At 30.4% G+C, this 144,179-nt stretch overlaps 1 protein-coding gene across 1 annotated transcript; it reads left to right on the top strand.

Moving 5' to 3' along the window:
• Nucleotides 1-67,468: 67,468 nt before the first annotated feature.
• UNC9 (Innexin unc-9) lies at nt 67,469-141,079 on the top strand (the record flags this gene model as incomplete). The annotated part of the gene is made up of 3 exons (XM_035731441.2): nt 67,469-68,743; nt 119,478-120,117; nt 140,671-141,079. Exons 1-3 carry the CDS (start codon nt 68,593-68,595, stop codon nt 141,077-141,079), a joined length of 1,200 nt encoding a protein of 399 aa, XP_035586876.1. The 5' UTR covers nt 67,469-68,592.
• Nucleotides 141,080-144,179: the final 3,100 nt, after the last annotated feature.

The following is a 144,179-nucleotide window of genomic DNA, read 5'->3' as shown; positions in this document are numbered from 1 at the left end:
AAACCATAAATCCAACAACGCGTAGTGAAAACATAAAAACTGGTGATGGGTTTATTTGACCCTGGAAATAGTTCAAAGTGACCTATGAATGCCTCATTTCTATGTGATTTATTTACTATCAGATTAACGGTCAGGTTTGTATAACTTGAAGTGAACAGTATTTAACACAAATTAGTTAGTTCATTCGTATTGTTTTTTAAAATATTTCAAGTGGTGGTTAGGATAACGGCAAATTAGAGAAACTGATCGAACGAACTGATCGATTACAGTCCTAAGCACCAATAAAAACATTCAAACAATCAATACAAATGAATTAAAATTCACTCCATTGTAAAGGTAAGTGAGTATCTGGACTTAGTGACTAGGTGGATAACGTGATGGCGTATGAAGTGAGCGGTACTGGGTTGAGTCCCAAAATGAACATTGACTTTGGGATTCAGGTGCATCAAATTGACGAATCCCAATTAGGATGGAAAGTGTGTCCAGTATTCCACTACTGGCTACCATTCAACTCGGCTCATAAATTAATTAATAATTTGCTCTGTAAACGCCTTTACAATGTCGTACAATTAAGTATTCTTACTCATCAGTTATAACTAATTGACTTAGTCATATAATTACTTCCTTTCAAAATGTGGTTACATATCGCAGCTTATTAGTCAGTTAATCTAATGTCCACCATATCATATACATTTATGGTATGGTTGTACAGGGATGAGCTAAATGAATCCAGGTGTATTACTTGCCTACGTTCAAATGCTATCTCAATGCCAATTGTAAGGTGAGCGACGAAAAACGAAGCATTTTATTAGAGGAAGCCGATTATGTACTTAACCAAAGGCCGTAGCCTTTATGTCCGTGTCTGGCTCAGAATGACAGTTCGATATATTCCCATGATTCACGTACAATTTGTTCGGTTTATAAATGACAGATTCACTTTCATTCTCACCTGCGTAACAGATTGGTTATGAGTTTCGGAGAGGTATATGTTAGTATCTAAATTAAATGTCTGTGGAACGTAACATAAAGTTCATGTATACTAATCGCATTTGAAAATGTTTTTAAACGACTGATATTGTCTGGAATACCATTTTCTGACTGATATTCTGAAAGTTATAAAACTTCTTTATGATATTTTGTTGTCTTCAAAATGTTCATCTTTTAATTAATTACAATATGTCTCTGGAGAAGATTCCTTTGCAAGTCGCAGATATTAATTTTTGAAGTATCAATTTGATTCTATGCATATCTTTCAAGTGCTTTTGCATTAGGATAGATTCTGTTGCTAAGATTCTTTATTGATGAACACCAATAGGATGCAGGTACCTTTGTTTCATGTTAGGTTATTTCATTGGATTTATTACCGTTGACGTTTTTAAATTTCATTCTTTAATCATACACTGAATGAATTTTCAATTAAATTTCAATAAGTAAATTATGCCAAGTAAATCTATATTAATCAATTTATTCACTAGTCCATGTTATAAAATTATTTGGTCAGAATAGAGTCTTCAATCGGACTTTAATTAAAAGATGTTCAAGGGAAACAAGAAGTTAACTGTCTCATTAAAATAGTTTTTTTGGTATTAAATATATTTTAATTGTGAATATGAATGAGAATGAATTGTTATCAGAAAGAGGTTTTGTGGAGATTATGATAATTTAATAGTCCTAGTATGGGACTCCTCAGCAGTGTGCACCCGCGATTCCGTTCACGGGGTTCGAACCCAGGAACTTCGGTATCACTCGCGAACGCTTAACCTCTAGACCACTGAGCCGGTATCCAACGTTGTTATTATGTAACTTCAACTAATCTACGATGTTGCGCGATCGTCTTTGAGTCTCGCGTGTGCGATCGTGGATGCTCACTGCCGAGGAGTTTCATACTAGGACGAAACGGTCGTCCAGTGCTTCCAGGCTTGCCATGGTGGTCTAGCTTTAATCGAACCACGAATTCAACTACTAGAAAATGAATTAGTTTATTGTAGAGTTTTTCTTGTTATTTGTATCATGCCTTATATTCATCAATTTTGAATCCACGAAATCATATGTCGTCCATAAAAGTCCCTAAAATTGAACACCTCGCCTTATCCCACGGATATCCGTCTCCGGTGGTAAGGTCTCAACAAGTACGTAGCTAACATGAAAATTACTCACAAAAACGTCGTGTGTGACCGATCTCAAGCAGTTGTCACTTGGACACTGCGGTCACGCTCTCAAGTCTCTAAGATCACCTTTAATCCAATTTCCTTTTCATGTACCTCCAGAAGAACCCTTCAACGGTGTGGACAACCAGGAAGTGATAACCGCCCTCATACCTCTAACAGCACGCAAGACCACTGTATTCATAATCAATCTCCCTCAAGACTGACTCTTAAGAACTATGTTATGCCTAATTAAAATGATCTATGTGTATTAATTCAATCTGATAAAATATGTTAACATATTTAAAGCCCGAAAACCATATTGTTACAATCTAAAAAGAAATTCATCTAAGCAACAGTACAACAATATCCAAGTGTGCAGTAAATTATACTAACACCAAATCACTCAGTACGAAATTGTCCCATATTTCATTTCATAAATGTATTTAAAATAATTTTATTAGAAAATGTATACCTTACCAACAAGCTAGTCAGATATAATATGGTGGTTAGCAAGAAATTCCAAACTCTATAATGGATAACTGATATCATATTGAGAGTTAATTAACACCTACCAATGTTTAGTTACTGAGATATCGAGAATCGATAAACCTAGCAAGACTTCAGAATAAAGACTAGTTTTGAATTTTTGAAAATAACATTTTTAGTCCGTAATATTTAAAGTCAAATAAATAACTGTAGAAGTCTTAAATCATATGACTACATAGGATTCTTCCACTTTATTATTAAACATTATCTATAACTCTAAATCATAATCCTATGCTAGACTGTTGATACTAACTTCTAACTCTGATTTTAAGCTACGAATCTAAACCTAAATGTTTTTATGTTACAACTTAAATATTTATATTATCCACATTCTGATTAACTAAATATTGGATTTCTTTTCTCGATATCATTTCAAGAGTCGAAAAAAGTCACCTGGTATTATACTTACTCAACTTAATTTTCAGGAGTGATACTTCTCTCTTAATTTAACAATTTATATTTTACTGTTCAAATAATTGCTATCTACGACCTATTTTCTTTCAGCCGGATGTCAATGTATGTTAAATAAAGCAGAGGATAATATTTGAGTGGAAATCATTGATCGATCGGGTGGTTTATTATTACTTAGACAAACATTTCCAAAGATCAAATGAAAACTTACACTTCTTTTCGAAAATATGCACAATTTGCATAAAATAGAATTTGGGTATTTGTAGCATTGATCACTAGGCTAATACTTGAATACAAGTTTTTTTAGATTCACATTGGAATATATATTTCTGTAAAAGTGTTTACCTTATCTTGTTTCCATAATATGAAATAAAGTTGAATAAAGCTTTAAACACTGTTTTGTTGATAGAAACATACTTCTCAATAGTGAATTATTATGAAATCAACTTCCTATTGCACTAAGTAGATGTTAGGAAATATGAAGCTACTCAAGTCGTTAGTAGATCTTGGGTTAATCGACAACAAATGATAATAGTTATCAGTTGGTTTAAAAGAAATTTAAGAACCATAATACTGATAAGATTCAAACTAAAGTAAGTCATATGTCCAAATCTAGTTGAAGTAATTTCTGTAATTAATTCCAATCCATGTTGAGAAGAGTCTTTTGGTGAAATGATTCTTTACAAAACGTAAAATTTGAAATAGCTAACTTATTATAAGCATTTTTATATGCGTTACTGAAAAGTTCGTTAGATTTCTGGATTGAATGCATTAGAACAATGCTAAACATATTTAGGGAATTTATCACAGGTTAGTTTAATGGAATTTTGATCCACTTCTGTTTACCGTTGATATCATGATTCATGAGTGAAATTTCCGGCCAAAACATGACATTGAAGTATTTATGATACTATACTTTAACTTTTAAATTCATTATTATTTGGAAACTCAATATATATTTATTGTTGCAAGAGTAGTTCTGTATAGGTTTAGCGAATTAACAATGTTTCACGTTTAAAGCAGTAGTAATAATTTTCATAAATGTTACATTTAATTTTTAACTACTTGTTAGTAACTATGTATTTGAAACAAAAAATACTTGAATCGAACAATATCAACGTCAATATATAAATGAATTCTCATAAAATTAGTCACTATTTCATTCTTAATTTAGGGATTTTTCCTACTGAGTCATGATCTCATGATTTGGAAGTATTTCCATAGTAAGTTTAAATTCATAAAGTTTGTTGTTTGAATAACAGATATCATTAAATAATAATATTTGGTTGTTTGAGTAACTTAAAGCTTTTACAGTTGTTGCTAAACTTTGATTTGAAAATAATTCACTTGTAGACTAGAAATTGGAGAATTCCTTTTAGTTTAACCAAAGCTTTCACTAGTAGTGTAAATTCTATCCACCCAAAATAAACAGTTCATTAAGTTCTCTAACTGTTACTTGATTAATAGGTTAGCGTCTAACTTCATGAACTGAAAAGAGTTATATGAAACCAATAGAGTTCTGCTTTATGACACCAGGGCGACAATGATCACGTGACAGGCTAAAAGATAACAGGGTCATATGTAATAATCTTTTCTATTCTCATAACGAGACCTGAACTTGTCTCTTATATATGTCTTAGGTCGAAAACACTAACCCCTACATCTAAAGTGATTTATTATATCCCTGTTTTATCCCAAGGTAAAAAAGACTTTGTTACTACATGTGTAGTCTGTGTCGTTTAAATTTACGTAACTTTTAATGAGTATAATTTATTATGTTTATTTTGCCATGTTCTGATTTATTTTCAGCTTTGAAATAAGTGCTTACTTTATAAAACTGTCCTCTTTGCTAACACATCATTATACCATTATTCTTTATCGCATGTGATTAGAAGTTCAATTCACATCGCTCTATTTAACCGCCAAAATCTTGGGTGGTTGTTTTTCTCATTTCTATACCTGAATATAACTGTATGTTAGCGTAAGATCTAGTCGAAAACAATAAGACAAACTAAAACTTTTTCTTGAATATGGGGTCGATTGTTTTACGTCATTTCAAAATATAAATGGCTTTATCTAATTGATCTACGTCATACAAAGTAAAAACACGATACGAAGCCTGGTTTAAGATAATCTATTTGAAACAAAGTTTATCCTGATACTACAAAAGCATTTTTCACTGTTGATGGTTACGTATTTTTGAAAATAATCTAAAGATATTCGTTATTTGAAATTAAACGGTCCTCTTCCATTATCATTTTAACCAACACTAGTAATCCCTGACCCTAAATCCTAATCCTAATCAAGACTTTTAATCTTAACCTTCAGTTCTAACCCTAACTATTACCCTAAACAATTTTTAGGTTTCATTCAATAAACTATTCATTTATGTCATCTGCATTTTGAATGACTACAATTTTACACTACTTTTTGAAGGTCACCTAAGGCATAGTTCATTAACATCGCTACTGATATGGAGAATAAAACTACACAATATGATATGGTAATTTATTACTTTTAACTGTTTTAGTCTTACCATAATACCAATATATAAACAGTATACTAAATAACGAATTGTAGTCCTGTTTTTTATTATTCAACCTCCCATTATGTCACGGTTATCAAGATAGTTTATACTAAAACTTATGGTTGTTTTTTAACAAACAGCTGGAATGTTAGTGTTGTAAATTAGAGTACTATTTTTCTTTTTATTAACGATCTGTCTGGTTAGTTTTATTATTTCTTTTATCAAACACCACAGTTGTAACTTGTATATAAAGTAAATTTTTTTTAGTTTTTTCAGGAATAAATTAGTTTCTATTTTAAATCTGAAATGTATATATATACCAACACAATTTGTGTGACCAACTAGGAGGTTGTTGTTTTTACGAAAGATAGTTTGAGGTAGAGTTTTTAGAGAGAACTATGTGAAAATGACGTGGAAGATTTACAGATATCATTAAAAGTTTTTCAAATATTGAGTCAGCATATCGTAACCATTGTTTACCACTTAAATTGATTGAGAATATTTTGAAAACTAAACTATTTCATCAATTGAATTTCTTTTCATTCAGTCAGTCATAATTAAAAACAGAGGCTAGTATTAAGTTTTCATACCATAGTTACATCAAAAGATGAAATTAACAAAATGAATAGCAAGGAATTTTAAATAATTTATTAGCAATAATGATGAAAAAGACTTCATGGTGACAATATGTTATAGAAAAACAAAATGAAAATGTATATACAAAAGCTATTTGGAATTAAAAATGTAGAGTAAGATAGCAAGAAAAATGGATCTCCCTTATTGCGGCCAATTTTGAGTCACCGACCACTGGTTGGGGTTCTTACACAAATTCTAACCAGGTAATTCAGCTCTACCACAATGATTCCGATTCACAGTCAATGGATTCATGAACTTATAGTCATTTCTGATTTTACTATCCCTGACTGTCTTCTATCCTACTTCTAAATCACAAAATATTAGGCAGTGAGAAAGGAGGTAGTTGAGTATACAAAATACATATCCAAACCACTTCGATGACTAAAAATTCTTAACTTGATCAACCAATTTTTTTATCTTTGCTTAGTATGTTATGTCTAACCTTAACATTTGTTACTCGGTCAGTCATTGTAAATTGTCATAAGTAATTACTAACTTTATATTAAGAGTTTCTGTATTTACTTTCCCAGAATTAGTCATTGTATATTAATGGATCTGCGTAATTCTCTCCGACTGATATTAATTACATAATAAAACTCACTATTAAATGAACTTCGAATTGATTCATGTGAAATAGAGGATTGAAATTATTACATAAAGAGATAACAATTTTAAAATAAAGATAAGAAAAGACAAAACTTTATAAAGAATATAATATAGAATTGAAAGAACTGCAATTAATAATTCTCGATAATTGAAACTAGAATGAGGTGAAAATTACTATGATATATAAATAAAATAGAGAACAACTAAAGGGAAGGAAGTCCTTCAGAATTTAAAGAGAAAAAAATTTTTTCTTTCACTTTTAAATGATTATTTATTTAATAAAGTTGTATTGTTTGATGTTTAGGGTCATTGCTGGGTCACAGATTATCTAGTGTGAAACAATTAAATGAGATTAAAAACTTTTAATGTTGTGAATGACAGTATAACAAAAAACAAAGGTCTATTAATGTGATTTGAATTTTGTTTTATATAAATTAAGCAGTAAAGTTATTCTAAGGAAAAACATGGTATTTAAGTCACGAAAATTTAAATTTCCTTCCTTTATATTGAAACCATGAGTAATCAGATTTAACTATATTTATGAATTAATATCATTCATGGCACGGCGAGACTCTAGTTTATGGACGAGCCAATCAGAGGCGTTTTAGAGATTTCAAGGTTACAGCGCCAACTTTAGTGCTTAATGCTAACGTATGATTGGTTCACAGGGAATTTTGTACAAAAGGTGATAATTCAGCCGCTATAACAACGGCGAGACTATAATTTGTGGACGAATCAATCAGGCACAAGATAATAGATCTCGGATTTTTGCGCGAAAGTCTTTCATCCATTTGGCTAAATAAATTTCTGACATTATAGCTGATGTCAGTCCGTGATGAAAACCCCATTTATAATTCCTAACTAAGGCAAATCACGACAATTATCGCGAACTGGATAATAAAAGCACCAGTAACACTGGCTGCAGCCAGGTACTACAATATATATGGATGTTTAGAGAGCGTGCAGACTCCTACATAGGCTTGGTTATATGCATCGTGTCGTTATCCACAAGTCGCATTTTGTACACTCAACAACCGGAGTGCACATAAACAATATTGAAGCTATGTGGTCGAGGCTGAAAGAGTTTTTAAGTGTTTATCATGGCTCCAGAGGACGACTATTCTGTCGCCGTATGGATGATTTCCTCTACTGCATTCATTACAATTTTAGAACGTCTGAACCTCTCTCTAACCTTGACAAGTTTTTGAACCACGTATAAGAAGTGTATCCACTTTATTTCCTTGGTTTTGCATAACATATTTTTACTCTATACTGACTGTCTGCTGATTGGCTAAGGTTCATCAAGGTCACTTGGGATTCGTTCAAAGGTCGTCCATAAATTAGAGTCTCGCCATACTGATATTTCTATAAGTAATGAAAGGTATCTTAGCTTCATTGTTTCACCAGAAAATACCATTTTATAAACAAGTATATTGATCTTACAAATCACTTAAATGGATAGGAACATGTGATTATTAAGTGCTTTTTTTTGTTTTAAAAAAGTGATTTTTTCTTTAGATTGTTTACTGGAGACTATGGAAGACTTAATATATGAAATTCTTTTAGCTAATAATTTGCTAATATATTATAGCATAATCAATGCAATGATAGTTTACATTTTACGTTCTAACAGTGTACAACAGGAACCTTAACATTAACCTATTTAACAGATCCCTTGCTTTTGTATATGTTGTAAATGTGATGTGAAAGTTAGGAGTTTCATATATCTAACAATTCATGGTTAACTGTCATCATTGAAAGTTAAAATGAATTCCTACGATAAACTTAAACAATAAGTTTCAAAAAAATGTAGTACAGATGATTAGTTAGTAGTGCTTTTTTTCACAATCTATTTATTTTTAAGATCTGGTTGTGAAAAATACTTCTACAGTGAGATATTGAAGTTGATAAAATAAATTCCTGGTTTTATTCTTTATATTACTGTTTCAAGTCCTTGAATGAAATAAGAGTAGTCACGTAATTTAGATGTTTTATTTTCCCAACTGACTGCCATCATTTTAAAACCTTGTTGTTAAGAATCAACTTTCTACACTAAACATGTTCATCAAAAAGATTATAAAGGCTTCAAAATATAATACCTTGGAGGGTTTAGACTACAAATCGTTGATATGAATGACTTGAATTGCTCAATTTTTATTGGCATACCTGCATCATGATTAAATTAATAAATAGTTCCTTTTAGTTTGAAGTTTTCATCACATATGGATTTCAGCTAACAATGGAATATAAAGACACTAAGATGAAGATGTACGTACATGCAGCTGATGAGTTTTTGTATCCTACTGTTGGCCACAACTAAAATATATTAGAATGAAATATCTAATGTAATTTACTTATCAAAAATATATAAACTGGATGAATAGGACTAGCAATAATTCTTGTAATGGACTCAACAACACATTGTACAGATCATTACAGATTACTCACGGTTTATCTGTACATACTCTTGTAAAAATTCTCTTCACCATTTTAAAAATGATCTTAAAAGAATCTTAATCTCAGATAATATTTGTAATTTCCAACACTACTGAAAACACAAATTATTCAAATTGTCTTGAAGTGACATGTGTATGAATAGTTTTATCTGTATTAATCATTATTTATAAATACTATGCTCATTTATAGTATTATAAAAATCATTCCGTACATTTATTCTTTTATAGTCAGTTCATTAGTACATTTCAAACTATTCAAAACAAAATTAGAATGAAAACGTAGATGAATTTGAAAAACAAACAAAACAACAACAACAGCACTAGCTTAAAGGGATTAGACTGTAATTGATGTGAGTTATTTAAAAGATAATAATAAGAATAAAGTATACACAAAAAAAAACATTTTACAGGCATAAACAAAAGAAATAAACGTAAATTTAATTGGATTTCTTTCATTCCACCTTATCCACTAGTGTAAATTAGATTTAGTACGAGTACATTATTATCATTATTTTAAAATGTGTCTAGTTACCGAATAAAATCGGTATGTGAACAGCTGTCTGGATAAATATCAAGCAAAAAAAAAAGAAAAAGAAACACAGTTGATTTACATTATGATTAGACATGATTTTTTCGACTCATTTCAATCTGATTTGTTGCATTTAACTTTAAACTAGATAAATATAGATTATGTAATCAGAGTGACTTTTTTACAATTCCATAGTTATTTTTGCATATATATGTATGTACAATGTTTGAGACAATAACAAACCAATTACTGTAATTATTTATTAGAGATAAACTAGATTTTGTTTTGAATATTGACATTTGTTTTTAGTGTCTGAATGGATTCACCTTATGTATTGAGGGTGTATGAAGAGCAATGTATGAAGGAATTTAGAAAAGAAAAGAACCAGAGAAAAATTGAGCTGAGGATTCAGTAAGTACAAAAAAGTACTTACATTTAATTTCTTTTCTGATTAGCGTTTTTTTAGCGAGTTAGTTCCCTACGGGAGTGAGTGGCTAACCCCATATCCAACCCTCCTCCTTTACACGGACTTGGGACCGGCAGTAAATCTATAACAGCTACAGGTAGAGTTACATTTAATAATGAAAGCAATGCAGAAAAAAATTAAAAATAACATATGTGTCAGTCTAAGAAAATCTGATGATCGAAACTAATATTTGATAGCTGGAGGTTTCGAACACGTAATTAGGGTGCTTGTTTACAATTCATTAGTTATCTTTGTATACATACATTACCATAATAATATGTTAGAAATAAACTAGATTTTATTTTAAATATTGACATTTGTTTTCAGCATCTGAATGAATTTACAAAATATTATGTTCGAATTCTTGGACATAATTCATGAGTTAATAAGGAAATGTTTTGATGGTGACAATATCTTCTAAGACTATGATTGATGACTGGAGTTGTTTAGTTTTTTTTAATGAAATATTGATGATCGTGACAAAGAAAACACAGTTTTTTAGCTGCAAGTGATAGAGATCATTTTAAAATGCTTTTCTCAAAATTTAATAGATAAATACATATTCTTCACTATGTTGAATATTTTAAATACAATGACTATAACTCTAACGCTATATCAACTTAGTTGAAGAAAAGAACATTAATAAAAGGATACGTGAAGTATTTTTCTTCAAATTAGATTTTTCTTTTAAGTTATATTAAAGAATAATTTGTAATGATTGTTTAAGATAGCAACGAATTAGAGAAACTGATCAAACGATTATAGTCCTAAGCACCAACAAAAATATTCAAACAACCAATACAAATGAATTAAATTTCACTCGATTGTAAAGGTAAGTGGGTATCTGAACTTAGTGACTAGGTGGGTAACGTGATGGTGTTTTAAGTGAGGTGTACTGGGTTGAGACCCAAAATGAACATTGACTTTGGGATTCAGGTGCATTCAATTGACGAATCCCAATTAGGATGGAAAGTGTGTCCAGTATTCCACTACTGGCCAGCATTCAAATCTGCCCATAATTACTTTAAGGACGTCCAAATTTAACTTCTGATTCAAGGTTAGTCAGATTAAATAAATATGTACAATAATAAGTTTGAAATCAACATGATACATGTATGATACGTAAACGTCACAGACGTTTCAGCAACCCACGTAGATAATAAACTGAATTAGCATCATTAACAAGATAATGAATTATGAAATAGCATAATAAGCTTCGGGACTGTATATTATCTCTAGAATAATCAATTAATACCAACGTCTTGGGGTCGAGTGAACAAAAAAGTGGAACTATGCTAACAACTTGATTATTTTCAGTTATTATACTTCAAGTAGTGGAATTCTAGGTAGAATCTAATATATTAGGAAAATAAATTTCAAAACCTGACGTAAGGAGTCTCAACTCAATCGTTTTTACTGATATCTTGCCTGCTACAAGTTCTGGAGATTATAAGTATATTAAACTCTAGAGTCACTTATTCTCATTATTTCTTTGATTCAAATCTTTCTTTAGATGATATCAGTTATCCTCATTCATATTTCAGAACAATCACTATGCGTTATTTTACATATTTAATTTAATGAACTCAATCAACTTGTAAACAGTTGTAGTCATTTTAATTGGTTAATAGATAAAAGATAATGATTAACAATGGTCATTGAGATTATTTATGTCATAACACTATTTAAGAAAATTTTAAAATACTCTCTCTACATCCGAATAAATACTTCGGCAAGACTATAATTTATGGACGAATCAATTAGATTTACGATAACAAGTCTTGAATATTGGCGCAAACTGAATTCATCTATTTGGCTAAATAGAGTTTTGGCATTACATGTGATGCCAGTTCATGATAAAAACCCTAAATTTAATTCCTAACCCTAACTATTAATCATAATTCCTCACATTGGTTTATAACGCTGGTTTGGCCGTAGTATGTACATGGACATTCTCAAGCTGTTTTAAGCGTTGCTCAAAGGTTGTCCATAAATTATAGCCTCACTAATACTTCAACATTTTTATAAAAAAAAAAGTAATATGTTATGCTAAATACATAATACATTCTCAGTATTAGCAGTAATTCAAAATATATTCATTTAAGTGTTAAATAACACAATTATATTTTTATTTTAATATTTATTTATTAAAATTAATAAAAAAATTTAATGAAATTTACATTTTTTTTCTTTTGAAAATTTTAATAAATAACACTGAACCCCCCCTCCCGTCGACAAAAAAAAAATAAAACTTTCAATCTATACATATACTGACAATTAAAGATATATACAATCAACTTTGTTGCTATTTTCGTTTTTACAATCTTTTGTTCACTTTTACACTCTGTCTCTCTCTCGTACTTTGGTTATTTTTATTTATTTATTTATTTATAGGAAAGTAGAAAGTAAACAAATTTACAAATTTCAATTTACTTTTAGTATTTAATATTGTTATTGAGTGCAATAATGAGGTTGAGAATAAGAATGATATTGTTGTTGGTGGTATGTTGTTCATTTTAATTCTTCACAAGTATTAATTTTGAATGAATGAATGAATGAATGAAAAAGTGATGAAAAAGAAAAAGAAAAACTCTAGGTAACATATTAATAATAATAATAATCATAATGATAATAATGAATAAAATTGTTTCTTTTAATTCGGTAAACTGATTTTTATTTATTTACTTTCTTTTTATAATAAATTTTCATAAATAAATGAGTTTACTGTTGTCAATATTGCACATTCTCATTTGGTTTTATTTGATATTTTATTCATAAAAATGTAATGAAATAAATAAACAAACAAAAATCTTTTTTTATCACAATTCATTTAATCAAAATGAATTTATTATTATATATGTGAAGTTTCCAATTCTTATTAGAACCAACTAAGGAGAGATTTATTCAAAAGTAAATAAGTTATGTAGTCAATATGGATTCTGGGATGCAGATACATCCAACTGACGAGTCCCAAATAGGACGAAACGTGCGTTCTGGATTCTATTGCTAGCCACTATCCATCTTCGTTTAGAACGCTTATGAATTAAGGCTATATCGAGGCAATATGCACAGGATGCACATATGCTAATAAGAAACTGATCAATTTCAATCCTAAACATCAATGGGAAGATTCAAAGAAACAGTATCAAGTGAAGTTATGCAGTTCTGTTTTTTTTTTAATGACAACACTGCCAAGATGATGGCACAATAGAAATGTTTATATGCCTACCATTGTGCAGTAGTTCAGGTTTATATCATTGCATGACTGTAAGGTATAACTTTTGAAGGTAAGAGTAAAGATTAAGTTGATAGTTTTTGACTTTCAAGTTCTTCGGTATATTGGATATCTATCATGGAACAAATGAGTGACCCATATTGTTACTGTATATGGTGGCAAACACTTCGATGATGTTGATATGTTTTATCGACTAAGGTTTTCGTGATAGATGTCACGCATGCTTCACAAGCCTTGGTAACTAGGTGAATGGTAGGTTGGCAAAAGGTTATAGGAAACATGAAGTAACATCAGTTCTTGAATTATTAAATGCTATCTCAAGCCAACCAAGGAGTTGTGAACTTACTGGTTCACGAAACAATTATCATTTATAGTCAAATATTTTAGTCAATAATTTGTGGTGTTGATTGAATTCATTGTTTTAATTCCTCAGAGTTTTGAGTTTTATCATCATTGCATAGTTTTTGATAATTCCTTCCTTAAAGTATTTGTTACTACCTCATATTTGTAAATTTGTTTTTTAATATATTTAGACATTAACACTAGAATCTAGGTACATCCCGCTGATAATTCCGAAATAGAACGAAATATCTTCCCCATATTCCATCGCTAGTTGTAATCCAAAGGATTTACTGAACGTATTAGCCCATTCTTCTAGAATGCATTTGAGCCAGTAAAGACTGACTAATTGCAGTCTTTAATAACAAAAACTGGAAAATCCCAAACCTTACAAATTTTGTTTGGAATTTAATTGACTTATTGGGGATTGGTTTCTTTACAAAATATACAACCTCGAATACACTGCTGTTTCGATCTAGTCATTAATGCCAAGTACTCTGGTACTGAAGTATGTTCAAATCACAGATCACCTTGTCTTATTGTAAGTTAAACAAAGTTTATTTATCAAAAATGATTAGGAATTCACACATTATAAAACTTAAATCAATTCACAGTCATAGGTCTGTACTTATATGACATCAGTAGTGTATAATGTTGTGATGATCTTAGCAAGAATGAAAAAGGCTACCAGTGAATTATGATTTTGCAGATGATGATGAATATAATCATCGTTTTTCCCGACAATGGAAGCTTAGATATACATTAAAATTTTTATTTTGCAGTATCGTACTACTATCTTCTACGAGACATAAATTACATAAATGTATAGATCCATGGTAAAAATATTATTCAGACTATATAAGACATTAAAAGTCAATTTTATAGATTGCTTTAGGAAAATTCTACATATTTTGTAAATACATCCACATGAATAGGTAACTAAACATTAAGTATAATGAAGTTCACTGTAGTTAGTATTAAGTAAAGTGTAATTCCGCTTGTCAACTTGAAAAAATAAAACAATCATCATTGATTATTTGATACGAAGTTCTTGTAATATGTACTTTTGAATATTTTTTATGGACAATTGTAAAATAAAACATGCATTTTGTTCTAAACAATCGATGATTAGTTTTGTAAGTTTAAACATTTAGTGATGGCAAAACTACAGAAAACAAATAATAGTCATGTTAAACGTGAAATCGTTGTATATTGTTCCAGATATCGTATTTCTAAGGGTTGTATTGTAGTGAAAGAAAACACAAATGGGGAAAATCGAATGTATTTGAACACAGAACTAAGGAACATCTTAGTATAATCTGAGAATTATACAATAAATACTTCATTTGCAACCAATCGTCTCAGACTTTATTGTTCTTTCGATTCCACACCAATCATTCTTTATTCCCGTTTTCTTTTATTTGATCTTCTTAACCTTCTGCCGCCAGGTATTTAACTTTCGACTGATGATACATACTACTTATATTTGTCGATATCAGTAGCACATATCGTGGTATATACCCGAATGATTGTTTTACAAGTGATTATTTACAAAAATGACAATTAAAATGAAACACTCTTTTTTCACGGTTTAATTGTAGTTGAGGCAACTATGTAAATGGGATTATGTTAGATTTCAAAAAAAGAAATATAATGTTGAGAGAAAATTAGTTTACTTAGATAATGCATACACAATGGTATACCTTTTGAATACTTTTAAGTTGGCTTATTCAGAAATTACGCGTGAGACTGAATAAATGTGAGAACAAAAGTCAGACAGTTGTAGACTGAACAAAGAAAATAGACCAAAATTACGTGTTAATAAAATGTTTTTCTTTATAGATTTTATTTGCATTGATTTATGGTCAGATTTTGAATAAGCTTGAACCGAGCATCATTAGCGAATAATTTATTGTATAACACCAGTTCGAATGGAAATTAGAAACGATTATTAACTCACTGAGTCATGTTCTACACTCCATCTATAACATTGGAAGTTTATGTTTGTTAATTGATAAAAGTACGACCAATTATATTCGGTTTAAGCGTTAAATCTATATGGATTAGTCCTACATACAAGACAAGTGTTATTTACTTAAATTAGTGTAGAGTACATATCATATTTTTAAAATAAGAAAACTAAACCTGAACTACGGGGCTAGCATAATGCAAGTCAAGTAACCTTCTTAAATAGTCTACCTTCTTGAAAAAATATTTTTGAGTAGTTTGATTTCTAGATATCGATGAGAATCTTCAGGATAAAGTGAGTCACCTTAGAGAAAAGAATTACTTTCAACTAAAGTGCTAACGTATATGAAAACTAATCGTCTTTAATAACACAATTCCAGAAAGGTCATTTGATGATTGATCATTTTTGTTAAACAGAATCAAATTATAATAGTATATTGATTCATAGCTGTTAATTGATTTACTGAGAGTTGTGTGGAATCAGACAATGGTTGTAGTTAGTGTAATTTTTACATCTTGTAAAGTAATGCCATAAATAGCAAAATAAACGACGAGATTGTAAATTGGAATTCATGGGAAACAGTGATAATGTATAAAGTTGAAACAAGAATTTATCGGGTATATAATAATAAATCTACTCAAACTAGTTTTAGTAGTCAAGTATCTCTTGGAATTTAATCATTTATACAATGTATGCTTCATCATCTATTCATTCTGAAGGTAAAAACGAAGTAATTTCTATGTTAGTATCATGAGTTATAGTCATTTTAATGAGCGTTTTGATCGCTAAGATAGATTAACTAGTATGCATCACCTTATTAATAATATTATTATCCTCTTGTTTATTTAAATACAAAGTTAACAAAATGAAAATATTATAATGTGAATATAAAACTTTATGATTTCAAACAGCTTTAAATTCAACCATTGGAATATAAATACCAATGTATAATCAGGTGTTCTGTAGATTTACCTGTAGTTTCAATAAAATAAAAGTTGATTTGTATCAGAAGGCGTTTTGTGGAGATTATAGTAATTTCAATAGTTGAGATCATGAGTCACTTGAAGCTAGACCACTATGGAAAACCTGGAAGTACTGGACTGCCGTTTCGTCCTATTGTTGGACTCGCCAGAGGTGCACATCCATGATCCTGCACGCGAGATTCGAACCCATGGCCATCGGATGCTGGCTCAGTGGTCTAGTGGTTAAGCGCTTGCGCGTGAGACTGATAGATCCTGGGTTCGAATCCTGTGTGTTGGGGTCGTGGATGCGCACTGATGAGGAGTCCTACAATACGACGAAACGGCTGTCCAGTGCTTCCATGTTTTCTATAGTGGTCTAGTTTCAATTGACTCATGATCTCAACTATTGAAAAGTTGATTTGATTCAATTTTCGTTTGACCGGTTTCTAGAAATTATAGTTTCATTTATTGATTCTTAAAGGTTTAGGTAAGAGACCACTGAACAATGTCAGAATTTATCTAATCACAAATTAAATTAGGCTAAATGTTAGAATTCAGTAACAAATTTCCGATTTATAACTGAAATACTTTAGAAAAACAATGAAAAATTACTTTCTATTTTACTAAAACACTAAGGTTAAACATTGAATTGAAATATTCTTTTATTTAATTTTACAATTTAGGGTTAATCTAACCAGAGTACTTAAAGTTTTTAAAATGTCCAATGAAATTTCGACTGTATTTTAATTTCACCTCATTTGACGTTTTTGTTGTTTTTGTAGAACGTATTATGTACATTTATACCTATATCGATCTATCAATTAATAATCTATCTATCTATCTACTTATTTATATCACTTTGTCAACCTCAGAGGACTGGTGAACCTGTTCAATTGTTGACATACATTGGTACATTCTGGTTTATACAATGTTGGTTATGACATGCCTTCTGATTATTTAGTTAGGTTGATTCTATTATATAAGTTATATCTAGTAAACTATGCATTGTAAATTGTTAAGTATATTACTTTAATTTACAAACCATGTTGTTCACTAGGTCTAGAATTTCACAACTTTAGAAAAACCTAAATGTCTTATAATAAATACCATGACTTATTGTATTTTACATTCATTTTAACCTCGTTAACTCAACCAATTATAATAGATAGTTGATTTTTATTGTATAAAAGTAAAATATTACCCGTTAAATTAATCTATGATTGTTTTAATCAGACTTACTGATATTAATTCACTTAAATAAAATAGTATTTGTAATGTATAATGTAATGTAAATTATAGGGATTTACTACCCAGATGAAATAGTACTTTTCACTGTAAAATATGTATAATTTTTTAAGTAACTGACTACTGGCAAATGACGTTGTTAATATCAAATTCATTTCGGAATTTTTGCGTGAATTAGTTGAACAAATTTTATGTGTTACATATACACAGACTTCGATTATCCTTTTCCATCTCGCTCTGTGTTCTTCAATCTAAGCTGTTTTCTCATCTGATCACCAAGTGTTCTACCTAGGCTGTGTTCTTGATTTACCGAGACTTTACTTTATCTGACGACTGTAGAAACTTCGAGACCACGTCCTGCAGCATACTACCGACAAGCAATCTTTTGGTTAACGTCTACAACACAATTTCTGCCTTTAAAATTTTGCATAACAAGTAAGATACAAGTTTAGTTTGGTATGTTTGCGTGGTACAGATGGGAGGGATATGAAAATCTTATGATTAAAGATTCTTAAAACTAAATTACCAAAATCATCTGTAACATGACACTTGAAAGGGATTTTTACTTTGAAACATTCTAAAGTCATACAGTTACTGTATCCTTAACCTGAAATTTTTGCAAAAAACTGTGTTACTTTTACACTGAAATAAAAATTTCACAGTTTATTGACTGTTTCAATAAGAAAAAACGATATGTACACATGTTTTTTCTCATTTGTGACACACTAGATGACAACATACTGTCTTAGATAAACAAAACTATGCCACTATATTTCTGCCTTAAGACTTACAAAGGTGTTCGGTACATATTTACTTATTCTTTTATCTTTTTTTCTTCATGAAGAACTCTTGTCTTCATAGAAATCTCTCTAGGACAAATTTATCATTTTCAAACATTATTTATTTCCATAAAATTGTGCTCTTCGGTAACATTGTATATTTTCTTTAAAATCTCAGCACTTATATGTGTCTGTTAATCAATCAGGCGAAATGTTTTAAACAGAAGATCTATTATTTTAGATAATGGTGAAGGATTCGATAATAATAGTTTATTCACTATTGTTCTTTTTTTATATGAACAGAATATTTTGTCTTGAAATACCACCATTTTGTCAGTGAAAATAAAATTAGACAATTTATCAACATTCATTTTGTGTTATTTGTTTAATCTTCCCATTGGTGTTTAGGATTGAAATTGATCAGTTTCTTATTAGCATATGTGCATCCTGTGCATATTGCCTCGATATAGCCTTAATTCATAAGCGTTCTAAACGAAGATGGATAGTGGCTAGCAATAGAATCCAGAACGCACGTTTCGTCCTATTTGGGACTCGTCAGTTGGATGTATATGCATCCCAGAGTTGATGTTCACATTTGATTTAATCCAAAAGAATAATTATTGTAGACCATTTTTGTTGTAAATTGGGAGGGTTTCAGTTTTTTCACTGGTGATACTCAGAATTTCGGTTTTCGCATATAATCTCTTTGATCAGATGTTCTGATAAATTTTTTCATTTAAACACTGATTAGATTTTAATTCGAGGCTAAATTGAAAATAGAAAACTCTTGTTTTTTTCATTTTTTGAATTGATAGAATCAAGCCTCAACATTTAATGTATGTGTATAATATACCACAAATCTTTGTTTTGGTAATGTTATAACTTTTCAATTTTTTTCTGAAATCTCCGTCGCTAATTGTTATAACTTGTCAAATTGAATGGTACTTTTTTATATCTGGTCGTCGCTGATTGTTGTATTGGAAATGCTTATCACTTATACTCGAAACGAGAGACCTCTGCAATTTCCACGACGCGAAAGTAAGCACACAAAGACTGGTATAAGTGAAGATTTACTAACCCCAAAACACGATGACGACGACCTTAGTCGAAAAAAACTCAGTTATATCTTGATTGTGCACCCATTTCGATCAATAATTAGAATGAAATCATATATATAACAAATCACATAATGAACATAGTTCATGTCAATGGAATACAAGAATATCATATATTACACAGAATAAAATATCATACAAGAAAACAAAACAAATACTACATTGAGTCATCATTACATTGAATCAAAACGGAAGTAATCTTGAACAAAACTCATAATGGGTAAATCAATCGAAACTCGACTTTTCTTTCCATCTTATCAGGTAACATATTTAGTTATTGTTCAGTTATTTACACACATACACTGTTATATGCTAATATATATTTAGTAAATATATACGTTAGTTAGATTTATCTGAATGCAGACTAAGGACTATTAAGGCACCTAAAAATTGCAGATATTGAAGATTTATAATAGACGATTAATATGAATTTAATTATCAAACTTACAATACTTCCTAGATCGATTAGAATAGTCGTCTTTGACCAACAACACTAGGTGTATTCTAATACCTTTTAAACCGTTTTACTCGGTTGTCTAATCTACCTGGCTATGGATTTATATTCTACATTTCCATGTAAAGTCATATGTTAAGTCATTCTTTCATTCTTTTTGTCCAATAAGTAATTTCCATCTTTTAACATACCATCTTCTATATATATTGTAGAGACAAAGTTTACAATACTAAAATAATGTTATAAAATTAAACAAAAGTTTAAATAATGAGAATAAATGTTTTAAATGAAGTCAAGAACATCAAGACTACATGTTTTATAAAGCATGTTTCTACCATTCCCTGGCTACAACTACAGTAAGTAGTAACCTGATATTCTTTGTTATCATTTCTAAAATAAAACAACCAGTTCAACTTTATCAATGAAATGTTGAAATATAATAAACGTAGAATTAAAAGCATTACTTGATCTTAAATCTTTTTATGACTATCATAAAAACGTGATTTCATTGATCAAATTGTTGTTGCGAAGAACAATGAGGACACAGTCATCGTCATCGTAGTAGTTTTTACGCTGAAACTATTCATAATAAATATTGTATGTTTAAAATCATCGTCCTTCTAAAGAAAAGAAACATATACATATGTATATAAATATGAATTTATGTTAAACTTCGTTTTCATTTTTCCATCTTGTAAATCTTGTTGTTTGCCTGAAATTTATCATGAAGATTATTCGTGAGAATGTTATCTATTTACATGTAAGAATTCTCTATATCCAACATTTTATTTCTCTCACAAGAGTTTAGTAGTATTAATCACGTATTATTTTATTGTTATGCTTTGTAGTATTTATTTACATAAGTAATAATTCTTAGAAAACCAGATGCCCCATATTAGGATGAGACGATCGGTCAGTGCTTCCAGGTTTTAAATGATGATCTAGCCAACATCAATTTACGAATCTCCACAAATCCCCTTCACTAATGAAATAAAATGTACCCTAAACTAAAGTATTCATATTCAGGCTTGATAGTAAATATGTATTAAAGTATGTTTTGTGTAACTTTTGTGAGTAATTTATGATAAAAGTGATTATATCTTTTTCAGATTTTGTAGTTGGATTTACATTTACCTGTGTTTCGTCCTTATTGAGACTTCAGTTCAGTATTTATTAATTCAAAATGATAAAAACAATTTTGCAAAGTAGAATATCTTTAAACGTTATGAAATATTATCAGTGTATAGGTTTTTATTGTTTTCCTTCACTATATATCTAGAGTTTAGATTCTTAATATACCACGTATGACTTGAGCACTCGAATGCTAGAATCCTCCCAAGTCGCAAATAAGAAGACAGAAGACTGGAGGTAGTGCTTTTTGGGCAAGAATCAAAATGTACAGAAAATCATGGGTATTTATAGATATTAGTGTCTGTTAAATCAACATTATAATTCAGCCAATCTGCAAGGAGGCATGTTATACTACTGACCAATAGTAGCATGTCACGCTGATATTCTAGAAAGCTCCATTTCGTTTTGATTGCATGAAACTTTTTCGCTCTTCTAGGGCCTCCGGAGGCTTCGTTGTAGTTCTTGAAAGCCGTCCCAACAATATTGCATGCTGAATATATCACTCTATGCTCTAGTATAAATTCTTTAAATAGATATCAATGTAACATACCTTCAGGTTTCGGTTAACGGCTGCTATCTAACATATTCTCTATTTCATTGTAAAACTATGAAAACCAATTTTCTGTATAGTTAACACAATAAAACAAATAACTAACTTCAATCTCAAATAAACTTTATATTCTGAACTTTCATATTTTCTAATTTATTCACATGTAATTTATCATGATGCTTTCCTATATGAATGTCGATAAACTTTATTAGTTAATCTGGTGTTTTTACTGAAATCCATGCTATTTTTCTAACTTTTAACTGACATTGTTACTGAACGAAACGGTCGTCCAGTGCTTCCAGGTTCTCCATGGTGGTCTAGCTTTAATTGACTCATGAATTCAACTATTAATTTAACAAAGATTTATAATTTGAAGGAAAAAAAATCATAATTGGTTACCCAACCTATTGTTGACGTGGGCAATTAACAATGAGCATATTTCATACATATAATTCCCTTTATCATCTTGAAAGCAGTAGGAACAAAGATTCTGGCAGAATAGAATGAATTTATTTTATTTCGTTGGTTCTCGTCAACTGCTTACAACCTATGGTGTGTAAATCATAATTACGAAACGGGTTTAAATTACTTACATGAAAGAGTTTATTTGGGAGGTATGTTGAAGACACAATAGTATGGTGTAGCAAGGGTGTAATTAAATTTAGTAGAATAAATATTGTAAAGTTATACATTGACTGGGACAGAAGCGGACGGTCAGAAACAAGTGATTACATAAAAAGTAGACGATGATGGGAATAAAACGACTCCAGCTTGGTTAATAAAATAAAATTACTAATCTGGAAGATAGTCGAAATAAAAACTAAACGATGTAATACATGCAAGAAAGAGTTTGTTTTAAGATGCAACGAAGGAATATTTGTCACCAAGACAAGGAAGGATTAGTAACCATCTTCTTTTGAGCACATAAATCAGCTTTTTGATGCCTGAAAGCAACGGCTTCAGCAAACTTCACATTGATCAGTTTTAATGAAATGTAACAGAAGTGGAAATGCATTAATGGAGTTTATCATTGTAAAGATAACCTAATCGTAGCTTGAGTTTGATTAAATGTATGGACTATAAAAAATTGTTTTAAATTATTCCCGCAACTGACTTTTATCGTTCTTCTGAACGACATCATCGGCACAAACCTCAAAGATCAAACCATCCAGCTCAGAGAACAATGATCCATCAAAATCATCCACCTGAGCTACAGGTCTCCACCATCTCGGGATTCATTATTCTCTAACCTCTCTAAATGAAATGAATCCAAAAATTTGGTTGAGTCTATAATTGGTTTGAAGCTTTGATAAAAATATTATTAAAATGTAATGTTGTTACATTACTGAACTTTTTTGATTTGACGCCATCGATGTTAATTGCTAATAAGGAATTATTGATAAAACGTCCCTGTGCTTTTTAAAGAATTAATATCTCTTTATGGATGGGAACTTACGTCATTTAGTACCATAGTTTTAAAAGTTACCACTCTTTAGTTTCTGAGAGGTTGTAGAGAATAGATTGCCTATGAATTCTGAAAACATGAAGTATATCACAAAAGGTTTATATAAGATTATTTTCCGGTATATAAAATTATTCAATACCCTCACTGGAATATACATGAAAGCTGTTTACTTTAATAAGTCATGTTAAGTCAACAGTCAAATCATAAATGTTTATACTAGAGACAATCAAGTATGAGTACAAAATTTTGTTGCTGTGAAGCGCCATCATATCGTAGAAAATATGTTCTTTTTATTTTATTCTTAATGTATAACAAGTGTTTTTCCTAATGCACGCTGTGTGAGACAGGACGAAACACACATCATGAATGTCACTGCTATTCACAATATTCATCATTTCGACCTAAAACTATTTTAGCAACCACATAATCAAAACCCTTTCTTATAGTATTGATATAAATATCTTATCCGTTGTAAAAGTGAACAGAAATCTGGCTTCATTAGCTCAGCGTATAATGTGTTGAATGCTTAAAGTGAACAGTATTCTGTTTAAGTCCAGGTTTGAACCTCCACATTCAGATGTAACTATATCTAGATGTAGGATTCAAAGTAGAAAGAAACCCGTATCCTGGACTCCATGGCTACCCACAATCCCCCTATCTTATTAAAATCAGATTATAATTGTTAATAACAAATATTTTTGGAGTTAGAAATCATTAGTAAGCCATTCATAATTGTAAACTCGTCAAAACATGGAATAGAAAAAGTATCATTAATCCATTTGTAGACATATGTAATAAATTAAGAATAAGATAGAAACCACCTGATACATGAATAATAAAAACTAAATGAGAACCAAGCTGCAAACTGTAATTGATTACAATTATGATCGAATTGATAAGTTCTTATCCACATTCATCATCCGCTTAAATCAAAATGGATTTTCTAACATAATAAATTAAATGGCACAATAAGTAAGCTCGATCTTACTACAACATATAGAACTTATACTACAGTCAGACATAATATAAATGTGAATTCAACCATATGTTCTTTTATAACTTCTAAGAGATTCGATAACCTAAAACGTTAGGCATGAATATTGCCGTATGTCATAAAACGAATGAAAACAAACTGTAGTCACCTACTGGTTCCCATTTTATTTTATATATATACATATACATTTAAAATTGTACATAACTGGTAACGTTTAGAAAGAAAATAGATATAGCCCGTTAAACTTGAGATGATTCTGCTTTAACATTTCAATAATTAAGTTATATATATATATATATATATATATATATATATATATATATATATATATATATATATATGGTTAAACATTAACACCATCTAGATGACCATACATTAAAGAAAGATCAGAAAAGTCATTAGTTTTTTTCTTCGATTCAGTGATAAAATATTTATATATCTAGTATATTATCTAGGTGTTAAATGATTCGAAACATTTTATATTTTGATCATAGAAGTGAATTTGTTTTGATTAAATTAAATTACATAGCTGTATCTATCTATCTATCTAACTACCTATCTATCTATCTATGTATATATATGCATACAATTAAATAAGGAAACCTTTTATAAATTAGGTAATCAAGTTTTTTTCTCTCAAGAGAAAATAGGTAAGTTTATATCAGGTCATAAGAGTGATTGTTTACGGTCTCAGATCAATTGAAATGCAAATAATTCTAATAATAAAATAGATAAAAGATAATATTAATGGTTTCTGTTAACTAATACAATTATCATTATCAATTTTTTCTCCTTATCTATAATGGAAAAAAAAGAGAAAAGAAAAACAGAAAAAGAATCATCTTATCAAAATTAGGATTCTGTTTTAGAAATCACCGTTTTTTTTTATTTTAGGAAATTGAATATGTAGTAATGATTAGTTTTATCTCTGTAAAATTCTTCCATGTTTTTATCTCTCTTAGTGATATGACGAGATTAAACAGTAAAATTACATTGTTTTACCCAATATGATTTTTGTTTAACATTACTTCCGTTGTTCACATTTAATTTGGATGACTATTCAGTGTAACATTTGTATTGTTTTCTAATGTGATATTTTTATTTGATATAACATTTGATTTATCCAAGATATGATATTCTTGTAAATTCTTGCAAATGAAAGTGTACTACATTTAGCATAAAATGTAGCATGTGATTTGTTATAACTTTGAGGATTTTTTTTCATATATGTAGTTTTATTCTAGTGTTGTTGGGGATGTTAGATTCACAGAACTCAATTGGTAAATATCCTATTTTTGTAATTCTATTTTAAAAATTTGAATTTCTTGTGTTCGCGCCGAAAGAGTTCAATTTTACCTTCATGTCGTATTTCCCACTTGAAAGGATCTTAAACGCTATTGATTCGTTGTATCGTTTAGTATGTTATTTTGTAACGCTTCCTAAGGACATTTTTGTGCTGTATATATACGCTTGATTTGTGCTTGTTGTTGTTGTGACGGGATCGAATCCGCTAAGGGAGCACCAGTTCCCTCAAGATTATAGGTACACCCTGTTGACGGGTGCCAAGTAGCACAAAACCCGGGTCCTGAGTTTCCTGTCGACCGTCTTATCTCAACGTGGTGAACGCAATGTCGAGTCACCTAGACCAGTGGCCACATTGCAACTTGGTCGATAACATCCGATCTTCACTAAGAAGAACTTGACACACATGACATTGATCACCACCCAGTGATCAATCAATTGTGAGAATTTGACTCTGTTATGCATAGAAATTGTTAATTAATTTTTTAACTGAACCGTCTGATATGAATTTATTCAATTTTTAATGTTTGATAGGCTTTTATAAATCTGAGGAGTAAATAGGTTTATTTATGTATAGAAGTTAACTAATAAGATTCACGAACTACCAATAAAACTGAAATCTTTATTACTGAGTCTTTTTTAATTGGTAAAATTAAACCATGTTGAGTGTGAAAATATGATAACTCATATTATACGAATTGACTGAATTTGGTAATTTATTTGGGCTGAAATTCATTTAAATCCAGTTGTTTTTCCCAGTACAATAATGCACTTAGCTAGGGAACAGAAGTCTGCCTATTGTGTTTTATTTGGATTTTTTAAAAATGGTAGAAAAAAATTAATTTCTTTTTTCCACCGAATACATTACAACATGTAGGTTATTAAGATCGTTCACCAACCTAAGCTAGACAACTACTGCGAACATGGATGCATTGGATAGTTGTTTTACTACAGTGTGGAGCTTAATAGCCGTTAGCATCCGTAGTCCCATTGAGGATTGAGTGAAGGACCTTTATGCCCCGCAGCCAAGGTTTAATCTTTAGATCACTGAATCAACAAATGATAGTTTCCACGACGGACTTCTGTTAACTTCTATATGCATATTAATATTATGTTCAAATAAGATTTGTTTAAGATTTCGTATTTCAGTTGTTACAATCTTATTTTACAATAATTCACTAATGTTATTTTTCTTTCAAACAGTAAACATGTTGATTCTGATATAAGTAATTACGTAGTGATAAATATATAATTATCAATATTACACGTGAGACAGTGACCTACCGGTGATGGTCCCGCAATATCATGGGCTGGTTGAGGTTGGACATTAACATCGTTGGATGTCTGCCCAGTGGTCTGGAGATCAAGTGTTCACGTGCAAGATGGAAGGTCCTCGGTTAGAGTTTCGCATGTGGTGCCGTTGATGCGCACTCCCGAGGAGTCTCATACCAGGACAAAACGGCCGTCCAGTCCTCTCAGGTATTAGATGGTGGTCTAACACTGATCGGTTCATGGTTTTGATTAAAACTCAACAATCTCCACAAACCTATACTGATATCATAAATGATAATGGTTGTTAAAGTAACATTCATTAATTAGTGCAGCATCCGTTATTCTATATATATATATCTTATAATTTCAACATAATTAATGAAAAAACTAACAAACAAAGTCGAAGTATAATTGTTCTTAGAAACTAACCAAAATCTAATCATGATCATCACATTGCACGTACTGGCTTGTTGTGAAATCTGTAGTACCATTTTTGCCATCATCGATTTTATGTACTTTTCTCATCTCAGATGTTTATTGATTGATTGAACTGGAAATAGTAAGTATGGTTTTATTTCAAAAAACGTCCATTATCATGAATAGTTTTTATAATGCAGAAGGGAATTTACATTGTTCAACATGGGTTTAATTGAATATCACTAGTTGCTTAAAAGGGACTGATTCAACAATAAGCAGTGAGCTGTCATTAAAAGAGGCAGTAAGTACATAGTTCTTATTATTGAAGAATACGCATCTTAAATCATATTGATTGGAAGTACTTCGCTGGTTGTATAGAGGTTTTAGGTATCTTTATTTATTTTAGATTCATCTGGTAATTTTATTATCATGACTTATTGTTTAAGCGATGAAAATATCTCAATCTCGAGACAGGTCATTAACAGCACAGAAAACTCGGTGAAAAACTCTGTTCCAATCTTGGAGAAAGCATCAGTTCCATCAAGATTTTATCTAGTTTTGTTAAAAAGTTTCAACTAGAACAAAACCTAGGCCTAGAGTTTTCAATCTATTATCTTCATCCAGATAACATCGAAACATTATCTACGTGATAGTAACTTGGTCTATTGACTATAATTATTTCATCGAAATTTGATCACTCCCAGGTACAACATTGAACACTATAAAAATGATATCATATTTTTTATTTAATATTTGACGTTTTCACCAGGTAAATTATTTTCTACGTCATTGTGATAATAATAATCAGTATTTTTAAAATTTTATATTCAATTAATCACCAAAACTATTAGTGGGTGGTAATAATAATTATCCTATATGAATCAGCTGATGAATTCATTCACCACAAGTACATATTAGTTATGTTTGTTCTATTCCTTAGTATACTTTGTTTCTAGACATAATTCCTAAATATGTATGTATGTATGTATGTATGTATGTATGCATATATGTGTATATTCATCAGAATTAATGTTAAAGTACCGCTCTTTTTTTGAAAAAGAAGAGAACAACAACATTGAGTGATGGACAAATTTTTTCACTGAACAATAAAATTTATGTTATGACATCATTTTTACTAAAGAAAAAATACTCTAAAATTTACTGTGAATTAAATCAAGTTTCTGTTGTTGCTTTTTTATTAAGATCATGAATCGATTGATGTTAGACCACCTTTGGAAACCTGGAATCACTGGAAGGCCGTTTCGTCCTATTGTGGGACTCCTCAACAGTGCGAATCCACGGTCCCGCTCGCGGGATTCGAACCCGGGACCTTCAGTCTTGCACGCGAACGCTTAACCTACTGGATTCTGAGCCGGCATCCAATGGTAATAGTGTCTAACATCAACCGATCCACGAAATTGTGCGACCATCTAGTGTACTGAGGTAGATACCTGTCTCTACCCGACATAGGTTCGCTTTTATTTTTAAAATATTCAGTTACAACAAAAATGTGTTAATTTAATTTTATTGTTAAGTAAATAGTCAACATTCAATTCACCTTTGAAACATTATTGGTTTTCACAACGTTGATAAAGCAATTTCATAATCTGTAATATTAATGAAAGAATATCGATTAACGTTTCAACGTTAACAACGTACTAAATTAGATAAACTTGATACTATTAAATACTGACTCATTCAGTCTTGTGTAATAATTTCCGTAGATTTGTGGAATTTTGTTATCATCTATTCAATGTTATCTAGTTCTCATTGAATTGTGAAAGAGTTTCTAATATGACAAGAAATATAATAAACTACCTTAACGTTAAATTCACTTGGTATCGTTTGTTTGAATTTTCCCTGGATTCCACTGCTGCCACCATCTATCTTTACTTATAAAGCTTGTGAATCAAGGCAATATCGAGGCAATACGCACAGTATGCTTATATGTCAATAAGATACTGATCGATTGCAGTCCTAAACACTAATGGGAAGATTCAAACAAACAATACCAAGAGAATTTAGACTTCACTCCATTGCACAGGCAGGTGACTATCAGGACTCAATAGCTAAGTTGGTAACGCGATAGCGTTTAAAGCGAACGATACTGAATTCGAGTCCCAGAATGAACATCAACTCTGAAATGCAGGTACATCCAGCTGACGAGTCCTAAATATGAAGAAATTCGAGTTCTGGATTCCACTGCTAGCCATTATCCGTCTTTGCATATATCTTGACGTTTTTTAAGAATTACTAATCTGTGTTGGAATTTAACATTTAGTAACTGTTATTTGTGCAGCATAGTGAGATAGAAGTAACGTAAAATGTTTACAATCTAGGCTGCTTTATAACCAATGAAACTCATTAAGCTTGTCTTTCAACTTTTATTCACAGAGAAATACATATAACTTTTTTATTCAGAGCAATCAATATAAAATAAATGTTCACGTCCTTTATAAACAGCACAAAATGATAATAGTGATCCAAATACCTATGCTATTTTATATCTGTCAGCAATAATTTATTACAATTATAATTTGTTAAGATCTATTTGATACATTGTAAAGTCACGTTGACATTGTGCGTAACATTTTCATATCATTCTTTTATAATTAATTGAAATTATGTGTAGAGTTAAGTAGATTAGTCAACGTTATACATACATTTATCTCAATGTGATACATTTCCTCTGTTTATCTATCATTGTTTCATTTGTCTGTCATCCGTAATCTGATACTTATCTCTGACTTATTTTGTATTATACAATCAAAAACTCATTCTTTTTTTCTTCTGATATAGATATCTTTTGTCTCTTTTAAAATGTGTACGTATGTACAAAATGCTTTACCTTAGATAAAATGACACCAGAAAGATTTTTACTTTCATTATATATTTCAAGAATGGTATAAGTAGATTCTTCATTCTTGTTAAACGATTTGAATTATCTCCATGAGTTAATCATTGAAATCTAAACTTCTTTTCAAAGGTGAAGATAAGAGATTTTAAAAAAAATAGCAACTAAACGATAGAAGAACACAAAGAGGAATACAATATATATGATTTTGACTTACTGTGACACATTTATTTCAATTTTCTACGTAGGCATGCAAGTGGATGAATGAATTAGATTGTAGAAAGGAGGAGATAGTAATTTATTTCGTCATATCTCCATAAACAATCTGATTTATTCAAGTTGAAGTTTTTTTTATTTTGGAGTGTTTTTTCTTGAAAAAAATTTATACTCTAATATTTTAAAGTGATGTTAAATAAGAGTTTAGTTTTCTTCATTTAATCACGTTCGATAAATTTGTAACTCCTGAACTAATGTACATATGTGTATTATCACCAAAAGAAACTGATTTCCATTTTTTCATAGGTTAAGTTAAGTAATAATTAAAAGATAAAACTATGAAATAAATCAAACTAATATTTACTTTTATCTTCTTGTCTATATTATATCAAATATTTAGAAAAAACTAGAGTGTTTGACAGAAGCTAGTAAGTTTAAGTAACTTTCTTGTCGCTTGGCAGACTCATCACTTGTCAATACTTTATTATGAAAAAGTTATATTAATTATAGTTAGTCAAATAAGTGGAAAAATTATTGTTTGTCTTCTTTGTCCGGTTCAAATTTCATGTATTACCATGGAACTGGTTAAAGAATAAAGAATGGATAATATAATGGTATTGTTTTCTCTTTCTCTTTCTCCTGGTGATCGACTGGATCATAAAGACGTCAACGTCTGAAGGGAAGCGCGGGATACAATGGACATCTAAGATGCAGTTGGATGATCTAGACTTCGCAGATGATCTGGCCCTTCTATCCCAAACGCAACAACAGATGCGGGAGAAGACGAACAGTGTGGCAGCAGCCTCAGCAGCAATAGGTCTCAATATACACAAAGGGAAAAGCAGGATTCTCCGATACAACACAGGATGCACCAGTCCAATCACAATTGACGGAGAAGCTTTGGAAGATGCAAAAACCTTTACATATTTGGGCAGCATCATTGATGAACAGGATGGATCTGATGCAGATGTGAAGGCGCGGATCGGCAAAGCAAGAGCAGCATATTTACAGATGAGGAACATCTGGAACTCAAAGCAACTGTCAACCAACACCAAGGTCAGGATTTTCAATACAAATGTCAAGACAGTTCTACTGTATGGAGCAGAAACCTGGAGAATTACGAAAGCCATCATCCAGAATATACAGGTGTTTATTAACAGTTGTCTACGCAAAATACTTCAGATCCATTGGCCGGACACTATTAGCAACAACGTACTGTGAGAGAGAACAAACCAAATCTCAACAGAGGAAGAAATCAGGGATAAGCGCTGGAAGTGGATAGGACACACATTGAGGAAAGCACCCAACTGCGTCACAAGACAAGCCCTCACATGAAATCCTGAAGGTCAAAGGAAAAGAGGAAGACCAAAGAACACATTACGCCGAGAAATGGAGATAGACATGAGAAAAATGAACAAGAATTGGATGGAACTAGAAAGGAAGGCCCAGAACAGAGTGGGTTGGAGAATGCTGGTCGGCGGCCTATGCTCCATTGGGAGTAACAGGCGGAAGTAAGTAAGTAATTGTTTTCTCTATCCAGTGCTATTTGTACGGACATATCATATTGTAAAAACTTTTTGTTTAATATTGGTTAAACCCATTATTGCTGATACTATATGTTAATAGTGATAGGCAGTCATTCATCTACATCCGCAAATAGTTTCTTACTAGTGTGATGTGAACACATAAAATTTAATGTCACTGCCTATCATCTCTGTTTACAAAAAACACAATAAATAGAATATGACTAATCAGTTTATTATAATTGAAAAGAGTTAACTCAATACTTCAAAGTAATATGAAGTTCATGAACAAATAAATGGGTAAAAGTTTGGGACTTTGGTTTATTTTCTACATTAAACATTTCAAAATCGACTACTTGTATTTTTAATAGGTAGGTGTTAAAAAGAAGTCGATTTTGTTTCATTTTATTTTATTTAGTAATGGACTTTTAAACATCACTGGTCAATCTGTATACATTGCGTGAAAGTATTTCATAATGGTAAAGGCTACATTGATAAAGATATTTATTGGAAACACATTATTAGGTTTTTTGAAATGAAACGTTAATATTTCTTGATTAGAATCAACTCAAAGTATTGGATTTTATCACCATGTATTTGAGAATGTTAATAAATTCCTACCAATCCTTGTTTTTGGATGAATTAAGTTTAGTTCTCTTGATTGTAGCTAAAAAACATATCATAGTCTTTAGTTTGAGCCTTGAATGACCACACGTACGACAATGACATAGTCAACTCGTTTTCTTGAGGATAGATATTATTTGTCGATGAATAGTTTTGCAAATGACTAAAATATTTAAGTACACAAATTAGCCAGCAACTAATAAATATTCTAACGAAAGTTTCATGATAGAATTAACATAAAATAATAAAACGATCTAATTAAGGGGACCAATAAAAACCTGAAAATATTGGACAGCCGTTTCGTCATAATATGAGACTTCTGCCTGATGCACACCCACGGACCCAGCATCAGTCTTGCTAACAAACGCTCAACCTCTAGAGCACTAAGGTGGTATTCAGTAGTTTACATGACTAACTTCAGTCAGCTCACGTTATTATACAACCATCTTATGTTTTCATTGGGTAACAAATTCCTATTAGAACTCCAGAAAATTCCGCTGAAAGTCAGGCACTAGTGAGTGCATGATTATTATCAATAAGGTGTTCAGGAGATTGTTGAATTTGATTAAAATCATCGACCAATCTAGATCAGATAGTCATTGACTTTCATAAAATTCAACAATATCCACAACCCCATACTTTGAGTAAAGAATCATTTATATTTGTTTATATTCCACTAATCATTGACCAACATCATTGGGATATTCAGCAATTACAAGTTGTCAACAAATAATTAATAAATAATAAAGAACTACTTGATCTACATTACTGGGAAAAAAATGGTATTCGAACAAACGTTTAGGATTTATGAAAAATATATTTCAGTATATTAAAAAACAAATAGTTTTTCGTCAACTGTCATACTCAACAAGAAAAAAACGGAGTATTTATTCATACGATAAATGTAGTTTTTTCAGAGTAATGAGAACTATCAGCTTACTTAAGAATAAAGGTAAGCTTAGTGGAAGCCTGCCTCAAATATATGATACTTATCTTTAAGATATTTTAGGCTCTATTACTTTTATTTATATTTTATACAGGAATATTCTCTATAAGAACTGAATAATTGTCGTTATTAAGTTTATTTCTATAGTTTAGTCAGGTAGTATTGAGGTTTTTCGCAATTTCATTAAACTTAGTCGATTGTTCTACTTAGATTGAAAAAGGTTATTTGATTATGTTAAATGATATATATGGTATTTAATGATGATATTTATTAATCTGCGTATTTAGTTAATGCGGTTGCTTTATATAAAAAAGATATTTAAGCACAAAATAGAAAATGATGCAGTGTATTCTTCTGTCAAATATAGGTTATAAACGCACACTACTGAAGAGTCCCAATACTCGTATATAACAGTTGTTCAACTCTTCCCACTTGTTAATTAGATATTAGTCCCTGATATAAACTGTGAAAGCCAACAATCTCCAAGAATCCCTTATTTCATTGAACTTTGGCATTATTTTATTTCACGATAGGCTGAAATCTCTTTAAAGTGGCGTGCAATTATATTAGACTGGTAAAACATCGATAATTAACTAGTTACATTAAATTTTACAACTGGAAAGTTCTTATTTGAAGTATATATGTTTCGGAGATTTTGAGTTTCCTTTGTTTTTATTTGCTTTTATAAAGAACTATCCCTCGTTTCGATGACACAATGTTTAGAGTTTTTATTTAACTAACTTCTAATGAATTCGAACTATTGTCTACATCTTCGCATTAAATATAGTCGCAGATTTCATTAACGGAATATTAATAAATAATTTTTAAATTTTTTTCCCATTAACTTAGACTGAAACATAGAAATGTAAATAATAAATACATTTTTTTAATATTCAAATGAGCAGAAGAATTGTATTTCTGACGTTTCGTGACCTAATTTAAGTCAATTCTTCAGAGCAAAACAAATAACCGAACCAAACTTAACACAAGTTTAAATAGTACAAACGAAACAATGCAGAAAATGTTTGGAACAATTGAAATCATAATAGGTATGAATATGTCAACGACAAGTTATTTTAGTCAATGCGATTTCAAATGACAAATCACTATTAATTTGCGCGTAAGGTGGTGAATATGAAAAATGTATATATTTTTAGTTTGAATTAATGGGATTAAAATTGAGTGAATATGTGTGTAGATTGTGTAGAATATGGTCAAATGTAGTTGTTTGGTTAAACAGTCAAGATTGAGTGAATGGTCAGGCCTTCTTTCTGTTAGGATGGTCGGAAAAATATACCAATAATTATCGTGTTAAGTCTATGGTGGCCTTGGACCTTAAATGTACATTTCCTATTGGTCGATGTTTATTCACTTGTTAAATATTGTACAAATGTTGTTTCCTATTTTATGGTACGATGTGGTATGCTTGATTGGTATATAAACAAAGTATGTTTGAAATATAATGATTCATATCTCAGAGGTTGTGGCTTGTCTTCTGGACTCAACTAACTGGGCTAGACAGGGAAGCGAGACCAATCGAGACTCTAGGCCGTCCGTTCGTGTTTACGTGTCACTGTAATCGGTCGATAAGTACGCTGCTCTCTAATTTTCCAGTCAAGGACACAACAATAAGCACAGGGTAAAACTCGATCGCAACTTAAAGTTATAACACTTTCCTATTGAAGGCAGAGGGATTTAGCATAATGTAAAACGCTTCGGCTACTCGCCTGCTTTTGTAGCTGAAAAAGCCTTTCTGAATTATTTTGATATTTTTAGCATCAAGTTGGTGATGATAAAACATAGCATGTACTGTTACTACTGGACTAGCTTGCAAATTTTCCAATTCTACAGCATTATTTGGTCACTTTGTGTAACGTATATGTTTCTTGAGACCAGCCAAGCTCTCACGGGCAGACTCTCCAATGTACAAAGCATTACAATTGACACAACCTTATCTGTAGACGCAATTTTGTGTAAATGTAGACTTGATCTTATCTTTCTTAGACCGTCGATTGTCTTATGGAAAGCTTTGATTTCTCATGTCTTCAAGATCCATTGTAACTCTTCTGTTGTTTCTTGGCGGTAAGGTGAAATTACAGTACCAATCCAATATCTTTTATTAAAGTTGTTATTTAAAGAACGATAGTTTTGTTTTAATATGTGTTTAGTAATATTCTTAAGAGAATTATTAAACAGTAGGTTATTTATAACCGTCTTCTTTTGAAGTAATGACCTTGGTTGATCTTCTGAAAAGATCCAGAGCTAGGGCAATTTTCGCACTGAATAGATGTACAGAATTATAATCAATACAATGATTTGGATGTGTAGGTTTTTGTTATATGACTATATTAAGTCTAAAATTAGAATTTCTTTTGAATAAATAGTCTAAGAAAGGTAGTTCATTATATTTATCTTCCTTTTCGAAAGTGTATTTGATGTGTTTTGAGAGAATGTTTATGTATTTGGAGAAATTTCTAAGAAGTGTCTTTTAATAATGACAAATATATCATCTACATATTTGAGCCAAGTACGTAGTTTAATGTTATAGAAATATAAAATTAAAACAAAAAATCAACAACTGAACTTTAAGTTATCTGATAGAGATTATTTTTCATTATCGTATTCAATCCATTCATTTAGAATATATATATATAGCTTGATAAAATGTCTAAAAAGTACATCGTGGTTGAATATAATCTAATATTCAAAGTTAATAGAATCTATATAACCAAGTCTATATATTTAAAGATGTAAGATCACCAACACCGAACTTAATACATAATTTATGGAAAAATCTGTACATAATATTCTCAACAATTACTTCTAAACATCATATACTATTTGTAAAATGTTTTAATAAAAAGAATTTACCATTTCAAATATTCTATTGACCCATAGTAACAGTTCCATGTCATTCAACAAAAAAATTCTTATCAGTTTAGGGGTTGTGAGGATTGTTAATTTTTTGATTGACATCATGAACTGAATGATGTTAGACCACCATTGAAAACCTGGAAGTACTGGACGGTCGTTTCGTCCTATTGTGGGACACCTTGGCAGTGGTCATACAAGATCCCACTCATGGGATTCGAACCCAGGGCCTTCAGTCTCGCGCGTGAACGTTTAACCAACTGGACCACTGAGCCGGCATCACTGATACAATCAATAATTTGATTAAAGTGGAAATTAGCGACAAAACAATTTCTTTCTTCATTAAATATTATTATTATCATTATGTTATTTAAATCTAATGAAAATTAAATTAAAATTTCATTAAAAAAATGTTTTTAATGTTTAGTTGTTTGTTTGTTTTTTGTTTATTCTTTGAAGTCAATGAAATTAAACGTGAAGATCGAATACATTAGTGTCTTTTTTCTTCTCTTTTACCGATTTTCTGCATAATGAATTAATACATTCTATTAATGATGAATCATTTAAATTATTAATGAAATAATTAAATTCTTTTTTTAGATTATTTTATATTTTGTATTAGTCAGGTTGTTATATACTTTCTTATATCATGAAATGATTTCAATTGAAGAAAAATTGGAAATTATAAAATGCTTAAATGTTTGTTACGACTGAATATGATATTCTTCAATAGCGGTTCATGTAAAAGGGATTATAAATAAGAGTTGGAATATCTTTATTAAAATATTATAAAATCAACTTGTCATTTCTGTTTCAGATATTAATCGAAAATAACATTGAATCTAAACTGTTACAAATAAATATGTAATGGAAGATGCTTCAAGTTGTGTATATACTTTTGTATTAATAGTGAATAAATGATAAGAATAATATTGAATAAACTCAGTTTGAAATAACCTAAATAGTTTTTTTAAGCAAAGAAGGGTAGTGGCTAGCGGTGGAATCCACATTGGCGAGCGTTTCGTCCTGTTTGGAATTTGTCAGCGGGATGTATCTACATCTCAGGGTTGATGTTCACTCCGAGACTCAAACCCAGTACCGTTCGTTTCAAACTTGAATAGTGTCAAAAAATATAGGTAAACAATGACTTTTGTCGTATCACAAGCCATCGATTTATGTATTTTGATCACAAACTGAAATTTCTATTTCTTTTTCAGTTTAGATTATACATCAACATAAGTTTCTGATTTGATGATCAAAGAGATTTTTCTTACAAGCCACATAGTTTGTCGAGTATGCTATGTTAACACTGTCAACAAGAGATATAATAACTTCATTTGATGTAAGGATAAAATAAAACATTTATCTTTCTATATATAACTAAACTTTTATCTCTAGTAAGACCTATGTATAAGATGATCATTTATCAAACCTCCATTATGGCACGCTTTAGATATTTTTATTAGTGGCTATATTCAATATTATATTTTTGGTAAAATGTCGAATTCTCAGTAAAAAGTATTTCTACAAGTTTCTTTTTCTTACTTCCTGATCAATCCTGGCGATAAATAATGAATGATTGCCAATTGGATGTTAGCAACTCAGGAGTCGACATTTGAATAATGTTTATTCTTTTCAATGCATATTGCCAGCCACCACGATGTCGATGATTGTGCTTTATTGTAACCTGATTAGGCTATACGATTAACAGACATAATGATGTGTTAAAACAAACAGATACAGATAACTTGTTGAAATATCCAGATGGCAGAAACAGACAGTCCAGATAATCAAGCGAGCCGCCACTTTAAGTCTTTGGATCATCAGAATTACCAACATAAGCTCATGTGTTACCTAATATTCAGATTTCATTTACGTAGTCATCGATTCTTCTGTTTTTATAAGTCAAAGCTAAAAGAGAATTTTATTAAAAGCCAAACAAACTCATGTGGTCCGTTATTCGATTCAGTTTTGTTAGAAATTAGACTAAATTTATTTAATTGAAATCATGAACGGTTCTGAGAAAAACACTATTGAAAACCTTAAAGTACTGTCTTCGGTTTAAATTCCGCGTTCTGGATCGTTGATACACACTGCTTTTCAATGCTTGCAGGTTTTCGATTGAGATCAAACCAAGATCGGTTCATGATTACAATAAAATTCAACAATTTCCACAATGCATACTGTAAATTTATTTGTCTTCCAAACTAGGATACTGAGTTTACTCTGATTAGATAATCTTGTGAAATACATAGAAGAAATGAATAAAGATATATAAGTTCAATCCAATTCTAAGTGACCAACCATCCGTGATAAAATTTAACTAATAAACGTAAACAATAATGGTAATGCCCATAAACTGTTTTCGTCATGAAGTGACATCACAAGGTGAACCGTTGAATGCTTGAAAGTATCAGGGATCTGTTCAGTTTTGGTTTTTAGACTTCTGAAGAATATACGCCTAAAAAATCCCTCGTGGACTGGATACACAATTGTTTATTTTTAGAGTACTGAAATAATATATCAAGGACTAAGAGAATAAACCTGTGTGTTATTCAAAAATTTTCTCCTTACCGCAATTATAGAATACTATTACAGAAGTTTTGTTACCATAGTCACGTTGATATACGTATCTAGTTTCAGAAATGAATGCACAACTCTCCTGGTTTTATTTGAAAATTAATGTATGCTTGATGATTTCACTTTAAGCATTACGACTTGATTTTAGGACATATGTATATTATCAGGCTAATATCTCCTTAGAGTGTAGTATATAATGTTGATGAGTGATTCGAATTTCATCATATAATGGATATTTTATGAAATTCCATTTTTATCAATAGTTGGATTTCGTTAACTTTCATTTTAATTCAAGTACAGCTATGTCACTTACCGTAATTTTAGTCAGGAATGGATGGTTGACAGTAAAGGAATCCCAAAAACCCGTTTTATCTCACATGGCATTCGTAATTGGATCATAGAGTTGATGTTCATTCCAGGACTCGAGACGTGTACCTTTCACTTCGAACTACACGGCGTTATCCAATTAACTATTGAGTCCAGATAGACAATGACCTGTGCAACTGGGTGAATTCTAATTCCAATTCATCAATTGAAGTCCTCAACATCAATGGAAAGTTCCAAACAACCAATATACATGAATTAAAATAATCTTCCATTAGTTTTTAGCTAATGGTTGCTAAAGTTATGAAGGATATATGGGTTATAGAAACATTAGAGCGAGAATTATTTTGGGAATTATTCTTCATTTTATTCGAATAATGACGCATTTATTATCTTCTAAACGTGTTTAATTTTTCGTTTTATCTATTTCTATTGATCACTGGATGAATAGTCTGATTATGTAAATTACTATAGTCCCATACTACTATTTGAATGTCAACGATTTTTGTACACATTAATGAAATATAACCAAAAAAGTCTTAAGAATAAATTCACCACATAAGAATGTCAATTTTAATCAGTTTACGCTTTAAGAAATAGAATATTAGTAGTAGTAAGGAAAGTAGTAATATTAGTGTTAATGGTGTAGCCTACGCTTAGATTAACCAATTTGATGTGGATATCAATGAATAGGTTCAAGCATATAGATCTATAACATAGAAAAAAAAGTTAATCCTATCAGTCAAACATTAAAATATATGTCAATCTATTCTCCTGTCAAAAAATGTTTGTTTTAACAATTTAGTTTTATTGACAACAAATCAAAACGAGAAATAAGATCAAAATGTGAATGATGGCTACTTCAATAAGTACATTCTTGAAATCCACTAATGTCACTAAGTTGATTAGCATAAATCTATAGTTGATAGCTTTGTAAATAAACCATTCTTTCCTCTCTTTATATATATATCTATAAAGTATATTTTGAAATAAGTTTTGATTTGTAAGCTGGTACGGACTATAATCTAAATTTCATTCTTGAACACTGCCACATCAATTTACATTTAAATAATAATCTTTATCTTACAGAAGTCACTGAATATGACCATCCGAGTAGAAGTATTTCAAACTGAATTTCATAGAATGATCATTTTTATAATAAGCAGACGTTACATGGTCATAAAATGACAAACATGTATTGTTTGAAAATGTTATAGCTACATTTTAAACATTGATATTCACATTAGTCAAAGGATAGAAATTAATTCTATAGTGTAGATAATCGAAAGTTAGTGTATTCACTAACCAAAATGCATTTAAAAAACAAAACAAGTAATGATGATTTATAATACAGAATTTTAGTATAGTAAAGCATTCCCTTCTATAATTTAGTAAGAATGAATTATGGACAAATTCACATACTATTTCTAATACATTAAAAGAATATAACTTTGAAAATATGTAAAAGTGGGTTTTACTTGTAACACTTAATAAATATTGAATACATTTATTTGCTAGTTACAAAAAACACACACATTACCTACAGTTTTAAGTGATCCCTCCGAAAAGAAACTAAAAAATTGGTAAATTAACAGATTTTGGCACCATTTACTGGAGATATTTACTTGTAATCAATAACATGTAGCTCATAACCAAAGAATATATTCTGTATTTATGATTATACAATGGTAGTAGTAATAGTTATTATCAATATGTTACCTTGATATTTGAATTTGTAGTAGTTTCTTTTCCAGTAAGATTCATTTTTGAATAGTTTCCTCCTGATTCTAGGTACGTATTTCATTATGTGTCTCTTCAAGAGCCTTTAAATGTTTAGTGTTGTATTTACCTTTTATAAAACTAAGTGGGAAATAATACAAATTAAACAAAAATCTGATAGATATTATGTAAAATACTGATAGGATAAAAATTCATATATTTCTTTAAATTAACGTAATTATGGCTTTAGAAATATGTAGCTGACAGTTTTAAAGTTTTCTGAAAAAGTACCTCAGAAAACATAATGGATATATATTCTGGATTGGTTGAGGTTAGACATTAACACCATTGGATGCCGGCTCAGTGGTCCAGTAGCTTAAGCGTTCGTGTGCGAGACTGAAGGTGCGGGATCGTGGATGCGCACCGCTGAGAAGTCCCACAATAGGACGAAACGGCCGTCCAGTACTTCTAGGTTTTCAATGGCGGTGTAACATCAATCGGTTCATGATCTCAATCAGAAACGTAACAACCTCCACAACCCCTAAACTGATAATTACCATGTGCTCACTGGTGACTAGCTTTGTGAGAAAATTCTCGGATTTCCGGTGAGAAGCCGTGACCAGTGGAGCTAATCCGTGTCGGGTATAAAGAGGTGTCTACCTCAGTACAATATAAATTTCGTTGGAAATCTATGGTAGACTATTAGTTGAAACGAACGAATGTGTCTGTGCTTCAAAATGAAAATGATTTAAGTTGTTTTAAATCTTGTAATCTTGATAGTTCTACTAAACAGTGTTACACACCACAACAAAACATGACTAAGTTTCACAAAGTTTCAATTGTTTCTGTAATTCAATGAAAGCACTAAATGATTCAAACATGATTGTAAATTTCAACATAATGTAAATGATTAACAACAACAAGATCCTCTATGAAAAATTCAGGTAGTGGGCCAACAAATACCGCTTCAGAGTAATATGTGGAAAATAAGTTTTGCCAATCAAAAAAGTTATAAAGTGTTCAACATTTTGTACACTTTTAGACACAAGATATTTAACTATTTTATCAAGAAGGAAAATTATGCTAGTGGATAATCCTGAATTTATAAACTAATCTTAGATTATGAGCAAAGATGTATAGTGACTAGCAGTGGAATACAGAACGCGCGTCTCGTCCCATTTTTGGACTCGTCAGGTGAGTTTACTTGCATCTCAGAGTTGATGTTCACTCTGGGACTCGAATTCAGTACCGTTCGCTCCAAACATCACCGCGTTATCTATTTAGCTACTGGTTCCTGATAGGGTTTGAGTCCCAGAGTAAACATCAACTCTAAGATGCAGGTACGTCCACCTAATAAGTCACAAATAGAACGAAACGCACATCCTGGATCCCACTGCTAGCCATTATCGATCTTTGCTTAGAATACTTGTGAATTAAAGCAATATCGAGGCAATCCGCACAGGATGCATATATGCCAATATGAGACTGATCAATTGCATTCTTAATCATCAATGGGAATATTCAAGTAAGCAATATCAAGTGAATTGAATTTTAAATTAGTTGTAAATTTTGATTTTCTGTATATTCTTATTGAATCGTTTGACGACTTTCCTATTTTGATTAGTATGCAATTCTCAAAGATGTTACTTTATATTGATAATTAAAATTTCTTTACAAATCATTTTGTAAATTAAAAAAAGTATGTGTTGTACGTTATAAATGTTCAGCTAACATGTAACCTTTCTGGTTCCAGTATAAGCATAGAATGTAGTATACTAAATAGATTATAATAATTACTACTAATAGTGACATGAATATTGTACATTTATAGGCGGATGGTAGCAAGTATATATGGAGAATAATGTACAGTTTGAACTTATAATATTATGACATTTTCTATATAAACACAATACAAATCTAAATTTTTTAATGCAGTCAATAAATATGACTATATTATAAAATAGTTTGTTGAATTTATTGATAGCTAGTTTAAAAAGGTTCATTGTATGCCAAAAATAGTACATATATTAATTCATATCAGAAGGTTTTCCATGGTGGTCTAGCTTCAACTGACTCATTATCTCAACTTTCAAAATATATTTATTAGATTAAAGTCAAGATTTCTCGAACGTTAAGCTAAGTACAAAGCTCTGTTAGTCTTCTAATAAAAATGTTTGATGATATTAGTTCACAAAAGACCTGAATTTAATACAGATTTGATAGACTTTAGTATGGAATTAAATGACCTCAATAATAGGTACTGTATTTATTCTTAGCAAAATCTACTTAAATTAGCATCCTATTATATTGTTAACCTATAATGAGACCTAACTTCGGAAAATTAATTTGATTATTTCTAACAATTATAAATAAGCCAGCCTCCAACGGTGTTAATGTCTAACTTCAACCAATCCACGAAGTTGCGCCATCGTACACCATTGTCTTCAGTGAGCTGATATCTCACAACAGACCTGGTCAATCACTGGGTTCGAATCTCGCGGAGCGCGAGATCGTGGATGCGCACTGCTGGGGAGTCCCACACTAAGACGAAACGGCCGTCCAGTACTTGCAGGTTTTCCATGGTGGTCTAGCTTCAACTGACTCATGATTTCAACCAGTGAAATTTCTAAAATCTCCATAAAACACTTTCTGATAATTATAAATAAAAATGAAATCTCAATATCAAACATAATTATTACCTGGATTAATATTGTGTAGAAGTCTAAAAAAAGCTAGGTCACCATGGAAAACCTTAAATAACTGGACGGTGGTGATATAGCCTTAATTGACCCATCAATTAACCTAATAAATCCTTATTATATCCACAAAAACCTCTTCTGATAATAATCATCATGTGCTCACGAGTGACTGGCTTCGAGAGATATTTCCTGGAGTTCTAGTGAGAAGCCGTGAACAGTGGAGTCCAACCAGGTCTGTTGTGAGATAGCAATTGACTGAAGACATTGGTGGTGCAATTTCGTGAACTGATTGAAGTTAGAGATTAAAACCATTGGATGACGGCTCAGTGATCTAGAGGTTAAGCGTTCGCGCGCGAAACCAATAGATGCTGGGTTCGAATCCCGTGAGCAGGATCGTCGATGTGAACTACTGAGGAGTTTCATACTAGGACGAAACGGCCGTTCAGTGCTTTCAGGATTTCCATGGTGATCGGCCTTTAATTGACTCATGACTTCAAGTTATAAATTACTAAAATCTCCACAAAACCCTCTTCTGATAATAAAAAGAGGCAGCTAAATATTCCTTTATATCAAAAATAACTTGGTATTAGTTATCACTGTTTACTGTTGATTAGACCATGAAATGAAACAAATTATAAGATATCATTATTTTCCTGAATCTACTACACGTTCAAAAATAGATAATGTAATTGACTTGTATCTTGGTAGATTGTTCGTTTAGACCACTTCAACACTGTTATTTTCGGGAAGATTAACTAGTTTGAGTTAAAAATGTAGCCTCTCGGTTATTCACTTTATTCTGAAACAATTAAAAGTTTCATGACGCTCAGCTTCAAGTTTATTTTTTGATAACAATACATTCATAAATCCTTTAATAGTCAACTTGAAAATTATATGAAAAAAACACATTGAGAAGTAATATCAGCATGAAATTACAACTAAAAAGAAAGCTACAATGTTATTCATTTGAAATGTTAAATAATAAATTAACTGAGTAGGGAGCAGTGAACACAAACAATATTACACGCAACCTAATACCGAAATCATAAGTTAAATTAGTGCAATTAAACAAAAGAAATTCATGCCTATCAACATAAGTTTATGTTTTTCATGTATAAATATAATGCACAACTAAACTAGAAGCATTTCAGAATAATTTTCATATTATTTTTAACTTAAGATAACTAATGATTGAAGATATGAGTAAATAGTAATTGGATTAAATAAGAAAGTAAATACCTATGGGTATCAGACTGACTAAAGTGCTTTTAAGGAACATGAATTTTTACTCACTTTTTATTGAAATAAATTTGTATAGTGAGTTTTGTCTAAGGTTTTTTCTCATGTTTACTTCCTTAAATGCAGATTTTGTAAAGACTTAAAAACCTGCAGGCAACCGAAAAAAATTTGTGTTTAGAAAAACATTCATATTTAGGAACTTTATCCCGAATACATAAATAACTGTATGATGTTTTTATCAGTCAATCAAAGCTGATCTCAAAGAATATGTACCTCTGACATGGTGGAAAAAAGATGAAAAGTTACTGACTGACACATTAAGAGCAAATGGTTATCCACTCAAGTTTATTAACAGGTGCAAAAGTCAGTTAATGCCAAGACCTCTAATTTATTCAGTGCCAAAGAAAATAGTTTATATCAATCTACCATATAGAGGCGAATCTAACAGTATAGTTTTAACGCAGAGATTGAAAGCAGCCATCGAGAATACGTATTATGCTGCTCAATTGGTTGTGATTGAAAAGTCTAAGGCCATTATTCCTAATAGACCCAAACAATGCACTAATGATTACGTCACATCCCATTGCATTTACCAATTTACATGTTTGTGTGGACACACATACATAGAGAGGAGTAATCGAACAATGCAATCAAGGGTCAATGAACATGTGCCTAGATGGCTTCAAAATCAATATTTGTCAAATGTGCCGATCAATGTAGGAGGTAGAAAACCAAGTTCATCGATAGCCAAATACATAATTGAGACGGGGCACAAAATTGACATTAATACAGTATTTAGAACGTTGTATAGAAATTGTCAAGGACGAATTCTTAAGTTTATTGAAACCTTGGCTATTCGTAAATTTAAACCCTACTTATGTGTACAAAAACAATTTGTCGTAACCTTGAATTTACCTTGGTAATCCTTAAGTCATTCTATGCCTAGGATAACGCGACAATTTCTTATTCTTTCCCTCCCCTTAGTTATTTTAATTGTACTTTTATTTGTTTGACCTTTAGTATTTTCATATAAAAATGCCCTGACAAGTATATGTGTGACCAGATTGTTCGAAATGTATAGCGCAAATAAATCACATTTTTCAGATCAACCCCGTCTTTTCATTGTTCTATCGAAATTAGGTTTTGGTGTCTCCACTAATCCGGGTGTTTTGACACTGTATACACATTGAGATATGAAGTGTTTGGAGATAATTTACACGAAACCTCCCTAGGCCTTAATAGTTCAATGTCGGTTTCTCTAATGAACTCGTGGCCAGCGTTTTTGATTACGCAAGGCCCATCAGTTTCCCCAAGACCCAACGTACGCCATACTGACAAGCACCAAATAACATAGAACCTACATCATCAGCACCCTTTTAACTACATTTGACCATCCAATATACATCACTGGTTCCAAAATATTGATTACTACATATGATAAAAATTAACTCAAAATTTACCAAGGAAATGCAAGCGTATTATAGAAGTAAAATGTCATCACTAATGTACTCCAAACACAGCAATACATCATCGAACACTAAGACAAAGTACACTTGTAGGTCTAAACAAAATACCTTGCATCATATTTTTGAATGCTGCGCACTGAAAGTAGTATTCTAGATTATTTATATTCAGATAAACTGTGTATTATTTACACAGTTCATGCTGCTTGTTAATATCTAGACATAACTAGCATTTCAGTTTTTTGAAAATAAAAGTGTGAATAATTATTGTGTTGAATATGCACATATGTCGTTTAATTAAATCGATACTATAAGGATTTATGAAGATTGTCAGGCTTCGTAGTTTATATCATAGATTTAACTAAGTTAAACTACTGATGAAAATCTAGAAGCACTGGATAGCTGTTTTATTCTAGAGTTGAAATTCTCAGCAGTGCAAATCCATTATTCAACCGGAGATCGAAAACAGGACCTTCATATCTCAATGAGAGCTTCGAGTCTTTAAAATATTGACGTGGTATCTAATGTTTTACACGTACAGCTTTAGTAATTGCGCAATATCTAGTGATAGTCATCCATCCCCATTGGTGATATCAGTCGTACAAACGACAACGTTGAACTTTACTAGACCTGAGGATCCTGTATTAGATACCAACTAAGGTTGTGGATGTGGACTGACAAGGAATCCCATACTGAAATGAAACAGATGTTCAATACTTCCTGATTTTGACGGACTAAGTCGATTTAACTCAAATTAATCTTTGTAAGTGATTTAACTTAAATAACTCAATATTTTTATAGTCTGAGATGAAAAAAACTGAAGCAAATCAATTTTGCAAAAGAACAAATATTGGAAAAACAAAAGTTACTAAGTAAAAAATCGTGTTTTTTTAATGGTTTACATTAAATTTACAAAACAGGAAACTCTGAACACTAAATGATTCAGTTTTAAAATGACAGTAAAAAACAATATAAATGCTGGAAAATTCATCATTATCATCAATAGTATTATTGCTTTCCAAATGGAATTTAATAAAATTCTACAAGTGGTTTAGAAACTTCCCAGATTATTACTTTTTATCCTAGTTGGATAAATTAACAAATTAACGCTAATGTTTAGTTCATTTACATTGGTTACTTTTAATTTTCCAACTGATGTTATTGGGCAATAACTGATCAGTTTCCTTTGGCATATGTACATCCTGTACGTATTGACTTATCATAGCCATTAAGTCACAAACATCATATATAGAGGTGGATGATGACTAGCATTGAAATTCAGGACCTGTGTTTGCCCTATTTGTGACTATTGGCTAGATGTACCTGCATCATTAACACCTTATTCACTTTGATACTAGGTCCACATTGCCTCTGGTTTGTGGAGTGAAATGAATTTTAATTCACTTGTATTGTTTTTCTTTAGCGTTTTAAATGAGCTGTAACGAGTCAGAATCCCTGAGTAATCTGGCATGGGATGCAAGTAAATCTAGCTAACGGTTCCTAAATGAAACGAAATGCGCATCCTAATTTCCACTGCTAGACTTTATCCAACTCTTCGTATAATATTAATGCTGGTTTTGCCTGATAAGAGAATAAAACAACTATATGAATGATACTGGTAATAAGTGACAGTGCAACTGACATACTATACCAAGTAAGCACAGGAAACGGGTGTTCAACCACGCTTTATCCGTTAAACAAAAATACTTTCAGAAGGGGTTTGTGGAGATTTTTAGAAATTTTCACAGATTGAAATCATGAGTCAGTTGAAGATAGACCACCATTGAAAACCTGGAAGCACTGGACGGCCGTTTCGTCCTAGTATGGGACTTCTCAGCAGTGCGCATCCACGAACCCGCACCAGGCGGGGCTCGCTACTGGCTTCGCGCGCGAGCACTTAACCATTAGACCACTGAGCCGGCATCTAACGGTGTTAATGTCTAACTCCAATCCGGCTCAGTGGTCTAATGGTTAAGTGTTCGCGCGCAAAGCCAGTAGGTCCTGGGTTCGAGCCCCGCCTGGTGCGGGCTCGTGGATGCGCACTGCTGAGAAGTCCCATACTAGGACGAAACGGCCGTCCAGTGCTTCCAGGTTTTCAATGGTGGTCTAACTTCAACTGACTCATGATTTCAATCTGTGAAAAATACTTTTAATCGATAATAAAACGACTACTATTGTTCCTCATTTTAGGTGACTCCTTTCGTCAGTTGTAATATAAATTATTTTTACTTTATTATTTTTTACTTTATCTTTATGAATCAATACTACGTGATTATTTAATGTTGTATATTCTTATAAATTGTGTATAGCAGTGCTTTTTTTGTATTTGTTCACAGTAATCTGACAATACATTGAAAAAGTAAATCTTCAAAGATATCATATTTCAAAGTTTTATACACAAATTGGTTATTCGGGAAAAGTCTTATTTCAATATGCATGTTTCAGCGTAAATTCCCTTTTTACCAAAAAATGATCTATGAAATAAAAACGATCTATTATTTAGAGCGAAATCGTAATTGATGGGGGAATAAGTGACTTATAAATTTGACTTCCTCAAATAACCGAATACACCGAGTCATGATTATGTAGTGTATGCTACTTATGCCGACAGGTGACGATGGGCGGAGTGTTATGGCGGAGTGACATCGGTCGTAGCTGTAGATGTCCAAGGAAAGGAGCGGTATGACGTGCGCCTGCTGGATGGACATTGGATGTAGACTGCTCACTGGGCTGCTGGAGCACAGGCCGTGGACATCACGGGCGCTGGACGGACATCAAATTTGGATGACTCGGCAGGTGAACATAGCTACGGAGGTCAGAGCGCCGGCGGACTCTACATTTTGACGGGGAGTGTGGCATGGACTGCAGCGAAGAACAAGGTGGCACGGAGAGCAAAACTCGTTTAAAAAGTGGACGAGTGCGGTGTATGTTGCTCATGTCTTTCGGCATCAGTAGCATGTAACACCAATCAGAAGTGAAAAGCCTAGCAGCAGAAGGTTAAGAAGATTTTTTCCCTCAAGAGGAAATAGGTAGGTTTTTATCAACTCATAAGAGTAATTGTTTACCGTCTCAGATCAATCATATTGCAGATAATTCTAATAATGAAATAAATAAAAGATAATATTAATGTTTTCAGTTAACTATTATTATTATTATTATTATTATTATTAGAAGCTTTATTCAACATTATATTTTTGGTACAGCATAGAATTCTCAGCATAAAGCATTTCAACAAGTTTCCTTTTCTTATATCTTGATCGATTGTGACGATCAATTTTGAATGATGACCAGTTAGATGTTAGGAGTTCGGTAATCCACATTTCATTAATGTTCATTCGTTTCAATGCATATTGCCAGCCACCATGATGTCGCTGATTGTACCTTTTAGTATCCCGTATAGCGAAAGGTCGTAAACTTTTCATAAACGCGCCTGAATAGATTGTGAGCACAACAGACATAATGATGTGCTTAAACAAACAACAGAACAGATAACTTGATGAAATATCTAGATCGGAGGAACAGGTAGCCCAGATATTCAAGCAGGCCGCCTGGACGGTAGATTTAAACTTATTTAACTTTGATAATGAGTAATTTCCCCCACACTGCATTTCTTTGTACCTTGTAATGAGGTCAAAGATATTTGAGGTCAGTGGTTTCTGTGAATCAGAGTAAAATATGCATTTAATAATCATCAATCTTTTTGAAGGCCTTTGTGATATCCCTTTCATATTCACTATTTATTAAGTGTTTGGTGATAGAAATTGTGAACACTTTAAATACAGTTTTGGAGGAATATGTTCAGAAAACCTCGTAGAAATCCTTGTCTACTCTTCTTGTGTACATGGTACTACATGTACATGTGAATTCACATACACACTTAAAGATGACTTCATAAGAGTATCGATACACTTAAATACTATGTTTGTGTCTTCATTGTTTTCTGTGCCATTCCGAACTCAACTCCATTGATAGTGTTATATAAAACTTAATTTATAAACAATCCTACTAATTGTAACTTCAGGTTGTTTACAGCTGATAAAAAGTCTTAAAATATAATGAGTTCACTTTAGTTTGCATACTTAATTTCTGTTTTAGCTTGTTTATTCTTTTCCAAGATTTTCTGTATTTATTATTTTTGTATTTTGAGTGGGCGTTTACGAGCGATCATATGATAAAATCAGTTCCGAATGAACAGTGTTTTAAAAATAATCAAATGAAAACATGTAGTTAAGTGATATTATCATTACTATTGTAATAATGGTAACCATTGGTAATAATCACATAGAGTCAATTCATATATTAGAAAGATAACATGAATTTTGAACTGTCAAAAATAATCCTGTGGTAACTAGCATTTAGTATAGTAATATTGGTAACAATAACAATAATAATTTATTATTCGTCTTCACTTTTGTAAAAGAATATTTGAAATATAATGTAGTATGTTCAGGTTTAAACAAACTTTACAGATAAATAAAGATGTTTAGTTATCATAGTCATCTTTTCCGGGCTTGTGAAAAGATTAAAAACATTTCTTTTGTGTATGTGTGTTGAATATTTATCAGTGTTTTATTTTAATTTGAAGTATCCTATGTATAATGTATTGTGTATATATCAGTTCATATAATCTCTACTAAAATTATCTTGAATGAATCGGTAATCTTTACCTTTGAGGCTCAAGATTATTTACTCTAAAAGAACAGTCTTCTATCCTACAAAAGCGGAAGTAAATCGATGTAAATAACAGAGGTATGTATTGTTTCTTTTCTTTTTGTTTTCTAAAGGGAATCCGATGAAGTGAATTCGACAGAATGTTATGCATTCTAGTCATCGCACATATATATATATATATTGTCCTAGTGACATTTAATTTTTGTCTGACAACTTTTTCAACTTATATATCAATCAGTAAATTGACCGTCTTCTCTTATTCACATTCATTTGACCTTATTATTACTTCTAATATTTTCATATCATTCTCCTTTTGGTTTAGCACTTTGACCTACATATCCTTCAGTATACTTTAGTCAAATTCTGTGTTTCACATAATCTTAACCTTTAATTATATGTTCTTTGAAATATCACCTCCAAGTTATAAATACCATAATGTTTTTGTAATCTAATTTAAGTACTGTCTTTTGTTCATCAATGCTGGTATTTTCTTTGATCATGGTTTTTTCTAAGAGAACATTGAATTAATATCTTTAGATCTATCATCTAAAATTTATTTCCTTTATGCAGTCAATATTTTCTTGAATGGGCTTATATTAGTCTATAAAACGTGATGGAGTTTTGATTAATTCTGACTTATTTAAGGAATAAATTGTAGAAAATCCCGTGGTGTATTTCACAGGAAAGGATTTGTGTCAAATGTTAAATTCAAGTCTTTTTTTCTGATTAACTTTAGTGTAGACTTATATATATATATATATATATATATATATATATATATATATATATATATATATATATATATATATATATGAAATATAAGACGAAATATTGTGTTGTGAAGATAATCAAATAATGGGATCAGTAATTTTAAAAAATTCAAATTTATTGCAAAAAAAGATAATTAAATTCAAACATTCTACTTTTTTTCTAGCTTAATACAAATAATTAGGATGAATAAAATGATATGGTGATAACTTACAGCTATCGGTTGTACTCATATTCTAGACATCTCTTGATAGAAAGACTTCTGTAGTATCCAAAGTACAAAATATTATTTTAGTTATTGTATGATAATCACTATTTGGATACTATATATATGTATAAATTTTATGTAAAACACAGTGTAAGTTTCTAGTCTTAGACATGTTGTTAGATGCAGACTACTTGGTTATGGTCGGCGTGACTGTCGTAACCAATAGTTGGAGACTGTGAGTAGCATGGCTCAGAATTGAGCACGATGGCGTCGGGGTATACCCTATTTGTCCCCCTTTAAACCATGAGATTAAAATTGCTTTATATCTTTCTTTCTACGAAATAATTCTTTTTACTGTGCCACATCCTTATACACAATCTTTATTTCATTTATTACTACCATTGAGGTGACTACTATGAATTTGGTGTTCATCTTGTTGTGCTAATGCGGTATGGCAACTTGGACCGATGCATATATGCACCTCGTCCTACGTTGTAGCTGACTGACTGAAGTTATAATTGTTATATTACTCACTGGATTACAATTTAATTTTTTTTATGTATTTGGAATTCGGAATTCCAAATTAACAACATCATAGTAGAACGTTGTATTTTATTTAAAACTCTTATACTGTTCGAATTGAATAAGAAACTTAATAAACACAATGAGAATCTATTCTGCAGAAAGGTGAAAGTACAAACATTCAGTTGTTATGATAAAAAAGTTTGTGCTGATGATGTCGTTCAGAAGAACTATGAAAGCTCCACGACCAAACCATCCAGCTCAGAGAACAAAACTCGACCAAAAGTCAATAAGCATAAATATATCACCAATAACATTTTAAATGTTATGACAAACTGAGAGGAATTTCTATTACAAAATAATTACTGTAGTATTACTACTGAGAACAAGAAAGTACTTGAAAGACTGTGAACACCTGAAGAATCATTGTCAAATCATTTACTTTATATAAACATATATTTTGATTTATTTAGAAAGATATTTTCATGTATTACTGACAGAAGACTATTCCAACTATATGTTTTATTACTTTTTAGTCTACGATGACTTATTTCATAAAATGTGTAGAAGTTTATGAGCAACGGAAGACCGATCCATAGTTATTCTAATTACCAGGCAAGGGGTTTAAAAGTAATGAATATATAACTTGGTCACACCTACTATTTGTGAAATTTTAATCCTATAGTTTTTATACGTTGTGTCGATACATAATATTACTAAATAAATAAAGGAAAGTGTTGCATTTACGTTTACTAATTCTACATCAATCGCTTTTGATTTTCTCTTTACATGTAACCAAATTATTTTTTTATTTATTCATGACAAAACTCTTCGGCTGTTTGTCTCAAATTACCCTACATCAAACTAAATTCACTCAGATATTGAGCTTTTGATGACAGTATAGCAACTAATGTAATCCTATCAACATTAAGAACTGAAAAAAGAACACTAATTACTATAATATCAAATCTAGCCAGTTTTTCTTTACATTCAGTTGATTTTTTTTGAAAAAATTGTGATTACTTTAAGTGAAAAAAATGATGTACAGCATTGATAACTTATCTTTCAGGTTATACATATATATAACAAAAGTAGTTTTGACTAGATTTTAGCAACTATTTGATTGATAATTAATGTTTCAAAGTAAATAATTTATCATTAATGTAAATAAAATTTACTCATTTCCATTATAAAGATTTTATTGGTTTTTCTATGATTGGTATATTTATAATAAGTTAACTATGAATTTTCAGCATAGGGTTGTGGAGATTATTAAGTTTTTGATTGAGATCATGAGTTGATCGTTGTTGAACCACCATTGGAAACCTGGAAGCACTAGAAGGCCAATTCGTTCTATTATGGGACTCCTCAACAGTGTGCATCCAGATCCCACTCTCAGGATTCGAACCCAGGGCCTTCAGTCTGGCGCGCGAACGTTTAATCTTTAGATCATTAGCTCAGAATTCAATGATGTTGATGTCTAATCTCAACCAATCCGCGAAATAGCGCGACCATCTTCTATTGTACTGAGGTAGATACCTGTCTCTAACGGCGAGCAGAATCGTGGATACGTGCTGCTGAAGAGTTCCATAATAGGACAAAACGGCCATCCAGTGCCTTCAGGTTTTCAATGGTGGTCTAACATCGATCGGTTCATGATCTCAATCAAAAACTATGAATTCTCTTATATTCTACGATTTACAATCTACTTATAAGTAGTATGTATTTAATCTAGAGTGTATAAAAATAAACAATAATAAAGAAAACAACCCAAGATTTAAAAAAGGGCTATGTATATATATGGCATGTGATTTCTATTACATTAGATGTATATGAAGGAAATAATACGTTTTTTTCCACATATATATTGTACTAAGTCATAATGACGCCGATCAACTTTAATATCAGTTTTTAATTTTACTAATGGAGGTTTCTTTTTCTTTTTTCTTAAGTAAAAAATTAATCACTTCAATACATTTAATTGTACTTTAATAGATGTTTATTGAATACGGTAACATTTAATAAAGAAAATTAGTTATATATTTCCATAAATATTTATGATATTTAAGGAAATAATTGAATTTTTAGTCACATGTACACAAAATTGTAAATTTACTATAAACTATTTAAGTAGTTTGCATGTTGTAAACTATTTAATATGTAGCATAGTATGATAGAAGTTCATTAAATAGAATACATTTTTATGGGTTAACTATATAACTATTTATTTATCATTATGGGAAATTTAAAAATAGCAAAGAAATTTTCCTGTGTTTTTATTTCAACTTTTGATGTTTAAAACAAACAAAAAAAGTCAATACAAAAACTTATTTTCACAAATGTAGAAAAATATTCTTAAGGTCAATAATTATTTGTTCTGGTAGTCATATATTTACTTGAAGAGGTACGTTTAGAATTGATTTTTATACCATAAATTTATCAAAGTTCATCTCAACTTGAATACAGATGTAAAATGTTGATATTCATAAGTATCCTTTTTTTTTAGTATAGAAATGGTTAAAAATAAACGGTATGTGGATCTGTGGTGCGTGCTACTTATATTGATACAAGTAGTATATGACGCGAGTCAGGAATGTAGTGTCTGGCAGCAGAAGATGGGGAAGATCAAGAAAGGAAGAGCGGGAATAGAAAGCAATTGGTATGGAAATGCAAGAACAATGAAGTTCGAGACAATTATTGAACACTTTGCAAATTAAGTATTATAGTATGGTTTTTCTATTTTACCAAGTAACTCTGTAATTTTGTGTTAAATATAATTCGATTGTCCGCACTCATGTTCTTTCCTCTACATTTGGTGTTACTGCCAGGATCAATATATTATTAGAAATGTGATCCGATTTAACATATAGACAAATAATATTATTATCCAAACTTTGATTCTCTTCATTGATAGTAAACTCAAAGCATAACACGAAATACTTTACTAAACTTTCATCCCCTTAATTTTTTAAACAATCGAATCATAAACTTGACATTTTTAATAAAATATGTTAACTTGCTTCACTAAAAACACCATACATTTGATAGATACATACTTGTTAAACATTCAATCAATTAGCTTGTTGCTCAAAACACATAAAATACATTCATACTGGGCTTATGTGCTCAGGTCACCTAGTTTTGTTTAAACTAATTATGAGCACTGATTTATTTTGTTGTTAAAAGTGAATTCGACCACATGTTTTGTTCGAATAAAATGTAATATGTAGGCTAGTAGTTCAGCGATCGTTAGTTTATACAACTTTCATTTATATACAGTGCCGTTTAAATTTTTTTCGAATTGAAAAATGTATCAGTGAGTTAACTTCGTTTTTTTAATTGAATATTTGTACATTTTTTAAAAAAAGGTACACGACTGCCTGATTTATCACGCTGAAACAAGTGTATATAAGAGTTTTCAGTCCAATCCTATAAATTCTGAATTCTGTAAAAAGAAATGTTATTTTAATAATTGAATTCATGAGTCTATGTAGGCTAGACCATCACTAAAAAACCTTAAACAACTGAACGGCTGTTTCGTTCTAGTATGGGACTCTTCCACAGTGCGCATCCATGATCCGGCATGTGGGATTGGAACCCAGGAGCTTCGGTCTTGCGCGCAAACATTTAACCTCTAGACCACTGAACTGGCATTCAACGGTGTTAATGTTCATATTATTTACTTAAAACTACCGATCGAATGTAGATGATAACTAAATTCAATCACACACAGTCAACTCTTAATTATCACATCAACTGAATAACCTTAGTAAAAGCACCCAAATCATTGGATAATAGTGCAAGCTTTGTAAAATGTTATAAAAATTTATTGTTTGTATATGAACATTTTCTTGGTTAATCAATTGATAATTACACTTTACTTAAAAAGCCTTTCATATAAACGATCGTTTCATATCATCATCAAATCAAGCTTTGATGGCTTGTTTTTTTACTTAGTTGTTATGACAACAAGCATAAATGGTAAAATACATAGTGAATCATTCTGATAATAAATTTTTAAAAACATATCCTTCAATATAAATATCATACTTAATTGATCTTTTATAGGAAAGCACACGTAAATATTGCACTATGTGATACCTGCCATTAAGAAAAAAATACATAGTTTTTAAAAATTGTAAAAATAAGGAAGAAGGATGATGTTCTTTAAGGAAATAAAACGAACCACAAATGTGAATTATATAAAGTGTTCTATAAATCTTATTTATACTAATGATTTATATCACATTCTAAGCAAAGATGGATAGTGGCTAGCAGTGGAATCCAGGACGCGTGTTTCGTCCTACTTGAGAATTTTCATTTGGATGTGCCTGCATCCCAGAGTTCATGTCCACTCTAGGGCTCGAACTCAGTACTGTTCTCTTTAAACGCCATCGCGTTATCAACTTAGCTACTGAGTCCTGACAGCCATTTACTCGTGAAGTTTAAATGCACTTGGTATTGTATACTTGAAACTTCCCATTCATGTTTAGGATTGCAAATGATCAGTCTCTTTATTGACATACGTACATATTGTGCGTATTGCCTCGATATTACCTCAATTCACAAGTATTATAAACAAAGATACATTGGGACTCGAGTCTCAGAGTGAACATCAACTCTGAGATGCAGGTACATCCAGCTGACGAGTCACAAATAGGACGAAACGCGCTTCCTGGATTCCACTGCCAGCCACTACACATCTTTGCTTAGAATGCCTGTAAAATTAAGGTAATATCAAGGCAATACGCTCAGTATGCACATATGCCAATAAGAGACTGATCAATTGCAGTTCTAAACACCAATGGGAATATTCAAGTGGATAATACCAAGTGAATTTATATCACACTTTATTCATCAGTCAAAGAAATAAAGTTGATAATCTTTTGTTTGTTTGGTTTTTTCAATAATCCAAAAACTGGGTTGTACATATAAATAACAGTTTGAAGTATATACACACCAATATGTATATATATACATATCATTTTTCTATTTATCACCAGATTGAAACGTTTTGTAAGGTGGTAACTTTGAGTGATAACAAAATTATATTCTTTTCTATTCTAATATAAATTATGTATAAATTCTAGGTCATTTTTCAGTAAATTGATAGTTCCGGTTTATTTCAACCTGTCAAAAATTTCAGTTATAATATATTACTTATATAAAATATGTAATACCATTGTCAGTAGTAAACTAGTATTCTGTAAATAAAACAATTGTGAAGAATTATATTTTTAACAAATATTGACATCTATTTGAGAGAGCTGAATAAACAATCTCAAGTAAGTTAGAAATTTAAACTATCTTTGATGACATATTGTATAGTTTCTTTTAAGATCATGACTTCTTCAATTAGTCATTACCAAAATAAATAATAATAATAACGGAAAAAGCTTTAAATAAACTAATCTATATGTAAGACACGGATGATCTTTGTATTCATTCATAGTTTGTTCAACAAATAATTAATCTTGGATAATAAAACCTCTATTTACAAAATACAATATATATTAGTATTACAGTCTTGATATACTTCCCTCTCCCCCTCCAAACACGTAGCTGCAATGCACTTGTCTTAAATTGATTTTCATCATTGTAAATATTCTTGAACGTTTCCTGGATTCAGATACTTCAGCTAACTGGTTATTTCTATTTTTTGTCAATCTTAACTGTTTTTCTACATTCGTGTATGGAAATAAATTTTCTAAATTCCGTTCATCAAGATAAACATCATGCTTATTTTGCAATACGTTGATCTAAATAGTGAAATCCTTAGATTGATCATTTTAAACGTTAGTGAGTCGAGTACGTAAACTTAGTGATTCTGAAACTGCAGTTTTGTGGTATGGTGTTTGCCACTTATAGTTACGGTTCACGAAGCAACTATTTTAGAATGGTGATTATGTCCTAGCGAAGAATTGAGATGGAACAGTTATGTTGTAATATCAAGTATTCTGTATTTACTGATCAATATCATTAGCTGACGGAAACTACTTTAATATTTAAACCAGACGCCATTTAATTATTCGTGTATTGGTTTTTTAATCTTTTTATTGACATTTAGGACTGCAAATTATCAGTTTTCCCACTGCATAAACTAGTATTCATCTGGACTCTGTAGCTAGGTGGATAACGTGATGGCATTTGAAGCGAGTGATTCTAGGTTCGACTTCCTGAGTGAACATCAATTCTTTGATGCAGGTACATACAGTTGAAACGTCGCAAAGAGGATGAATCACACGTCCTAGTTCCCACTACTAGCCAGCATACATCTTTGCTCATATGATTTTTACCTAGAGATTTATTTACTATCAACTGTAAAATAACATGAATTTGAATAAATAATATTTCAATCGTGCTAACGATACTATTTTAATTGATTCCCACAAAAGTATCTTTGGTAAATATAATTTACATTCACTGCTCATTCGGAGAATACTTCTTTATTAAAAATATTTCTCAGAGTAGATTTTAAAACTATTATCATTAATATAGCCACTCACAGGACCATTGTAAAACCATAAAAAGAGTCTTAAAGCTCGTTGAAACTTCAAGATGAATATCATTTAGGTTCATTGATTTAACTTAGGATCAAGATTTCATGTTGAAACCAGTAAAGAATATTCATTTTCATTAGTAATTTGGTTTATTTTTTAAATATGCCCATCAACCAACTTTTTTTATAATTTAAATTTATCTAAACAAAATTAAAATACACTTAATCAATTTCATTCTGTTGTATATACAATGACAGTGAAAATAATTTAAATTATTTATTTAATGTCGTTATAATGTTAGTTATGTAAAACTAGATTCCTGTTAGATAATCCTCGACAATGAAAAGTTTAACAAATATCTGTTACCATACCATATAACAACAGATAATATCCAAAAACTGTTAAGTTTGAAATAAACATCTAAGAAGCTCAATTAAGTGCTTTGATCCATTGTCTTTAATATACTTGCTTGGTTCTCATTATATAAATCAATAAGAAGATGCAAATATAATTTTTTGAAATATATTTTATTTGTTACCTGTTAGTCAACACTTTGCAGAATCCATTATTCATAAAATAATTCATGACTAAAAATAGTGTAATATACTGGAAGTTATGATCGTACTGACTAATATCAATCTTACTCGAGTGAACTTTATGAGATGACAGATATTTGACTAGAAACAAACTCAGTCACATATATACACAAATATAATCAGTTCTATCATATTTCATGATGAAAAATTTGATTATTATTACAAAATGTAGAAGTAAATAAAACAATAGATGTTAGCATTGATAATAATCATATTTCAAGTCAAATAGACAAAACAAAACAGTTATGAACAAAATATTGATTTTTGTATGAACTGATCAATAAATTCAAGTTCATTAAAACCAAAAACAGAATGAAAAAAAAAGAAAAATCTGAAAAAAAAAGAAAAAACGAAAGAAAGAAAAAGTCACTTATGTATATAGAATATTAGAAATAAGATCAGAATAGAATTGATAGATGGATTAATTTGTTTCTATCTTCTAAATGTTACACATGACAATGTAATAATAAAGAGAAACAGAAGTTAATCACTTAGAATATTCTATTTGTTATTTAATTATTTCTTAAATTGTGAAGAAAAAAAAGACGAAACAATTTTAAATAGAATAAAATTTACATTATATACGTTCAACTAACATTTTCTTCTCTTTTATTTTTGTTGTTGTTGTTGTTCAGATTACAGGAAAATGCTTTTATTACATCAAATGATTTTAATGATATTTTGATGATGAATTAAAGGTGTAAAATACAAATCAATTTTTTAGAGTTCCTAGTGGACATTTGTTTCATTCATTGATAATATAATAGTACTGATATTGTTCAGATACAATTTAAAATAAATAAGCTACTATTTTAAGTGATAATAGTACTTGTTTCTAGTATTCAACATGGTCGTACTAGTTATTATATAATGAAAAATAATTAATAATATGAGTTAACTTGAATTGAATTATCTTTGAAAGAATGAATCATTTTTAAAGATGTGTTCAAATTCTTCATCCGGAAGAAAAAGTGTTATATCCTGTTGAGAGTTATCAACGATAACTTTTGAGAAATATTTATAGACAAATATCATACGTATATTCATAATGTATAGCTATTCAGTAACTAGATTGTGTATATCTATACTCCCAATTGATTGATCACTGGGTGGTGATCAATGTCATGTGTGTCAAGTCCTTATAATTAGTGCAGATCGAATGCTATTGACCATGTTGCAATGTGGCCACCAGTCTAGGTGACTCAACTTTGCGTGCACTATTGTGAGATTAGAAGGTGGTTGGAGATAGTCGACAGGAAACCCAGGACCCGGGTTTCGTGCTACTTGGCACTCGTCAGCAAGATGTACCTGTGATCTTGAGGGAACTGGTGCTCTCTGGCGGATTCGATCCCATGTCACCCAGCTTCACAGTCAGAGACGTTACCACTGAGCTATCCGGGAGCATCAGTTTCCTCAAGACTACAGGTACACCTTGCTGACGAGTGCCAAGTAGCACGAGACCCGGGTCCTGGGTTTCCTGTTGACTACCTCCAACCATCATCTATATCTGTACTCCTCTTACTACAAGCTTTATTTTGACCTATAGACTATTATTATATGATTTTCCGTTCTTGAGTTCTGCCCAGTCTATTAATTACAGTCTCCCATATTCACAGCCACTTTTGGCTAGATCCTGTATAAATGTTATTTTCTATTTTGTGGTGCGTTGTGGTCTGTTTGGTTTGCATATAAACCCAGTATGTTTGAAATAAATGATTCATATCACAGAAGCTGAGATTGGTGTATCGAACTTAATAGACAGGGCTAGGCAGGAATCAGGAACGATAAAAACTCTAGACTGCTTGTACAGGTTTATACGTCATTGTTTCGGTCGATAAATCACTGTTCTCTAATTGGTGGTATCATTAGGTTATATATTAATATGGCACAAGGCTAAAGATTATAACAAAATGGGCTCTTGTTGAATCGTCATCTGAGTTATTCATCACTGAAACTGAAAATCTCAATATTGAAGTCGAAATGTATACCACAAGTTACAATTTTAATGACCAAAGCGTACTTAAACAAAATCCTTCATGACAATATGTTACAAGTTACACAATTATAACATTCTATAATTAATATATATTCTATCATCTTCCAATTCTTAAGGATTGTCTTTGGTAACCCCCATAACTGCTCTTTTGACTACTTTTCAAAAATCGTTTAAAATCTTTGTGATTAAACTGTATTTAATATCGATAAATTTATTCTCAGAATATCTATAATTTTACGGTAATTTATCTCATATCTGAAGAAGAGAAGCCTTTAAAAATTAATAGAATAAGAAATAACTGATGATATCTTCCTGTGAAATTATTAAATTTTTACTTGAATATATCTGGTATTTTGGTTGAAACAAGTTTGAAATGTGTTAAAAAGAAGCTCACCTGCGGACATTCATATTGAAATGTAACTAGTTTACACAATATTCATTCAAAGAACACATTACACCGAGAAATAGAGACAGATATAGGAAGAATGAACAGCAATTGATTAGAACTAGAAAGGAAGGCCCAGGACAGAGTGTGTTGGAGAATGCTGGTCGGAGGTTCATGCTCCATTGGGGATAACAGGCGAAAGTAATTAAGTCATTTTACTTCAGAAAAAAAGTTGTAAGTGAATTTACAGATAATAAAATAAAAAATCATTTTACATCCGAGTATGATTACGGAGTATGAATGTTACAGCTCAATTTGAAAATTTTATGCAACTGTAAGTAAAACTCGTGAATGACATGAATATATATCAGTTCATACTTTTTTACGCCCTAAGGTTCCGTATATCCTTGTAGGTTTAACAGCACCGATACTGAAAAATATTCTCATCAAATTATGGAAAAATAAACCCTTAGCTATATAATCTGAACAGCTCATTGGATAATGCTATGACGTTCGACGTGAAAGGCAATAAATCTGAGTATTGGTATGAAGTTCAATAAAGGTGCCGGTACATCTAGCTGACAAGTCCTGAATGGAACAAGACCTAGTTTTGGATCCGATTTCTATTCACTACCAAAATTGATATGGTGGGATAGAAAGGCTAACTTTTATCATTTTACCAATTGTGATTTGTGTTCAACATTACTTCTGTTTTTAATTCAATATGATGGTTATTTATTGTAATATTTGCTTTGTTTTTCTGTGTAATATCTCATTCGGTATATCATTTATTTGAGTGTAATACTTATTCAAGATACGGTATTCTTGTATTAAATGAAAATGTACTATGCTTAGCATGAAATGTAGCATGCGATTTGTTATAACTTTGGGCATTTCTTATACATGTGGTTTTATTCTAGCTGTTAATCAAAATGAGTGTACAATCAATATATAAATGAGTCTATTTTCGACTAGGGTCGTCATCATGTTTTGGGTTTAATAAATTTTCACTTGTACCAGATTTTGTGTTGTTACTCGTCGTCGTAGAAATGGCAATGGTTCTTGTTTTTTTTCAAACACAAGTATTAAACAAAGCGGATAACTTAATGTCAATACCAAGGTAGTCCTCACAGGAAAGACTAATTAATTGTAATTATCGACGTCAACGATGGTGGAATTCAAACCTTTGCAGACAAAATAGATTAAATGTTACTCTCAGGTAATAAACAAATGTAAAGTAGAACTCAGAGTGAAAGATTTCTTATAAAAATCTATATTTTTGATTAACACTGTCTTTGCTAATATTCTGTAGATTTATGAGCCAAAATTAAGAGAGCTGCTGGTTTTCAAATAATGTTATTATAATGACCATTTTTGGGGATATTTCTGACAAGTAACAAAATCAATTCAACAAATCTTGAATGTTAATAAGTAATATTGAAACTGATGTTCAATGTTCACTGTCAGTTACAGTCATCAAACACATGTAAAACATATATAGATTATACTGAAGAAAGCTTAAATGAGTGGAAAACACATATTCATCAAGATATTTGTTTTCAGTAGTTTTCTCAATAATGTACATCCAGGCGGCCTGCTTGAATATCTAGACTACCTGTTCCTGCCATCTAGATTTTTCAACAAGTTAAATGCTCTATTGTTTGTTTTAACAGATCATTATGTCAATTAATTGCATAAACTATTCAGGTGTGTTTGTGAAAAGTTCATGACATTTCGTTGTACAAGTTACAAAAATTTACAATCGGAGACATCATGATGGCTGGCAATATGCATTAAAAAGAATGAATATTATTCAGATGTCGACTTCTGAAATGATAATGTCTAACAAGCGATCACTCAGTATTTATCGTCAATATCGATCAAGAAGTAAGAAACGGAAACTTGTTGAAATACTTTGTGCCGAGAATTCTATATTGTAGAAAAAATATAATCGTAATAATAATAATAATAAAAACAGTTCTAGACTTTAACAGTTATCACATAAATTTGTGTAAAATAGTAAAACATATTTTACACTCAGTTAATCAAGTGATTTTTAAAAAAATTGTTATAATTAGATTTGTCTAGAAATGAGGGATACTACTGTTTATAGTTTAGAATGCTTTTATAAAAAAACTTTTTCATTTTACATTATTTGCTGTCTGTTCTTGTTGGTAGGATTCAGCATTCCATTCGACATATGTCACCTTAATCATATACTATTAAAGTAAATTTGAAAATGTTCAGTTAGTAAGGAGCGGATTAAAATGTCACTTAACGGTATTTTATAACTCACCGTCCATGTTCAATATGCTTAAATAGAATTACCTAAATAAACAATCGGCATAGTCATAAGTAACTAGCTTTGAGATACGTTTCTCATCAAGATATACCTGTAATCTTGAGGGGAGTCGCGCTCTTTGGTGGGTCTGATCAGGTTTTCAGTCCGAGGTGTTACCACTGAGCTATTTGAACCATGATAGAGCTCCCATTGAACTGAGATGTATATACAACCGTTTGATCACTGAGTAATGACCAGCTCAACAACAACATCTCTGACTGAGAAGCGGAGTGGTACGGGATGATTTGTCAGAGAGCACCACTCCTCTCAAGATTACAGGTACATCTTTATGACCAGTACCAAATAGCACGAACCCGATATACAAGGTTTTTTGCCGAACAGCTCCAACCACTATCTAACAGAAGTTAATCATTTATGGTGTCGGCTTCTAACTGAGCTATAGTGTGAGTTAATTAAATTCAAAAATGTACATCATTGGGTTTACACTCAGTCTATCAAAGATATACCGTTGATTGGCCACTAAGCTGATCTCACCATATGATGAAATTAACGTTAAAACAGTCTTTATATTCATTATTAGTTAAATTTTCATCGTCATTCTTATGAATTATTACATTCTGTCATGGATAGATACTAGATATTTTAAAGTTATAAATCATGTTACGATTGTGAATGCACACTATTAACTATTCACACACTAGGATGAAATAGCTATTAGGTACTGTTTGTTTTCCAGTGGCTATTCAGCTAACAGAAATCTGCGACGTAAATGTACTTTAATTAATCTCCACAAAACCGCCAATAAATATTTACTACTGATTTTTGTGAAAAATAGATGAAATCTCTTTCCAAATTGACTATGATTAATTTGAATCATGGTTAGTTTCGATTTTTTTAAAGATTATTCAGTGGTTTCAAATAATATCGAATTTTATAGCACTTCCAACAGTGAAAATCTGGTTTTCAATAACCTCTTAACATGTGTATAATTTTTGCTTTCACCTTCATATATTCTTTTAGCAGACATTCTTTACAGTATCATGTCAGGTAATTCAGCTGCAAAAAACTATTAGTGTTGAATAAAATTTTCACACTAGTCTCTATTTTGTAGGAAGTATGTATCCCAAGACACGAGATGCTTCAATGAGTGAATATATAACTAAAATGCATCCAACACATTTTAACTGACCTCTTATTATCATCAGTAACGGGTTGTGAATATTGTTGAATTTCATTAAAATCACCAACCAGTTTAAGTCAAACAACTATTGAAAACCTGAAAGTACTGTACGACCGATTCGTTCTTGCAAGGGACTCCATAGATATCCGCATCTATGATCCCGTGCAAAAAATTCGAGTCCACTACCTTCGGTATGGCGCGTGAATACTTGTCATCCAGACTACTGAGTTACCATCCAGTGGTGTACAAGCCTAACTTCAATCAAGGTACGATAGTGAGTGACAATCTTTCATTGTCTTCAGTGAGTAACTGCCTCACATCCGACACGGATTAGCTCTACTGGTCATGGCTTCTCAACAGAACTCTGGAAATTTCTTCTCGAAGCTAGTCACAAGTGAATGCATGATAATTTCCAGAGATCGTTGAACTTCGTCACAATAATGTTCGTGACCAGTGAGATCGCTCACTATCGTACATTGATTGATGTTAGGCTTGTGCACCATTGGATGCTGACTCAGTAGTCTGGATGACAAGCATTCGTGCGTGAGACTGAAGATGATGGACTCGATTCCTTTTCATGGCATCATAAATGATCACATCTGGTTTTCAAGAGTTATCTAACTTAGATCAGTTTTGAATTCGATGATCTCTTTTATGTTTCAAAGCTTGTTCAATATTAAGCACCTCAATTTTAATTCCTTTTAATTCATGATATTTTATTTAACTTTTGACATGGGTTGAAAGCTTTATTTTTCAAACAATTTACAGTAATGTACTATATTTCTGTTGATTTATCATTCTACTAATAATGTAATGAAAAATTTGTAAGTTTGCTGTACTTAAGTAATTGTCAATGATAATTGTGTTTCATGAAAAATAAATGGACAATTGATATAGTACTATTTACTTTCAATCTTTCTTACTTTTTGATAACTTTACATTTGTCAAAATGAATGCTAATAGAGTGAAACAATATAACACTCTATTATTTGGGAAATAAAACTAGGAAACTGCTTCTAGGATTTACTAAATATACATGAATATATAGTGACTTGTTTAAATACTATATTAGTAGTCAAATAAATGGATGTATGTATACTAGTACAATTTGTCTGTACTGTTGTATAACAAGCTACAAATTGTAACTGCCCATACATTTTGTGTCTGTCAGTCTTCGATCATGTGACGTCATATTTACATATGAACCCAAAGCGTAATAGAGACAAATAGGAATAGTATAATATTCAAAAGAATTACAGATGTGTGTTTATGTGAAGCAAATATTCAGCTTTATAGGATTGAAGATAAACAGGCTAAAATTTCTCTCGTTTTCTCACTCTCTGTGTTTCTCTTTTATTTCTTCTCTCTCTCTCTCGCATTACAGTAAAAGTTATCGGTCAGTAGAAGTGATACTGTGCGGTTAATACTTATTTTTTCTATTCATAAAGGTGTTTTCAAGTCTATCGATATGCACTGATTTTTATTTGTTAGTAAATTATAAGCTAGTATTAGTTAATTGATTGGTTAGTTTAATATTGGTGGTTAACTATATGTTTTCACTTCTTCCTTCTGTTCATCCCACCTACCCGTACTTTTTTCTACTGTTGTTTGTCTTTTTCTTTCTAATTGTACTCCTCTTTCTTCCTTCTCTTCTTCTTGTTCTGGTTGTCGTTGACAATGTTGTCAATATATATATACATATATATTAAATCTTACTACGAAAAATTTTGCACAGATAACAGAGAGCATAACCTATTTAATTGGTATACTTAACAAATATATAAAAAAAAAACGAAGATTCATTCATTCTAAACGTGTACAATACTATCACTGTTGCTTAATCTAAATCACAATAAAATTGTATCCATATCAATAGGTATATACATACATATGTATATCATTCAAATGACTAATATTTCTATAATGTCATTTTTAAAAAAACAATTTTCTTCCAATAAATGCTTACCTATAATGACTATATATATGTAAGCATATCTATGTATATATATTAGAAGAAGGTACTACACTGTTCAACTTGTAAGTATTATTAATCTGGGACAATTCATTGAATAAATACACTTAATACATCAATTCATCATCAAAATAAATCATTACAATTTATATATACAATGAATATATTGCTCATTCATTTTATAATAGAACAAAATGATATTCATATTATAATTTCTACTTAGAAATAAAGAGTATGCATATTGATCTATTCACATATCTATCTATTTCAATGATTCAATTTATTATTATACCGCTCCTTGAAAATTCATTTTAAATAATGAAGAAAAAAATCCCAATTATTTATTATTTTTTTTATTAAAAGAATGAATTTTAAAGAATAAAATTTAAAATAATTTCCCATTGAACACATTGAACCAAATAAATCATCATTTCTTTTTTGTTCTTTTTTTTCTAGAAAAAATTCTTCTAGTATATAGTTTATTAGAAAGATTACCCATTATTATTATTATTATTAATAATATTATTATTATGTGCTATTATGTATATATCAATAGGCTGTTTTATTTAGAATTGAAATGTTTCAAAAATTTTCATTTATCTTCTTATTATTAACAGTCTATTCCATTATACAATTTAAACAAAGAAAACAACAGAAACTTAGGAGTATGGAAATTATTGGACCACCTTTTTAGAAACATTATGATTATGATTATGAATATTATTTAAGGGAAACAAAACAAAATCAAAGGATATTAGTTTCATTTATTTATAACAATTAAAACTTTATCATATTTGATTTGTGTATAAACAATTTGTATGAATAGTTTCTTTTTAATTGTCATGTTAACATAATTTAATATATTTTAATTTATTCATCATATGAATCCGGATACTGTATTACGAATTGGTAAAGTATTTGAAACTCCATACGGAGGTGATGGAGTTGATTTTGTGGATCAATTAAATTATCAATTTACTGGTGGATTGTTGATTATTTTTATAGCTGTTATTGGAGTAAGACAGTATGTTGGTAAGTTAACTAGAGAAAATTTTATTTAAATGTAGATGTTAATCAAATGATTGTGATTTTTGAGACTGGATTTCTTAATAATCATTTTTAAAATTTTATAAATTCATTTATTATATTATTTTCAACACGACTAAGGTGGGTTTTCTGACTAAAACATATTAATTTCTGATTTCACTGTATCAGACATGACTTGAACATGTTCCGTTTCAAAGGAATACACTCATAATTTATTAAATGAATATTAAGTAAACGAGAGAATTCTTTCGAAACAAATTTATCTTCCAATCTAAATGTATTACAAACTACATTGGTTGATAGGTAGTCAGCACGGACCTTTAGTTACCGGTAATGCATAGTAGTGCCGTCTTAGATTACGAAACTGGAGGATATTAATTTATTTTAATAGGGTTAATAACCTGCTTCTAGATTACGGCAGGTACATTTTACTGACAAGTGTCAACCATGATGAAATGTAGGTCTAAACGTTTCTTGTCAAATACTTTCAACTACCTGTAAACAAAATATTCCAAGAGTTTAGTTTTAATGTGTGTTATACAGTGATAATTAATATTGTGCTAATGAATAACTTTCGTCATCAAAAAGATAAGAGATTCTATTATATAAACTTATAAAGTTCATTAAGATTATGTGATATTTTGGTTCATCTACCTCAGTTCGTCAGTCCACTTCGAAACTAAAGTTGAAATTAATTATTCCATGATATCAAACCAAAAAGTCTAAGATTAATCTGGGTTTCTTACTGGTCTGTAGTATTGTAATTTTTCGAGCGAAAGCATAGTTATGCACTGACTGGTTCGTCCTGAGCTTACCAGATCAACAGAAGCTACCACAAAACCTGTTAACTTTACAAACAATAATAAATAACATTAGAGAATAAGAAAGCATTTGATCGGTCTTGACTGTAATAGGCTTGCGACTACTTAAGATGGACTTCTTAGACTAGTATGGTGCCCACAATATTAGCTTTCAAAGCCATCCGAGACCTAAATGAGGAGTTAGAATAGCGAATTCAAGGAAGATAGGCTAGTTTATGACCAGGTCTTGAATGTGCTGAATATATATCTTGCTATTCAAAATGTTCTGCAACACCAAACATAAATTACTTCTTAAGTTGTCTGCATTATTCGATCCAATTATTCAAGATTTCCTGCTACAGCGTTTATCACAGTTAATGTCTAGAAGGAGTCTCTTTACTCGGAAGCTATTGAGTGAAATCTTATAGCTCACTATTGTCAATGCTGGTGACGTTGAGAGGTGTTTAGTACAACATTTCTTTTTGCACGCTTCCATTAACGTTTTCAATGAATAAGCTCTAAAATGCAACAGTTTCTTTGCATGATATAGTAAGGACCGACTGACTCTTTCATTTTTATTAGGCGAAGTACGCTAAGGATATACTTTCATTTGAATCAGTGACAACTACAGTCTTCTGAGAATTTTTAGTGATAATGTTTACGATAACTTTCTTCACGTCAACAGACAAAAATAGTGCATCAGAACGCAATCACATTTAAGTTCAACGTTTTGATCTCACTAGGATAGATATATTTAGTATTCACCTCTATTCATATCGTTAGTATGAATAATAGTTCTTGATTTTTATTTTCCATATTTTTCTCTTCCTTGTTTTTTTTCAGGATTCTATGTTGTTTATGACTTATTGTATCACAAGTATTTATCATAACAAGTTTATTCAAAACAACTGAATCAAGTGATAGACCAGAAATTTAGTTAGAATGGTACAGTGTTAGAATATTTTTGTTTAAAACGCATACGTTTGATCGAAGGAAATATATTTATTAGATTATTCATTATTTCTGACAGTTTACAATCTTTAAACATAATGCTAATGAAACTAACTTGTCAGTTTTAAATCAGGTATAATCATACGTTTGATGTTCTATTATCAAAGAAACTAAATGTTCGAGTATTAGGAGATAAAATGCAAAACGACACATAACCTATTTATCTCTTTCAGTCTTAACTAATTATTACAATATTAAATTAGTTTGATAGTATTCATTTGAATGCTGTGGTTAGTGAATGCAGTAATACGAAAATATGTGAAATTGATATGTATGTCTGTAAATCTAACTACTACTGAATTCCCAGCTTGACTTACACTCATCCATTCACAGATTATATAATCAAATAAAATGTAAAGTTTTAAAAGCTATGGAATACCTAAATATTTCATCTGTCAATCTGTTAAGCTCATCCTTCCATTAGCTTCATTATTGTTTTTAGTATTAGTATTATTATTAGTAGTAGTATCATTATTTATCCTCACTGGATTACGTGTTTTATCTAGTGTATACTATGAAAATAATACTAAATAAACGGATTAAACTAATTCATGATTTACCAGACTGTCAAGTTTTGCCTAATCACGTGTTAGTACTAAGTAACCTACGGTGAATTTATCGATTACTTAAGATTTACCTTATTTGGTTAATTCATTGACACATGAACAGTCAATCTAAATCTGCTTAGCAAATTATTACGGAATGTATATTAAAAAAAATGCAAAAAAATTATACGTGTATGCAGTTTCATATCATGCTCTAAGTAGGCTCAATTTGAATCAAGCACGTAACCCATGGACAATTTGATGTTTCTTAATTTCTAAATACATTTTTAGGTAAAAGAAGTACTTTTAATTTATAGAAAGTAGAATAGAAACAGCAGGTATCTATAAAGTCTGTTTGATATATAATATTATTATTTGAAATTTCCACTAAACATGTACCTAGGGGTAAATGTGCAGATAACTCTGTCAGTTTTGGTATCAGTTAACATTTTTGTTTAAATTAAAACCATTTCAATATAATATAGATTATAAATGAATGTGTGTATTATAGACTGTTAGTAGATTTATCAAAACAACAGGATATTTTTGTCTAACGAGAGTTTTTTTTCAGTTCTGAATCGCTACTTATAAAAATGATATTAATTTTTTAAAACACTGACAAACTATATTTGCAATATTCCATCATATAAGAAGACATTGAAAAATAGTTTTTGAGTTAAAACAAAACGATAACAAACTTTTCTAATACCCATCATAAACTCTAAATAGTATTCGTGATTACTGCATAAAGGAAAGGTAAATAATTAAATTTTAGTTCCTTGTTTCTAACAGTTTCAATATTTACAAGTACATCCATCTGATGAAATTTGAGCAGGACGAAATGAATATCTTACGATGTTTTGTTGACCTTAATTAAAGTACGCTAAAACTTTTACATAAGGCTAATGTTGAGAATATACAAGCGTTAGTAGAGGTTGATAAAATGAACAACAACCGGCTATCATGATAAAAGTTATAAACAAAATAACATCGGATTACAATATTATTGTTTCAGTATTGAATTTGAAGAATATTTCAACCAAATGCTTATTGTTATAATATTTGCCGTCCATAATTTAAACGCTTCACAGGTAGAAGTACAGACCGTCAAACCAGTCAAAAGGAGACTTCCTTGGTCATATAAATAATATTAAAACAAGGTGGTTCAGATTAGCTGGGAAGTTACTGTAGATGGTGGTATTTGAACTTAACCAATTAGAGTTTATAGATAATAACTTGCATACAAATAGCCACAATGCATTAGATACACTGTATGATTACTACAAATTTAGTTCAGTGAGTCTGATAATTCTCAATAGAGAATAATTCTTCCATCAGAACGCTCACAAATGTAGTTATTTTATTTCGTTAGTCTACAAATAAGAAAATAATAAAGGAAGATATTATTTCACTTTTTCAATACATGCTTGAGTAGTTGAATAAGGATTTTTGTTCAAATTACCGATAAATTTTATCAGTAATTTACATCAGAAGGAAAGCTGGCAAATGTGCATTGCTGAAGTGTTTTTCATTCTCGGAAAACCTGAAAACACTAAATGGCCCTTTCGTTCTAATATGAGACTCCTCAACAGTGGGCATCCACGGTCCTGCACTTGGGAATCGAACCCAGGTCCTTAGGTCTCAATCGTGAACAATTAACTTCTAGACTACTGACTCCGCATCCAATGGTGTTAATATGTAACTTCAACCAATCCACGAAATCGCGCCACCGTCCAACTATTATTTCCAGAGAGTAACTGTCTCATAACAGACACGGTTGAACTCCACTGGTCAAAGCTTCTCAATAGAACTCCAGGAAATACCTCTTGAAGCAAGTCACTAGTGAGCACATGATGATTATTATTTTGTGATGAGGATTCTAGATTGTGCCAAAATATAATATCGAATAAAGCCATTAATAATAATTGAGGGTTTTTGGGGAGATTTTAGTAATGTAATGGTTGAGTTCATGAGTTATTATTATTATTATTATTATCAGCTTTATTCAGTATTATATTTTTGGTACAATATAGAATTCTCAGCGTAAATTATTTCAACAAGTTTCCGTTTCTTTCTTCTTGGTCGGTCCTGTCGATAAATGAGTGATCGCCAGTTAGATGTTAGCATTTCAGTAAATGAACATCTGAATAATGTGCATTCTTTTCGCTGTATATTGCCAGCAACCACATTGTCTCTTATTGAGCTTCTTGTAACTTTGACAACGAAAGGCTGTACACTTTTCAGAAACGCAGCAGAATAGGTTATGAGATTAATAAACATAGTGATATATTAAAACAAACAAAAATAGATAACTTGTTGAAATACCAAGATGGCAGGAACAGGTAGCCCAGATGATCAAGCAGGCCGTCCCTTGATAGTTGATTAAAGCTAGACCACCGTGGGAAGCCTGGAAACACTGGTCTAGAGGTAAAGCGTTCGCACGCGAGACCGATGTGCCTGGATTCGGATCACGTGTGCAAGATCGTGGATACGCAATGATAAGAAAGAAACGGCCGTCCAGTGCTTTCAGGTTTTCCATGATGGTCTAGCTTAAAGCGACTCATGAATTCAACAACTAAATTACTACAGTCTCCACAAAAAGTCAATCTTTACATTTTTTTGAATGTTTTGCTGTTATTTGATGTACATTATTTAAAATATCTTATTACGCTGTAATAACAGAGGGTTTATCATGAAGCAATTAAAATTGCTGTAGCAACGATAGGAGAATGAAGATGTTTCAGCGAAGAAAATTTCCTTATGGACAATATCATTTACTTAAGCTTAGCAATTGTATTTATTAGTAGTTTTGTCGAGGATTATAGTCAACAAATCCAAGTATCGAATGTAGAAGTCTATAAAAATGAAGTGGTATTGGATAGTTAAACAAATAAACTAAAAATTACCAGTATATGGTTTTAGAAATTTAGCTTTTTCAGATCATGAACTGATCAATGTTAAACCACCACTGAAATCACTGGGAAGTCGTTTCTACCCACTATGGGACTGCTCAGTAGCCACAGTGACTAAATATCATTATCTTAGGAAAAGTTAATTTCTTATGTTTAATAGTACACACTGATCTGTGTAATATATCGGTTGCAGAATGATTTTGATCAATCAACACAACTCTTTGAGACCATGAACGATTGATATATGGATTACAAAAAAATATGTGATTCACCAAAAGTTTCGGCCAATTAGTTGATTGAATGGTTGTAAAAAGTCGTATCTAAACTATTATTCCTATTAGAGCATATAAAATCAAATAATTTTCTCATATACTTTGATTAACTTTAATACCAACTGGTTGTTAGATCAAAATGCTTTATTTAAACTCCCTAGCAAAATGTACAGTATATATTCCAAAAGCCTGCTTAGCTTCAGGTTCTATTTTGTGTTAAAAACCTAGAAATAAAACAAAATCTTTATATATTTTAAGTTATATTAGGTCGATTCATTTGAACGTACTTCAATATTATTCTTTCATAACACTTTGATAAGTGTTTATCTTCTGAATCAATCGATTGGTTTACCCAATGTTAATTGATCAGAAGTGACAAATGTATGTGCAAACTAATTGACATGGTGATTTCAAGGTAATCAACATTTTACAAGATCTAAATATTATGCCTTCAATCCCTCTTATAATTATAAGTGAGTATTCTAAATATGATCCGTACCATGACAAGAAAGTTGTTAAGTGCTTTCAACCCCAAGAAACGTATAAACCTGATGACTTGAATTTTATATATAGGTAAAACATTTGCTGAATATATATAGAGTTTTAGATTTTCCCTTTATTGATATAAAGAACAGCAACTGATCAGTTTCTAATGGTATATACCTAACCTAATGGACTACCGCAACATTATCCTGTCCTGAATACTACTGCTAGTCACAATTCAAACATAACGATTATATACTCAAATGATATTGTAGATTGATGCACATTTTCAATGGGGTCGTTAATGCACACCCTTATGGAGACTTATACGTTCACTTATTCAGCTTTGATTCTTTATATACTTAGTAAATTAATTAGTCGAAACTTTCATTATTCATTGATTAATTAGTAAATTGTTTACTAACATACTATAATTAACACAGGTATGTTATAAGTGATCACATTATATAAACACGGGAAAAATAATGAAACAGAAATTTCATTTAATTATTATTGATAGTGATAAGTCATTATTTTTATTTAACAGCTTTTGACATTTAAACAAATAAACCAATTCATCAATTTGAACTATTTTTGTTTGTTTGTTTGTTTATTCAAGGTCAGTTAGATTAGTTTGTCAGATTAGAATTAGATATTTAGTCATTTATTTATTTATTTAATATAAAATATAAACATAATCATGAATATAAAAGATTTGTTTAGTTTCATATAACAGTAGCCTGATTATATCCTTCCATCAAAATAAAACAAGCAAACAAATTTAATGTAAGGTTAAGATTTTCCGAATTATAGACATTCATGTTAACTACTTGTAAGCAAGAATAGTTTTCTTTTTCCTGTTGCTTGCGAAATACATGTCAATATATCTGACAGATACGTGTTCACGTCAATATATTAGTATGGGTATAGCAGTGTGTGAATGTTACTTGTTTGAAGATAAATCTTTTAGACAAATGAATATGACTCATGATCTTAACCATTGAAATGAATATTCCACAGTAAATGAAATATTATTATTTAATAATTAATTATTATAATTTTTGAAATATAAAACAGGTTTTTATATATAGGATTTAGTAATATTTTAATGTAATGCTTAACTGAATAATCCATTGTGATGTATGAATCGGAGAGAAATCTGGTTGAAGTGGTCTAGAGCTTAAACTTTCGTGCGCGAGACTGATAGGTCGTGGGTTCAAATCCCTTGGGGTGGGATCGTGGACGCGCACTGATGAGTCAGTCAGTTAGTCAGCTACCACGTGGGACTAGGCACATATGTGCATCAGTTCAAGCTGTCATACCTCATTAGCACAACAAGATGAACACCGGATTCATAGAAGTGGTTAATTCAGTGGTGGAAATATATAAAAGAAAGATTGCATATAGGGACATGGTACAGGAAGAAAGAATTAGTTCGTGGAAAGAAAGATATGAAGCGATTTTAATCTCATAGTTTAAGTGAAGACAAAGAGTGTGTATCATGTCATGCCATGTCACGCAGAGTCTCTAACCATCAGTTACGATATCACGCGGACCCCAACAAAGTAGTCTGCATCTACCAACATGGCTAAGACTAGAATTCAGTGACTTCAAGTACTGATGCCATGTTTTGGTTTGGTCGCCCCTAACTTTCTTCCAACCATCCCCTACAATAGTTAGCATTGAGTGCCGTGGTAGTCGGTGTTCAGGCGTACGCAATACGTGGCCCAATCATCTCAGTCGATCAAGTTTCACAACCTCATCAATTGATTTGCCATCATTCCCTAATATCCTGCGTCTAACCTCACTATTACCTACCCGATGATCTCAGCAGATGCGAGCAATATTTCTAGGACAACTTTGATCAAATACTAGTAGCTTACGAATATCCTCTACTCTTAGTGGCCACGTTTCGCAGCCGTAGAATAGAACAGAACGAACTGCTGCGCAGTATACTCGTCCGTTAATTGATAGACGGATATCTCGTCTTCGCCATAGGTGACGTAAGTCAGTATAAGCCAAGCGAGCTTTTCAACTGCGTGATGAGATTTCGTCAAATGAGGAGTCACATACTACGACGAAATGATAGTCCAGTGCTTCCAGGTTTTCGATGGTGATCTAGCTTCAATGGACTCATGAATTCAACTATTAAACTTCTAAAAAATAACTAAAAAAATATGCGATCGTTAAAAAATCATTAAAAATATGTTAAAGAAAAAATGAAATCATGATTTTTAAAAGTGAAATAGGTAAATAAATTTTAAATGAATATATGATCATCAGAATGGGTTTTGTGGAGATTTTTAGAAATTTCACAGATTGAAATCATGAGTCAATTGAAGATAGACCATCATGGAAAACCTGGAAGCACTGAACGGCCGTTTCGTCCTAGTATGGGACTCCTCAGCAGCGCGCATCCACGATCCCACACCCCGCGGGATTCGAACCTAGGGCCTATCAGTCTCGCGCCAGGTGCTTAACCAACTAGACCACTGAGCCGGTATTCAACGGTTTTAATGCCTAACTTCAACCAATCCACAAAATTGCGCCACCGTACACCATTGTCTTCAGTGAGTTGTTATCTCACAACAGACCTGGTTGAACTCCACTAGTAACGGCTTCTCACTAGAACACCAGGAGTGTCTCCTGGAGTCAGTCACTAGTAAGCAGGTGATGGGTTTTGTGGAGATTTTTAGAAATTACATGAGTTTTACACTATAAAATACAACGTAAACAACATGAGTTCTACTGTCATTTTTGGTTCTAAATAACACTTAATTAATAACTTATTATCATAGCTAATAGAGTTGCTCATAAATATTACAAACTATTCTAAAATTACTCATACAAATGTACTCAGAATTTTCATGGTTTATTATAGTTGCTTCTTTAATGATGAGTATAATAGCCTACGGAACTCCATTTATATTCTTTAGGTTTAACTATGTCGTAGTTGATAATGAGAGATATGATTTTATTGTTATACAAATATATCATATTCTATATGAAATATAACTAAATGTAATACACAAATTTATTTTGATGGATTTAAAAAGAAAGTCTTTAGTTTTATAGTGATCTGTAATAATAATCATTCAACTATCCTTATATTATGTTTTATTGATTCGATTAACTATTGAGCTAATGAATTGATATTTCTGTGAAAACAAATTGTGACTGTTTTTAAATGACAAACTCGTTGTCTTTCTTTTTGTTTTCCGATGTCAAAATAAGCGCTCCTGTTGATTGAGTATATTGTTCCATAAAACTAATGTAAATATGTTACATAAATTTAACATTGTAAGAGTTCTTTCAAATGTAAAATTTTGAAAGAACTACTGTTGTGATATGTAGAATGAAATAAATAGATTGTAGCCCAAATGAAATCAACATTTGCTAACGTTGTACTAATAATTCATTGATGCATCATGTCAACTATGATTATTAACCATAATGATAATAATAAATATAGAACAATTGGTAAATATCAGTCACTAATATTTCTCAGTTTATTCAACTGGACTTCCGGTATTTTTGATTTTACCATCTAATTATATTTATATGAACATGGTAATTTTCCACGTTAAACTATATTTAAACATTTTTATTCAGTTTAATTTACCGACTTATTTTAATGCTTTACTACGTATTATTCAATTGCAAAGCATATTTATCAAATGATTGACTTTTTTGTACTGGAAATCAGTAGTATTCCGGTCTACTTTGTAATTGAGTCTGTTTAACAGTACATAAGCTTTGTTTTAACAATGAGATATACGAGTCACAATTGACTGATCATTGGGTGGTGATCAATGTCATGTGTGTCAAGTCTTTCTTAATGAGATATAAAGAACTAAATACTGTAATCTATTCATCTTAATAAGGCCTAAGTGTCGCAAGAAACTGTCACAATCTAAAGTTTAAAGAAATACTAGAAGATGAGAATAATTTACGAATCTGAAATATGAGGAATAATTGTTCACTTAAAGTGTACATAACAGCTAAAAAATAATGCTAGAAGAGACTAATAACAACTAGGATACAAATAGATCACGTGAGAGGGCGATAGAAGAATGAAAGATAGGACTTGCGATTTTCTCATGCGGAGATCAGTTTTACATTATTGAATCACTAAAGATTATATATTGTACAAGATTCGACTCATCGTTTCTCTAGTCCCATTGGTTTGGTTGTATGAATTATTCTGTAAGATAGTTCTGTTGAGATATCGCCTCTAATAAATTTTTGCTCTTTTTGTTCTGAGACGCTAATAAAAATCATTCACTTTGTTGGAAGAAATGTAGTCTGATTCACTTAGCCGAACGAGGTACAAATTAAAGTTTATCGGTACTACGTCTATGAATCATAGGCTGGTTCAAATATACCAAAGAAACAGACAGATAGTGTGGATCACTAATTTATAATTGGTTTCGTTACAACATCAAAACTTAGTTATTATAAAACTTTGAAACATAATGAATAATTTAAATTTATTCCAAGCGGTTTACTTCTCTCCTACAATTTATAGGGACACAGATTTACATTTAAGATAATGTACGTTTGTTTAATGAAGTGAATTTAACCAATGTATGGGAATCATGTTTTTAAAAAAATCAGCGTTTATTAAAGATAGAAATTGACTGAAGAACCTATAACAACTAAAAATTAACAGACAGCCTCATACTGTAACTCTCGCTTTTAACTAGTTATCATTTGACATCTGTTGGTTATGGAAATCTAATTCACCAACACCTAAATTTAGGAACATTTTGTCTTCAATGTTGGCCAGCAATAATTAAAGCAATTAGTCGTGATCCGTATAATTCGTTTCTTCCGAACGTTTGTGGAATATCACTGATGTTATTATATAATCATTATTTAGTTTTATAAAGTCACTACAGTTTAAAATATGGATAATTTTGTTCCTTCTTCAATTTTCTTTGACACTGTGGTCAGTTCCTAAAACAAATGTCAAATAATTTCTCACTGGATATTTATTAATTTAATTTTACAATGTCATTACATCCTATGCGCACCAACACCATCATAATGATTGAATTCATGAGTCGATTTAAGCTAGACCACCACAGAAATCTTAGAAGCACAGGATGGCAGTTTCCTCCTAGTATGGGGACTCATCAACAGTAAGCATTCACAATCCCACATACAGGACTCGAGACCAGGACCTCTGATCTCGAGTACAATCCGTGTCGGATAGACACAGGTACCTACCTCAGACAATGGATAAAGTTTTACGTAACCATTCATGGATCGATTGAAGTAAGACATTAACACCATTGGACGCCGAGTCAGTGGTCTAGGGGTCAAGTGTTCACGAAACTCTTAGGTTCGATTGTCGAATGCGGGACTGTGGATCCCCACTTTTGAGAAGTTCAATATTAGGACAAAACGGTTATCCAGTGCTACCAGGTTTCTAATGGTGGTCTAGTTTCAATTGACTCATAAATTCAACTATTAAAATCACTACGATCTCCACAAATCCTTCATTCTCATAACAACATTAACATCATATTTGTTATATTAATGGGACACGCGTTGCGTATGCCAAACCACCGACTACCCCGACGTGCGGTGTTTTATGGTGTAGGAGTAGGTTGGAGGGAAGTTGGTGGCGGCCAGACCAAAACATGGCACAAATCCATGAAGTCACTGACAAGTGGACAGAGTCATGTTGGTAGGTGTAGACTATCTGGTTGGGATCCGCGAGACGATGGAAACCTATGTCTAGAGACCTTGAATGACATGGTTCGAAATCGTCTGCAATGGCTCAGGTGCATCCACTCTTTGTGTTCTCTCAAATTCTAATCTTCTGAATTCTTCATGTCCCTTTTTTCTCTTTCCAAATTCATTTCACTGGATGATATTCCTTGAATAACATTTTCACACCCTAATCTTTCCGATTACTACCTACACTATTACTACCTCTACCACTACGGGATTTGAATCGACAACTGCATCTCTGTGCTAATGTGGTATGGCAACTCGAACTGATGTATGTACGTACGTAGCTCTACGTTGTTACTGACTGACTGATATTGCTAAAACAGTACACTTTATTATTATAGCTTTACACAAAACTATCAAAACCTCATAGATTCACTTATAAATGATAAAATCTACTTTGTAATAATGTATATTCTTTTTCTTACTATCACTACTACCAACTAGAAATTTATAGATTATATTCCTAATAGAAGAAAATACTAATTTCTTTGTTTGTTACGTTCATAAATGAAAGTAGTTAAAATATTCATGTTTAAAAATTACAGACATATGCAATACATTTAGTAGATCAATGTCAAAATACTAGTGAATTATATATAAATATATATCTACAACTTTTTCTATATTCCTTTCTTAAAGGTCATTGACATTAGTCTGATTTTGTATTAACTGCCTATTTCCTTATTAACTATATGTAAGAATAATATTCATTTATTTTAGTGAATTTAAAGAGAGATAACTAACCTTGAAGTGAAATAAATTAGTTTGATTATAGTAAAGGAAAGAAATATACTATAATACACTTATTAAGTAGTGTTGTTTGTAAGTTATTTTGACCTTGTATTAGTTCCTATTTAGAATAGTTTTTGAATTTACTTTTCTTTTTTCTAAAAAGAACAAGCAAACTAGTAAGTGAATTAATAAAACGTACCAGTACGACAGTGATTGTAAATTACATAAGGTAGAAAAGAAATGACTTTTATAAAGTGATTAAACTGATCTGCCGCCTTTTTATTATTTGAGGACATTTAACTTTTCAGGATATATCAATAAACTGTATTATAGTTTATACTTAATTAATTATTGCAATCAAGTTTTGAAAAAGAATACAATGTAAAATCTGATCACTTGAGCTCAAAACTTCTTTAGGAAATAAGCCTACGATTAAAATATCACAAAAGAATGAATGAACTCGGACATTAGTTTGTTATACCTACAATAGTATTTATGATGAAATCTTTTACTCGTATACCTGTAACACGCTTTACTAGTAAATAATAGATCGTATATTGGAAAATCAAAAGCTTGGCTATAAACGTTATTTTAAAAACTAGACTACACAGCTGAAAATAATAGATCCCTTTATATAATTATTACATTGGATAAATGCTTACAGTTAGGAGAATTTATATCTTCATTGAATACAAATAGGTTAATTTAAATAATGTGATTATATCTTCTATTAATGACTTTTATTATCAATAATAAAAAAAGATTCTTACAGTATTTATTTCTAATTTATTATTTTCCCCCATAAGAACATATTGCACTGTAGTAAATGGGAACATCAATGGGAACAATAGAATGTATTCCAACACAAAATTACAGAATCTCTTAGTAAAATTTGAGAACCATACGGAAACTTCTTCATTGGTAAAATGTCAATCGATTGTCTCAGACTTCATTGTCTTTTCGTTTTGTGCCTGTTCTCTTCCCTTCAATCTTCTTAATCTTCTGCCACTAGGCATTTCACTTTCGATTGATGATAAATACTACTTATGACTGTAGTACACACCACAACATAAACTCAAGCGTCAATGTTATTTCGTCAAAAATTAGTTTTTTCCAATTAACGTAAACAAAAACTAAGAAATAAATTACTATAATCACAGAATAAACATTCTTTTTTCATACAGAATAACTTTTTAAAAGTCCTTCGTAAAAAGGAATATACATTAAACAGTAAACTAGGTATTGTTTTATTATGATAAATTTCACTGATAAATTCTAAGTAATAAGTTCATCATAAACTGATTAGATGCATAAAGAAAATTTAATGAAGGAGTGAAAAAAAGTATATTATACTGGCCCTTCATTTTGACGTCAATTTGATCGGACGATGTTATCGACGAACTCACCACTTTTGTGGTCCGGGATCTGATTCGAGTTGGATCGTACGAATGATTGTTATTGAAATATGGATATCGTTAATCCTCGTATAAAATTATCAACTTAACTCGTATTGGTGAACAACGGAATTGAATAAGGCAAATACAAGAATGGATTTTTGAATACGTATATTTTGTACACTCGCTGATCGTAACAGATAATCGCTGTAAATGAAACGAAGAAGAGATAGCGAAGCGAAACAAAAGGAACCGCAGTGGAGAAGGCATGTGAGCCAACTTGGTTTAATCAAGAGTTAATCAATATTTATAAACACAAAGATAAGTTACAGACATATGATGAATAAGATAAGGACACACAGATACGCTGACATAACAACAGTCGAGATTGATAAGGGAATAACCATCAAGATCAAAATATGACTAAAGAAGAATGGGTATGTTGGCCTGTCCAGAAGCTAGAATAAGTTATGTGGGCTTAACATAGCAACCGACACTAAAATATCAGTGAAGTCCTAATGTAATATGTACACATTCTGTATCAACCTGTATTAAACATTGAGTAAGAGATACAAGAAAAATAGAATATCACCTTTTTGAATACCACTATCATGTGAGATACCACTGTTTTGTGACTTTCTATTACATAATTTAAGGATACTACAAAACAGTAATCTTTTTTTAGATCAGGAATGAAAATAAAAACTTTCACTAATATCAGAATGTTTATCGAATATCCATTTGATATTGCTGTTAAACAGAGGAATCGATAAACACTGATCTTATCCTGAACGTATTGGTTTGTTGGTTTCAGTATGTAAATAAAACTCAAAACTTCACAACTGATTATTTAGCTAAAGTCTATTTGTTAAAATTATCATATTACATTGAAATAACACGAACGTGACTTTCAAACGATTATCATACTATTTGCTTAGAGTTTACTATATCTATTATTCCTAGCCTTTCTCATAATCCTCCAACACCACAGATAAAGTTAGCGAAGGCCATTTTACCACTTTACTCTGGTTTGATATCATGTTCTAAATACAAACAACTTCGATAAATTTATAGATATAGTAACGAATAATAATATTAAAGACTATACAGTTGTTCTTTGAAATGACTAGGGTGTTTTTTTAAATAAAATTGTGACTAATCCAAAGTTTATGAAGTGCTTAGGGTATGGGTCAAAACATATCTGCCGGTAAATGCTTAAATTTAATTAAAGTGTAATTTACATGAATATATGTTTATTATTTGTGTTAAGTAGGCCACATTCTGATTTTATTTATTACGTTTGTTTTACTAACATGATTATTAAATTTTTCATACTGTTAGTATGTATATACTACTTAATGTGATAAACCTATTTCAAGCAGTAAAGCACTGACACATTCGGTTTACAAGCAATAGCTCAAAAGTTTAGATGTTTTCTCATTTATTTCAAATCGAGTGATCTGGCAGTATAGTTGACAAGCAGTTTAACCGAAGGTGATTACTTAAACCATCATTTATTAATTTTATTGTATCCAAATAGATAACTGGTCATAGATTCCTTCATCAAGTTAGCAGTGATGCATACTGAAACACTCTTTCAAATATACACTGGTAATCCACAAAGTTATATTCATTTTTCAAATACTCCATTCTGATCTTAACTGTTCATCTTCACTTGAAAATGAACTAGTAAACTATGTTTGGCAGCATGAACTTGAAGATGTAAAATCAGACTGTTAAAACTTGATAGTCGTTACGAATGTACTTAAATGTTCAGATTGTCAAATAAATAATTTTTTGAAGCTTCTAACCTCTTTTTTTATAATTTACAGACAAATAGAATATGTAAATTCTATTGTAGTTCATCAGAAGAAAGTTTATATATTTAAGAGCAATCTCCGAGTTTAATACTGTAAAGTAATAGAGAAATTCATGTTTACATCCTTTAAGAATTCAAACATGTTATCTCTTGTAAATGAGTCGAAAAACAATAATCTCTTAATTGCAATGGAATTTTATCAAACGATAGCTTTATAAATTTCGGTAAGAGATCATAATGGTTAGTCATTACGTGAGTGTACGTAAACACTTCGTCTTAGAAATCATTCATTGAGAACATTTAAATACAATTTATATCTAAGTGATAACTTGTATCACTTTTTTACGTAACTCTAATGAATATATATTGGAAAATTTAGAATTCATGGTTTCATTACATGGTACATTGTATATCCATATTCATGAGATAGGTAATTAAATAAATGTAAATACTTGAAATTCTAATTAGGGACAACAAAAGTTATAAATGGTGTTCTTGTTACTAAGGTCTAAAGTAATCTGGAAATGTCGTAGAAATTAACTGACTACATGATTTCCAAATTTACTTCATTCCACATATATGTTGGTTAATAAATAACTGACACAACTTTGATAGTCTAGCATATTATAACAAACCTTGGGGAAATGTAATAAGATTATTACTATATATATATATATAATTAAACATAAAGTTATGCAATAACTGTTCACTGGAAAAATATACCTTTAAACAGAAAACAATATAAACGTCATATATTTGTATAATTTAATAAAACGACTATTTCATATAGTACAACACATAAGTCTTATTCATCTGTCCACGTTGTAAACTCATTTCGTTAAGAACATGCAATGGTGTCTAATCACCGTTTTTAAAATAAAAAACATGGGTTAGAAAGAACTCTTTCAATACATTTATGTTTATTAAGATTTTATGTTTTAGTTACTGTTATCTCTATTTTCAAACACTGGACTATACTTCAGTTTTTGACTCTATATCAAGACAACGTTTACTTAACAAGTTAATCAGCGTCAACACTGACAGGTGAATAACCAACTGGCTATGTTCCTACCTCTCTGGAAGGGAACAGTACACTGTATTTGGAGGACAATGTTTAGAGTCTCTACTGTCTCATGAAGGTGTACCACAAGGAGCTGTTCTTTCACCTCTTATTTTCTCCTTTTTTTCTGCATAATCTGCCATCTTCCACAGAAAACACTTTTGTGAAATATGCGGATGATCTCACTGTATGTATACCTATCTCTTCTTCTTTACATCCCACAGAAATGAATGAGTTTTTGTCTCGTATTGATTGTTGATCTGGTGGTAATGGTCTTATACTTAATCCGTCTAAATGTCAAGCCGTTAACTTTAGCATGAGACATGAACGGAATCTAAGCACCATTTTGAGATCCGATAATGCTTGTGCCATTGTAGACTCTTTAATAAACATAGTGTCGAAGGACAATTATCTTGATTTTACCTTTTCCTCTGATCTCTCTTGGTCTTCTCACGTTTTATTGTTATCGAAGAAGGTTTTCCGTCTGACTTACTACATAAAGAGACTGCATGCCCTTGGGATTACTCGTCATTTACTCTTGAATTTGTCAATTCCTACATATTACCTATTATTGTCTGCTGTTCCCCATTATTCTTTCCTAGGCTTTTGAGAAAAAACTTTTCTGTATTGCGGAGAGTGCTGAAGGCAGTTAGCAAGGTGTGTGGTGAATCTTTCAAGGTCATGATTAATATGGTTGTGGATAGACATCTAAAGTCATGCAAACTCCTGGCAGGTGTTATCTTATCAGATACTAACTACCCCCTTCACTCATATTTTTCTCCTTGTATATCTTCTGGTAGACCGAGATGTAATTACATTAAAATCCATGCATGCAAGCAAAAGTATAAAAGTTCTATAATACCTTACCTAGCATATATACTCTATGACGAACAGGTTCTTAGAGTTAACCTAGTCAATAACCTACATTCTCAACATGTCTCTAATTTGAAAAGTTGTACAGTTTTTCAGATTTTTTAAACCTTTTTTTCTCTTTTTGTCTTCGTTTCTGTTTTTTTTCGTGTAAGAAAATTGATGAGATACCCTGTGCTGAGAATTCTATATTGTTCCAAAAATATAATATTGAATAAAGCCATTAAGAACAATAATAATAATAATTATTATTATTATTGGCATTATTATTATTAAGCATTGATTTTCATTCATTCTATTATACAAATATAGAATAGATAACTAAAGTGAATTTTTCACACCTTATCCAAAAGTCAACAATCAGTAATAATATTGAATCAGTTGACAGTTAGATATAAAATCGAATATATCGCCATTTTTTATTGATTCGTTTGAAAAAAAAAGAAGAAATCAATACCTTCATAGTTGATTTTTGTACATAGATATAATCATAAAATTTTATGAATATTTTTTGGATGCCCAGAACAACATTCAATTGGCAATTAATGTACTAAGAAAAAGATTTAATAATAAATAAATCATATTATAGTGTATCATAAAAAGTATTAATATGATTGAAAATTTAGAATACTATTTATTATGATAATGCAAGACATAGATGTACATCATCATGCCGTTATGTTGTCAAAATATGTATTTTGGATTAAATAGATGAAAACAAAATGTTCTATCCTATATTGTAGTCAGATCTAAGGAGTAACTTGTCAATGAAAAACATAGTACTAAGTGTACTAATTGATTATCAAAGATTAATTTCATAGAACTAGAAGCATTTATTCACTAAATATCAGTTTTCAATACTTTAAACTATGTTAGTTATGAGAAATTTCGATGTTTTCATTAGTCAATTGAAAACTTAGATAAAGATTTGATATCTACCAATAAAGTGTTATACTTTTTTTAATCACTTGCTAGAAGATGAAAAGAATCTGGTCTTTTAAAATTATATATTCATCATAGTTATTAAACCCTATTAAAACTAATTTTCCATTTAATTAAGTTTGTATCGACTGTAATCTTAGCAAAAAAACAACAACATTAGACAAATAGAATATGTCTCTATCTATATATTATGATTTTGTTTCTTACAGGTGAATGAATATTTTCCACAGATTAAATTGTATGCATATGTTAAATAAATAAAAACAGACTATTTTATTCCTGGTAAAAAATTCTACAGCTGTATTTATGTAAATAATTAATTCGGATCACTATATATTCACCATCGAAAATAATCATCAATGTTCTAATAAATAAACAAACTATTCTTTATGTTACACTCATGTATTTATTCTTATTCTTGTATTAAATCTATGTAAGTCTCAAAATTGTTATCTCGATGCTTTAATTGATTATCAAAGAATTGAGTTATCGAGATTCTGAATTTTTTGTTAAACCACGATTATTAGCTGGATATTCAATCAGTGAAGTTAACTTTTGAATTTCGTGTGTTTCTCGAAATTCGAAACTATAGATTATGTATTGAAATTTCCAGTTGGGTTTAGGTATCAATAACTGGTTAAATATTGTCTATATTTAAACTATATATATATATATATTTAATTAAATGCCCAACAGCTTCACAGTTCAAATCATTAGAAATTCAACCATATTAAACTGGTCTTGTAGTTCTATGTAAATAACCCTAACAACGGAAATCTCTCACTTGTTTACTACATTTGGAATAATGATTATATGCAGATAGTTAAAATGATGAATACTGGTATTGTAATTATGATCAGTATACACTGGTATACATATATAGAAAGTCAGACAGCTTCATCATATATATATATAAGAGAATATAATGAATAATTAATTGTTTTTCATTAATTTCCTTTTCATTTATAATTTTTATCATCCCATAGAATAGTACTGCAGTACGTACTGTATATTTTCAATATTCTGCTGTTTAAGTACATGGAAGTACATATATATATATGTACAAAATCTAAATTAAGATGTATATGTATATGTACTGTAAAGTAATTCATAAGCTGTTTTTACTAAAATGCTCTAAATATCTGTACAACCGAACATAAACAGTTGATTAATCTGTTCACCAATATATATATATATATATATATATATATATATGAGTGAAATTATCAGAACATATTTAGTCTGAAGTGAATGAGGATGGAAGAGATGAAGAAACAAATAGATAGAAGAAACAGAAACTGTTGAATAGATAGAATGAGACGATAGATTTAACGATAGTCTATAGATTACTATAATTATTATTTGATTTATATTAATAATTAATTGAATTTGATAAGGTTAAAAAAAAGAGAATGAATGCATGAAAAAAATCACTATCCATTTCCGTTATTGGTTTAATTTAGCTTTAACATAGTTTTACTCTTTGAATTATATCTGTATAATTTTCTTTTTGGCATAAATTAATTATATATTCCTAGGTAATTGTTTTAAATGAAAAGATACAGAAATAAATATGAATACATATTTGGTATTCTTTTCTACTTTTTTTTCTGTTCACAAAAATTGTACTATAATATCCGAGCAATTTTACTACCATCTAGACATTTATGTTCAATGTTCATATTGTTTTGATTTATTTATTTTTAATTTTTCATGGCGTGTTCACTTAACAACATCGGCAAACATTAAGATTGATGTGAATTTTTTTTAACAAGAAAAAAATAGTTAAGAATTAAGAAAAATATTGAAATGAAATGGACCAAAGGAACAAATTTTCGGCAACACTAATCCATAGGATTGTTGGTTTTACTATTTTTTTTCGTCTTTCTAATAAAAGAAATCAATAAAGGAGATTGTTAGTTGTGAATAAGAAACGATTAGTATTGATTTATAAAAGTAGGAATAGATTTTGTATAACACTAAGAAGTAACCGACACTCATTTAGAATATATGCATATGATATTTATTATGGTGAGAATGCAGTGATTCATGTTAGGGTTTCATAAAATTACTCGGTGTAAATTACTTTTAAGTAAAAAGTAAAGATGTATAATATGTGTAATTCACAATAAAATTGGTGATCTTGATTACTTAAGATATCAATGTAGTTGTGCATATTATTTTTATCTACATTCACCTGTATACACTTAAGGGAAGTAAGTCGTAAAACGAAAACCAATGCATTATCGAGTAACCTAATGATTAAGTACTATGCGGCTAATATATGTGTAAAACAAATTTAAAGAGACAGACGTTTCATAATTTAATTTGGGCCAAATATGATCTCTTTGCTAGTCACCTACTAATATATATATATATATATATATATATATATATAAGCTGTCAGTTCAGTAATTTCTGAGTATACTTAGTGTCAGTCACTTATCAAGTCATTTGCGACTGCATCGAGCATTGGATTGTGTAATCGTGCTTACTATCCCTCTTATGCATTCATTTCAGTACACATCACTACTTGTATCGTAATATGCTTTTTGAAAACAAAGATTTTGTCTAAATTTCGAAGTTTAACGTCTTCGCCTAAAACAAAATTTATCAAAAATGTAAGTGTCGAATTGATCAGCTGAATTGATTTCATTGTTTAACTTAAGGAATTACGTAGAGATTTCGTAAAATTCCAAGTTAATTTTCATCAGAATCTGATATCAGGCATTCTCAGTTATTCTCCCACTGAAACGTTTTTACATTAGTGACTAGTATTGCCTTAGATAATAGTTTAAAACCAAAGAGCTCAGAAGTATCATTATTTTTTAAATGAGAGTTATCACCAGTGTGCACTAATGATCACGTCATTAGAGAAAGAAATAATAACTTTACGACTCGTGAAAGAAGTATTACTACTGGTTTGACGCATAATGTTTCAGATTTTTAACTTAAGATGGTTTACAATATTGAACTCCAACTTGGTCAACCTATAGGAAAAAAGAGTTGACTATTTTGATCATTCATTATGCAGTATTTTGACTATTAAGTAACATTAATGTGTCAACTTTTACGAATATTTATATCGCTGTCAAGTCATCTTTCCGATTTTGACAGTAAATCTTCATGACACAAATAAAACAGTTGTGACATTTAGATAGAAAATAATAGATAGAAAATAAATTACCTTATTGTTTTAATTTACGTTTGTACTGGTTGTATGAAATTTCCCATTGATGTTTCGGGCTGTCATTGATCAATCTTTTATTGGCATATGTGCATCCTTTGTGGATTGCCCCAATATTACCTTGAAGCGAACAGCGCTGGATTTTAATCTCAGAGTAAATATTAACTCTGAGATGCAAGTAAATGCAACTGACGAGGCCCAAATAAGATGAAACGCTCGTCCTGGATTTCATTACTAGCCACCATTCATCTCTCTTCATAATATTGTATTATGTGTTACAACAGAATGATTAGTATAACTGCTTTAAAAAGCGATTTAATGTTTATTCAATTTCTACACCTATTCACAGAGTACTTAATAATTTAGAAGTAAGGTATTTGTTTCCTTGCATCGTTTAATATTTTCGATAGTGATTTGTTGTCAAGATTATTTTTAGAGTATATAATTGTTAATTTCTCATTTTGGCAACTTTTAATAACATCAAAGCAACTATGACAATCTATTGAAATTAATTATATTCAATCCATGGTTATATACATGTGCTTATATCATATCATGACAAAAACATTTAGCTCAAATCAGAAATTATAGACAAGTCAAAGAAAACTCTCATTAAAGCCTCATTGCAATTCTTTATTTAAAAATAATTTTGTTGAGCTGGAAAAAAATTATACATTACTATATTTAGAAATAATTATTCACTGGGGAAGTATCTAGGGAAATCTCAGTTTTTAATGAGCAAGCCTATTGCAAACATGAATTTCCTTCTTGTGAATAGAAATATTAAAGAGGTGGTAAACTGTGGTCACTTGCCAAATTTTATAAGATGATATAAACAAAATAAGGTAGGTATATTTGGATTGTGAGTGTCAGGGGAAATAGTATGCATGTTTCACACCTGTTGCCTGGACGTACATTCGTCCCAGTGCCAATGTTCTCAATGAGAATCTAGACCACTAAAAGTCATCTAAAATAGCAACTAGTTATGAATTAAAATGGTGGATCCAGATAATTACTGAGATAACTTGTGTGAATAAAAATCCATTGTTATTTCTCCTCTAAAACGCAAGTTTACCTATTGACCTCTCCTATTTTATGTATTTTTTTTTGTGACTACAGACGATAAAGTAGTGAAGAGGCGTTGGATTAAAATTTGGTGTACTTTATATTTTCCACACTAAGCAGTAATGATTAGATAAACCGGCTTTTAATCACTCATTATGATATAACTGGAGATAACGTAGCTAAAACTGTAAATATTTATTATCATTATAGTAGGGAGACCGAGTACAACGATTTTCAAAGTAAAGATCTAAGTGACTAAGATTATCTTCGCCAAATGTGAACTTGACAGTATGTGCCTATGAACAACAAGGTACATGTCTCACCAGTGATGTCTATCTAGAATTTTGAGTAAACTTATGCTCTATAAAATATCTGGATTAACATTATCAAATATCAACGAAGTTACCACAGTATTAATCGATCTGTGATGAACCAATTGTAAGCCTAAAATGTTCAGTCGTTTTAGTAGTTTAGATCAAACTTTGCTCTCGAAGTGAATATGTTTTATCAAGAAGATGCTGAAATCAGTCACGTGTTTCCTTATCAGAACGCCAAGTTAAATAATTTCAACAAGGAGTTTTATCTAAAAAAGAATTTCCGATCTGAACTACTTAGAATAGTTCACATTCAATCGCTAAGTAGAAATCATCTCTTTTTATAAGAGTAATTATTGTCTACAAGTTATCAATGTTTGTTTCGTTAAATTGGGCATAGTAATGATTTTTGACTAACTTTCACCCAATTTACAAATATTCATTAAGTTTTAAATGTATAATATAAGGTTAGACTTTGTTTAACTTGAATGCAAGCTTGACTGGAATATTTAAACACCTAGAAAAATCTCACTTCCCGTGTAGGATGTCTTTATTTGTATAATGTTTTTTTACTGTCTAGTTTTATTAACTGAATTGAAGTCAAATAAAAGTTTACCTTCAGTTTTCTTTTTAGTTCTTTCATTTCACAGCGTTCTTCATCATAATGAAGTAAAATTTTAGCTTAGATAATATTTGAGTATTATATTTCATTTGCTTCTCATTTCATGTAATTAAAAATTATATTGGTAGCTCTTTTTAACTTGTTAATTTCATGTATTTCAATTAGATTTATTACAATAACCAGTGTAAACTAAAAAGTAACTTAAGTTATTTCTATTGAATTTTTAGTACAATTTGACTATCTTTCCATTACATTATGATCTACTATGCTCAGTGTCTGATGGTTAACGGTAATCGGTACAGGTTCTTAACTTATCCAAAAAAAATTGGAGATTTTACAAATACATTCTTCCTCTTTAATGTCTCACATTAACTCGGTGCCCAAATATTGTGAAACTATTCGTTCAAATTTAGACAAAAGTTCTCATTTAAATTGGAACAAGTTTTCTGTTGAGATTCTTTAACTAAATATTCTATTCTATCACTCATAAACCATTGGATATTGATATACACATATCCATGTTTTATTTAGCTTGTAATTGATATGACTGGTTTAGATGTAATATACTACTTATTAAACATTAGGTACTGGATATATATATTGACATATATTTTTCATTAGCTTATATATGAAGAATAATTTATACATAAGATTTTGTTTCCATTGGAAAACTATAATGGTTCTTTCAAGATAAAATCATTAGAATGAATTATTTTGATAAAAATTTATGTCTATTTTATTTTTCTTTATCCATATTCAATTTGTCAAAAAAACGAGAAAATAGTTTCTATGGTTTATGATTTATTTTTCTATAATAATGATTATCTAGAAGTATATTCACACAATGATTAATGAAGGAAATATTTGATCCACCAAAAATTTTTTGATTTTGTATTTATAACGTCATTATAACAGTTATACAATCATGATGTGTATGCAGTGAAAGATTGTCTAGTTTACTAAATTAATTTAAAGTATATATATTACTAATGTTTGGATCAGATAAATGTGTAATAAATTGAATTCCATTATCAGTGTAAAGTTGTAGGGATTGTTAGGTTTTAATTAAGAAAAAAGAACCTAAAAATGTTGTAACACTTTTTGGAAATACTGGAAGCACTAGATGGCTATTCCTTCTTAGTATGAGACTCCTTGAACAATGCATATCCAGGATCACGCAAGCAAGATTCAAACCCTTTGGTCTCACACGTGAATATATAAACTTTAGACCATTGTACCAGCATCCAGCGGTGTTAATGTCTAACTACAACTAATCCATGATATTGCACGATCGTTTTCCATTGTCTTTGGTGAGTAACTGCTTCATACTTGATAGGGTTGAACACTATTGGTCCAGTACTTTTAGGTTTTAAATGGTGGTCTAACTTTGATCTGTTCATGATCTCAATTGAATTCCAATCACTACCAACCGGTTCTGTGATTGAATCTCGTATTCTAAATATAAAAAAATTAATTATTATATCATTTATCTTATCATAAAACTTGTCCAAAAATAAAGTCTCCTCGACAAAATAACCCCATTATCAAACTATTCAAGTTTAAAAAACCTTATGTCACTGAACTTAACATATCGTAGCATTCGGTAGTCTGCTCTGCTTTGAAAGTGTCTAAGAAAATTCATAAACTGATGAGAAATAATCTGAATTCATTATATTTCGTGGTTTTGCATCAGCTACTTACAACCTAATATGTATTAAATGTTTACATTGAGATATGTTATAGTATGAAACAATTGACATTGGTGAATGAAAAGAATTAGAATGATAAAGGAACAGGTCGAAGATCATTCGGTGTTAAACATGAGGGGTTGGTTGATGCAACAATTGAGTGAAGTTTAGAGACAGATAAGATATATTGTGTGATAATTTTACAGGTAATGAAGGGTTTACACTAGATTCCAGGGTAATAATTGGTTTAATAATGTCTCTTTTTTGGAACCATAAGTCAACTTTGAGTTTTTTCATCGCAAACCGAAGAGTATCTGCGTTTCTTTGTGTTCTAATAATTTTGAAGGCTTGAGGAATGTAAATGTTATGCCCGGCGTCAAATAAATGCTGAGCTATTGCACTGTTAAGAGCCCTTACCTCTCACAGTCTAGATTTCTTCGGAACATGCTTGCAAATGCGAATATGTACTCTTCTCTCGGTTCTTCCAATGTATGTGCTTTGGCACGTAGACAAAAATCGGTAAATGCAGTTGGAGCTAGGTCGTATTATTATTATTCTGCATCCATGTCTGTTCTGGCATCATTTAAACTGATAAGGATTGATTTAGTATTTAACGAGTTAAAGTTCAACACTAAGGTATAAGGGCTTACATTACCATTTGTCTCACTAAACGAGTAAAAGATTACGAACATAAAATAATAGTACCATGGAAATGGTGAACTAAACATAAAGCAAAGACTGCGAAGAAACTTAATAAACGTGGACAGAAAGAAATATGGGACATTACTCTACTGGAGATTAAAAGGAAATAAAGATACATTCATCCACTGTGCTGGTACGGGCTTTCAGCTAAGTTGGATAATACTACTAAAATAAGCTAGTACTGTAATACCATCTACAACTAGATAGTCTGAATTTGCAAACACGTTTCAGTTTAATACAAATCTATAAAATTTTTAAAACAATCTAGTTTACAGTTACATTAACTGATTTAATATTATTATTATTATCTGTAAGACCACTTGTTCAGTATTTCGATTATACTGGAACAGTGTCTGAAATAGATATATGCTTGCATACTACAAACTTGTCTCTAGTATTAGTTCATATTTATAACAACTGAGGATTTACTAACAGTATAGAATTTTTTTCTTATCAGTTTCTAATTACAACACTGGGATAGAACTATGTAAGTTACTTTTTATTATGTTGATATTGATTTGGTATATATCTATGGTTTACTACAGAATATCTAAGCAACCCATATATATAATGCTGAAATATCACTTACTACCTATCCAACTACTTAGATCCTATTGAAATATAATTAAAATGTCAGCTTTAGTCTACATTTGAATATGATTACTTTTCTTTGTTGAATTACAAACTTGAAAGCTTGTAAGAACACAAGAAATGTTTTTTACTTATATGTTTTTGACATGAATCATTATTGATGAAAATATGATATTCAATTGAGATAGAAAAATATCATTTGTGCAATGATATTCAATGTTTGTTTGTTTTCCATGTATTTAAAGTATTATTTGTTTTCAATAACATAAATAATTCTTTAGATTTTATATTACACAACTAAGAAATACAAAACCCTTAGAAACTGATGCATAGAAACTTTAATGGATTGTCAATCAGTAGTTTGATAAATAAATCCTTCTGAGTTTAGATAATTCGGTTAAATATTATTTGTTATTAATAAAATCAGATATTTTTGTAAACAATTTACAGAAATGATTTATAGGCAACGATGGATGGTGGCTAGTGTTGGAATCCAAGACGCGCATCGCGTCCTCTTTTGGACTCGTCAGCTGGATGTACCTGCATCTGAGAGTTGATGTTAATTCCGGGACTCGAACCCAGCGACGTTGGCTTCAAACGCTATTGCGTTGTCCTTTTAGCTACTTAGTTCATCTTTGTTTGTAATGCTTGTGAATTAAGACAAGATCCAAGCAATACGCACAGTATGCACATAGGCCAATAAGAGACTGATCAGTTGCAGTCTTGAACATCAATAGGAATATTCAAGTAAACAATACCAACTGAATTTAGAAATGATTTATATTCGTGCAGATAATTTAAAAACCAATGGCAAGATAAATAGTTAAAAGTGAATAATTATGAATGTTCTCAAACAAGTGATAAGTTGTTTTTATCTCAAATCTAATAATACAATACTTCAGATCATTTACTCACGCCTGTTACTCCCAATGGAGCATAGGCCGCCGACCAGCATTCTCCAACCCACTCTATCCTGAGCCTTCTTCTCTAATTCCATCCAATTTTTGTTCATTCTTCTCATGTCTATCTCCATTTCTCGGCGTAATGTGTTCTTTGGTCTTCCTCTTTTCCTTTGGCCTTGAGGATTCCATGTGGGGGCTTGCCTTGTGACGCAGTTGGGTGCTTTCCTCAATGTGTGTCCTATTCACTTCCAGTGCTTCTTCCTGATTTCTTCCTCTTCTGGGATCTGGTTTGTTCTCTCCGTCTGAAGTCCCTCCGGGGGCTACTGCAGGTCCCAAGCCCGGATAAAGGAGGAGGGTTGGGCATGGAGTAAGCGTCCCCATCCCGTAGAAAACTAACTCTCTAAAAAAACGATAACTTCAGATCATAAAATTATACAATCTATATGCACGTAGACAAAAAGAAACACTATGGTTGTTTTTATAAAATATAAATAGAGAAATTTATAAATCTATCAGAAAAATTATAATAAGAACGAAACATACTATTTAATGTTAACTGTTAGCCAATGATATCTGTATTCAAACAAGAGGATTTTTACAGATTAATTCATTCATCACATTTATTTATAAAATAAACATAACCATAGAACAGTTATGAAACTTTCAGTTATTTAACAATATATGTGTATACTGATTATGAGATGGTGGAGATTTGTAGGTCAGATGAGTGATTTTAATGGAGTTTTGTTCTCTGAGCTGGATGGTTTGGTGGTGGAGCTTTCATCGTTCTTCTGAACGACATCATCAGCACAAACTTCAGATAGAAGTGAAGTGTTCGAATTTCTCCATATGCGTTTCACAGCTTGTTCTGTACACCTGGACGCTGTGAAATCCATCCAGCTCAGAGAACAAAACCCCATCAAAAAGTATATTGATTATTTATGTAATTTCATTTAAATTTGTACTCAAAAGAATCGATTTTGAGAATGTTTTAAAATCCATAAAAGGAATAAATTACATGATTATTTAATATACTTGATGAACTAGTTACTGATCACAAAATAATAAATGAAATCATAAAGTAAAATTGAAAATGAACTTTAGTATCATTGACTGTCACTGATTTTTAAATGTATTACATCATAAACAAATTAAACATAGCAAACTTTAAAAAAAAAGAAGGTATTTAAAAGATTAATTTAAACTGCATTTGACATTAATAATAGTTCGGTATTAATTTATTTATTAAGTAAATGTCCAGACATTTACAGGAAAGTGTCGCATAGTTTATCAGTTTTTTTAAAATGATAAATTATTCGACTAGTAATAACGTGTTCAAGTAATTTAGAATTTGCTATAGTATCCATTTTTTGTTTTTAAAAACTATACATAAACAATAGCATAAAATCTATGGTACGATCATGCTTGTGGGATACTATTAATAGTACAGTATGATTTTTAAGGTTGTTTTTTTTAATGACAATAACATATTAACCATCTTCCATTGTACTGAGGTAGATACCTATCTCTACCCGACATGGATTAGCTCCACTGGTCACGGCTTCTCACTAGAACTCCGAGAATTCCCTCACAAAGTTAGTCACTAGTGAGCACATGTTAATTACTAGTATAGGGGTTGTGGAGATTATTAAGTTTCTGATTAAGATCATGAACCGATTGACACTATCAGCATTGGATGCCTGCTCAGTGGTCCAGTAGGTTAAGCGTCCGCGCGCGAGACCGAAGGCCCTGGGTTCGAATCCCGCGAGCGGGATTGTGGATGCGCACTGCTGAGGAGTCCCACAATAGAACGAAACGGCCATCCAGTGCTTCCAGGTTTTCAAAGGTGGTCTAACATCAATTGGTTCATGGTCTCAATCAAAAATTCGTTAATTTGCTGTGATAAATAATGATATGAATCAGTAAAATACAATGATAATCCAGTAACAACTATAAAGAAATAATAAGCTTCTAGTAAATTATTTCCTATACTAATTCAGAAAATTTATCTAATGTATTCGTGGTAATCTGAGTTATGTTTGTCAAGAAAGAGAATATTATGCCTTTCTGTATTGGAATTAACCTAAATAGTTCACGAGTTCCGTAGACCTATGTATGTGCGGTTTAATGATTCAGGTTGTTTGGTAATTTTCAGGTTTATATTATTTCTCATGGTTAAAATTAACATTTAACATAATAGTTGACATGTGTTTTACATTTGAAAGTTAAGTCATGTAGTGTTGTTGTCTGAATAATGAGTTTCATTGTCATTTCTGACAGGATTTTCTGTTCTTAATTCCAATACCAATAATAGTTGACAATATTGTCCATAACGACAACGATAGATGCTCCGTTGGATAAAATGTCATCTAAAGTATTTTAAAATATGAATTAATTGTCAACTGTTATGTTAACTACCAAATTATTACCAAAAATGAACCGTGTTCATCTAAGAAACTACAGCCAATATTTGATTTATATTTTATAGAACAGGATTCCTTTATTTTAAAAACATTATCTTGAATCATGATACTAAACAGACATCAACTGATTTTCAGCTGTGAAACTTGAATTATCACATAACTGAAACTATTCAGTTTCCATAGTTTAATAAATAATCAAATAACAGAAATCGGAAAACGAATTTTATTTTCTTTGTGTGCGTTCTATCAGTTAACATCGGTTTCTATTATTCATAATCTTGGATATTTGCATATGTATATATATATATATATATATATATATATGCATAGGTACAGTATAGATATGTATTTATAAACTAATTATCTATGGGTGAATATTCCAAATGAAATTACTTTTGACCTAGTACAAGAAAATTGGACATTAAATGTAAGAAAACACTAATTCATTTTCTTATTCAGGTTAAATGTTAAACTTATTAGATAGATATGTATATTGTTAGCACTAATCTATTTAAATAATCATTAAATTATCAAAAGATTTTCAAAGGTCAAAAATATAATCTATTATTTTTTTTTAAAAAAATAAGAAAAGTTAAGTAATAGAAAGAAACAAGGGTAAACCAATTCTTCATTATGATAAAAATGATATATTTCTCTTAGTATATCTATTTGAAGGTTTGAAATTACTCTTGCTCGGTATGTTCATTGTCGTTTTATTATCTTTTTTAAACAAAAAGAAACTCTTGAAGTACTAGAAAGGAATTTTTTCATATTTTCTTACACTTTAGTAGTTTGCATTCATGACCTTACGAATGATGGAACTGAAGATTCATATATAATAAGAAAACTATATATATATTGTGATTCAACGGTTAGGATTTATAACTATTTATTTCATTATATGAAAGAGTCAGAGCCCAAAGTCATTTATTTATTTTTATTTATGCCTGTTATCTCCAATGGAGCATAGGCCGCCGACCAGTATTCTCTAACCTGCTCTGGCCTTGGGTTTCCTTTCCACTTCTGTCGAATTTCTGTTCATTCTTTTCATGTCTGTCTCCATTTCTTGACGTACTGTGTTCTTTGGTTTTCCTCTTCTTCTCCTTTGGCCTTGATGATCCCATGTGAGGGCTTGCCCTGTGACGCAGTTGGGTGTCCTGTCCACTTCTAGGGCTTCTTCTCGATTTCTTCCTCAGCTGGGATTTGGTTTATTCTCTCCCATAGTAGGTCGTCGCTGATAGTGTCTGGCTAACGGATCTGAAGTATTTTGTGTAGACAACTGTTAGTAAACACTTTTATCTTCCGGATAATGGCTTTCGTAGTTCTCCAAGTTTCCACTCCATACAGTAGAACTGCGTTGATATTTGTATTGAAAATTCTGACCTTCGTGTTGGTTGACAGAGTTGTTTTAAGTTCCAGATGTTCTTCATTTGTAGATATGTTGCTCTTGCTTTGCCAGCCTAAAGTCATACTTGTAATATAATTAAACTTAACCTAACATGATATTTCGCTGAAACTAAGACCTCTGTTTCAAGTTAGCCATTAATAAACACATTATGTTTATTATTTGAAAAGTAGTTTTTTTAGAGTTAAATGTTTATTCAATAAAAGGTAATCAATTTTTAAATAAACAACATTATTAGGGTTGTTCAAACATCTTAGTCACTTTGCCGGTTTATTTAAAATGTTTATATAAAAAGAAGGTTAAAGAAGAAATAGAGATTGTGATACTAAACAATTTAGGAATATAATCAAATAGTCAATTGAATTTTATTCAGTAAAATTGAATCTCAATTAGTGTTTGTAAACACTGAAATTAATGATAAAGTTAAATAATTCTACCTGATATCATCAGTATTCTAGTCTATAAAATAATTCTAATCATTTTTCCTATTTCTATGATTATTTCCTATGGATATTGAAGAAATGGCTAACTGATGATTACTACTGAATGGGTATTTTCAACCAGTTGATCTTAAGATTCAGTTTATTTAAAAACCAAAAGACACATAACAACATTTCGATCATGTTTTTTTTCATATGATTCTATCGACAATCAGAAGCAAGCAAATATACTTAAATAATATAAGTTTTTGTATAATGTAGAAATTGAGATATTTTTCATGATCAAACTATCTAGAACCAATCGAATCGTTCAGTTTACCTTTTTTTGTTCTTTTTTTTATAAAAAAATAATAATAATACATCATCATAATCCAATATTTTACTAAACTTCAATGATGAATTGAAATGATAAATTAATTTTCCTTATTGTTCGTCTTAATGATGTTCCCTGGTAATTGTTTATTAGTCTTTGTTGAATATTTTTTAATACATATCTGTCAATCTATTTATGTGGTATGTATATGTGTATGTGTGTATGTAACTATGTATATACATTCTGCATCACAATGTTGGTAACCCACTTGGTATATATGATATAATTTTGTTCATTGAATTAGTTTGACATCATGTTTTATAATTATCTATTTCTCATTTCATCTTCCCCTATTTAATGAATTTAATTTCTATTCTATTGTTTGTTTATTTTTTATTACTAATATATGTCATTTTAAAAAGATATCTTATTTATTAAAAGTAATAAAAGACTAGATAAATAAAATTGTATAGAAAGTTTATGTATAATATAAGTGATTTTGATTGATAGTTTTAGGAATCATTTATTGTATTTGTTTGTAGACATTCATTTTGTTTAATGTGACAGTTTTTGTTGTTGTTGTTGATGATGATATTTTTCTGATAATCAAATTAAATTAAAAAAATATGGCGTTTATCAGGTTAAATTTAATTTAATTTAATAAATCACCTGATTGTAAAGAATGTTTATAATTTGGATAAATCTTAGTCGATAATTTACATGGATACATAAATATTAATAGAAGCTATTCACCTATCAAATATACATCAATAGGAAATATATTTGAAAACAAGTCTTTATGTAAATACGTAAATATTCTTAATTTTTTTTATTAGTGAACGATTGTAACTTATTTGTTTAGAATTTACTGAAGTTATAAGTCATCATTAAATATCAGATCATTTCAAAGCTAAACACTAATGAATGTATGATTTAGGTAGAAAATATTTTCATCTCTACTAGTGATTAGCCTGAGTATGAATCGACAGGCATTCTTTAAGTAAATTATGGTTACTGGAGTTAATCAAATGGAAAACGATACAGTTAATCATCGATGTTATTATTTGTTGTTTGGATTGTATTGCGATTTGAACGAAAATGTTTTGGTATCTAGGGATCTAACTCCAGTTATATCGTATGTTGATAGCTATTGATATATACATATCGTCTTTCCTTGTACACAATCATCGAATTAACTCGCGTTAGTGAATGACGGAATAAAAATAAGCCAAATATGAAAATGAATTTCGAATACGTATATTTTGTACATTCATTGATCTGGACAGGCAATCAGAAAGGAGAAGCAAAGGAAGCGAAATGAAATGACTCTCAGTGGAGAAAGCATGTGAACCAACTTCATTTGATCAAGCGTTAATCAATATTTATTGCCGAACGAAAATAAGTACCAACATGTGGTGAATAGGATAAGAAGTGCACACACATACGCTCATATAAAACAGTCAGGTTTGATAAGCGAATAATTAACGAGGTTAAAATGTGACTCAAGAATAATAAATAGATTAACCTGTCCGGAATCTAGCATGAGTTATGTGGTTTTACATAGAACAACAATGTACTCTTGATAGGTTGTGAGTTTGACAATGTGATTTCACTTTACAAGAATCATATTCTGATGAGACTGTCTTCCTTAACTCTGTTGCTTTTCCATGACTGGAAATGAAGTCAAACACGTAAGATTGTTCCATAGTGGTACTTAACTGATCAACATTAGAAACGATAAAACATTATTATTAAGAAACTATGGTATATTCTTTTTCCAAATTTAATGATTCCCAAAACGTTTTTGAAAAGATCCAATATTGAATTTCATCTATTTTTATGTACCAAAACTAATATCTTTCTCATCAATCCAATATACGATAGTGTACATTGTACATACATAAAACATAAATTCACTCGGTATTGCTAACTTGAATCTTCCTATTGGTGTTTAGCACTGCAATTGATCAGTTTCTTATTGACATATGTGCATACTGTGCAAATTACTTCGATATTGCCTAAATTCACAAGCATTATAAGCAAAAATGGATAGTGGCTAGAAGTGGAATCTATCACCCCATTGCACAAACAAGTGACTATCAGGACTCAATAACTAACGTTACTGGGTTCGAGTCCCAGAGTGAACATCAACTCTAAGATGCAAGTACATCCAGCTGACGCGTCCCAAATAGGATGAAACGCGCGTCCTGGATTTCCCTACTAACCACTATCCATCTTTGATTACATATAAAATATATTAACCTGCTTTTTTTCATTCTTACTATAAATTCAATCAATCTTATAATCTACTAGATTATATGTCAAATTTAATTTTAATTTTGACTTATCACAGTTCATATTTATCAATACTATAATGCCATAATTAATCTATTTGCTAATTATTCATTTTATTTGAAAACTCAATAAAAATAATAATAAAAATAAATAAATAAAAATTTTTTCAATCATTAAATATATTTGTCTGATTTTTCTTTCCTTTTTTTACCTTTTTTCTTTTTTTCTTGTGAATTGAACAAGTTCAGATTAGAAAAATGTATAGATGTATAAATTCTTGTTTTATTATCTAATATGTCCTTTTAAACTTTGTTTTTTTGTTTCTTTATCTATTTTTTCCCAAGTAATTTATTAAATTCATCTCTATGATTGTTTAAATCATTAATCAACCAGGTCTGTTGAGAGATATCAGCTTACTGAACACAATGGTGTACGGTGGCGCAACTTCGTGGATTGGTTGAAGTTAGACATTAACAACATTGGATGCCGACTCAGTGGTCTAGCTGGTTGAGCGCTTGGCACGAGACTAATAGGTCCTGGGTTCGAATCTCGCGGGGTGCGGGATCGTGGATGCGCACTGCTGAGGAGTCCCATACTAAGACGAAACGGCTGTCCAGTGCTTCCAGGTTTTCCATGATGGTCTATCTTCAATTGACTCATGATTTCAATCTGTGAAATTTCTAAAATCTCCACAAACCCCTTCTGATAATTCGAATATAGTTAATATAAAATAAATTAGTTTTACATTACATTTGTAAGTAATATGATTAAAATTGAAAAAAAAAGTGAAAAAAATGTAATTTTTGTAATCTAATACATCATTTTCGAAACTATAGAAATAAGACGGACAATCTGTCAAGTAATTTGAATTATGTACCATGTTTTTCAAATTTAACTTATTCAGTTCAATTGATTATTGATTTTATTGATAATTGCGAAATTTTTCTATCTGAACCAGACAGTTTCTATGTGATATATTTGTCGTCTTTCACTATTGTTTATTTAAGAACTCATTGACTCTATTATTCAAAATATTAAAAAAGAATTATGAAGGCATGAAATTTTATCACAGTCATTATAAGATTGTCAGTCATAAGATGGTGTTTGGAGGTAGTCCATTGGAGACTCTGGACCTAGGTTTCGTGCTAATTGACACTTGTCAGCAAGGTTTACATTTAATCTTGAGGGAAGTAGTGCTCTTTGACGGATTTGACCTCGTGTCACCCAGTTTCACAGTCAGAGACGTTACCACTAAGATATTCGAGTCACCTAGACTGGTTGCCATATTGCAACTTAGTCGATAGGTTTTGACATGCACTAAGAAAGACGTGACATACATGAAACTGATCATTACCCAGTGGATCAATCATTTGTAACTACTAGTCATCCACTGGAACTAAAAGTTGTCGAAATCACGTTGGTATATATAATTCACATTCTGCCAAAGTCATATAATTTGTAAAATATTTTGAGAAATAATTTTGTTCAGTTATAAGTTTGTCAGTTAGTTAAAAATATAATTCATGAGAATATGTGTCATTCTCTTAGGAGATGAGAATATATATCCACATATAAAATCATGTATCTGTTCTATGCTTTCTTCAATTTATCCATTTTGAATATTTAATTTGCCTTTAAATTCTTTATATTTACATCCTTACCGGTAAACATGAACATTGACTAACTACTAACAACAAATCAAAGAGAAAAGATCAAGTGAATTTATTGGAAAATAATTAGGCATACACTTGTCTCTTTACATTTACTATTAAAGTTAGACCACCGTGGAAGACTTGGAAGCACTGGAAGGCTGTTTCATCCTAGTATGGGGCTCCTCAGCAGTGCACATTCACAATATCACCCTGTAGGAGTCGAACCCAGGACCTACAGTTTTTAACAACTTTAACACAAGAGAGAATTTTAGTAAACTTGAAAAAAAATACTTGTATGTATACATACTACACATACGTACGTACATACTAGCGCTTTCAATGTGACGATTTTTGTATAACAAATAAAAAACCACAAAATCCATTAATTCTACGTAGTAATTTTGAAAAGGAAAGCATTTGTACAGGTTGATTTTATGTGCAATGTTATAAGTATATTTAAAAGTGAATTTGATTACGAGCTGACATTATATGTAGAAATTTTTTTGTTTGCTATACTGCTCTTTCATTTAAGGTTTGTACACCTCATCATCCCGCTATCCTTTTAAAAATTACTATCAGTTTAATAATGGTGTTTTAAATACATTGATGTGATCACTTTGATTATTGATGACATTTTAGGTAGATGATTTAAATACTTAGGATTGCTTTACATTTTTTCCCGCATTCCTCGTAGTTTTTTTCGCTATAAATGTTATCAAACAATTGAGTCCAAAAAACGTTTATTTGCACAATTATTGTGAATTCAGATAGGTCATAAGAAGTTTTGTAGAACATTTCTGGACATACTGACCGTTTACGTACTGTGACTGATCTTACCATAGACATTTTTACTTATGTTTAGGAAAAAAAAGTAGTGGTTTGTTAGTCATAGATAATTTCATATCCATATGTGGTGAACGAGAACTCAGATTCAAAGAAACAATTTACTGTTTGATGCAAACTTATAAAGTACTTTCGTAAAATATAAAAACCATACATCAAATACATAATTTACACATCTCCCATCAGTTATCCTATACATGATTCATGATTCTTTCAATTATGTTGTTATTACAATTACTTTGTCTTTTCCTCATTTGAATCTTTCCAATATTCTGCAGGCATACATTTCACTTTCGATTGGTGCTACACACTACTTATATCTGTCAGTATAAGTAGCAAACACCGAACAAATACACCATCTGAGAATGTTATTAAATATCTATGAGATTTTATTTTCTTTGATGACAAAGGAGACAAAAAGTTAGTACGAAATACTATATATCTTTGGTTATTGTCTTAAGTAATATTTAAATAATATAGGTGTACAAAATGATACGGTAAATTCTGATGAAATATCTGAACACATTCAAAATCAACACAGTCAATCATAATCATGTTTCATTTATTAAATTAATCTTCAACCATTCAGAAAGGAATAAATACCCTTATCTTCAGCAGAATAGTTTAAATATTGTTTAGTTGACATAAATGAAATTTACTATCAATTTTTTGTGATATAATGAAAGTATATATATTTCAATAGAAAGTTAGTTATCATCCACAACAATACTATGTTCAGGCGTACCGCAACATTTAATTCTGTAGCCAAATATGACTACATGATTTTGAAACCAACCATTTTGATGTAAGGAATACATATCTAATTCTTTTACTCAAGGAATTGTGTTTTTTTGTGTTTATTCAAATCAAGAATCTAAAACACTCTTATAAAAAATAGCATACGCTATCGACGATAAGGGATAAAATATTATCCATTACCACATCTTAAGACTTCTAATAACCAAGTATTTGTCTAAATATTTAGAATACAGTAGGATTTACTTGAGAATTCATCATTCAGCTACTGTGATCTGAATGTTGTTTTACTAATCAAGCTTATCATTTTTGATCTGAACAATTAAAATAAGATTGTTGAATGTTAAACAGTGTTCTAATTATTCAGTATTTTAATCATGAGATTAACGAATGTTGTATAAAGCCACAATTGGTTACATTTACATAACACAAATGAGTTGGATTATTTTCTCAAGGGCCACGATTATTGAATATCAGACTGTTGATTTTGTACTTTCACGTTTAACCATATTATTTATTTGTTGGTTATTATCTAAGTTAGTCCTTTATTCATTGCTAATTAAACTAACACCAACTATTCACAAAGAGTGTTTTGATAAGAAACAGTTTCAAAAATCTACTAAAGATTAATTTTACAAAAAGTTGAAATAATTTATGTTACTATAGTACCGCAACTATTCAAAAGAATATACCTTTCATATAAGAACTTTGGGTATTTGTTGTAATGCTAATTTCTTTATTATTCAATTGATATATTCAAATGTTTTATCCCTAAATTTCTTACTAATCATAACATTCTTAACAACCTAAATTCATCCATTAAAACCACCTATAATTTCTCATACGGTTCAATGGTTTACTTACATAATCCATTACTTAGAGCTGAATACATAATTAAATTATATAGAACATTAACTAATGTACAAATGTTTAATTCTATTCTTCAATATGATTGTATATTATGTTGACTAAATGACAGTAAGTAATGTAACATTTCTTATAATAGTTTATTAATTAATAACTAGTTACATCTATTTCAATAGATCTCTGATAAACAATTAACCGACAATGCAAAAAGTATTTGACAAAGAATAAGGGATATAGAAACTTATTGTCAAAATATTCATTCTATACTATACTTTTATAGTTGATAATGAATATTCTAATTACATAAATAACAATTTATTTGTCAAAACAAAATGTAAATGAAATTATATAAACAAATAAATAGAACAATTATCAATGTATTTCATTATTTATAAAACAAACAAAGAATAACTAATCATAAGAATATAAGAAACAAACAAACAAACAACGAACCTGTCTTAGATTTACTGTGTTTTATTGTACATTCTTAAAGCATATTACGTATAAATAATGTTCATGAACAATTGACTTTATTTAGTCATTTAGCAAAACCTCATAAAATAAAAATGAATTACTGATATTATTGTTGTTTGATTCCTTAAATTTATGGAGTTAATGTAAAGATTCTCATGGGATAAACATATATATATATATATATATATATGTTTATGACAATAATGTTTAATATTCAGTTCCTACCAAAAACAATCTATGTTTATCGGTCGATTTTGTTATCCCACTGTTTCTTCACATCTCTCTCTCTTTATCTATATTATTCGCTGATTATTTGTAAGTAGTCACTATGAATAAAATATAAAAATGCTTATCCTAAAAAATGTCAGATTAAAAGGAATTACTTAGATTCCATTATGATAAATTAATATAGTAATAATATGCATACATGTCATATTATGAATTATTATTATTATATATCTTTTATTTTCAAAAGTTTTTGGGATGTAGTTCATTCATAAATTAAATACACGTAATTTAATGTAAATAGTTCTATTGATAAGTAAACGTAATCTTAGTAACTATTATTAACTTGTACAAACGTACCAATAGTAATGAGGTATTGTATTTTTATGTAGAATATCACAATGTCAAGTTTTAAAGTCGTAGAAATTTACAAATGCAAAGTATCAGAGATCATCGGCGTTTATTCGTTATTCCGAATAAAGGCAAAAGGACTAATTACTGCAGGATAAAATTTATTGTCACACATTGTTTATTGTAGTATTTGATATTATATTTCAAAGAATTAAAAATATTGTATTTTCTAGTACAATTATAAATAATAAACTAAAAAGATAAATCTGTCATTATAAAGAGCTTGATAATCATTAATTGTAAACCTGAACTTTCGTTTTATTCAAGTATGAAAAACAAACACCAGATCATAAAATGTAAAGTTTTACAAACTTCTATAATTTTCATTTAGATACAGTTGAACATGGCTTATTAGTTATTTGCAGTTTATTTGTTGCAAGTAACTAATGAGAAACAACCAAGTAATCAGTAAATAACTTGAAAATGAATCAAAGTCATAACAGCTCATAGGTAACTTGCTTCTGAATGTGCAAACATTTTAAATCCAACTTAATGTTCATTTAATTATTAAGTTCAATCTTGACTTAAAAATGGCTTAAAATATAAACAATCAAACTTTTTTCCAACTTAAATATTAGAAAAAGTAAGTTAATCAAAATTACGTTCCGTATTAGCTCAATACATGTGTAAGTGAAAAGAAAATAATCTAATCACACAAACTAACTTGTTAAGATACTTATCTGTAAGTAATGAATGTCAAACTGAATAAAATGAAACATACAGAAATAATATATACAATACAATAATAATTTAATATCACTTTGGTAGTAAGTATCATCACCATGGTTTGATTTGATAATTTTGAATAAATTGAGCATTGGGCAGATAGTTCATTGACTTATTCGGACCTATTTTTTGATTGATTGCACATAATATTCTTGCCTTGTTCCTTGATACTATTTAAATATGGATTGATTATGATTTGGTTATTTATTCTCTGAAGAAGTGACCTACACTAAGTTACGAAACGTCAGAAAATTTAATTTTTCTACTCATTGGGATATTACAATATACAATAATTTATTTATCACCTTGGTAGGTTTATTATAATCATAAACTGTGTTTTTTCTCTGAAATTCACTAATTTTTAATTAATTACTAACATGTACTGTTAATGTCATTTTAGTTTATTATTAGCTTAGTTCATTCTATACTATTATAAACTGAAGTATTTTTCATTTAGATTTTTACCACTAACAAACTGCAGAAGGTAATGATACTCAAAAACTGATACTTCATCTTTTTTTTCCTTTTAAAATAATTCATCGAGATGAAAAATGAACACAAGGTTCTTAGATAATGTTGTTTAATATTCTTATTAGGTTAATTTTCGCTTGACATTTCCTGTTCGAGTCCACTATATCTACTCGAATATTTTTTTCTTATTTGTCATTCATTAGTTACATAAGTCTCCCTAAAATAATACACTATAAAAACTATTATTTCCTGTTATCTGGGATAAGGAAAATGAAATTATCTCAAATATAAACACGGATAAATAATTTTTCTCCTGTCAACAATAAATCTAATTGTATGCAAATAGAGCTATGTTAGGACTGCTAATATTTTATTGTCTGTTAGCCATATATTTGAGTGATCTCTTAAACCCACCGATAAATCAATACCAACGCATTCATTATTCTTTTTAATAAAAAAAATGAATGTTGATTAACTTTTTCAACTAAGTAACAGTGTCATGAAATAGAAAATGATAAGCATAAAAAATGTAGAAACCACCAAATCAAATGTCCTACAAGGATATCACATATTAAATTTTATCGAGTTAAAATACATACTACTAGAGATTATAATTATTTATATAGTACTGTTAAGTAATCTAAATGGCTCCCAAAAAACAGTCATTATCATTCATACAAAATGTTAAATATTTACTTTAATATGAACCTTGGTATTATTACCTATTTAACAAAGTTTTCAAATCCATCAAACATGATGGTGTACTATAATATAAAAGCTTGTCAAAACAAAAATGTTTTGCTTAGAATACATCAGATTTAATGAAGTATACATATTAAAAACACTAAACCAAGCATCTTTCTATACATCTGAGGTTAAAGTTAACAGTAAATTTGTTCTATGATATTTCATACACTATAAGTAGTTGTAAACATTGTTATTTACAGGTTTTATATACGTTTACATATAATGAGTATAGTATTCATTCCTAAAGGCATAAAGTCGTCTTGTTTCGTATGAGACATTAAAGTGACAGGTTCCATCCTGCGAAGATTCATATGTGATAAGTACCAAGAGTTTTAAAATATGAATTTTATCTATGCACACATGTCAATTCTAAGTTTGACTTCTCCAACATCATATTGATCATTTCGATTGTTTTCTTTCTGAACTGTGAAATCCTATATATATATATATATATATATATATATATATATATATATATATATATATTCCATTTGGTGCTCATTAAAATCCGCATATGTTTGAATATATTAGGAGTAAAAGGTAAAATCACAATTATAGTGCTAAATTGTATATGTGCTAGTTTTGGGAGGTCAGTAGATAACTCATTACCGTTTCGTAGAAGAAACAACTATCTAAAATGCAAAACGTATTAAGCTAATTAAATTAAAAGGGATAGATTTTCTTTTATTGTCAGATAGGTGAAGACTATAAGCATTAAAATAGATTAGGTTAAGACTGTATCTCATAAATTAACAATTAGAGCAGTCACTTATTAACTAAAAAGTATTGCATCCAAATGATTTGAACTCAGTAACTCACGAGGATAGTAGATGTGCTCCACTTACGATACTAACGTATAGTCAAAGTATTTGATTAACGTTTTCTAGTAGTACGGTTAATAAATGCTAATTTATATTGCAACTAGAAAATATGTTTATATCAGCCATGTTGTTGTTAAAATTAAATAATAAAACAGCATTGACAGATGGAAGGTATTAAGAAATTTACACAGTTTCATACTTTTACCCTTCCACAAAAAAAACTTAATATGAATTCAAACAAGTGTACAACTTTGTCATGTCTCCTATTTGATGATGCCTAAAAGAACATTCTAATATTGTGTTAAGTAACCAACAAAACAGAATATAAAACATTAAAATAATTAAGCTAATGTGTTTATATAAGATTGACAGATTATTTCACTAGTATATTTCTCTTACAAACATAATTATTATTTCAGCTACAGAGGACTAGAGAAAAAAACTTAACAAAACATTCAATGTATTATTGTTTACATCATTACAAATGATTTAAATTGCTACAGCGTTTTTGTAACGAAAGATTAAACTCAATGTGTTATATAAATTATGTATGACTTGTTATATTTTGAAAAATTCTTAATGATGATCAGCATTTCACAGTGCACTCAATCTGTTATATATTAGAAAACCTATCGAACATTATATATATATTGTCTCGCGAATCCCAACCGGGTAGTCTACGCCTATCAACATAGCTCACTTCACTTTTCAGTGACTTCATGGATTTGTGCTATGTTTTGGTTTGACCTCCCCTAGCTTTCTTACAACCTACTCCTACACCTTAAAACATAGCTCGTCGGGGTAGTCGATGTAGGGATTTATTAATTTCTCCAAAACTATATATAATAACAATCTGTTGATAATTTCTAAAATATTCAATCTAATGAACTATTCTCTAAAATAATTTAGTTTATCTTTATAAGCTACCTATTGCATATGATTTGAATCACAAACACTGTAAAACTGTTTTATCCCTAACCTGTTATCAGTATATAGTAAAGAATTTAAAAGCGAAATGATATTATTATGATTACTGTATCCCGTAACCAGTTCATATACTGAATTTTTCTATCATTAAATATATACACATTTATTTATATTTTTTTAACTATTTATCTCTGTGTGTCGATTGATTACCCCAAAATCACCAGGTGTACAATAAAGTAAATTCAATATAAAACAGTAGAAAAAGAAGCTAATGTATTTTTTAAAACAGAAAGAAAAGAAGATGCATACCGTTATCTTATCAAACAAACAAAGAAAAGAGAAGAAATTTGTGGCAATTACTAATTATTCATTACAATTTATTTTATTCAATATCTTTTATTTACTAATGAATATAAGGAATAAAACTAAGTATAATTTGTAGTAAAAGTAATTATTAACTAATTTAATTGTATAATCATTCATATTTTGATAAAGAATACAATTTCTAGTAAGAAAATATGGAATTGTTATTTTGATATGTAATAAAGTCTTATAGAATATTATATATATATATACATCAGTAAAAATAGACAATGGTCATTTTAATGAGTGCTTGACATATAAGAATACGTAAACCATATGCATGTGTTCATAATTTGCAATAATATTATGATAATTGAGATCATGAATTAATTGGAGCTAGACCACCATGGCAAACCTGGATGACAATGGTTTTGTTTAGTCTGCTCCAAAGCATGAAATCAAACAAGAACTTGTTTAAATGTATCCACATCTTATCTAAAATAAACAGACTATTTAGTTGTAAATAGGATTTTTTTAATATGAAAAACCTGGGAGCACTAAACGGCCGGTTCATTCTAGTATGGTACTCCTCAGCAGTGCGCATCCACGATCCCACCTCGCGAGATTTGAATCCTTGAGCTGGCACCCAACAGTGTTAACTTGTGACTCCAACCAATTCACGAAATCGCACCACCTCCCACTATTGTCTACAGTGAGTAACTGCCTCTCACCAGAACTCCAGGAAATACCTCTTGAAACCAGTCGCTAGTGAGCATATGTTGATTGGTATCAGAGAGGGTTTTTGTGAAATTTGTAGTAATGTAATGATTGAATTCATGGTTCAATTAAAGCTAAACCACCGTGGAAAACCTTGTAGCACTGGTCTAGTGGTTAAGCATTTGCTTGCGAGACCGAATGTTTTGGGTTCGGGATCGTGAATGAGCACTGAAGAGGAGTCCCATACTAGGATGAAACGGCTGTCCAGTGCTCCCAGTTTTCCGTATTTAAAAAATTCTATTTGTAACCAGATAGTTTGTTTATTTTAGAAAAAATGTGGATACATTTAAACAAGTTCTTACTTGATTTCATGCTTCGAAACAGACTAAACGAAATCATCATAAGAATTTTCTCTAACTTTTATCTTTACGTATTTATATGCTAATCATTTTACATTGCACTTTTATTACATTATCAAGTCACATTTATTCATTATTCCATGAAAATAATTGTCACTGATCTCACCTACAGAAACAAATTTTTATTAGTCAGTAGAGTTTGTTCAACACTTTGCATTTAACGACAGTATTTTTCAATATAAAAATGACATACCCCTTTTTGGTGATCAGATATCCAGAAATAGCTATGCACTGTATACTTCAGACGTATGTATTGCTAAATGACCCATGAGCACAAAATGGGTCTTTATTTGAGAAAAGAAAACATTACAAAAGTATCTTTGAAATGAAGTCTCAGTGGTGTAAAAAAATAGAAAATTAAAAAATCATTTCAAAATTCTAAATTTAGGTTTATGGAAATTAAACATTATGATTGATATCTCAGCATGTAATGTTCTGTTCTACGCCACAAGTCTGAAAAATTCCTCATATATGTTCTATATGTTATGAAAAAAAGAATAGTAATAACTCACCATGAATCTTCTTTCAAAAGATAGACACATGTTTTCATTTATATACCAAAAGTTTTTTACATCTCGAATTCATAATAATCCACACTATTTATTTGCCTCTGAATAGACAAGTATCGGATTCCGTGTATTTTGACAAGTTCAATCAAAAGTTGAAACAGATTTCAGGTTAAAATTCTAGTTAGTTTTACCAGTCACATAAAATTCTAGAATGAACATCATTTTGCATTATTATATATTAATATTTAGATATTTGTACATATAGTAAAATATATTGTTCAGTTCCTCTCCTTTAATATCAACATGGAGAATAAACAAGCATTTAAAAATTAAATCCATCACTGTTGCACAAGCTTGTGGTTAGTTTGTAGCTTTATAACGCGTACTACGTTCGAAGAGGAAGGTTATAGGATCGAGTTCTGCCATGAATATTAATACTAGGATCAAAGTCATCCAAAAGACTACTATCAAATAAAACGAAACTCACATCTTAGATTCCATTAGTTGCTATTATCCAAATTAGACTGAACATTTATTGAATATTATTTCACAAATCTTCAAAAGAATTATACTGAGTATAAAGTGACATTTCTAGATCTACTCGGTTTAATTTCGCTGATTACGATCACTTCAATGTAAAAAAAAACGATGCATACCAGTTATTATGACCGTTTACATCGTATATACGTACATATATTGGTGGCCCGTAATGCTTATAACTACTATATAATAATCAAGATAACAAATTCAGTTAAAATAGTACTGCCAACTTATGATCAATAGATCAAATAATAGACTAAGAACGTTGGCAATACTAATTCATATCAGCTTCCTGTCATTCTATTTGTTAAGTGTATACTATTTGTGCAGATAATTACAAACATTGCACATTCAATTCAGTGAGTGAAAGACTATGTTAATCCTATTACTAATATATGGAATTTTAATTTCATTACTGAATGGAGTTACACAGATACCAAAGGTCAATATAAGCTAGAAAATAGGATAAAAAAACTCGAAATTTATTGAGTTTCCTGGACGTACAGTGAATTTTTTCATGACGGATATAACTACACTCAAAACTATCAGTCTCTTACTAGCTTAAATAGGTTTTCACTTTACCAACTGGTTTTTATAAATTATATCATTTTTTGTAAAACAGTCATAGACATTACGAAAAGTTAGAGCCTGATAATGTTATTTCCCTAAACCGTTCCAATTCTATCCAATATATTACATTATGGTGACCAAACAAAAGAGTTAAATATAGTGTCATTTATGTTTACTTTATAAATAATAACTAGAATTTCAACATCTTGACAGTCTTCTCAAGCTATCGTAGTTCACATTTTAAAAAAAGTAGAAAATTACTCTAGCGACAAATGCTTCCGATATGAAAATTTCAGTGTGAACAAAATGTGAGTAAAATGAAAAATAGAATATCTAATTTTGCCTTTTTTAGTTAAGGAAAACTTCGTGTTTTGTCTTATGTTTTTGTTTTTAAAAACATCATACTGATTAAGTTCATTTCAATTTTAACATATTTATGATCTTTTTAACATTTAAGATTTTAAACATTATCAAAAACAAATGGTATTTTCTCTGAACATATTCTGTAATATACTATTAATTCGAGTCCTGGAGTGAACATCAACTATGAGATGCAGGTAAATCCAGCTGACGAGTCCTAAATAGGACGAAACGAGCATTCTGGATTCCACTGCTAACCATCATCCATCTTTTCTTATAAAGCTTGTGATTTAATGCATTATAAAGTCCATTTGCACATTATGCACATATACCAATAAGAGACTGATCAGTTGTAGTCTTAAATAACTGTGGGAAGATAAAAGCAAACAATATCAAGTGAATTTCACTATTAACTTATGCAGTAAATCCAATGATAATCATAATAATACAATTTCTTTTATCTTTCGTTTTGTGGTAAATGATTTGAAGTTTTCAAAAAGTAATATAAACATAAACATAATTAGATGTACATCACAAATATACCGACAATGTTCCATAATTAAAAGAATAATTTCTCTGATCACATGTTAGTTTTCTTTTTGTTTGTTTTCTTCAATTCTCTAGGTGAATGAATGTACATACATTTATTATTAGATATAGTTTAACATATAAAAAAATTTGATGTATTGACTAGAAATCATGAAATTACATCATAAGTGTACATGATTTACTATATATGTGGTTAAAAGAATGTACTATAAAATTCCATAATCTATAAATAGAAAATAATTTACGTTTAACCACTAGATCACTGAATCGGCATCCAATAGTGTTAATGTCTAAATTCAACTAATCCACGAAACTGAGTAATGTGTCCACTATTGTCTTTAGTGAGTTGTTATCTCACAATAGATCTGGTCGAACTCCACTGATCACTGCTTCTCAATAGAACTCTAGGAAATACCTCTTGAAGCCAGTCACCAGTAAGCATATGTTGATTAGTATCAGAAGGAGTTTCTGTAAATATTATAGTAGATTGAAGCTATACCACTATGGAAAACGTGGAAGCACTGGATGACTGTTTCATCCTAGTGTGAGATTCCTCAGCAGTATGTATCTACGATTCATGAACTGTTGTCGTTTTCTTCTTACGCTATCATATACATTTTCTGATAACATTAAGAATAATTTATGTAATTTATCTAATATATAATAATATTGTTTTTTTCCACTTTAAAAACAATTTGTTGATGATGTTTTCTAAAAAGAGAAAACCTATCAGTTAGATTAATATTGAAAAGAACAATAATGATGAATTTGTCGGATTTTGTTATAGTTTCATTAGTGGTATACAATCTATGATATTCCAGAACTGAAAGTAGAAAGTGAATTTGATAATGTAAACAGAAAAATGAAGTTTATATGAAAAGTTCAAAAAGAAAAAGTAAAATGATATTATCAGTTATTATAAGTATAAATAGGACATCAGAGAGAGAGAGAGAGAATGCTTTGGTATAATAACAATAATAAACTTTATAAGGCTTGTGAATAGATGGTAATGTAGTAAATAAGTTATGTTGATTATTTTGAATAAAACAAATACAATTTGGCTAATAATAAATTTATGAACATGATAAGAGTTTCATTCAGTTAGTTATTTTAGTAAATTTTCATAAAGTAAGAACAACGAATTTTGCAAGTGATGTGAATATTAGGACTCAGTAGCTAAGTGAACAACACAATGGTGTTTGAAGTGAACGGTACTGGGTTCAAGTCCCAGAATGAATATTAACTCTGGGATGCAGGTACATCTCAAATAGAATGAGACGTGCATTCTGGATTTCACTGCTAGCCACTATTCATCTTCGTTAAGAAGTGAATATCATTCATTTCATGTACACTAAATTCCCTACATTAGCATTGTGAAGAGTCCCACAATAGGACGAAACGGCCGTCCAGTGCTTCCAGGTTTTCAATTGTGATGGTCTAACATCAATCGGTTCATGATCTCAATCAAAAAATAAAATACATTTGATTCGTTGTACAACGTGTATAAAATCATTTAATTGATTAGTGAAAAATAATTATACACTTTCACTTTTTTGTGTGTGTTCAATAAATAGATGAATGGATTTAGTGAGAGAATGAAAAAGAGATCATGCCACAAGTGAGCATAAGAAACATATGTAAATTTTTATAACTATACTGGACAAACAAATGAAGATGTTAGCAAATAATATTAAAAAAATAACAGTGAGGTCGTCAAAATAATGGTGATAATAATATTAACATTGATAATAGTAGTTGAAGAGGGTATAAGGAATAAATAACTAGAACTAATTTCATCTCACAATACTCATTGTTCTTGCTGTACATCACTAGAAATGAGTTGAAAGATAGTCATGAAGTAATCAGATAATGAAAACTTGTAATTCAACCAAATAGGACCTACTTGTGTAAATGAGAACAAGAAACTCTGTTAAATTAAATGAATTTATTTCATTTCTTTTGCTATAAATCTTTCACAAATATACTGATTTGTATAAATAAGTAATATGCTTTATAAATGTCATTTTGTATGTAAGCTGTATAGTAGCATTTATACTGCCAGGGCAAATGAAGATTAATAAATAATTGCTTTTGAATATATAAACCAGGTTTTAGACTCTTGTTAAAAATGAATTCAGCAAATTTCTGAATGATAGAACATGGTTATTTATTTACCACTTTGAAGGACATTATGTTGCCATTTTATGTTTTTTCTCATGTTGTATCATTAAGAAACGTCTGGAATTAACAATAATGAATTTCATTCTTCTTTTTGACTGAAGCTATTTAGAAGGACATTATAAATCCAAAGTAGGTCCGAATATTTGTTCTGTCAACGTAACCACCCCGGTCATTATTTGTAAATTTATACATACGATTAATAACAGTATAAAAAAATATACATTAACGCTCTTAAGCTGAATATACTGTTTTAAAAAGAATTCATGTTTACAGTCATCCACATTCATTGATATGGGTGATAATTTTACCCTTCATGAACATCTCCGAATACATAAACCCGTAGTATTTGAGAGGTTCATTTTTAAAAATATTCCTAAATTGAAAATAACACTTTGTATTTCACACTGCACAGTGAATAAAAAATCGAAATCAGTATTTATACTAGCAGCAGTACAACCACTGGATGGGGCATTAAACAATATTTAAAGAACGTAACATTAGATATTTCATAAATATTAATGTATGTCGTCATGAAACTACTTTATGAATGTTTTGTAATAAAGAGAGAGATTTTTCACATAAATATCGTGATTTGATTCTACCTGTTGTGATTTATTTTTTCAGTGTCATGTTCTTCTCTCTGTTTGGTCAGTTAATTTAGTGAATTGAGTATTATTGACTCCCAATACATCACTTGTTTGGTAAATCATTTTCTCAAGATCTAAAATAATATTAGATGTGGACCCGTCGTCGTATTGTAAAATAATTAAAAAAAACAATAATCGCAAATGAATTAGCTCTTCATTAAGAGATGCGATTTTTTGTTGATGAACTATTGATTTTATACACAGTTAACTGTTTCATAAAACCACAATTGTCTCATCGGATAACACATTTTGTGGAGAGATCCTTGAGAATTTTTATCATCGTCGATCCTAAATACCTCCAAACTATTGGTTTCACATTCTCAGTCCAAGCTATTCAGAATCTAAAACACGAACAACACGTAGAGTTAACACATTTGGCAAATAATGAATTCTTTTTTTTATATTTTAGTTTTTCGTATAGTATTCAAACAATGAGACTTAATATACTTGTGTATGCTTCTAAAAATTTCAGGTAAACCCATTCAATGTTGGGTGCCACAAGAGTTCACACATTCTTGGGAAGAATATGCAGAAAATCTCTGTTGGGTACAGAATACATATTTCCTTCATCCAAGTGATCAAGTCCCTGAAGATGATTATGAATTGACAAAAGTCAGATATATAGGCTACTATCAGTGGATAGCAATAGTATTAGCTGGACAAGCGATGTTATGTTGGGTACCTCAAATATTATGGCGAGTTGGATCAAAACGATTACCCGTTTTACTGCGATCAGCTAAAGAGGCATCAGTACCAGACAGAGAACTTAGACAAAAAGCTATTTCATGTTTAGTAGCTACATTAGAAGAGCAAGCTGAATCAACTGCAAGACATAGACGAGCAACAAGTACAATTAAACGAATATTGTGTAGTTTTCGACCAAATACGCGTATAACTTTTCTGTTTTTTATAGTTCGTATTTGTTTTATCGGTAATTCAGTTGGCCAAATTTACCTCATGAAAAAATTTATTGGGACCAATAGTACAATGTTTGGCATGGATGTTTTAAATGATTTAATTACTGGCCAAGAATGGGAAACATCAGGTAAATTTCCACGTGTGACATTTTGCACGGTTCGTGTCAGGAAAATGGGGCAAATAAAGCCTGCAAGGTGAGTATATTTTTCCAGTTACATCATATGTATATATACATATATATAATTTTGTGAATGATTATTATTTGAGATGCTTCCATGATTAAACTTTTAATGTGTGTGCCGACTGTCTTGTAAAATCTAACAATTTACAATAACTATATTGTCTAAAAGACTATTTGATTTCATTAAACATATATAAAATTTCCGAAACCATGTATTCAAAAAAAGTATAGTTTTAGTGTTATTTCTGCTTTTCTTTCAAATAACCTATACTTGTTGAAAATCAGACTGATGACCTAATCGGAAACGTGTCACTTTATAAGAGATATGTGGACGATATCTTAGTTGTTTGTGAGAGAAAAGAGGATATGTACTGTTAATTAAATAAACTTAACACTCTCCAAAACCATATTAGTCTCTCATGTGAAGAGGAGAAGAACGATCAGCTTCCCTTCCTAGATATACTTCTGAGTAGACGAGAAGATAGCTCAGTTAAGCGATCTATTTCTAAAAAATCAACGTGGACTGGTCAATATCTTAGTTATTATAGTTATTGTCCTGTGGAATACAAACGTGGTTTGATAAGGTGTCTTTTCAACAGACCCGATCGTATTTGTACAAACGACGCGATTGATGATGATGTTAAGTTGTTAAATAAAATGTTAATAGAAAATGGCTATCCTCTGAAATTCATAAATAGATGGAAAGTCCATGGTACACCAAGACCTACTGTAGCCTCGGTAGAGTAAAAGCCTGTCTACATCACCTTACCATTCAGAGGTGATTCAAATAGCCTTTTATTGAAACAAAGGCTTAAATCAGTCATCAATAAAACGTATTGCGCAGCAAAGGTCATCATCAAAGAAAGAACAAGGTGCATGCTTCATTTAAAACCTAAAAGACATGAAAACGATTGTGTCACATCCCACTGTGTTTACCAATTTAAATGTGTGTGTGGTCACACATACATAGGGAGGAGCAGTCGTGATCTCAACATTAGGGAGAGTGAACATATACCCAAATGGCTGCAGAAACAAATACAATCAAGTGACCCAATAAGAGCAGAGGATAAACATTCATCATCCTCTATTGCTAAACGTATAATTGAAACAGGTCACAAGATTGATCTAAACTCAGCTTTTGTGGTATTAGAACAACACATATAAGCGAACAATTGTTTTCAATTAGATCGTCATCAGGCTTTACTCTAATATACATGAATATCTATACGAAAATTTTGTGGTATTGTATAAAGGTGTAAAAGGGCGTATACTAAGGTATATTGAAGCCTTAGCCATACGAAAATTCAAACCCCTTTTGTGTGTTTAAAAACAGTTTATTCTTACCTTAAACCTACCCTGGTAATATTGACTTATTATCCAGAGTGATTAGGTTACGAATTGTGTTCAAATTATTATTATTATTATTACTCTTATCATTATCCTAATCTCCTCTTACCCCGTTTCCAGTCTAGTTGACCTTTTATTCTTATATATAAATGCTCTTAACAAGTACATGTGTGATCAGAGTGTTCGAAATGTATTACGCTAATATATCATATAGTTCTGATAATCTTTGTCTTCTAATTACATTATCGAAATCTATACTTTCTTCTCTATCGATATATCATTTAGTCATACTCCTCTAATCTTGTCTAATTTAACAGTGTTTATTCTTTTTTATTAGTGCTAAGATTATTCTAATTTTCGATAATATTGATAATGATCATGGAAAATGATAAACTGATTGTAGTTAATATGATATTGAAATAAATTTCATTTCAACTTATTTGTTTCAAAGTTAAATGATAGATTTCTAATATTCAAATATGGAGCCTTTCAATTCTCATTAATTTTCGGTAAATATCTAAATTAAATAGGTAGATAATTTTGTTTACTTTAATTTAAAACATTGAAACTTATGATTAAGTGTATAAAACAAATACCATATTAACCATTTTATTACCGACTCTTATTTACAATATGAAGTGACAACAAAACTGTATGTCATTTTTCAATTAGAAATTGATTAATCATTTTATGTTAGTTACAAAAGGGAATGATTTACTAACACTATGAATAAATATTATTTCAAATCTTGTAATTCATAAATGCACTTTTACTAAAGTTCCGATCGACCAAATCAAGCATAAGTAGTGAAATCTTTGAAGCTAAATTTTGTTTAATCATTATTCTATAGTACTATTGAAATAGCATTCTATGTATGAAAAAGAATTTTTTTTCATTATTTTCATTCTCATTAATATCCTTCTTTATTAATTTATTGGTCTGTTCAAAGTCAATTTCGAATCATATTGTGTGTTATGATAAATTACTCGGTTTTCAGTTTTATGTCTGTTATGAGGATTTGAATGAATTGGGAGATTCTACAGCAATTTGGAAGAATCTCCCGGTCTCCCACATTGTACGAGCATTCCATGTACCTAAATCAACGGTTGCTCTAGTTGTCAGGAGGGGTATTCACCATGAGGCGTTATAGCTCTTTGAAATGAAGACCCTCTAACTTCCAAGGCACAGTTTAAATGGTTTGAATTGTTTTTTCTGGTTAGAGTTTTTTTTAGCAAGTTAGTTTTCTATGGGATAGTGTCGCTAACCCCGTGCCTAACGCTCCTCCTTTATTCGGGCTTCAGACAGTTAGTAACCCCACTGGGGCTCCAGGCGGAATTTAAATGCTAAATAAAAACAAATACTGAACAATGGAATCTTTTTATTCTATTAAATTATCTCTTTAATATTTAAATCATGTAACAGTACAAATTTGGAAGAAATTTTTTTACATTCAATTGTTATTAAAGTACAAAGAACTTCATTTATACTAAATTCAACAACAAAAGTGCTTTTAATGCCTTACAATGATTAAGTATTTAATTAATTTTTCATGTTTTTATTATAATCGAGTAAAAAATTGATGATCTTATGACCAGAAGTAGAATACATATCTTGCCCTAAAATAAATGCGTTGTCTATTTTACTTTTTTTTCTTCTCTTCATTTTCATGTTTATAAATATGACTGTATTAGAACAAATTGTTAAACGTATATATAGACCGTGTTTCTAACCTCTTTTTATAAACACACTAAGGATTATGATAAATTTATTAGAATAATGAAGGTACAACAACTTTTCTTTTTAAGGATTTTCACCTTATGAAATATAACAATCTGTATTAGTTTAGTCTTTTAGTATTATTAAAATAATGTTATAATACGAGTAGTGACCAATATTACATTTATATATTTATTTAAATGATAATTAGTATGAAACTTATATCCAAGGTTTAGTGTCAACTACCTGTAACAACTTAACATCAAAAACGTATACATACAATGTCGAATTACTTTGACTAGTATACAGATTACAACTTGACTGAGAGAATTTTATCAAATCTTAGGCGCAAAACAAACATAACATTTGTCATTGGTTGCATTTTTTTCAAAGAATATTTATCTTTTACGAGATGCTTTTGCTAAGGCCACCCCCAAATTTACCTTTCGACCCGGGCTTGAGACTAGCAGTAACACATGAAGGGCTCCATGAAGTGTTAAAATTCCTCACTAGGTAGTAATTAGTCAACTGTAAGCATTTTGGCTATACAAGGGGTCATTTGTGGTCAGAGTAGTTGAGTGGTAATGTCTCAGACTGTGGAAATAAGAGATGCAGGTCGAAACCAACTAGGAAGAGCCTACATGTACGTCTTACTGACGAATGCCAAAGAGCATGAAACCTAGATCATAGGTCTTCTGTTGACTAAACATCTTGAGACATTTTAACAAATCCCTATTATTTTCATTGGTTAAAATGACCATAAAAGCTAGTCAACCAAACAAACAATGAATGAATTGAAGTTAATCTAAACCAGTTTCAAACATAAACAGAAATGTCATAAGTGTATTTTTTCTATATAAACTTTGTGAAAATACAATAATTATAGAATAGAATGTAATACGATGTTCTGTCGTACAGAGTTGTTAAAGTTTTCGTGCTTTCAGTTGACATCTAGTTTTATTTACTTAGAGCATATTTATTTGCTATTAGTTTGTTAAGTTAAAATTTTTAAGGTGAGGAAGCATTTTTTTCTCTTCTACAAAACTATTCAACACTCATTTGTTTACCATAGGTAATTGTTTTTCAAAAGACTAATCTTATATTCGCGAATTTAGTGAAAATAATAAAGTTGAGCATAGAACAAAAATAATGAATAACTGGAATATACATTCATTATTACAGTTTGTGTAATATCGACAAAATCACCGGGAACTAATTTACATATGAACATGTGTTGGTGTAAATTATTGTCTGGTTATCTTAATAAACAATATTATTTCAATGAATGAACTAAATTTTCATATGTAGTAGAAATGGCCATTGAACACAGAGTGTGATTGATAAGACGTAACTGATGTCATGGAAAGAAAAGTCAATTTTCGATTGATTTATTCATTATGAGTTTTGTTCAAGATTACTTCCGTTTTGATTCAGTGTAATGATGACTCAATGTAGTATTTGTTCTCTTTTCTCGTATGATATTCTATTCTGCATAATATACGATATTCTTCTATTCCATTGACATGAACTATGCTCAGTATGTGATTTGTTATAACTCTAAGTATTTTTCATAAATGTGATTGCATTCTAATTATTAATAAAAATGGGTGTACAATCAATATATATATGAGTGTATTTTCTACTAGAGTCGTTGTCGTCGTGGTCGTGTTTAGGGGTTAATAAATCATCACTTATACCAGTCTTTGTGTTCTTACTTTTGCGTCGTGGGAATTTCAGTGGTCTCTCGTTCCCAGTATAAGTGATAAGCGTTTTCGACATAACAATCAGCCATGACCAGATACAAAAAGTAGCATTAAAAGAGCCAAGACAATAAGCATTCGAACGACAAATTATAACAATAACATCATTCGTTGTTACTGAACGATGGAGCCTGTCCTTAAATGATTAACATAAATGTATTCAAGGTTTTATGTCAAGTGAGTAATATTACTGGATTTGATAGATTTCTATATAGAAAATAGTATGAACACCATTGTAACGGGAATAAAAAAGAAGCAACCACGTTCAAAACCCCTTTGCGTATATTATGCCTAGAAATAGCAAAATAAAGACTTTTGAATAAATATACCATTTGTTGATTGATTGACAGATTATATTTATTGTACTGAAATGTTTGGATGACTATAAACTGGATGGATAATAAATACAATTAACTTTTTCAAAGGCTTTTTTGACAAAGATTTAATCACTGAATTCATGAGTCAATTGAATCTAGACCGCCATGGAAAACCTGGAAGCATTGGACGGCCGTTTCGTCCTAGTATTGTACTTAAAATCAAATCTAGTTAGTCGATTCAACAAATATTCGTCGAATATAAAGGCAAATTTTCTATTTACTGAATTACGTTAATTGTGTTTCAAACATGATCGCTAAATATTTAATACATTAAATAATTAACGAGTATACCAGGTCAGTTGTGAGATAGGAACTCACTGAAGACACTGGTGTACGGTGGCGCAACAACGTGGATTGGTTGAAGTTAGACATTAACAACACTGGATGCCGACTCAGTGGTCTAGTTGTTTAAGCGCCTGGCGCGATACCGATAGGTCTTGGGTTCGAATCTCGCGGGGTGTGGGGTCGTGAATGCGCACTTCTGAGGAGTTCCATACTAGGACGAAACTGCCATCCAGTGCTTCCAGGTTTTCCATGGTGGTCTAGCTTCAATTGACTCATGATTTCAACCAGTGAAATATCAAAATACCAGGACAGACCTCTCAATTAACATCTTTCCATACAAATATGCACTACTATGGAGTAAATTTAATAATTAACTCAGATTATAAAGAAAAAATGGTTCTTGTTAATATTAACTACATACACAAAGGGAAAAGCAAGATTCTCCGATCCAGCACAGCGTGCAACAATTGAATCACGCATTACGGACGAAATTTGGAAGATGTAAAAACCCTTACAAATCTGGGCAGCATCATTGATTAACACGGTGGATCTGATACAGATGTGAAGGCGCAGATCGTCAAAGCAAGAGCAGCATATTTACAACTGCAGAACATTTGCATCTCAAAACAAATGTCAACCAACACCAAGGTCAGTATTTTCAATATGAATACGGTATGGGGCGGAAACCTGAAGAACTACGAAAGCTATCATCCAGAAGATACAGATGTTTATTAATAGTTGTCTACGAATAATACTTTGGATCCATTAGCCAGACACTTTCAGCAACAACCTACTATGGGAGAGAACAAACCATATCTCAGCGGAGAAAGAAATCAGGAATAAGCTCTGGAAGTGGAGAGGACACACATTGAGGAAAACAATCAACTTCGTCACAAGTCAAGCCCTCACTTGAACTCCTCAAAGTCGAAGGAGAAGAGGAAAACCAAAGGGTACATTACATCGAGAAATGGAGACAGACATGAGAAAAATGAACGAAAATTGGCCAGGAGTTTAAAGGAAGTCCCAAGCCAATCTTATAGCTTTGTTTTTAGTATATAATTTCAATGTGTTTTATGATTTATACTCTATAAATTTGTACAATCAAGCATACACGCTATACATCTTTCCCCTATATATATATATATATGTATGTATGTATATATTAATTAACAAACTGTTTACAGTGAAAATCTGATGATAATGATTTATTTTCCATTTTGTTTTTATTTTCTAGACATAAAAGTAATGGATTATATTGGCGTCTATTTTACATATTTCCGTTTCTCTCTTCCAAATGCTGTTGAAATTTTCTCTCTAAATTTATATATTTTCTTTTCACTTTTCATTGAAAACAATTAAAATTTAGTTTATTTTAGGGGAAAAACATTAAAAAATTTTTTTTACAGGAGACTATCATGCTTCTTTGTTGATATTTAAATGAGAAAAATAAACTTTCGAAAAAAGAGACGTAAAAGAAAACCCAACAAAGTAGTCTATCAAGAAAACATCGAAAAACACGGAAACGACATTTAAATGTAAGAAATTATGATAGTTGACTTCTTCCGATGATAAACAAAGTCTAGGAGAATTTACTCAATTACCGAAAAATATCCAGGTATTAATATTTTCTAAACATGACTTTTATGGTAGGTATCTTATTAACATCAAAGAGATTCAAGTTGTGGTTATCAAACTAAGTGATTATTATGATCATCAAGAGAAGTGAAATAGATAACGTAATGATACTTGAATAAACATCAACTATTAGTATTTTAAATGTACAAAATGTGAAATAAAACAATTATAACAGCCATTTCAAAGTAATTGGGAATAATTCTCAATAAGTTTGGCTAGACTATATGCTAGGTTTGAAGCTATCACGAGTTCACTTAATCTGCGAACGAGAAACGAGACTTGGTGACCAAAGACCAGCAAGCTAGCTATTGATGCATCCTAGCCCCTCTAACTAGAGGGAGAAGACCAAGCTTGGAATGTGAAGTATATTCTGCAAAACAGCCAGAACGAGCGATCATGACAAACGCAATTTAAAACGTATATATATCAATTATATATATATATAGTCGAAGATTTTTAAATATTTAGTCGATAAGTTAGTCAATTAACTGACATTGAAATATTTAAATATTTAATTGATAAGAATAGTTTAGTTAATTAACAATTATACGGTAAGAATACATGTATAATATTGGTCCAAAAATTACCACTCATTATTCTTATCGGGGCATAACACTGTAATTTATGAACGGACTAGTCAGGTTTAGGATAACAGGTCTCGGATTTTGGCACGATATTCATTCACTCAATTGTCTAAATAGCGTCCTGGCATTTTAGCTGATGTTATTTCGTAATGAAAATCTTAAATCTACTTCCGGTGAGACTATAATTGATGGACAACATTTAATCGACGCTAAAGTGGCCTTGAGATTGTCCACCAAATAACTAGGACTAAATGAGGGTTATAAACCAGTATGGGGAATTAGAAATACGATCAACAGTTGATGATTAAGATTAGAAATTAGATTTAAGGTTTTTGTCACGAACTGACATCAGCTATAACTCCTGTATGTAAATGGTAGTTTCTCATAATAATTCATCCAGCTCAATTTTATTCATAGTGAGGTATTGTTAAGGAGTATTTTGATAAGTATTTTTGTCCTTACTATCTCCAAACTTCAAATAATTATTAATTATTGTAGATAGTAACCATATAAAAGTAGAAAACTAATCAAAGCTTTCTCTTATTTCTTGTTGAAATATTTGTCTTTTCATTCACATCGTAACGAAATAAATGTCAAATGAAATGTAAATAACGCTTTATTGTTACATTAGGTGTTCACACAATTATAGGAGTAAACATGAACCGAGACACTAGAACATCTAGCACTCATAGTATGCATTGTATTTATTTAACTACTTAATATACACTTTATAATCATAATCTCGTAATCAAGTTAACACTAAACCCCACCATTCTCGGAAATTTGTCTCAGTAAATACATATCCTAATTAGTAAGACATAATATAGTTGCTAAAACGACATTTAAAATTTAGAAATATAAATGAGCACAGAAATTGAGGATGTGGAGAAACACTTACACAACTTTGTATCTGATCATTTTTATTACGAGAGCTAACGAAAATTTCCAACAACTTTATAGATTTTGTTACATTCTATTATTATCCAAGTTTCATCATTATTATAACATAATTATAACACAGATTACCAGTATATATTCATAATTATCTGTTTATGTCATATTATGTGAAATAAATCTGAGGTCACCGTTCGTATATACATGCTAAATGAAGCAATATGGATAATAGTCTCTGACATTTCGGAAATTATTTAAATTATCTAACAAATATAATATTGAATTATTGACTAGTCGATTGAAGACAGTAAGAACACATAGATATTTTGTCGTTTTTTTTAAAAACCTAAATATACCACTATTCAATATGTTAGTTTCGCATTAACTTCACTTACAAATGAATAAAGAAATTTCGATGAGACTATAATTTATGGAGGACATTTAATCGATGCTAAAGTGACCTTGAGAGTGTCCACCAAATAACTAAGATCAAGTGAGGTTTATAAACCAGTGTAAGAAATTAGAATTATAATTTACAGTTGATGGTTAAGGTTCGAAATTAGATTTAAGGTTTTTATCACTAACTGACATCAGCTATAATGCTAAAACTCTATTTAACTAAATGGATGAGTAGAATTCGCGGTAACATTAGACATTTGTTATCTTATATCTGATTGATTTGTCCATAAAATATAGTCTCGCCGAAATTTCTAGAAAATTAAGATGAAACATCAATATAAAGGTGTCCTGAATATACCGTACAATCTTCAATAATTTACTCAAGCAAATAAACTCTACTATATATATATATATATATATATATATATATATATATAGAGAGAGAGAGAGAGAGCATCTAACCCTTTATCGAAACAAATAAAACAAAATGTAATAATAATAAATTAGGGGATTATTCTAACTGATTAATCAGTGATTTAATTTTTTTCCTTTTATTTATTTTATTTTAAATTCTTATTAAAATATTAAACATTTTTAGTGTATTAAAAAATTCCTATGAGACATATTTAAAAAATCACTTCGTTTATCTTTTATAACAGTTTGAAACTTTACGGTCACTTAATTCACTATTAAATTTTAATAATAATAAGTATCTATCGAGTTGTTAGATTGAAGTTAAGTCATTTAATTTACTATAGATAAGTAATATATAATGTAAGTATTATTCGATTGAAGTTGATGTAGCATAAATTTGAACTTATATATATATAAATATATGAGAAATTAAAAATAAGATTCTTATAAAAAAAAAATAACACTAGTAGTTGAGATCATCAGTCATTTGAAGCTAGACCTCTATGGAAAACCTGGAAGCACTGGAAGGCCGTTTCGTTCAATTGTGGGACTTCTCAGCAGTGTGCATTCACGATCTCGCCTTTTGGGATTCGAATCCAGGACCTGTCGGTCTCGCGTGCGAATGCTTATCATCTAGACCACTCAGCCGGCATCTAATAGTGTTAATGTTTAACTTCAATCAACGCTTTATTAAGCAATATTATTACTTACAATTTGTTTTAGTCCATTTTTAATATTATGTGATTATTTATTTTCATTTAAACTTATAGTTAATGAAGTAACATGAAATGATGAAATAACCATTGTCCGTTGTGTCAAATTTCCTGCATTTAAATTTATTTAACAAATTAGTCATGTAAAATAAATAAATAACATGATGGAAACAAGTGACAGGTAGATATTTTAGTTGAATTTACTGAAAGTTCCACAATAGGATGAAACGACCGTCCAGTGCTTCCAGGTTTACCATGGTGGTCTAGCTTCAACTGACTCATGATCTCAACCATTGAAATTACTATAATATCCACAATACCCTTCGGATAAAAATAAAATAGTTGAGAAGAACTGAAGAAAAATTAAACGGAAATATTAGTGTTTAACCTATAATTACAAATTATTCAAAATTCTATTTAGTCGAGTGTAATTTTTAACATGAAATGATATTAGTAGGATGAATATTAGAAAAATAACAAGTGATGTTAATCTATGCTTTTTTTCTACATTTAGCCTCTCTAATAATGTGAACAGTAGTTTTACAATTAGTATTATTCCATTGATTCATTTAGGTTAAATTCATTAGTCCATATGATCATTATTTGTTAAAACAAGAATTAATACTCTTGAATCTAATCAGTTTCTTTGATATACTGATCTTTTAAAGTCATAAAAACAATAATAAAAAGAAAATGATTTAGATTTGCATACATGACTAAAAGGTTTAACATCTCATTGTGAACAGTCCAAATTATGTCAAGCCTTTACAAGATTTATAACATACTTTTATTAATCTTTATCAAAGTGTGAGCAATTTCGACAAGTATTCAATAATATGCCCATTTTATTTGCTTAAAATCTCACTCATGATGTAGGAATTCACTTCATGAACGTACAAATATTTATAAGTAGAGATGAGAAGGTGACTAGTAATGGAGTCCGAAATGCGAGTTTCGTCCTATTTATTACTTCACTGTTAGTCATCATCCATCTCTGCCTATAATGCTTGTGACTTAAAATAATATCGAGGCGATCAGCACAGGATGTACATATGCCATTATGTGACTGATTAAATGCAGTCCTAAATATCAATGGGAAGATTCAAACGACCAACACAAAAACGTGTCAATATTTGTTGAATTTTATCCAACATTGAGATTTTCTTTTTTAGAAAAACATTACATTGTGTGATTTCAGAAATAAATAGACAAAACATATGAATCTAGTTACAATCAAATATTATATCTTGTGATATAAAATTTTTAGAGTGTATTAAAGAACTGATTAAGGGAAAAACATTCTTTTTTAAATATGATTAATTTTCGAGATACGATGACGGTTGGAGGTAGGCAACAGGAAACCCTGAACCTGTGTTTTGTGCTACCCGGCACTCGTCGGCAAGGTGTGCCTCTAATCTTGGGGAGACTGATACTCCCTGACGTATTGGATCCCGTGTAATCCAGCTTCACAGTCAGAGACCTTACCACTGAGGTATCCGGGCCGTGACCGACCTCCTGTAGGACTGAGATGTATTTACAATTGATTGATCACTGGGTGATGACCAATGTCATATATGTCACGTCTTTCTTAGCGCGGATCAAATCCTATCGACTCAATGTCGAGTCACCTACACTGGTGACCACATTGCGACTTGGCCGATAAGATTCGATTTGCACCTGAAATACATGACATTGGTTTTGTGACGACAACCACACTCCAGAACGGTTAAAGTTTGGTCATCGAATCTATAATTAGTGTCACCTTTTCCCATTTGATGGACAATAAACATAATATTAACCTAGAGAAAAAAACCCACCCTTTCTCCTAGATCATTATCAAATAGTTTATAATCTACATTATCAATATTATTATTACCAGTGCGATAATAACGACACAGTTTCTCGTCTATTTAATCCCATTTTTAAGAACGATGAAAATCCATTGGTTAGAGCTCATCACCTTTGTGCGATCTTATCCATCTGTTCTTCAGCGTTCAGTAAAAGTATAATGTCTACCACTCCGAACATTTTTTCCGTCCACGAAATTGACGGCTGCTACATATAAGAGCATAATTGTCAATGGACATCTCATTTTAATCGCCTAGAGCTATATATGTCTTTGATGAACACACCATATCGGCGCATTCCGAATTCCGCAATGCTAAGACAGATACAGTATAAGTTAGAGATTCAGATAAAATCTTCAGTAAAAATGGCACTCAACCGCTGAATATACGAAGAAATGCCAGGAAATGCTTGATATCACACACATACTAAACAATGAATAAGGGATACAGAAACTTTCCCAATTTTGTTCTCATATAATCCATTTACTTGATAAATGATACACACAAATAGTTTCTCATAATAGTTGGGATAGTTTTTGACATTTAAACGAACTTAAGAGTCTCGAAAGTGTAACTAATTTTGTCTCTAGGTAACAGGTTGTCGAGATAATTGCTTTAAAGCAATACTTACTTCCTTATTTACAGCTATGCAAAAAATTCGAAGTGAGAATTTACATGGTTTGTTTTTCTAGAGTTTTTATGTTTGCTCTTATTATTTTTTTATGAGTAAACATTACAATCGATATTACACCACAATATTGTTTCACACCATCTAATTATTAGTTTTTAAATCTTATAGGCTTATAAAGTTTTAAATAAGGATGTGTAAAGATAATGAAAGGACTCATTTATAATGGTTTCAACTGCGACATCAAATAATAATTTTTCTTACAATATACGGTTAATTGTATTTTATGGCAGATTTTATAGCTGATAATAAGAGAGAATCAAATAGTTGAAATCACGGAATGACTTTATTTTGACAACTTTCGACAAAGTATATAACGGCGCAGAAATATCCACTCACGACAAGAAAGCTTATTAGTGAACGAGTTATTTTTAGACCATTAAACTACCCTAAATTATTACAAATTTTCATCTTCAGTCCATTTAAATTGATGAAGGCTATTTCACAACTAACATGGATGAAAATAAAAACAATACTAAAATGAAATAACGGCATCACAACAAAACAGTGACAATGGTATTTTATCTAGTAATCTTTGAGCATATATAATTAACATACAATCAATTTCAATACTTGAACCGGCTTTTTACAAAAAAATTAATAGTTCATATCTGTTATTCCTTGATGCTTTAAATTTGTACCGTTCTATTTAAAGCATTATTTAAATGTGTAGACAGAATAAGCTATATCTCATTGTTAAAGAAATATTCTTTCAAATAACTCCTAACTCTTTTTTCCCATCATGAGGATCAACAATTAATGACTTTTGTGTTCAATGAAAGTATACATTATATGATTCGTAACTATGAATTTTGAGATGGTGGAGAAGATTCGTAGCTCAGGTGGATGGTTTTGATGGAGTTTTGTTCTCTGCTCAGCTGAGCATGAATCAAAATAACTATGAATCCTACACTCCTTAGCATCATCTAAAGTATCTAATAATTTAAAATAAATACTAACGTGTAAAAGCAGCAATATAAACCTGTTCTCTTCTAAATCATGTTTAGTTTTTAAAGAGAAGAAAAGAAATTTAGAAATTACACTTTTTACTATTCATAGTAACTCATGAAAAAATATAAGCGTTCTCCAGATTGTGTTACATCCGATTTTGAATCGTTTTTATTTCTTCTTGCCGCTAAAAAAAATAATAAAACAAGATATTCAATGAAAATAATTGTTCAATTAAACAACTTTTCCTTCCATTTTATTTTTCAACTGATTACTAATTGTATTCTGTGTCAACTTTATTTATTATTCAAAGAAGTAAAGAAAAAATCAGTTTAGAAAAGAGTTATAAGAGAATAGGTTTACATTTACAAACTAATATGTAGGTATGTTAAATTGTCCATAAATTGATTAATTGAAAACTCATTACTCATTGTATTTTAATTGTTTAAGGGAATACTTTAGTGTAACTTTAGTTTGAATAGATGAGTATATATATATATATATATATATATATATATATGGCTATGTCTTCTGATTTCTATTATTTACACTTGAATACATTCTATTTAGCATTACTAAAGAGTTATTTTTTTGGATTCTTTTACACTGGTCATTAATTTTATATATAAATGGTAGTCGAACGCCATCGGTCATTTAGCCGATGCTGTAAAGTTTAAAGTTGTATTAACCTATTTAATAGAATGTCAACATTTTTCAAAATGTTCACAAATTTAATTTGTTGCCTTGAGAATTTGATTTATCTATAAAGTGATTAAAAGATTTCATACAGAGTATAGAATAAAGTTTGGTTGTGTATGATTAAATTATTTAGCCAGAAATAAAGTCAAAATGAAAATACTAGATGGTCATAAACAAATTTTTTTGGAAAAATAACACCTCATCAATTTTAGTTCCAATGAATAACTTTAATTTCACATTAAAAAGTTAATAAAACTATTCTATTCAAACGGGTCTATTGTGAGATAGTAACTCACCCCGAGAGGCGGGATTGAGGAGTCGTATAGTAGGACGAAACGGTCATTCAGTGCTTCCAGGTTTTTCATGATTGACTCATGAATTCAACTATAAAATATTATAGTATCATTGAACAAACTTAACAATCTGTTTTTAATGTAAATAGTTTCATCCACCTGAATATTTTATAACACTAAATGATTTAAAATAATCATAACTAAACAGTTAGCTGACATATTTATTATCTGTAAATATTTGTGATTTCATTAATGCTTGTATTAGGAACTGAATCCGCTTACTTTCTGTTGATATATGAATAAATACTTTAATATCATTATACGAGGCTAATCAAATTTAGTACTAAATATCAACAAAAACAGTAAACACAGACCTTTACAAGTAGTGATGAGTATCGTATCTATTATAAACATCAAAAACGGGATAAAGATAAATCTAGCCGACACTTCTTATTTTCGATACCTCCAAGATTCCAGTTTTGAGACACTATCTCATAGAAGAATGTAGTAAATTAGGCATCACATAACAAACTTAATCTAGATAGCCGAACTACGATTTATTTGACAAAGTATGTTTCCATAGAATATCAGTAATATAAATTATGATTTAAAAATTAATACCAGAAATCATAAGAAAATATTATTCAGCGAAACAAAATGCAATTTTAATCAATAGGACCCATGTATTACGATTATTTATCCATTTATATTAGACTGAGTGGTAATTCAGATCTAAATGTATACTAATCATATCGAGAAGTGCGTACGAGGAGTCGATTGGTTAATGTGCGAATATTATCCTGTCAATTACTAAACGACAATATCCATTGTTTATTGAAACGAAAGGTTCAAGAATGTAATTCCCAATAGATATATTCCATTGATGTCATTTTGAGTAAATTGTGAGGATTCGATTGATTGGTCGAATAAAAAATAACTGCACATAGAATTGTTTTAGAAAATCAGTTTGTATACTGATCTTTATTTGTCAAACCGACTAGTCAATTTAACTAAGGCGTAATCTAAACCATAACATCTAAGTAACAGTTAACAAAATACAATATTTTTCCTTGCAATACTTAGTGTATGTTTAGTTCCAGAATTCAATTTATAATGGAACTATTATTCGCAATTTTATTCGTATTATCTTGGTGTTTAAAACACTTTCTAACACTCATTGGTATAAAAAACATGATCAGGTGAGAAATATTTCTTATTATTAAGGTTCTCAACATTGACTTTTACTAAGAAACGGGAATCACAACTGACAGTAAAATAGAAAGTCTAATCATATTTTAAAAAGTCTAATCATCTATGAGATTACTTAAAACTTAATGAGAATGCTTACAACATTGATAGTTACAGGGCTCAAAATTTTAACTACAATGTATATCAAAACTTATGGACAGATTACAGAGAAAACTGATAACAGATGTAGCAAACTTTAAGAGTGGTAAACAAGCATAACAATTATTTAAAAAAGAACAGTCCATTGTTTTCTGATTTTTCTATTTGCTCGATTAAAATCAATCCTTGAAGTGAAACTACAAAGCAAGCAGCATACACAACTTTCAGTATAAAGAATAGCGAAAAAAGGGCCATGTTTTGTGGTTGCAAAACAATAGTCATTGAATTTGAAAGTCAGTCAAGTGGTTAGCAATTAACATCAATGGCATAACAGTTAAAAGAATGCACATTTCTTCATTAGAATAATCTTAAGGAAATTATTTAGTCATACTTCATAAGTAAAAAGTAGTAGCCTCAAAAACGTTGATCTGATCATTTTTATTATCGGGATTAACAAAACTTTCCAACAACTTTATAGTTTTTGTTACATTCTGTTATTACTTAAGTTTTCATATTTTAACACAGATTACCGACATATGTTTATAATTATCTGTTTGTGTCATATTGTGTGAAATGAATCAAAGATCACTGTTCATAAATTTTTCGAATAAAATATATATCTATGACAATAATATGGATACAATTATTTGAGTTAATTTATATAATTTCGTTGTATTTAACGCTCGCAAAGTTTAACGTAAACCGAATATGACTTTACAAGCATTTTGCAATTTTTTTGCTCATTGTATATATTTGGTGTAAATCGATAACCCAATGATTAAAGTCTTAGCATTCTCGAGCTTTTAGAAATACAATTAAATGATTGAAATTATGAGCCAATCAATGTTATGCCACCAATGAAAATATGGAAGCACTAGATGGCCGACTTGTTCTAGGATGGATCTCCTCAACAGAGCACGCGGGACTCGAACCTGGGATCGTCGATCTGGCGTCTACTCTTAACCTCTAAACCACTGATTCAACAGTGTTAATGACTAACTTCAACTAATCCACGATATTATGTGGCCATCTTTGATAATGTTTGGTAACTGTCTCACATCCGACACGGCGGATCCAGTGTAAGGAATCGTGGGTGCACACTGTTGAGTAGTCCCATACTAGGACGAGACAGCCATCTAGTGCTTCCAGGTTTTGATGGTGGTCTAAACTTCATCGATCCGTGATCCTCCATCTCCCTATACTGATAATTAAATAGATTAAACAAAATTCGATCATATATATATATATATATATTGATAATCCAGAATTCGAGATCAAGATATACTTTAGTTCAGATATTTTTCTCCTCAATCTGTATATAAATGAGTTTTGTATTCCTAGTATTGTTAATATCACTGATTGTAGCTTTAATAATGTTAGCATACTCACTCCGTTTTACGGTGGCTTCGATATCATATCATATATTATTTGATACTGATTAGTATCGAAATTCAAGTATACAATAAATTTTTTGGTATACCTTAGCTGTATTATTATCATATAAACTTTATAGTATATTATAATCGTCTTCAAAATCATTGCACTACGCTTTGTGTTTTAGTATTTACTATTAATTACGATGAATCTATCGCGAACAACTCTTACATTAGTTTTCAAATAACCTGCCTACATTGCATCAATAAACATTAACATAATTATTTCATTCTGACTGATCACCATGTATTCACAATGATTCAGTATTAAACATATTTAGATCACAATAGAACTCAAAAATTTATAATTAACTATTATTAAATGTACTTAATATAGAGATTATAGTTTTAGGCATAGAAATCAAAAATGGAAAATGAATTTTCAATTGATTATTGGTGTTTGTAAGAAAGTGAACAAACGATAGTTAAAATTATATTAAATTTCTAAAGATAAATAAATGGATAAATAGATGCCGAGTTGTAAATGTAAAAACTGCATTTTGATATCAGTCAAATGCAGAATTCCTTTCAACATTATATATATATATATATATATATATATATATATATATATATATATATATATATATATATATAAAACAATGCCCAAGGGAAAATTATCTCGATAACTGAACAATAGTAAACACTTCCTGATTTGCTCTAACAACATTTATACAAATCTCGCCCTAATTCTGTTTGTTGTATGTATGTGAACGTAAAATTGTGTATTATGAAAATTTAATTAATTCTTATGAAGCACAGAAAAAATAATTTTCATTTTAGTTAAAAGTATATTTATTGATTTTATCAATTTTTTTGGTTTTGATTTCGTTAAGTACTTGGAAAAAAACCATCATGTTTAACATTGATCCAGTTAATTCATTGTTTTTTTCTTCTATCTTGAACGTAAAAGCGATGAATAATTATAGAAAGGCGATGAAGGTCTGTATAAGTAGCATATCAGATAAATTGTTTCAGACATGTGTTGAAGGAATAAACTGCCACTTTCATCATCTTTGTTGTAGGGCGTTAACTTACAGTTGTTAGCCTACATCTTTTTTCTCCCAATGAACAAACATTGAATTAAGATTTTACAACAGGGAAAAGCAGGTATTGAAATACCCGACGAGTAATTTATCTATTTAGAACATTTTTTGTGGATTTTCGTTTCATACTGTCCACTTACAATGTGTACTCTGACACTTTAGATACCGAACAATAGTCTATTAAATATTCCAATCAAAATACCAGTATGATTAAATAAACGTCTCGCACTAATTCTTACTAATAAAACACTAAAAATTAATTATATATAAAAAGATGAGTGATAACTCTTCATAAATACCAAGTTTCAATTCCCAACACACTAAAACATTTATGATACTAAACTGAATAAAAAGTTTGTGATTAACTAACTGTATTTTACGGAAGTTGAAAGTAATCTGTGGTTAATGTGTCAAATACAACTTTGCAATAGAGACGGTATAAAAAGTTCTTGGATAATAATAGACTTACTGAGTTTTTAGAGAATGGCATTTTTACGTATTTTCACTGCCCTAGCATAATTACATTTCTTATATATGGTTTAATCAATCGGAATGGTTTTATAAGTTCGCATTTTTATGTCATACTAAACAGTAGAAATGTTTACGTTATTATGCGATAACCGAAGTTTTTAAAGCTTGTCAAGAAAGAATTATTTAAAATAACATTCTTTGATTAGGAGTTAGCGCACAGTGAATATCAGCCATAAAATCAAACAATAGTGGTATACTTGATGCAGTCTATATCAACTGTCAACATGTGTATACATTTTTAAAAACTGAAAGCTGCTAAGTTCTCATAGAAAGTAAACCATTGATGAATTACAATAGAAAATTATTTAGAAATACTACACAAATATCAAGGTTTGGATCAGAAATATTACTTATAACTTGAAAAGCGATAGAATTAAGCGTACAGAATTCAAAATTTAATAAGACGTTCAAAACGATAGTAAAAAGTACTTGTAAGAGTTAGGTTTAGATTTAAAGAAGCAAATTAATTGTCGGTGTGACATTCACGTATTCACTGACATCAATGCAACTTACTCGCTTTGAATTGCTCACGTCTACTTAAGGAATCATTATATGGGTAGATGACAAAACAGTGGATGTTAAATGATTGACAAGTTAATCTTACACGCTGTGTATACGGATAATATACTAATCAGTTAAACTACGCTGTCCTAATTTATTGGTTTCATTTGAATTATTGAGTAGTCTAACTTATTTTGTCTACAAGACATTTCCGTAATTTTAAGAACTATTATTACTGAATTCAACCATTCATTCTTTACATGCTTGCAAGTAGTGAAAATTTATTCATCCAAAAATATACACTATTCAACAGACAAGTTATCCACTTAAAAAATAAAATACTTACTTTTGAATAGATACCCTCTCATACTGATTTCAATAACAAAAAATTGCTGAAACTCATAGGAACTACCTATAATTATTTCATTCCAAGTTAATTATCATACTTGATGAAGTATGAAGGTTCAACGCTTATTAGAAGAAAGCGAATTATACCTAGCTTTTGCTTCCTTTTGGTAATTGATTTGGTAAATGAAACAGAAAGTAGTACAATCTTTAGGATGTCCACTTTTCTGCTTATTTCCACTCATTATCGGAATAAATATCTAAGTATGTACACCTTCCGAGCTCATTATTTTTAAATAAAAAGAAGTGAGAATAATACTAAGTTGATAACTGTTCCAAAATTCAGGCAAATAATTATCGAAATCACTTTTCCAGAGAACGTTTGTTTTAACCAATTTTCAACTTTGAGTTATGCTGTTTTTATACAAATTTCATCGTGGATCAATTTAAGTTAGACAATTCCACTGTTGGATGCCGGCTCAGTGGTCAAGAGGTTAGGCGTTCGCACGCAAGACCGATGAGTCCTGGGTTCGAGTCTCACGTGTGGGAGCGTGGATGTATACTGCTGACAAAATGGCCGCCCAATGCATCTAGATCTTCCATGATAGTTTTATACTGACCAGTTCATATTCTCAATTAAAATTTCATTGTATTTGTACTTGTTCATATAATTTTGAAAGATTTGATAATCATATAGTTTCAATGCATGTTTAATTATTTGTTTTTTCACGCATTTTCTTTCTTTTGTTTTCTTTTTTCAACAGCTATACTCTTCAATGTGTATTGCCAATTAATTATTTTGTGGAAAAAGTATATGTCTTTCTATGGTTCTGGTTTGTGATTCTTTCAATTGTCACCATATTAAGTACACTTCAATGGGCTTTCAACACACTTGTACCAGTTAGACGAATAGCTTATATAAAACAATATATTCGAGCTATTCGACAACTTTCCAATACTGAAGAAAGAGATTGTACACGATTTGTAAATTATAATCTTGGTCCAGATGGTGTACTGATATTACAAGTTGTTTCTAGGGTTTCTAGTGATTTAATTGCATTGGATGTAACAGCAACATTATGGAGTAATTATAGACATGCTAAAATTACTGGCACTGAAGAAGATATCAATAGATTTTTGGAAAATGTTAATCGAGGAACAAATGCCGTATAGTAGTAGCCAGGTCGGGTAATAAAACAATTAATTCAAATATTATTCTTACTATCATTTCATTAAATAACATGAATATAGTACATTCATCCCGATCCCTACTTTTATATCCCACACCGCTACTATGAATACATGTTACCCGACCGAAAAACTCAAATAAATCCACTAGAAACGCTCAAACAATTCCAATTATTCAAAAAAACTTTACAGATAATATATCAGAGAAATTTCACAGAACAGTGTTCGAATATACAGCTATACCCACACACACACACATGGATACATAGATGTGTTTTGTTTACACGCCTTACTCTTCGATATATATATATATATATATTGCATATAATCGTTCTGTGAGACAATTATTCTAGGTTATGTTTACATTACTATTATTATAATTATTATTACTGCTAAAATAATCGGACACGATTAATTCTGTTCAATTATGTGTAATAAGAAACTCAGTTTTTTCCTTAAATATGTCACTGACATACAACCTTTCTAATTGAATTAACCAAAAACCGACTTCTCTTTTCAACATACGTATATATATATATATATATTTAGAACAACAGATAGACTGTTTAATAGTTTTCAATTTTTATTAGTATCTGTAAAATTATTCAAAAAGAAAACAGAGGTAAAAACTTCATTTCCCATTCTATTCTTCGTTACCCTTTTTTTCTTTCATACTCTGTTCCTCTTCTCTTATTTGTTTTTATAACCCTTATCTTTATTTCAATTAATAAAAATAATCACTCTTTTTTTTTCTTTTTTTTTTGTTTTTGCGAAATATTTAATAATTTGATTTTAGTTATATTCATGTTAAATAATCAACTTTAGTAGAGAAAAAAAACAGAATGAAAGAAACAATTGAAGTTTGTACTGTGTTTTAATAGTTAAATGGGATCAAGTAGGAATTAGGTGTCTATTTTGTTTATAAATCAGTTCTTAGAAGATTCAATGGATATTTGTCCTAGAATTTCAAGATTTCAGAACATCTTGACTGATAATTTTCCAAGTTAAAACAAATCAGATTTTCTTGCACCACAATACCCGTGCAAAAATACAAATAGTGTATTCATCTTATAACTGAGTAGTTTCCGCTTTTAAAGCTTATCCAACAGTATTTCATCCACATTTTAACTTGTTGCTGATCAAGAAAATCTGACTACTAGATTATAAAATGGATTACCAGTCATCATTACTCAAACACTAATGATACTGTCGGGATGTGCTATTCATAGGACCTAATTATGTATCAAACCAGAAGTACAGTTGGTAGATATGTAAGAGAAGACCACAATCAGGCATAATTTTGCTACATAGTACCAATGGATCTCAACAGAATCGTGCTAAACAACAGGATAAAAACAACTGAGAAATGGAATCAAAACAAAAATATGTCCAGTTCTCTCAAAATCAGCACCTTTGATTCTCTTCTAAGTTCACGTCAAAATAGCCACTGATATTCATGTATCAGTAGAATGATTTGTGTGTTGATCAATATGAGTTAATTTGATCATTACAAATGGGCTTCAAATTGTTCATCCAAAAAATTCACCATATACGTGGCTTGAGATGTCAAATTTTCTACTAGTAACATGGCATCAGAACATTGAAAGCTGAACTACTTAAATGGCACTGTATTTTTAAAAACAAAAAAGAGAGTTTTATAGGCACCAGTAGACTAAATTAGTCACCAGTAAAACAGTAAAACTTATATCGTCATTACCGATATTGTGAACTAAAAATGGTTAGTGTGATGATACTTTTGAGATTGTATGGGTTAGGACTTGTACTTGAAAGTTCCAACTGTGCAAACGAAAGACTGAAATACACATGACGAGAGTACCAAACACGAGATAAAATTTTATCGACCAAAAACTATCTACCTGAACTTAGTAAAATGTATTTTTCTTCAAAGGCATTACCCGATAAAGTAGCAATCTTACTTAGATAAAATGTTTAACATTGCCACTTATGAATCACCAAGCGTTCGAATAAGAATAAGTTAAGCGTCAACTTGTTGAAAACATACCTTTCGGGATTCAGAAGACTGTTTATTTAGTAATAATATTTGTACGAATGAAGAACCCTTAAGTTCTTACACTCCCATATACGAAAAACGTAAGTTAAGACTAACAAATTATTTATTCAAGAAGTATATATTGTCACCAAAATACTAAATAATAGCACACTGTGTAACTCACTTTTGTTAACCACAGACTTTCCATTGTTTTACTTAACACCGCATAAACACGTAAGAAATAAAAATGATTCGAGCTGAAATATTGATTTCATGTTAATTTACAGTTTTTTATTTAGTATTGTAGTTGACAAGATCATGTAGTGTTAATCAACGGGCCACTAAAGTGGTGAGCCCGACGTGATCTGACTCCATTTAGAGCGTATGGAAGATGGCTGGGAAGCCAACTCCATTTCAAGCCGGGCATTACTCAATATTTATAGGCAGACAAAATAAACTACAGACATGTGATGAGTCATGGGACATGAAGTGTACACACATATACGCTCATATGAAAACAGTCAAGGCTAATAAGCGAATAATTAACAAGGTCAAAACATGACTCAAGTAGAATGAATGGAATGGAATGTCCGGAAACTAGAATAAGATATATTATGGGCTAAAACTAATGATTAACACTACAAACACAAGTGACGACAATCGAATGTGCTTGTACACAAAATTACAGAGCGTCTTGGTAAAATGTGAGAACTATATGGTAAATACTTTATTTGCAAAATGTCAATCAATTGTCTAAAACTTTACTGTTCCCTTTTGCAAATATCAGCCAATTTTCTCAGACTTCATCACTCTTCCGTTTCCACACCAATCATTCACTGTTCTAGTTCCGTTCTCTTCGGACTTCCTAACCTTCTGCCTCCAGGCATTTCACTTTCTATTTATGATACACACTACCTATATCTGTCAACATTGGTAGCACACATCACAGTATAATACAGTAATGATGATTTATACATTTGGATATACATGCAACGCATAAAATGAATGGTTTTTCATTGATAATACGAATTAATGTAAAATATGACTTGTTATCTTATAATTCATTATCAATAG

Source organism: Schistosoma haematobium, chromosome 1 (assembly GCF_000699445.3).
Source record: "Schistosoma haematobium chromosome 1, whole genome shotgun sequence".
Taxonomy (NCBI): domain Eukaryota; kingdom Metazoa; phylum Platyhelminthes; class Trematoda; order Strigeidida; family Schistosomatidae; genus Schistosoma; species Schistosoma haematobium.
The sequence above is the reverse complement of the archived record's forward strand: the minus strand, read 5'-3'. Positions and strand labels throughout refer to the sequence as shown.